This window comes from Rhineura floridana, chromosome 18 (assembly GCF_030035675.1).
Source record: "Rhineura floridana isolate rRhiFlo1 chromosome 18, rRhiFlo1.hap2, whole genome shotgun sequence".
Classification (NCBI taxonomy): domain Eukaryota; kingdom Metazoa; phylum Chordata; class Lepidosauria; order Squamata; family Rhineuridae; genus Rhineura; species Rhineura floridana.
Window position 1 is genome coordinate 3097812 of NC_084497.1, and position 130509 is coordinate 3228320.

The following is a 130509-nucleotide window of genomic DNA, read 5'->3' on the forward strand; positions in this document are numbered from 1 at the left end:
CCAAATGAACCAGGGTCTGTTGGCATGCAAATCAGGCGCTCTGCCACTGAGCTATGGGCCCTGCCCCAAACATGGGAACCCGTCATATAAGGAATTGGACCTTTTGCCTCTCTGCTTCAGTGCTGTCTGTGCTAGAGAAGGGCCGCAGCTCAGCGGGAGAGCATCTGGCTTTGCATGTGGAAGGTCCCAGGTTCACTCTCCAATGACATCTCCAGGTAGCTCTGGGAGAGGCCCCCGTCCGAAATGCTGGAGAGCTACTGCCAGTCAGTGTAGACACTAAGCTGGGTCGAGTACTGGTCTGATTCAGTGTAAGGCGGCTGCCTCGATTTCTAGGACTGGTGGCAGCTTTTCAGGGTTCTGGGCAGGGCTGTTTCCCAGCCTAAGCTGGCGGTGACAGGATTTGAACCTGGGGCCTGCTGCATGCAAAAGGAACCCTGGATGCTTGTCTAGGTAAACACAGGAAGGTGTTTTTTGTGGAGTCGGACCATTGGCCTATCCAGCCCAGAATGGCCTACTCTGTCTGACAGCAGCTTTACAGGGGCCTTTTAAACTGGTGATGCAATGGATTGAACTTGACACGCGCACATACATATATGCTGTGGCACTGAGCTCTCCTGTGGGTTGGAATGACCTCATCGGCTTCCTGGCATCTCCCATTGGTTAGATGCCCACTCATCATTTCTCGATCAACCACCAGATGGCAGCGTGGATTAACAAATCTGGTTTCCTTTTCACACAGACACAGATTTTTAAAAAAGCTTTTATTTTATTGCAAAGTATAGAACCATCTCATTCTCTCTGTTCCCTCCTCCTCCCCCCCACACCCTGCACAGATGAATTAGCCCGTTAAGCTACTACATTTAACTACAAGAATAGTCATTCAAGGAAGCTTCCAAAAACAGTCAGAATGAATGATGTGAAGACGTAAGCTGCTTAATTCAGTCCCCATTGTAGCCAAGAAACAACTGCTCTCTTCTGATCTTCATCCCCGTTACAATTTAATCGGGTTTTTTAAATTCTATGGCACTTTTTTTTTTGCAGATTTTAAAGTGATTCGCTTGTATTAGCTCTGCCGTCCTTACAACAACCCTGCAAAGGTAGGCCAATGTATATTCCCCATATTTAGGACTGTGACTGTGGGAGCACAGGGAAATGCAGAATGCAAGCACAGAACCCAGCTTCCTGAGCATCTCAGCTTTTCTTTTCCTACCTTCTGCCTCAGTTTCCCTTCTGATGTCTGTCTGCCTGTTTGCCTTCTCTCTGTGTATGAAAGACCCCTGTCTGAAATCCTGGAGAGCTTCCATCTGTCTGTGTTGACAATCCTGAGCTAGGCAGGAGGCCTATGTTGCTATGCAATTTTAGATGGCGTCAGTTTTTACTTATATTAGTAATATAGTAATTAGTAATATATCATATATATACAGAATGCAAACACACACACAGAGTAGTGTAGTGGCAAATTCAGAAGCTCAGGGTCCCTTCATGACAGTCACACACACACACACACACACTATTTTTTGCTGCCGTGTTGAGAATAAGATCCTTTTTAATGCCCTCTCCAACAACAAGAGATGTCCGTAGAAGCCAATTAGCAGGAAAGCAGAGTGTGTTGGCTACTGAGAAGAGTCTTCTCAGTGGCTGACTCAGTTCCTTTCACTCTGATTGGCTCCAATCAGCAGGACAAGGAAACATATTAGCAGCCTTTTCTCAATGGCTAACACTCTCCTTTCATGCTGATTGGTTTGTAGGATGCTAGAGACATGGGGACCCCAAAGGTAAGGGGTCTAAGACCCCCCTGAGACCCTGGATGACTATATCCCTGTGTGTATGTGTGGGTGTGGTCCGCAAGCTTCATTCAGGTGGTCCACAGCATGTTTGCATTAAATATTCACATTGATGTTTAAGTGACTTTCTGTCGCTTTTACTTCTTATACTGTAATTTGCAGTATTGTATTAGAACTTGCATTCTACGGAATGCAAATATATTGTAAGAAGCAATTAAAAGACAATATTTAAAAGCATCATACGGCGTCTAGGAGAATGCTTTGTGATTCCCATACTATGGGCTGAAGGGACCGGTGGCCACCACTTTGCTAAACCTACGCAGGTCTGAGTCTGGTCAGTGCCTGGATGGGAGACTGGTGCAGAAGCACGCGTCTGCCGTCTTAGGTTTCTATGATGAAAGAAAGGTGGGTATAAATGTAAAAAATAAGCAGATAAAATTGCTGCAACAGAAGTGCTTCTCCAAGGCAATTTTCAAGTGGCCCGTGGAGGAAAAAGTCTGAGAAACGCTGCCATATGCGATGTTATAAATTTTATTGTAAGCTACCTTGGAGGCCCACTGGGACTGAAAAATATGGGAGATGCATGTGCGGACACATACACAACATAAGAAGAGCCTGCTGGATCAGGCCAGTGGCCCATCTAGTCCAGCATCCTGTTCTCACAGTGGCCAACCAGGTGCCTGGGGAAAGCCCGCAAGCAGGACCCGAGTGCAAGAACACTCTCCCCTCCTGAGGCTTCCGGCAACTGGTTTTCAGAAGCATGCTGCCTCTGACTAGGGTGGCAGACCACAGCCATCGTGGCCAGTAGCCATTGATAGCCCTGTCCTCCATGAATTTGTCTAATCTTCTTTTAAAGCCATCCAAGCTGGTGGCCATTACTGGGTCTTGTGGGAGCAAATTCCATAGTTTAACTATGCGCTGAGTAAAGAAGTACTTCCTTTTGTCTGTCCTGCTCAGCTTCTTTGAATGTCCACGAGTTCTAGTATTATGAGAGAGGGAGAAGAACTTTTCTCTATCCACTTTCTCAATGCCATGCATAATTTTATACACTTCTATCATGGAGTTGTACTGGGAATTGTATTGTTAGGTACACTTACGCTGTTGTTTGTACATAGAGTGACCGCTGAAGAAGACTTTGTCGAAACGCGTTTGGTCATATGTTTTGATATTGCATTTCAGGAGTTGTTTTTGTATATACTGGCTATATTTACTCTTGCTCATTCAGCTATGATAGATGTGCTTGTGTTATTCACACGCTTCTAATTTTTTTTTATGAAGCATGCATATCATAGGCAGTTTTGAAATGAAATGGACTGCCTTCAAGTCGATTCCGACTTATGGGCAACCCTGTGGACAGGGTTTTCATGGAAAGCGGTATGCAGAGGTGGTTCGCCATTGCCTTCCTCTGAGGCTGAGAGGCAGTGACTGGCCCAAGCTCACCCAGGGAGCTTCATGGCAGTGTGGGGATTCAAACCCTGGTCTCCCAGGTCGTAGTCCAACACCTTAACCACTACACCACACTTGCTCTCTGTGTTAAGGACTGCTCCTAAATTCCCTTCCCCATCCCTCCACCCACCCCGCAGTTATGATCATTTCCCATGTTTCAAGGCTAAAGCTTTGCAAAACAGCGGCTTGCTCTCTCCAAGCTCTGATCAGGCGCAAAGTTCACTCTCAGACATATGTTGTTTGTTATGGAAGCTTTGCCCGGTGATTAAGGTTTTCATCTCCCCCCCCTTTTCTTGTTGGTGCTTTGGAGCAATATGGTGAGCTCAAATCTCCTCTTTCCTTGTCTGCCCCCGCCCAGTGATCCTTGGCTCCTTTGTAAATCTTGCAGCTGCCGCCCAGCGTGGCAAGCTGGCTCTGCGAGATCCTGGATCTTTGGCAACTGTTTCAGTCTCAGGAACCCAAGGGAGAGATGGTAATAACGGTCAAAGAACAGGGGGAGGGAATCCATCACTCTGTTTTTGGTTTTATTTATCCCAGCAGGAGACCATTACTGCTGTGAATGTAAGAAGGATCTGTCCATTTTGGGTGTCTCAGTTTTTCATTCCCACCTCCCCACCCCGCCAGCAATCTCAAATTTGGTTCTTCACACTTTTGCAGCAATTAGCTGCAACTCTTCAGCATTTTGGGGCTCATTTCTCCCAATAAATACATTTATGCAGTTTTCACGCATGATCACATCTTGGCGAGCGATTTCTGCGAATCTAACAAATTTTTTTACATGTTATTTTCACCACGATACTCATTTTTCCTGCATGCATTCACCTAATCTGTGCGTTTTTGTGAACATCGGTTGGAAAAAATTCTGAGAAGCGCAAATTTAAAAAAAGGGCTGTGTTTCGGTTGCCTTCTTCTTGTTGTTGTTGTTATGTGCCTCCAAGTTGACTATGACTTATGGCGACCCTATGAATCAGCAACCTCCAAGAGCATCTGTCGTGAACCGCCCTGTACAGATCTTGTAAGTTGAGGTCTGTGGCTTCCTTGATGGAATCAATCCATCTCTTGTTTGGCCTTCCTCTTTTTCTACCCCCTTCTGTTTCCCCCAGCATTATTGTCGTTTCTAGTGAATCATGTCTTCTCATGATGTGTCCAAAGTGTGATAACCTCAGTTTCATCATTTTAGCTTCTAGTGACGGTTCTGGTTTAATTTGTTCTAACACCCAATTATTTGTCGGAAAGGGCGAATTTCAGAAATTCGGCTTCAAAGGCAAACTGAACAGATTTCTCCCCCATCTCTATGGTAACTGTTCCAATATTGAAACCTCCTGAACCGTGATTCATTTCAGAACTTAAAAATTGCCCCTTTATGAACACAGGAAGTTTTCTTACACTGAGTCAGACCATTGGTCTATCTAGGGCAGTACTATCTGCACTGACTGGCCAGTGGCACAGTAGGATTTCAAACTCCTAGTCCTATCTGGAGATGCCAGTGACTGAACCTGAGATTTATTGGGGAACACCTCAGAGCTTTATACCCAGCAACTGGTGCTGTTTCCTCCAGCATACATTTGGGACTTTTGAATTTAGAGAAAGTTTTTTCCCTCTCTCATAACACTAGAACTCACCTTTCATTGCAGCCAAGTGCGGTCTTGAAATATTAAGGCACCACAGTCCGCGTGGCTTCCGCCTGGATGTCGAACGCCACTTCCAATTCATTTGGACTTTTTCATTAAACCGTTATTAAAAAGCGCAAGGGTAGCCGGAAGAAGGGAATTCAGCTTGGGCGGTATATTAACTACCTTCGCTTTGCCTACGGACTTTTTATTATCCATCCCAAACAATTATGTCAGGGAGCTCGGAAAGCGTTCACAGGTTAACTGGGAGGACGCACACAAGGGCGACGGCGACGACGGCTGAAGCGCTCGACTTTCGCAAGGATCCAAAGCTGCTCTGAACTTTGCAATGCAGCCCTCCAACCAAACAATGGCTCTTCTTACCTTCTTGCTTTCTTATGCACCCAGCTAAGTTCTACACAGAGTAGACCTGCGGAAAAGGAGTGGGCCGAAGAGAGTCACGCCAATTCATTTCAGTGGCTGTGCTCTGAAACGGGCCCATGTGGGCTACGTGTTCAGCCCAACGTGTATTTGGCTGGGCCTGCCGACACTGGCAAATGAATTGATTCCTGCTTTGTGCAAGTGAGGGGGGGCTTCCGCACGTTGCTGGACTCCCATCTCCCAGCTGACACATGACCAGCGGCCGGGGATGATGGGAGCCGAAGCCCCGGAAGGTAGGAACCCCGGGAAGCTGCCTGATTCTGTGTCAGACTGTTCTATCTAGCTCAGTATTGCCTACACTGATTGGCAGCAGCACCCTAGGGTTTCAGACAGGGAGTCTCTCCCAGCCCTACCTGGAGATGCCATTGGGGACTGAACCTGGGGCCTTCTGCATGCAAGGCAGGCGCTCTGCCACTGAGCTACGGCCTTCCCCGAACGCCTGGAAGGCTGCAGGGGTCCTTATCCTTGATGCACTTAAAGCTCTATCTTCTCGTATGCATCAAATAATGATAATAAAGCCATAACAAAACAACATCAATCATAATAATACCCTTCCAAAGGAGTCCAGGGTGGCAAACTGAGACTCCCCTGCCACAAGGCGAGTTGCGCTTTGGAATGTGAGGCATGCAGCTCAACAGCAGTTGGCCGGGACCGGTTCAGCCAGCCCGTCCGGGTGGCGTTCCCTCCCGAAACCCTGGCTGGGAGTTTCTCATCTCTCCGCCTCAGCTTCATGCTGCCTGCTTGCCGGCGTCTGGGCCGCCTTCCCGAAGCCGGAGGGGGATGGAGACCCTGCGGAGAAGCCTCTCCCGGTGGAAGAAGTACCACATCAAAGTCCACCTGGCCGACGACGACCTCCTGCTCCCACTGACCGTCCGGCCGACCGACAGCATGATGGACCTGCGGGCCCACCTGGTGAGGGAGGGTGTCACCTCCTGGAAAAAGACCTTTTATTACAACACCCGGCCGCTCGAGGAGCACGAGACGGTGAAGGAGGCCAAGATCCAGAACGGCTCCGTCGTCCTGCTGATCAGTGACAAACGGTAGGTCCTTTGGGTGTCCCCAGGAGCAGCTGAGCGGGGAGAAAGGCCACAGCTCAGGGGCAGAGCGTGCAGAAGGGCCCTGGTTCTGGGCTGGGAGAAGCCGTTAGTGTGTCGGCAATAATGAGCTGGCAGTGGATTCCTGCATTGCGCAAGGGGGTGGGCTTGATGGCCTTATAGACCCCTTCCAACTCTACTATTCTATGATTCTAGACCAGCGGTCTGGCTCAGTGCAAAGCAGCTTTTGCTGTTCTGTTTGAACCAGTCCTTTATTCGGCACCATGAGGACTAGAATCTTAGCTCAGTGGCAGAGCGCCTGCTTTGCATGCAGAAGGCCCCAGGTTCAATCCCCCAATGGCATCTCCAGGTAGGGAGAGACTCCTGCCTGAAACTTTGGAGAGACGCTGCCAGTCAAAGTAGATCAGGGATAGGGAAGCTTTCCAGATGCTGCTGCTGCTGCTTATATTTATACCCCACCAAGTAGCTCAAGATGGTGTGCATGATTGTCCCCCTCTCTGTTTTGTCATCACAACAATCCTGTGAGGTAGGCTTGGCTGAGAGATGGTGATTGGCCTACTCACATGGAAGGGTGAAGAACTGAACTGAACTGAACTGTTGGCCCATTAATAGACACGACTAACAGATTCCTTCATTTCAATGGGTCTTCTCTGAGGAGGGCTTAGCTGAAGACTGCCCGAAGACTGCAAAATGGAAACTCTGAGAGAAGCCAAAGCTGAGAAATCGGACGTGGGGAGCTGTGGGAGTTTGGCTGCCCTGTAACCTTGTAAAATAAATCCCAGCAAATGTTATCTCTTCCAGAGGAAACCAGGCCTTGGGACTTATCACTCAGAGAAGAGGGGCAAGCGCCCCACAATCTGAAAGGAAGCTGCCTTCTACCATGTCAGACCGTTGGTCCATCCAGCCCTATGATATACTCTGACGGGCAGCTATGCTGCAGGGTCTCAGGCAGAAGGGCCGTAGGTTAGGGGGACAGGCCGTAGCTCAGGGGTAGGGCACCTGCTATGCATGGGAGAGCCCCCAGGGTCAATTCCTGGCATTTCCAGGGAGCACTGGGAAATTTCCCAGCTTGAAATCCTGGAGAGCCGCTGCCAGTCAGGGTTGACAAGATGGAGCTAGATGGGAGCCTGTGGTCTGACTTGGCAGAGAGAGGGTTTCTGTTTAACTTTATGATCAGAGCCATGAGGACTAGAACCTTACTTCAGTTTTACGAGAAAAGTTATCGTTTGGTGGTGAAGCACCCTGCCTTGTGCGTAGAAGGGTCCATGTTCCCTGGCATCTCCCAGGAGGACCGGAAAAGACTCCCTGCTTGAAATGCTGCCAGTCAGGGCAGGGAATGCTGAGCTAAATGGCCTGAATGGTATAAAGGCATGCATCCAACATTTCCCCTATCATAGAATAGTAGAGTTGGAAGGGGCCTAAGAGGCCATTGAGTCCAACCCCCTGCGCAATGCAGGAATCCAAATCAAAGCATTCCGGACAGATGGCTCTCCAGCTGCCTCTTGAAGGTCTCCAGTGTCGGAGAGCCCACTACCTCTCCAAGTCATTGGTTCCATTGTCGTATGGCTGTAATCAGGCTGTGCTCCCTGATCCTTTTCTCTGGGAAGGTGCCAAGGATTGAAACTGGGACCTTGCGCCTTCCACGCAGGTGCTCCTTTGCTAAGTTAGGCTCCCTTCCCAAAAGGCTGCCCCCCTCCCCTCCCCAGGAGGAAAAGAGCAAATATCTGCCTGTCAGAGAGAGAAGGCGGCTGGGAGAAACTCTTCCTGCATTCAGGTAGCTGAGGATACACCCAAGTCTTTATCCCCCCCACACACACACTCTGGATATTTGAGCGTGATCATCATGTGGCATTTGGATAAACAATCATCATGATTCTCGGCTGAAAGTTCTGCCTCTCGCACTGCGCCTCTCCTGACTCAGCACTCAGTCACGCTTTTGCACAGCAGCCCAGCTCGTTTTTCTGGTGCCGCCGGTTTTCCTCTTGGGGCCTTTAGAGGATCTTCTCCTTGCCAAGGTTTTTTCTAAAACAGAGAGAGCAACTGGTGCGTAGGTGGGTGTGCTAGCGTTTTGGCAACAGCTGTGAGGCTGGAAGGGGAAACCCTCTCACAGCCCGCGTTCAGTGTTCTCCGCTCCGGTGCCGACGAGACCGTGAACCTGGAACCTCTCAGACCTGGAACCGAGGGGTGGGAGAAAAAGCTGGTTGTTTGAATTGAAAGGCACACCTGCTTGGTTTGCCCTTGTCAAAGCCATATGCGAAGCGAAATGCAGCCATCCTTTGAAATTTGCACTTCTCTAGAGTTTTGCAATGCAGCTTTCAAGCCAACGAACGTGTACACATATGCATTTGCTAGGGCAAGGTGTGCATTAAAATGCCTATGTAGTGAAGATAACATCAAACGCTATAGTTTAGGGGGAATTGCTTTGCAAAAACCAAACTGGTTACAGTAAGAGGAAATTTGCAGTAAAAATTTTCAGGAGGACTTTAAGACGTGGCAAACTGAAGTGGGAAGAGAAAATGAAATGGTAGACTCACTCATCCCTGTCTACAACCGGTGGAGGCTGTGGCGGCTCCAGTGTCAGTGGGGCAGTGGATCCGCTCCGGGTTTTACTCTGAACGTTCAAGGAGCTGTCCAAAGTGCTGAAAGCTGGATGCACCTTGGACAGCTCCTTGAAAGGTCCGACGAAAACCCGGAGCGGATTCACTGCTCCACTGTCTAGAAAGTGGGGTCTCCTCAGAGTAGCTGATAACTGCTGGATGCCCTCTCCTCCAGAATGCATTGATAGCTTGGGTATGTAGCGGGTAAGGTGATATTTTTGGCATCCTGGCCTCAAGCTGCATAGGGTTTTGTATGCTTGTGTCTCCTGGGTGTCAAGGGCCAGCTAAAGATCACCCCCACAGGGAGTGGCTCAGGGGTTACGTGCCCTGCCACCTGTGCAGCTGTGGGCAAGCTTCATAGTCCCAAGGAGACCCATTGCCCCCCAGCTGGCTGTTGCGGACAAGGAAGGGGCTGGCTTGTGCAGCTGTGGCAAGCTGAGCAGGCCCTGGCCAGCTGGGGAGGACTAGCCTCAGAGGGAGGCAATGGTAAACCCCCTCTGAATACCGCTTACCATGAACACCCTATCAATATAACCAAAATAAGGATTCATAGGGTTGCCATAAGTCGGAATTGACTTGAGGGCATATAACAACAACAAAGCCTCACGTGCTTTGCAGGTCATGTTTCTTGCCATTATCAACATTCCACGACTTGCCCTTCCCACCCTCCCTGCTGTTGGAATGTTTGTGAACATTCTGTGACCTCACACTACGTCAGTCAATCTCTTGGGCAGGAAAGGACTCACCCATAGGGAGCTGCTAGGTGGCTTTTTTTGTTTTTAAAGCCAAAGCCATAGTGCGGAGGTGCTTTTATTTCCTGCAGCTGTGGAATCGGCTTCACTGATTTACTTTTACAGTTGTTATTGCTATTTTCTTTGCGGGAGAGATAAATATCGTGCAGGAGTGATTTCTTTCTAGTAGCATGGGTCTGATCTGATGCGTGTCGTCCCCCCCTGGCAATCGTTTTTTGATTGATGTTTGCATGCAGTCTGACGATCTCTCTTTTCTTAAAAAACACAGGTGATGCTTGCTTTGGGAGCCTGAGGAATTGCCTGGTATGGCGCCATCATTCAGAAGGAAGATATATATTTTTTCTCTCTCTCTCTCTCTGTCTCTCAGGCAAAAAAGGGGGGGGACTTCAGTCCTCCAGTAGCGGCTAGAAAACATTCAAGGTAAGGCACGGGAAGATTCTGCTTGCATTGATGTGCAAGGATTTTGATTCAGTTCGAATTTCAAGCTGAATGTGTCAAATTCTCACTTTCCAGAGCAATCTGAGAACTGAAACACAGCCGTCCTTCCGAATTAGCACTTATTCAAATTTTGCAGCGCAGTTCGCCAACCAGACAATGTCTACAAAAATGCATATGCCAGGGGGATGTGTCTATACAAATGAACACACGAGTGAGAAGTAACGTGCAGAACACATTATATGACGAGAAATGGCTTGCAAAAATGTATGCGTCAGGCAAAACAGCTTAGAAACATGTGTTCATTAGGAGAAATCCGTAGTAAAATGATGGAGAATTTTCATGAGGATTTAAAAAAAAAATCCACAAATTGCTGCAGAGATGCGGAGAAGTGAATGTAAGATTTGAAAAATGAGACACGGAGAGAACAGAAACTGACAGATTTGGGAAATTCCTTTCCCCCCCCCCCCAGCACAAACAGGTGCTTATCTTGAGCTCCTGGATAGGCTATGAGATGTGGCTGGTGGGTGGAATGTCACCTTCTCCCACAGCCATTACTGATCCCCCTCCCCAATTCATCACTGTAATTTTGCTAATTGCCAACATCCTGTGACTTATGCTTCCTCTTGAGGTGTTTGAATGCTGTTGAACGTTCCGCGACGTCATTCCAGCTTGACTGATTCTTCCTCCTGAGCTATCTGAGTGTTCATCAACATTCTGTGACATCATAGTCACTCGGCGGCCAACTGTGTGCATGAAGTGGCTGGGAAGGCTGGCTGGAGGCAGTTTTTTCTCTCAACCTTTTGGGTTTGTCTATCCAAATATTTGCCATCTTCTCCATTGCACAGTGACGACATTACAGACATTTTAGAGGTGGCTTCACTGAATCAAGAGATCATATGCCCAAACCACAGCTTTCGTAGACATATCAGCCCATCTTCCTTGCATTTAGAATTTTGCCCTCTGGAGAATGCCAATGCTCAGCTTTTTCTAACTATAAACGCCTCCTCTCCTGGACCCCCCGCCCTTCTTAATTTGATTAGCCCTCAGCATCGCTCAGCAAAGCCAACTAGTAGTAACTGGATATAGTTCTTTACACAGTATATAGAAGTATATAAAATTGTGCATGGTGTGGAGAAGTAGAGAGGGCCCAGTTTCCCCCCACCCCTCTCCTAGGATTGCTGTCAACTGACTTTTGCTCGAAGGAGACCCATTGAAATTAATGGCCATGGCTAACTTACGTCCATTGATTTCAATGGGTCTTCCTTAGGGATGGAAAAATCTGTCATTGCCAGTTTCTCTCAGCGTCTCATTTTTCCAATCTTAAATTCACTTCTCCACATCTCTGCAGCAATTTGCAATGTTAATATTTTTAAAAAAAACCCTCATGAAGATTCTCCCAACATTTCGGTGCAAATTTCTCCCAATAGACGTTTTGACTTATGTATCCACTTTTGCAAGCAATTCCTCATCATATAATGCAGTTTGCTTTGTTTTTTTTTTTACAAAGATACTAATTTTTATGCACACTTTCCCCCGACGTATGCATTTTTGTGGGCTTTCGAACCACACTGCAAAATTCGAACAAGTGCAAATTTTGAAGGATGGCTGTGTTTTGGTCCTTGCATCATTTCAGAGAGTGTGAATTTCATAGATTCGACTTTCAATGCAAACAGAATCAAATTTCTTCTCCATTCCTGTGTTTGATCAACTAGCTCTGAATGAGTGTCCCTGTTCTTCCTTGCTTAATTACAGGTCTCGAGTGAGGAGGAGGAAAATGAGAAAGAAGATAGGCAGGGCAAGAGTGCCTCTACTCTATGTTCTGTGCCAGCATGATCACTGGAACGGAGGCATCGATGGAACCAGCAAGTGGCACTTGTGATATTTACACTCTGGCTGAGCCTCCGAGGCGCTGCATGTCCGTGGGTGCCACCCAGGTCATCTCCGGTTGGTGACCTCGCAGAGTCTTTCTTCCTGCAGTTGCTCCCTCTCACTTTTCAAAGTGTGCCTTTTTGCTGGGAGAGATACCGCAGACAGGTTGAGGCATGGCAGCCCTGCCCAGTTGCTGGGTGGAAAAGAGGAGTTTCAAGCGGAGAGGGATGTGAGAGTGAGAGAGGTGGGGTGGTAGTGGAGGTGGAAGGTTTCAGTCTCCTATGCGGAGGAAATGAAGGTTGAAGCAACTTGAGGAAGGGCTTGTGTGTGTGTTTGGTCCTCATTTTGCTTCAGAAATGCAAATTTGATAGATCTGGCTTTAAATGAGTACTGAATTGAATTTCTTCCCCCTTCCCTGTTAGTGACTGTGGTGCAAGAATCCTCACCTCATTTCTGCCTGGTAAATAATCATTATTCCTTCTGTTTCTGATGATCAGGTGTGTCATGTTGATTCTTATGTAGCTAGCACCACAAACGGGAACTGATGGGTTTGGGAGAACTCCAAGATTTGCAAAAGTAAAAAACCTATGGGGAGATTGCCCCGCCCCGCAAACATAGCCAAGTACGGACTTGAGTGTGCTCTGTGGCCATGGAGTGCTGGCTGTGGGGAGATGGTGCTGGAGAAGGGGAGTGGGATGAAGTGGCTTCAATCCTGAACAGGTAGTACCCAAGGCACTGCCACATTTTGTTGCAGATCCCACTTGTGCAACCATAATAATAGCAAACAGCCGTTTGTATGGCGATTTTTAAAAAATGGGTTTGAGCCCGTCTGTTCTCTCAGGAATTGGTGGAAAAGTTCTGCAAAGTAGGCCAGTTTATGATTACTATTTATTGTCATTCCCAAACTGAAAGGTGGGCATTGAGGACTGAGAAGTGTGGTTTGCCTAAGGTGTGACTGGGATGATTTTTGAATCAGCTGAAGGCAGATTTTTATGTATTTTTATTTATTTATTGCATTTATTTATGATTTGTGTTTCCAGGGCCTTTATGCAATAAAATGCAGAATGTATGTGTCTGAGTTGAGATTAACCTCATTTTTGGATTTTCATGCTGGCCTGTTACTGTGCAACCAGAAATAGTATATATATATATATATATATATATATATATATATATATATATATATATATATATATATATATATATATATATATATCTTTCCTTCTAGCGCTGAATGTTAACTGTTAAACTGCTAAGTTTAAAAAACAAAACATTTCTTTCAATATCTCCAAATTGGAACTCACTGAAGCAGGATGGTTTGAGTCTGTTTTAAAGATACATTCATGGAGGGTTGCTCTATCGGTAGGCATTGGGGCTCCAAACAGGACCTCCATCTGTAGTGGAAGTATATCTCTTGAAGCCAGGCACTGGTGTGTGCGTGCGTGTGCAAATAAGACCAGAAGGTTGTTGGTGCCGAGGTACCCGGCTAACTGCTGTTGGAGTGCAGTGGTGGAGGAGTTGGACAGTCAATACGATCCAGGAGTTTGTTTATTTGTTGAGCAAAATTTTTACTAAAACAACCCCCCGAGGAACCTCAATGCGGTTCAAACATTTCTTGAATTTGTTCGAGGTCACTGATCCTTTGGGTAATCTTCCCTCCCCTAAATCTCAAATGTTAGCCTGAAACTCTGACATCTTGATTAAGATATTTATATACGTTTTCCTTTTCCCTCCTTTTTGTCTTTTCCTTTTGTGTCGTGTCTATTTGATTGTAAGCCTGCGGGCCGGGACTGTGTTGTTTCAATGGATTGTATACAAATTACCCTGGGGGGCCTTTTTGGCTGAAGGGCAGAGTATAAATACTCTAAATAAATAACTACATGCATGGATGGCTTTGTTTTGGACTGCTATCGCTTCCAAGGCGATAGCCACTGCCGGTCAGAAAAGATCATCCTGGGTTAGAACAAGGGTTAGGAATTTCAGAGCCAAATGTGGACCTCCAGGCTTCTCTATACGGCCCTTGGGATAAAGCCTTACGGGCCTTGCTTCACGCTCTCCTTGAGAGAGGTGAAAGAGAGGTGAGTTTGTGAGTGCAGAAATCTCTGACTTGGAAAGCTGCAATATAACTTGTTCAAGCAGGAGGTTCCTCCATTGCTTCCATCATGTGCTTTTGCCCCCGACCCTCACCCACCACTGGCATGCGGCCCCTGAAAGCTTGCAGATGAAGGACTGTGGCCCTTGGATTGGAAAATGGCTTCGAGGGACATCTAGCCTGAAAGCCACTTTCACCATTCGCAAGGTTTCGGCAGGCAGTGCCCATCTACTGTTAAGCACTTGTATATTAATCTTAAGGTCTAGAAACCTGGAGCAGAAGAGCTTGATTCTCAGGGTGCCTGAGATAATGTGCACTGCTATGGCCTGCCCTTTTTTTTTTTTCTGCATCCCACCTGCCCCAAAGAACTGGGGCATATATACACAATCCTCGGCAGAAGGCGGTGCCCAGAGAGGAAATGCATGTGCTTCTCTAGCCAAACACAAAATTGGTTGTCCCCCCCTTTCCTCTCTTTCATAGGAGCATTGCTGTCCTGATAATTAGCAAAAGACTGTTTTTATTTAAAAGAGCCGGGTAGAGAGCAAACAGGATGGAACCCGGGGAGGAGGAGGAGATTGTGGGAGGACGCGAAGGTGCTTTCTTATGCACAAAGAGGGAAGATAATTAGCAGGCCTAGAAATAATAATAACAGCAACAGGGAAGACTTGAAGGTTGACACACACATGCACACACACACATATACAGAGTGCAGGCTGGCTCTGTTTTTTCAAAGAGAGAACTCAACATGCGCTTCTGATGGGATTTGTTTTGCGGCGAAACATTCCCCTTTTCATCTCATTGACTGTCTGCAGGTGTGTCAGGGGCTGGGCAAATCTGCCCACTTCAGTTTTGCATTTCTCCTAAGCTGAAGGTCCCTCCTCCGCACGTTCGCCTCACTTTGCGAATTCCTTTCTTTAGAATTTTGCCGCGTGAAAATTCACCAGCATTTTTGTGCAAACTTCTCCCAACCGGCACACTTGTATACAATTTTGGAATGGGGGAAGCTGCCTGACACCGAGTCAGACTCTTGGCCTGTCTAGCTCAGTGTTGCCTACAATGACTGGCAGCAGCTGCCCGGGGTTTCTTGCAGGATTCTCTCCCGGCGCTAGCTGCAGATGCCATTGGGGATTGAACCGGGGAACCTTTGGCATGCAAGCCAGATGCTGTGCCATGGAGCTACCTTTTTGCACAATTTCCCCATACATTTTTGTATGTGATATTCACTAATATATCCATGCAGTCATTAACTGAAATTGAGACAATAGTCAAGAAATCAGCAGAAAGCTAGGACTGGGGAGGGCAGCTATGAGAGAACTTGAAAAGGCCCTCAAATGAAAAGATGTATCACTACTGAACACCAAAGTCAGGATAATTCAGACCATGGTATTCCTGATCTCTATGTACAGATGTGAAAGTTGGACAGTGAAAAAAGCAGATAAGAGAAAAGTCAACTCATTTGAAATGTGGTGTTGGAGGTGAGCTTTGTGGATACCATGGACCGCAAAAAAGACAAATAATTGGGTGAGAACAAATTAAACCAGAACTGTCACTAGAAGCTAAAATGATGAAACTGAGGTTATCATACTTTGGACACATGATGAGAAGACAAGATTCACTAGAAAAGACAATAATGCTGGGAAAAACAGAAGGGAGTAGAAAAAGAGGAAGGCCAAATAAGAGATGGATTGATTCCATAAAGGAAGCCACAGACCTGAACTTACAAGATCTGAACAGGGTGGTTCACGACAGATGCTGTTGGAGGTCACTGATTCATAGGATTGCCATGAGTCATAATCGACTTGAAGGCACATAACAACAACAAATGTGCACACATTCCTTGACTGGAAAACTGATTTGCAATAGTCAGAGAAATCTGAATAAGTGCAGATTAGGCAGGTTTGCTTTTAAATGCAAACTGAACTGAATTTTCCCCCATTCGTAATGTGCTTATGATATTTATATCTTGTCTGTTGCCCATGAGGAGCTCTGGGAGATGTCCATGGCTTCCTCACCGTATGTCCTCATGTGACACGTGAATTGGATTTCTTACCCATCCCCACAGTCAATTCACTGATCCCACACTGAAAGCAACAGAAGAAAAAACCTGCAGTCCTATATATAAAAAACCTTCATCTCTGGCATGTGGCCATTTGGAGCGCCAAGCGATTTGCTCAGAAAATTGATTCTTCAAAGCGTTGGCCCCATCCATTTGGAATATAAGCGGCTGAAGCGCGAGGGGTGGCGACCTGCTTGAGCTGCCTGAAACCTGTTAACTAGATTGAGGAGATCTTTATCCTCTTGCTTTGTCTCGAGCCAGTTTGCAGACAGACCTCCCTTTCCCTGCTTGCGGTTTGAAGGCCTTTGCTGGAATGTTCCAATCAGAAACCACAGTGGCAATAAAATATCCTTTCACTCTGATTGGCTCCAATCAGCACAAAATGACAAGGATTCTTCTCAGTGGCCAACACACTCTCTTTTCATGCTGATTGGCTCATATGTAGGGACATGGCTGAGACCCTGCCACTAAAACAAATTAAGGGGTCTATGACCCTCCACGACCCCAGAAGGCTACACCCCTGCTCTTGTTTGGTTTAAATGAAATAGGAACAGTTTGCAGTCCTATTTCTTAGCAAAGTATATACGCAACAGCGGGATTCAGAATAACTAGTCCCACCTTCATCTCTCATCCACACTAGTTAAATTGAAATAAACAACAGTCTTCTTAGGTAAAAGGGTATAAAGAATATTTACTCACGACCTTTCATATGTTCAGGAAACATTGGCTCTAGCTTGGACAGAAAAATAGAAGCCATAGTCCAAGGTAATGGTCATCTTGGAAGAGAAGCATTGCTTCTCACTCCCTCAAGCTTAATGGAGAATATGCAAAAAGGATCAATATCCTTTAACAAAGAACCCTTTAGGAAGTTACATCACAGTAAACAATTATAGAGATGTCCTCCAATTGTGATGAACCCCAGGACGGGCCATCTGCACCCGGGACACGTGGAATCTCTGACATTGAGGCTGAACAGCCCGTGAGCCCAAGGGAGAGGCATCACCTCTGACACCAGATGGAGACCTGGCCCATCTGGAGGAGTGCCCAACTACAGACGTGACAAAAGGGTCACTAGATCCTTCTGAGAAAGTAGGAAGGTGTATAAAAGATGGACAAATATGTCAAATCCAGTTTCTCACTTTTCCAGTCTTAAATTCAGCTCTCTACATTTTTGCAACTGTTTGCGTGAAAAAAAAATCCTCATGAAAATTCACCAGCGTTTTAGTGAAAACGTCTCCTTACGCACATGCTTTTGCAAACGGTTTAGACCAACAGACACAGTTTTGCAAGCTGTTTCCCTCATGGCACTTTTGCATGTTATTTTCTCCAATATGTGCGTTTTCATGCATGCTTGACCTTAGTATATGCACTTTTGCACGTTATTTTTCACAAAAGACACATTACCCTGGTCTATATTTTTGTCCATGTGATGTGACTGGAAAACTGCATTGCAAATTTGGAGAAGGATGGCTGTTTTCGGGTTATATTTTCAAGCAGCACAAATTTGGTAAGTTCACTTTTAATACGAACTGAATCAACTTTTTCTTCCATCCCTGTCCTAGCTGAGCCTTGCTGCAGCAATGTGATCTTCCTGGCCTTTGGCATGTCCCTATATCCTTTGGCCGTAAACTGTGGGTTGCTCCTCAGTCCTGCCTCCTTTTCCACCCCTCTGTCCCTGCCTTCCTGTTTGGCTTGTCACTAGACTTTCACCTGCCCCTGGTTCACCTTTCATTGCTTTCCACGGGCCAACTTTGACCCTGTGTCTCTCCTATTTCTTGTGGCTCTGACGTTAGTGGGACAGTGAATCCACTCTGGGTTTTAGTCCGAACTTTCAATGAGCTGTCCAAGGTGCTGAAACCTGGTCCCAAACGTGAGCACCCTGGACAGCACTTTGAAAGTTTGGACTCAAACCCAGAGTGGATTCACTGCCCTGTTGACATCAGAACCACCAGGCTCCACAGCTGGTATAGCACAATGGGGAGGAGAGCCTGGCTGGGAGGCCAGAGTCTGTGAGTTCAAATCCCCACTCATGTCTCCTGGGTGTCAAGGGCCAGCTAAAGATCGCTCCACAGTGAGTGGCTCAGGGGTGACGAGCCCTGCTACCTGTGCAGCCGTGGGCAAGTGGCATAGTCCCAAGGAGCCCCCAGCTGGCAGTTGCGGACAAGGAAGGGGCTGACTTGTGTAGCTGTGGCAAGCTGAGCAGGTCCTCGCCAGCTGGGGAGGACTAGCCTCAGAGGGAGGTAATGGGAAACCCCCTCTGAATACCGCTTACCAGGAAAACCCTATTCATAGGGTCGCCATAAGTTGGGATTGACTTGAAGGCAGTCCCACTGGGGTGGTAACCAGCCTGAGAGTGTTCCATGGCTGAACAGGGCTTTGAACCCAGTTCTCTACAGCCTGTCCAGCGCTTAGCCTCTCTAGCGGATGGGTCGGTGCTTGTACTTTACAACAGAGGAGGCAAAATTGTCGGCTTGCCTCTTCCCTGAAAGAAACCTGGAAATTCTTCCAGTGAGAATTCACACTCCCGGCTGTAGTGATGTATTCTAAACATGCCCCATTAATTATTGACTCGCTGGCAGCGCTGATCCTTGAATCTTGACAGATGAAGAGTTTTTAGTGTTTTTTCCTTAACATTTCTTTACGGTTTGCGAGATGCCTCCGAGGCAGAGTGGGGGGCGGAGAGTGAGAGAGAGCGCGCAAGCACTGCGATTACCGAATGTTTTGTGTTCTGTGCTCTTCAAGAGGAGCGCATTTTCCTTCACCGTCTCATTTGACACTGGCCTATTAAAAGTAAATTATCAAAGCCAAATGGCTGTAGCCCAAACATACAAGGGATGGGGGGGGCACGCACGCGAGAAGGCCAAGATCAAAACAAGAACAAAAAATTATGATTGGGCGTCTTTTTGAGTTCAATGGCATTTATTTCTGTGCAATCATGTTTGAAAATGGAAATGGACTGCCTTGATCCTGACTTATGGCAACCCTATGAAGAGGGTTTTCATGGTAAGCAGTATTCAGAGGGGGTTTCCCATTGCCTTGCTCTGAGGCGGAGAGGCAGTGACTGGCCCAAGGTCACCCAGTGAGCTTCATGGCTGTGTGGGGATTTGAACCCAGGTCTCCCTGGTCCTAGTCCAACACTGACCCAGGAGGGGGAGAGGAGGAGATTGGGTGGGTGGGCACTGGGCAGAGGGGAAGCCTCTTTCCAAAAGGAAAATATTGCTTTTCAGCGTTTCCCCCATTGTTTTATTCTACAGCAGGCACATGAAGCCTCCCACCCCAATTTAAACCAAAGCTGTCCCTGGCCACATCCACACCAGGCCTTTATTTCACTTGGGACAGTCATGGCTTCCCCCAGAGAATCTTGGGAAGTGTAGTTAGTGAAGGGCGCTGAGAGTTGCTAGGAGACGCCCTGTTCCCCTCACAGAGCTTCAGTCAGAGCGGCTGACTGTTCAACCCCTCTGCCCACTGGAGCTCTGTCAGGGGAATGGGAGTCTTCTCTCAGCAGCCTTCACAAACTACGCTTCCCAGGATTCCTTGGGGGAAGCCATGACTGTCTTGCGTGAAATCAACATCTGGCGTGGGTGTGGCCCCCTGATTAGCCCAGCAGCTGGGCGTTTGGCTGTGGGAACCCCGACAGGTGGTTCTTCCTGAGCATTCCGTTCAATGCAAAATTTCTTAACTAAAAATCAGCCAGACATTTTTGTCACTTTTAAACTGCAGAAGGCGAAGGTCAGAGTCTGGGGCAAGGTCAGTGACAGGATCCCAGGTGCTCTGTGAACATGGCTGGTTTTGAATGAATTTCACTATATTATGACAGAAATGAATGTAATGCATTTCACTATATTATGAGAGAAATTATCTCTGACAGGAAAAAAGTCCAAAACGGCTCTGGGGTTTCCCCCCTCTCTTTTTAGACTTTGAATTGTCTCTGACTGTTTTGTGTGTCGCCGTGAACATTGACAGGGTGGTTAAGCAAGCGTTTCTGAGTTCAGGACTATAAATTTGGGAAGGTTTTGTTTTGAAATGAGCTTCTGGGAAGCCTCAGAATGGCAGGGGGGGTATTTTCAATTGAACATTGCGGAATGGGAAAACTCCACGCTGGCTAGAGTATACTAGCCTCCGAGGACGGCGATGGGAAACCCCCTCTGAATGCCGCTTACCATGAACCCCCTATCCGCAGGGTCCCCATCAGTCGGGACTGACTGGAAGGCCGTCCATTTCCATGGCTTTCCTTCCCACAGCGCATTGTTAAAACTATGGAATTCGTTTCCACGGAAGGCGGGGATGGCTACCAACTTGGGTGGCTTTGAAAGAGGATTAGACCAATTCATGGAGAGTAAGGCTAGTACTAGCCATGATGGCTCTGCCTGCATAGTCAGGATGCTTCCAAATACCAGTTGCTGGAAGCCACAGGAGGGGAGAGTGTTGCTCTTGCGCTCAGGTCCTGCTTGCGGGCCTCCTGTAATGGGCATTGTGAGAACAGGATGGTGGACTAGATGGGCCACTGCCCTCATCCAGAAGGGCTATTATTAGCCACAGCAGCTGAGAATGGAGCCTCCACAACCAGAGGCAGTCTACCTCTCAGTGCCAGTTGCTGGAAACCGCAGGAGGGGGAGAGTTGCTCTTGCGCTCAAGTCTTGCTTATGGGCTTCCCATAATGGGCATCTAGTTAGCCACTGTGAGAACAGGAAGCTGGACTAGTTTGGCCACTGGCCTGACCCAGCATGGCTCTTCTGATGTTCAAAGCAGATGCTCTGCCTCTTGGACCTCTGCTCCAGCTGCTTTCTCTACCCAGCCATGGAGCTGAAGGGAAACTGTTGACTCTGTGCATACCCCACAGTTCTTTTGCATTCTGTATTTTCCCTTCCTTTGCATTATCGTTATTATTTTACAAAGGGCCTGCTCATCTTGACATCGTTTATGGAAGGTTAAAGTGGCAAGGGGGAGTGCAGAGAATCTATATCAACAATCTATAAAAACCCTTCCATAAAAGCCTTTGTAGGGTTTTGCGTGTGTGTGTGTGTGTGAGAGAGAGAGAGGTCCTATCCCGTCCAAAACACTTATTCTGCGCAGGATGCTGACATAAAAACATTTAACTGGTTCGGGCAGGGGGAACATAAAAATTTAACATGGGCAGAAGCAAACAGTTAACAATTTTGCAAGTCTAGCGTGCCCATAAATAAAAAATGGAAATGAATTTGGCAGGCTTTGCAAAAACATGGTGTGTTTATAGGCTGGAGTGGTGTACAGCCAGATCTGAAAGTCTTCATAAGGGTCATAAACATACAAAGCAAGCCACGTTACTTACCTGGTTGTACAAAACCTGAGCCCAGGGGAACGCATTTGCCTGAGGGTCGGCAGGCAGGTCTAAGCACATAAGAGCCCTATTGGACCAGGCCAAAGGCCCATTGGATCCATCATCCCTGTGCCCCACAGAGGCCTCTAGGAAACTCACAAGCGGGCCATGAAAGACAATAGTCCTCCATGTTGCTTCCATACAGCACTTAATTGATGGTAGGCAGAGCTGGCGCCAGACATGACTGGGCCCTTGGGCACCAGCCTGCTGCAGGCGCGCGGCTCCTGCCCGTTCCACCTACCTCTCCTCTGTGTTCTCCTGCTGCACATGCTGTGCGCGCAGGGCTACCATCAGCCAAGATGGCGGCGGAGGCTTCTCTAAGGGGCTGATGCCCCTGCTGCCATCTTAGTTGATGGCAGACATGTGCGGTGTGCTACATGCATGCACATGCCTGCCATCAACCAAGATGGTGGTAGGGGCATCAGACCCTTAAAGAAGCCTCCGCCGCCATCTTGGTTGCAGCAGCAGCAGAACACCGGAGAGAGGTAGGTGGAGTGAGCAAACGGGTGGGACCCTGCCGCAGATCGTGGAAGGGGAGCACTACTCTCCTACCGTAACAATGGGTCTTTCAGGGGCCCTTGGCCAGGGCCTGACCTGGCCACCCTTTGGTGCCGGCCCTTATGGTAGACTACCCCTATGTATGGGGGTTTAATATAACTAGTCATTGATAGACATACTTTCTATAGAACACAAGAACAGCCCTGCTATCTAGCTCACCTTCCTGCTTCTCCCCAGTGGCCAACCAGATGCCTCTGGGAAACCCGTGACCAGGGCAAAGGCAGCAAAAGCTGCTTCTCAGAGGTAGACAGCCTCTGGCTGAGGAGGTTCCCTTATTGCCACAATATGAGTAACCCAAGGAGGGCCCCAGTGGGTGAAAACCAGGGGCCCATAAGGAAGCATGAAGCACTGGCTGCTTGCCTAGGCAACAAGGCCTTGCCAAAGCATGGCAACCCCTGTGAGGTAGTTAAGGAGCTTGGAGACACATTCACGGAGGAGGTAGGAGCTTGGAGACCTGTTGTCAGGTCCCAGCCAGGGGAGCCCTCATTGGAGAAGACCTGGACTCTCTGGTTTTAGACCTCAGGCTCCATCTGAGGGTGAGGGGCCAGGATCCTGTGATGAGGCCCAGGATGGGACGTCTGCACCCGGGGCAAGTTTGGTCTCTGACGTCGAGGCTGAACAGCCCCCGAGCCCAAGAGAGAGGCGTCGACTCCGACGCCAGATGGAAACCCGGCACAACTGGAGGAGTGCCCAGCTACAGGCCTGGACTCCTCGGGAGTAAAGGACTCCTCGGGAGTAAAGGACTCCTCGGGAGTAAAGGTCTGGCTGCAGGAGCTCAATGGGAGTCAGCTGAGGTTTGGAGTGTGCTTCAGCAGGTCCAGCATAAAAACCTCAGCACCAGGCTGGAAGGGCTGTTGGATAATGTCTCTGCACCATCTCTGTGCCTATCCTGGTGAAAGATTACCTGTCCCCCCCCCCCCATCACTTGCTTGTCTCTTGCCTGTGTTGCTTACAGACTGCTTGGCTTCTGATCCTGGACTGCTCAAACTCTTGCCTGACTCCCTTGGATCTGAGATGGACTGTGGACTCTGCCTCCAGACGGACCCTAGATGCTGCCCTAGTGCTGCCCTCGCTTGTGTTTCTGCTAGAGAGCCTCTTGCCTCGTGAAGGAGCCTGGTGAGAACTGGACACCCTTTGGGGTTGGGCTGGGGGACGTGGTGACCCATTTTGTGTGGGGAGCAGCTTGGAGACCTGTTTGAGGGGATGGTGGCAGCTTGAAGATCTGTGCACAGTCAGGGGGAGGACTTTCTAGATCTGTTTGGGGTGGATGAGGGGAGGAGCTTGATGAGCCATTTGGGGGGGGGTTGGAACTTGGAGAACAGTTTGGGGTGGGGGAAAGACCTTGGGAATCAGTTTGGGATGTGGTGGAGCTTAGAGCTCCCTCTGAAGGTTTGTCTCTGTGTTCGCATGTTCACATTTGGCAGAGCTTGGAAAAGTTACTTTTTTGAACTACAACTCCCATCAGCCCCAGCCAGCATGGCCACTGAATTGGGCTGATGGGAGTTGTAGTTCAAAAAAGTAACTTTTCCAAGCTCTGACATTTGGTGGGTGGTTTGGGGTGTGGGAGGGGGACGCTTGCAGACCCATGGAGGTTGGGGAGGAGCTTGTTGATCCCTCTTGGGGGGTGGGAGTTTGAAGATGCATCTGGGATGTGTATGTGGGATGTTTAGTGCCCCATTTGAGGTGGGGTGAGAGGAACTTGGTGACCTGTGGGAGTTGTGGAGTTTGATGATCTGCCTGGGGCGTGAAGGATAGGGTGGGAGCTTGCCAACCCCTTTGGAGTGTGGGAGACCTGTGGGGATTGGGGGCCGGAGCTTGCTGACCGCTTTGGAGTGTGTGTGGGGGGAGGAGCTTCGTGGCGCATGGGGGGCAGGAGCTTTGCCACACCAATTTGGGATGGGATGTGTGTTTGGAAAGAGTCTTGTGTGCTGCTGCCTGCAGCTGTTTGCCATTTGCCCACAGTTTTGCCATGTTGTCTTTCTGCTCTGGGTATACAAAGGGGCGAGGCTGCCTGACGTGGCACCTCGACGCCATGCAAAGTTTGTCGCTAATTGCGCACCTAGCGTCGCACTTGGAGTCAGTTTGGAATCCATTCCCCCTCGCCACGCTCTGCAGGTGCTGAAGAGTGCCGGGCAAACCAGCAGGTTGTTGTATTGTGCCCTTTTCTGAGGGTGAAAGCTTGATGCTTGAATAGTTTTTGGTTCTTTGGGAAGTGTCATTACCTACTAGGGTGGAAAAAGCGGTTTCTGCAGCCCCAGGGTGAGAGCCTGGTGGGGATTGTTTCTGTTCCCATGAGTAAGAAACGACGAGGAGCACTAGGTATGAATCTTTTATTTAGAGAGTGTGTACTGTAGCTTGCTTTGTATTTAGATTTCAGTCGGTCTCATTGTGTGGGCTTGTGAACGTGCTGTTGTGTTTAGGATGTGGCCATAATATACACATCTTGCTCCATTGAGATACAGATTTAAAGCCTACAAGCAAGAGTACCAGCAGTTTATATAAAAAGCACTATAGCAGCTATGTATGTATTCATTCATGAGTATGGACTAAAGACTTAGGCACTTTTGATTCAGGAGATACTCTTCCTGTCTCTTTAAAAACTTTATATGTACGAATTTAGTGTTTGTTATTGCATGTATTAAAAGACTTTAAAAAAAATAGTTTACATTTTTTTTAATAAATGAGAATTGTAATGACCACATACCCTAACTTTCTGTAAGACACAGTTGCATCTGTTACGGTTGATTTTGAACTTCAGATCCTAACAAGTGTTTAGGATGTGAGATTGAATTATGCGAGTGCTTCCAGAGTGAGGTGTGCTAAGATAGTCAGCTTTCAGTGCGTTGATTTGGAACATGTTTTATTTATTTAATTTATATCCTTGCCCTTTTTCCTAGAAGGAGCCCAGGGCGGCAAACAAAAGCACTAAAAACACTCTAAAAAAGCTTAAAAACAAAAGACTTTAAAACACATTAAAACAAAGCATCTTGAAAAACATATTAAAACAAAAACGCCTTTAAAATACATTTGATGAACGTGAGCGTGTTGATCTTGTAAGGGTGTGCAATATCTGTTTCCAGCTCTAGTTGGATGAAATTCTGTTTCCTATTATAAAGGGGGCTGGCTGTTTCTAATTGTTTCCTTTTTATTATATAGCGATTGAGAGATGAGTTGTTTTTTGTCTAATCTACGGCTGATATTTGCAACTTGATTTTTATTAATTTTTTTCCTTGAAGCCTAGGGGATATTTTGTTCAGTGCACAGTTATGATCATGTTCTTGTACTTTGTAGTTCATACTAAAGGGGATGTTTCGTACAGTTATTAATTGCGTTTTATAGATTGTGTTGTGTGTTTTGTATTGGCTATTTAAGATGTTCTAACTTATACTGTACCCTGCTTAGAGTTTCATTTAAGGATGTGCGGCATATAAATTGTCTAAATAAATGAAATAATGGGAGGGGAGGGACTCTGGGACCTGTCTGGCATGTGGGGGATAGTTTGGAGACCCGTTTGGGGTGTGATGCTAGGTGACCTGTTTGGAGGGAGGGGAGGACCTTTTGAGATCGCTTTGGGCTGGAAAACCCATTTGGGGTCTGAGGTGAGAGTTTGGAGACCTGTTTGGGTGTGAGGGGAGCTTGCTGACCCTTTTGGGGAGTGGGACAGCGAGCGAGCTTGGCCCATTTTTGGTGTTGGGGAGGAGTTTGGAGAGCCATTTGGGGCCTCAGTTTTCTGACCCCCGGGGGTGTGGGATGTGAAGCTTAGAGACTTGTGTGGCGTGTGAGGGTGGTTTGGAGATGCATTTGGGGTGGGGTGGTAGTTTGTCACCCCCTTTGGAGTGTGGGGTGGAGCTTGGAGACCCCTTTGGGGTGTGAGGGGAGGACCTTGGTGACCTGTTTTGGGTGTGGAGGAAGCTTCGAAACCTCTTTGGTGTGGGGGTGGAACTTGGAGACCCATTGAGGGGGAGGAGTAGGAGAGCCCCACAGTGAAAGGGTGAGCAACCATGAAGCCTATATGTTGGTGACCCATGGGGGGGAAGAGGGGAAGCGTTGTAACCCATTTGGGCGGAGGAAGGAGAAGAGGAAGCTTCAGCGTGCCCCAGTGCCTCTAGGCATTGGGATATTGTGAGAGAGACAGTTGGCCAGAGGAGCAGATCCCTGGGGGTGTTTGGGCGGTGCCTGTGGGTGTGTATTTGGGCGTTCCTGGGTCTCTCTCTCTCTCTCTGTGTGTGTATGATGTTGCTGAGGGGTGCTTGGCATTGATGCCAAGCACACAGGGGCAACTCCCATAGTATATTACATTTATTATGTTATTTTTGTTAACAAGTGCAACTTACTCACACTTCTTCCCAATACATGCAAACTTTTTTGTTGGAAAACTGCTCCGCAAAAATCCGGCAACGCGTGACGCTAGAAGGAGGCCTGCCTTGAGTTTTGCTCGTCGTTTCGGGAAGTGCAGATGATGAAGCAAATTTCTCTCCCCCGCCACTGCTGCTGCCGCGTCCCTAGTCATGACTCTGCCAAGCATGACCCTCTCCTGCTGCTGTCTGTGTGGCACAGATGTAGTATAGGGGAGGGGGGAATTGTTGCCGGTTTTGTCCTTGCTGCACCCATCTGTCTCTCGATGTCCTGGCTTGACCCGGCTTCTGTCAGTTCTGGTGGGAGGCGGAAAAGTATTTCCTGCCCTCCTTGACTCATCCGTCACTGAGATAATTGGAGGAAACAGCTTCCACTCAGAGATGTTCTTAAAAGCTCTGACTCACCTTGAACTTCAGCTGAGGCCCTTTGACAACCTGGACATGTCTCCCCGCCCCTCACACTGGAGGTGGCCTTAATGCGTGGCTGTCGATCTGTCCAGGACTCGAGGGGGGCTTGTTCTTTTTATTCCCTGCTATAAGTGAGCTTTCTATGTTTCTGCTTGATGATCCTGTGCCAGCCACTCTCACATTGCTTTCCCCCAGTATTGGATGCGTTCAAGTGGGCGAAAAGCAAATTCGCCTAGAGCTTTTCTGATCCATTGTGGTCTTGGCAGGAGGTCCCCAAAGTCTTAAGTAGGGATGGAAAGATATGTCAGTTTTGGTTCTCCCAGTTTCTCATTTTCCCCATGTTAAATTCAGTTCTCCACTTTTCAGCAGCAGTTTGCAGTTTTAAAAAATCCTCATGAAAACTCTCCCACATTTTAGTGTGAGTTTCTCATAAGAAATATATTTTCATTGGCGGCATTGGTGAATGTGCACGCTTTTGCAAGCAATTTCTTGTGATATAATGCATTTTTGTATGTCTTTCTCGCTCACAGATTCATTTTCATGCACACTTTCCCCTAACACATGCATTTTTGTAAACGGTGTTTGGTGAAATGCATTGCAAACTACAAATAAGTGCGAATTTTGAAGTATGGCTGAGTTTCAGTTCTCAGATTGTTTCAGAAAGTGCGGATTTGATAGATTCGGCTTGCAATGCGAACTGAATTGAATTTCTCGCCCGTCCCTTGTCTTCATTGCTAGAAAAAGGCATTGAGATGAACCCAGGCCTAGGCCACATTCACACCAGACATTTATTCCATTTATTTATCCTGGAATGTGTAGTTTGTGAAGGGTGCTGAGAGTTGTTGGGAGACCCCTGTTGCCCTCACAGAGTTGCAATCTCCAGAGTGGTATATCAAACTCTCTTTCAAAGGAACTCTGGGTATGTCGCTCTGCAAGGGGAATAAGGATCTCTTAACAACTCTCGACACCCTTCACAAGCTACAGTTCCCAGGATTCTTTGGGGGAAGTCACAGCTCTTTAACATGGAACAGTGGTGGAGTAAATGTGTGGCATGAATAAGTGCCTAGTTATACCTAGCCCCTGCCTGCACTATACATCTTAAAGCAGCATCGTGCCGCTTCCAAGAGCCATGGTGTCCCCAAAAGCATCCTGGGAGCTGTAGTTTGTTAAGGGCTGTTAGGAGAGCCTATTCCCCTTGCAGAGCAACTGTTCCCAGAGTTCCCTGGGAAGAGGGGTCTTCAAACAACTCCCAGCACCCCTTAATGGGGCCTTTTCAATTCCCGGCTATGATTCCCAGCAACTAGTATTCAGAGGCCTCTGAGAGTGCAGGGAGAATATAGCCATTGTGGCTAGCAGCTAGTGCTAGCCTGGCGCTCCTCCATGAATTTGTCTAAATCTTTTTTCAAGCTGTCCAAACTGGTGGCCATCACCACATCTTGTGGGGGTGGGGGGGGCGAATGCCATCCTTTAGCTATGCGCTGAGGGCGTTTCTCCTTTGCCCTGTCCTGAATTTTTGCACTTTCAGCTTCTGTCCATGCCCCCAGGTTCTAGAATTACGAGAGAGGAAGAGAAATGTCTTTAGCTCCATGTTATCTGCACCATGCATCATTTTATGTGCCTATATATTGCATCACTGTCCCTTCACCTGTGTTGAAGTAAGGTTCAGCTGGTTGTCTTCTGCCCCTGGAATTGGGGCGGTGATAATTTGCCCTTGTGTTTCAGGCCGTAAAAATGCCTCAAGCCATCCTTGCATACAGATTCTTTTGCTGTTCTTTCTGAGTTTGGGGAGAATGCACTGCATTAGGGACCCAGGAAGCTGCCGAGTCAGAGCAATGGTCGCTCCAGCTCAGGAATGCCTGCACTGACTGGCAGCAGCTCTTGGGGCTTTCAGTCAGAGTCTCTTCCAGCCCTGCTTGGAGAAGCCATTGGGGATTGAAACTGGGACCTTATGTGTGCTTTGCCTTTAAACTACAGCCCTTCCCCACAGAGACCCCTCTCCCCCGTCCCCTTAATCTCTGACATCAGGAACGCGCAGAAATTTGCAAATGAATTGCTTCTCCATCTTGAGATGCCAGTTGAGTCTGCTGTGATTTTTGGCAAGGAGTTTCCGGCTCTGGATCTTTCCAGGCGAAGCCAAGCCGAGAGTTTCCATGTATCGCTGACCTGTTATTTTTCCTCTTCATTCCATCTCAGGCTGTATATTTCCTTCCCTCCCTCCCCAGCCTACACGCTCCCTGCTTTCTCCGCCAGGCTGGTATCTTTCAAAATGGAGGCTCTATTTTAGATGGATAATTTTGTGTTTGCTGCTGCAGAATCGAAAAGAAAACCCTCCATTCAAAATCTTCAGCCTCGTGTTGGGGGGGAGAGAGACCCCCCCACCAAAGAGAACCTTTCTCCCCCAATCATGGGCCAAGGCCAAATGTCTTCCCAGCCTTACAGAAGGCATAGTGGAGAAATCACTAAATTCGTGAACACGCAGTTATTACTTAGCCGACAAATTACTTTGCTTCTGAAATGTTCCAAAATGCATTCATTTTCAGAGTACATTACTTTCATAATACTGGCGAGGTGCATTCAATGAGTTTTTTTCCCTTTCCCTGAGCTGGCTGGTTGCAACCACTTCTGATTTTTTTTTTCATATTTCACCGCCTGACAGAGAGCCCAGGGTAAATAATGAAATTCTTTTCGGAAACTGACAATCTCTCTCGGAACAACCCGGGCCCTGTTGAGGAGATTGCAACATAAAACAGATGAGTGCCCTTCCTGACAGCTAATTGTGTCTGCCTTAATTACAACAAGAGGAATTTAATCGGCTGTGCAGAGCTGAGTTTTAGGACCGGGGGGGCACCATCTGGATGGTTACCTTGCCTCCTTGGCTGATGCGAGAGGAAGATTCTTATGGGCGGGGAGAGAGTTTAGCAGAGAAACTTTAATATGTGTGTGAGAGAAATGGCTTACCTGACCGAAGTCTAGGGATGGAATGATCTGTCATTCTGTTGTCTCTGTTTCTCATTTGCATTTCTTCCTTCCTTTTATACGCCACCTTTCCTCCAAGGGGCTCAAAGCTGTATACATGGTTCTCTGCAGTTTTATACTCACAGCAACTCTGTGAGGTAAGCTAGGCTGAGAGACAGGGCCTGCCCCTGAGGTGACCCAGGGAGTGAGCTTCATGGCTGAATGGGGTATCGACCCCTGGTCTCCCAGGGTCATAGTCCGACACCCTAACCATTACAGTACAATGGGGCCTCCAACCTTTTCAATCTTAAATTCATGTCTCCGCATCTCCTCATTTAAAGCTGAGTTGATCAAAACTGCACTTTTGGAGACAAGATGAGAACCGATAACCCAGCTGCCCTTTGAAATGTGCAATTACCAAATTCTGCAATGCAGTTATCCAACCAAACATGTTTACAAAAATGCATCTAGCAGGGGAAAGCGTGGTTAAAAATGAATATCGTAGTGAAATTAACATCCCCAAATGCATGGCTTTAGGATAAATTGCTTGGGAGAAATGTGTATGTTAGTCAAAAGGGCATACAAAAAATGTGCTTATTAGGGGGAATTTGCACTAAAATGCTGAACGATTTTCATGAGGATTTTTAAAAAAGAAATTTGCAAATTGCTGCAGAAGTGTGGAGAACACTTTTTAAAAAAAAAAAAAAGATAACCAAACTGGACAGACCCTTCCTTCCCTACTTAATGGTCTCTCGTTCAGACTTAACAGTGCCAAATCCTTCAACCTTTCCTCATTTGACTTGATCTCCAGCACCCTTGCCATCTGTGTCGTCCTCCTCTGGATGTGATCTGGTTTTAACAGCACTCTAAAATCGCTTGAAAGAGTATCAAAGCAAATACAGCAGAAATGCAAAAGGTTCAAACACAAACAGGACCCGATCTTATGGGTCAGGGGATGTGTTGCTAGAGCCCCACGGGCAGCCTCAACACATGTTGATGCTGGTGGGGCACGTCCTGTGATTGTCACTGCTGAACGGGCTCTGCAGTCCTTCAAAAAAACCTCCCAGACCTTTTTAGCCAGAGATGAGACAAAGGAGCGTGCACAGAACAGGAAGGCTGCTATTTCTGCCATACCATCTTCAACTCGGTGGAAAACAGGATCATTTACCTCTGGCTCCAGAGTCACCTAAATTTCAGGTGCCTCCTTCCTGTGTGGAAAAATTGCTCACTTGTGGCCAAGGTAAATTGACTGGAGTGTTACATCCGCATTCCACAATGGTGGCAATGAAGATTGTATATCTAGTCCATTTTCTGGCTTCCACAGACATACAGAGCCAATTGCTTGCAGTGCAATCCTTTTGAACTGTAATTCTCTGCCCAGAGTTTGAAAGCTGTAAATCCTTGGCAGGAACAAAAGCACTGGAATTAAACAAACAGTCTTGCCTCATGAACATCCAATGAAGCTGAATGCTGGAAGATTCAGGGCAGACAAAAGAAAGGACCTCTTCACACAGCACATAGTTAAATGATAGAATTTACTCCTAGAAGAAGCAGGGTTGGCCACCAACTTGGATGGCTTTTAGAAGAGGATTAGACAAATCCCTAGAGGATAAGGCTATCAATGGCTACTAGCCATGATCTGTGCTCTGCCTCCAGTTGCTGGAAACTGCAGGGGTTCAGAGTGTGCTTGCAGGCTTCCCATTGGGGCATCTGTTTGGCCACTGTGAGAAAAGGATGCTGGCCAAGAAGAGCCTGACCTGAGCCAGTAGGGCTCTTGTGTTCTTACATTCTGGTGCACTTGAGGAACTCATGAGACAAGGGCAGGTTAGGTGTTTCAGCACCATGGATGGCTCCTAGAGAAGAAGTCACTCCAGGGTGTTTCAGCACCATGGATGGCTCCTAGAGAAGAAGTCACTCCAGGGTGTTTCAGCACCATGGATGGCTCCTAGAGAAGAAGTCGCTCCAGGGTGTTTCAGCACCATGGATAGCTCCCAGTGAGCAAGTTACTCCAAGATTGGATTAGAGGGCCATTGGTCTGTTCCAGCAGCCAGACTCTTCTTATGTCTCGCTCTGCTTTGCTAGAGGATTGAAGTATGGTGCAGTCCTTTCAGGATCCTTGAAGTGAATCCAACAGAGGCAGGTTCTGTGTGTTGAAACCCAGCTTGTGCCACAATCCGCATAGATTGGCATAAGAAGACCCAAATGGAAGGCTGACTCAATGGAAATAAACAAATTCCTTAACATTTTTCTTAAAACTGTTTTGTGCACATATGAAAATACATGCAAATTTCAGCTGGTCAACTAAAACTGAATAATGATCCTTCACTAAGGGTTATATTCAACTAAGCCCTACTCAGAGGAGACCCATTAAAATTAATGAACCTAAAGCCCTATCTGCACCATTGAAAGCGGTATCATACCCCTTTCAACAGTCATAGCTTTCCCCCAAAGAATCCTGGGAACTGTAATTTGTGGAGGGTGCTGAGAATTGTTAAGAAACCCCTCTTCAGAGTCCCTGCAAAGAGGGACTGACTGTTAAGCCATTCTGGGAACTGTAGCTGCATGAGGGGAATAGGCAGTAGCGTAACTAGCTTTTCATGTGCCCTGTGCAAGGTTTTATTTTTGGGCCCCTTAATTTTTTGGGGGGGAAAAATAATAAAACAAATACGATCTAACAATTGTTTATAAATAATTTTCATTTCAGCAAAAATAATAATAAAACAAATACGATACAACAATTGTTTATAAATAATTTTCATTTCAGCAAATCCATTTCAGGGCCCCCTTCGTCCTGTGCCCTGTTCCTGTGCACCTGTTGCACCTGCCTAGTTACTGCAGTGGGAATAGGGATCTCCTAGCAACTCTCAGCACCCTTTGCAAACTCCCAGGATTATTTGGGGGAAAGCCATGACTGTTTAAAATGGTATGGTGATGCTTTCAACTAGGTAAGCTAGTCATGTCTATTAATTTCAATGAGTTTACTCTGAGTAGGACCAACACCGAATATTGCCCTAAGATTTCTTTAATTGGCTGACAGCTGGAATGATAATAAAACTGATTCTATTGGGTTCTCAAAAATATGTAGGCATGTATTTTAAAAAATCTGGAATCTGAAGATCATGCCACTAGTCCACAGGTGAAGAAGCCTTCGGAGGGCCACATGCGAGTAGGGGAGGGCAGGAGCAAAGCGGACGGAGGGATGAATATAAATTAAATAAATAGAAATAAATAAATTTTGCCATTGTATGGTAGGCTAGTGTCTGCACAGTCACACACATGCTCCCATCCTCTATTTAGGTAAGCAAAATAAGCGATCAGTTTTCGAAGACTCAACCCAGCGAGGCAAAAATTGCTTATTTATTTAATAAAAATATTTTCTATACCTCCCCATTCACGTAAAAATAGAAAGGCAGTGCAGAACATGAAATGCCATGAAACCGTGCAAAATAACCGCAAGAATGACGGTCTCGTCGAAAGGAAAAGTGTGAGGCGAGGCCAGTGAGGAGTCTGCCCCAGAGAGAGTTCTGAGGTCCAGACAGTGGGTTGCACTTGGCCCCAGGCCTCAGTTTCCCCACCCCTTGGTGATACCATTTCAATCTGCATCCCCATCTCCTCACTTCCATCTGTGTAGAGAAGTTTGTTCACCTTGCAAACAGTCACAGTCTGAATATAACTGAGGAAATACATTCCCCGCTCCTCTCCACCTCTCCCCTCCAAACCATTTTATCCAGTCTTCCGCAGTGTGATCTTTGAAAGGCTCAGAGACGAGGCCTGCCGTGCGGTTGATGCCAATGCCCGCTCAGCCTGTCAACTCTGTCCGCCTGACGTGTTTGGGCAGTGCTGAGGATTGACAGATGAACAATCCAGGTGAGGCCCAGGCCCATCAGTCATTACCACGGCACAGTGTCAAAAGTTCAGATGTCACCTCCCTAGGCGTGGAGCTGCAGGAGGGCAAGGAAGACGCAGCTCTTCACTCAACTACCCCGGGAGGAATTTTTGGCACCCAATAGGGATGCTTTGTAGGACCAGGGGAGAGTATTTCGATTCAGTTTGCATTTCAAGCTGAATCTATCGAATCCGCAATTTCCGGAACGCTATGAGGACTGAAAAGCAGCCATCCTTCAAAATTAGCGCTTACTCAAATTTTGCAGTGCAGTTCTTCAGATGAACAATGCTTACAAAAAAAAATGCATATATTACAGGAAAGTGTGCATTCGAATGAGTATGTTAGTGAAAATAACCTACAAAATGCATTGCATTAGGGGAAATGGCTTGCAAAAAATGTGTGACTTAGACAAAGTTGCCTAGAAAAATGTGTTTATTAGGAGAAATTAGCACTCAAAGGTAATTTCCAATTGCTTTTAATACTGTATGTTAAAATTGTGGTAACCTGCCCTGGGACCTCTGGGCTGGTAATGACTTAGGATGATATGCTGAAGAATTTTCATGAGGTTTTTTTTTTAAAAAATGGCACATTTGCCACAGAAATGCAGAGAGTCAAATTTAGGATTGGAAAAATGAGGAACTGAGAGGACCATAATTTGATAGATCTTTCCATCCCTACATGGCCTTGATGTGTGTGAGAGACATGAATATTGCACAGACCTGAGGATGCAACGGAGAAAGAAGTTGACTTTGTTTCTGCCCAAAACGCATCCAAAAACTACACAGGCCACTGAGCGGCGGGAACAAACATGGCTCATCCTGTGTGCATACAATTCTGCGCCTTCCTGCTAAAATGTAAGTAGCAGCTGGGAGGTGCTAGTGGGGAAGATGTCCATGGATTTGCAAAAGCAAAGCATTTGAAAAAGAGCCGTGATGACAATCCAAATCCCCCACATTGCTCTTTTTAGCAAAAGCCACAGGATTAATATTTTGGCGTGAGGATCAGCAGATGCCATTTCTTGAAGGATGATGGTGGTGATGATTAAAAATCATGGTCCTCCAGGGATGTGCTGGAACAAATATTAATTCTGGGATTTTTTTTTAATGCACCCTTTCTTCCCATTTCCAAGGTGGGGGGTTGCTCAGGAGCGCTTCTGTGCCATTGTTGGTTTCATTTATTGCAGCAGGGAAACGTTTGCAGCCCAGGGGGCCGCATTCCCTTCCAGGAAAACTTCTGGGGGCCACGTGCCAGTGGCAGGCAGGGCGAGACAAAAGTGGGTGGAGTAATGAATTTAAATTTGCCTTTGTTTAATAGGCTAATTTTTACATAAACTCACACACACCCCTTCTCTGTCCTTCATCCAGGTAAGCAAAAGGCAAGATCAGAGTTCAAGGATGCTTTTCCAGCCAGGCAACTGTGAAGGGGTGTGGCCAGAAAGAGAGGCAGCCTTCACGGCTCTTTCCTCCTTTTATCCTCACAACGACCCTGTGAGGTTGGTTAGATTAAATGGTGGAGGGAGAGAGAGAGAGGGGTGAGCTTTGCTGCTGAGAAAGGATTTGAACCTGGGCCTCCCAGCAGCAGAGCCAACCGCAGATTTGAGAGGCCCCTGAATAAGGTGACAGAGGGCACCTTCATATTTACTTGATCCCAGTGGCTTTGCCATGTGCTCACAGCCCTAGTGAAAATAAGAAAGAAGAAAAGCAAAGAATACGGGATGTTGACACTTGATGTCAGCCCCGGTGGACCCCTCTGACATTTCTGGGCCCTGGCGCTTGCCCACCCATGCCGGGCGTTGGTGCTGGATCTGCTTCCTGGTACCACTTCAACAATCTAACCCACGTAAGTGTCCCTATTGCTGCATCTCCCTCTCTGGAAAAGCAACTCTCTTCCATCAGCAGCTGTTCAAGGTGCAGGAGGCCAGCCAGAGGGGGAAAGATTATTTGTTCTTGGTATTATTATTTTATTGAATTTATACCCCGCCTTTCCTCTCGAAGGAGCCCAGGGAGGCAAACATAAGCACAAACATTTAACAAGAAAAAGCAAAGCATTCTAAAACACAGTTTCAATAGTTGACATTGTTAATGTCAATGGGTCTACACTGAGTAGGACTTAGTTACATACAACCCACCCGGAATAGACCCGTTGAAATCGACGGGCATGGCGAACTTAGCTCCATTCATTCCAGTGGGTATAGTCTGTCTCAGAGTAGATCCATTGAAATCTAAGTTTTGGAGGGCCAAGGCTGCAATCCAATATACCTCGATGCAGAAGTAAGCTCCATTGAGTTCAGTGGGATTCCCAGGTAAGTGTGTATTGGACCACAGCCTACGTGTGTGCAAATAAATCAATAAATATAAATAATACAAATTATTCTATCAGCACAAACTGTCAGTATTCCTCAGCAGAAAGGGAAAGACCTGGAACATGTGCAAACAAGACTGTTTCCACAATTGATAAGCACTCAGTGCTCAAACCAGGTAGGGGAATGCCCTCTTTCCCCACCACATTTTTTTTAAAAAAAAGAGAACAAAAAAACCATTTATTTTCGATCTACCCCAAGCAATTTTTCCCTGCCAGGGATTTTGCCTTATTTCAATTTTTTTTCCCCAGCAGAAAAATAATCCCAGTTCTTTCTTTTTTACAAAAACCAACAAACTGTTGGTTTTTAATTACTTTTTCAATTAGCGAGAATGTATACAGTGACAAGATGCAGAAATGCGGATGAGTTCATTGTTCTGAGAAATGTTGACAGCTTGCTCTTCTCCTCCTCCTTCCCTGCCGCTTCCATGGAAATTGTTCTTTCAGGAGGAAAAGAAGGGTGTGCACCTGTCTCCTCTAAAGGGCCGGGAGGCAAGCGTTGCAGAGGATTCAAAAGAAACAGTGCCGCTGCCCGGGCTGTGCAAAAAGGGGATTGCCCAACCCACAAATGGAGCCTTTCCTTTCAATGAGCCTGTTCTTGAAGGAGTGGTATAACTCATGAAACAGTAACAGTACACCTGAGCATGGGCAGAGAGCATTCCCCCCCCAGCCTAGCAATGGGGTAAAATTTGAATCAGTTTGCCTTTAAAGCAGAATTTATCCAATTTGCACTTCCTGCAACACTACGAGAACCAAAACAGAGCCGTCATTGGAAATTCACATGTACCTAAATTTTTCGATGCAGTTCTCTAACCGATGTTTACAAAAATGCATATTTCCACCGCGATCGGAGCCGCCAGACTCCACTGCAGGCTGGCCGGAAATGAGTGCAAGGCATGGGCGAATTAAGTCCTGGCTGAGAGCCAGGGAAAGGGTACGAGCTCTCAGTCTGAGCTGCTAATCTGCTGAAGCAACCCAATGTGGCCCTCCAGACCTCTTTATCAGGCCCTTAGAACTGTTCCTGGGCCACACGCCTTACTGGCTTGGTTTCGCACCCTCTTTTTAAGAGTTTCTTTCCTCCCTGGCTGGAATATGTGTCCTTGAACGCCTCTTGCTTGACTGGATGGGGACTAAAGTGGGGTGTGTGACTCATCCTACAGCCCCAGGGTAATATTTGTATCCATTGCTTCTCCCACTTTTGCCTCTGGCCCTGCCCGCTCCCGCGAGAAACACATTTCATACCAGTGTGTAGTCAAAGTGCAGAGACACAGAGGAAGGATTGCCCCTGAGCGACAACTTGCCCAGGCTAAGGAAAATCATCTGACCTCTGTGTGAGTCTTTATTGCCATCAGTAGTGCCTGATTGGCCTTCAAACATCACATGACTCCTCCTAGACCAGGAGAATTGTGGCCTGTTTGTGACAAACTGCCTTGCTGGAATAACCTGTAGTTCCTTCCTCTGACCAGCAGGTGGCACATGTATCCAGTGCCTGTTTCGCACTGACTGAGGTTTGCGGTGGCTTAAAAAGTCAGAAAGTGACCCCAAAGGAGCTTGGTGTCATCTGATGGTGCAGGAGGAGCAGCCTAGTGAGCCTCTCTTAGTGCTAAATGGCCCAGATTAAGGGAATGCAGGACGCACATGTGCGCACACACATATACCACAATTCACCTAGGGATCTAGGTAAAAGGCAGGTCCAGAAGAATTAACCTAAGCCCTGAAAAGCACATAGAGCTGAAAAAGGAAGTGGGAAAGAGTGTCACTCTTCCCCACTTCCTTTTTTAGCTCTATGTACTTTTCAAGGGAGAAAAAAAGGAAACCACCCTCACCAGCTAATCAACAAGGGAGGTGTGTGTGTGTGTGTGTGTGGGTGGGTGGGTATCTGGAGAAGACTGTAAGGGTGACAGGCTGGCAACCCTTGTTGTAAGGCTTTAGGAGAGGTCAAGCCCCCGACAGTGGATGGACGAACAGAGATAGACAAGTCTTCCATGAATTCATGCTGATCTGGGTTGGACAATGCTAGTTTGCTTGGAGGGAAATATTAGGCCCTCGATGTATAAATGCCAACCAGGGCAAAATCATTTCTGCATCCAGCAGTTGTGATGGCATTGTCTGTGTTTTTCCTTTTTTGGCGCCTCATTCCCCATGTCAGTGGCTGTATGTCGGAAGCCAGCTCCGCAACGTTCATGTCTTGAGAAGCTGAATGGGGAGGGAATCCTAATGCAGCCAACCAAAACAAGCGCCTATTAGTGCAAACAAAGTGCTATCTTCTCCAAAGGGCAAACAAAACGCACATCACCTTGAATCCCACAAGGTTCTAACCAAACAGCATGGAGCAATTAATAGAACAAAAGGCATGACCGTAAGCAAAGATGTGTGTCAAAAGCAGAATCCCTCCATCTCATACCTTTCATTCCTGAGGCCTTTGCATATGTTTATTTGCTCTGTGTGTACTCTTTTTTTAAAAAAAAATCTGAAACGCACATGCGCGTGCGCACAAATTGTCTGAATCGTTTTTTTACAACCCCCCTGGTTATTTTGCTGGCGGGAAAGCTTTGCCACTGTCAGATCTGACGAAGAATAATGCATGTGAACTAATTATGAAAAGATGGGTTTTCTGGGTTTCGGGGGAGATGGGAAACTTGCCATTGGGCCGCTATTCTCTGTGGAGAAGTGTGCTGCCAGGGCTAAGCATACGCTTGGGGGAGAGGTCCTGAGATGTGCACCTGTGCAAGGGGTCAGGGCGCTCTGGGGTGCACCTCTGCCACTCTGCAAGCAGTTTGGGGCTCAAACCAGTGGAACCCTCACTCTTGGAGGTCTTTTACATAGCGGTGTGGAAACTGCCTTATCTTGAGTCAGACCATAGCTCCATCTAGCTCACCATTGTCTACACTGACTGGCAGCAGCTCACCAGGGCTTCAGACAGAGAGACTGTCCCAGACCTGCTTGTGGATGCCAGGGATATACTGCAGGTAGGGCTGTAGGCATCCAGTAGGGCTGTGCTGGATGATATCCACCAAGTTGAGGTTTAGTCCTATGACCAGGACTCTGTCCTTTCTCTTTGGGTGGGAACATGAAAATATCTGGCTTTTAGTCTTTTCAAAAGTTCACTGTGCTGGTTTTGGTGTATAAAGCCCTATGCAGCTTGGGACCAGGATACCTGAAAGACCGTCTTATCCCATACATACCCAGTCAATCACTGTGCCCTGCAGGTGAGGGCCTCCTGCAGATACCAACTCATCAGGAGGTCCATTCTGCACAACAGAGGAAACGGACCTTTAGTGTGGTGGCACCGACCCTGTGGAATTCCCTCCCCTTAAATATCAGGCAGGCGCCATCTCTGTTATCTTTTTGGCGCCTGCTGAAGACCCAACAAGCCTCTTAAGCAGAGACCTTATCCCAGGCTTTGTCTATGTTGCAACTGTTTGTTTTTCCCTGGTTTTTTTATATATGCTTTTTAAAGGCGTTTTGTTTTTAAGTTTTAAAAAGATGTTTGTTTTTAAGATGTTTTTAAAGAAGTTTTCAGTGGTTTATTGCTTGTTGTTTGCCGGCCTGGGCTTCTTCTGGGAGGAAGGGTGAGATATTATTGTTACTATTGTTGTTGTTGTTGTTAATTGTTATTATTAATGATTTTAATGACACTACTACTACTACTGCTAATGGGATTTCGTTGTCTTGCATCTTTGTAAGTGGCCTTTGTTTCTACAAACATAAAATTGTGTGTGTAAACCTTTGTGAGCCACGCTGCTGAAACGTGGCATAGAAATAGCCTAGCAATCACCAAGACAGCACAAACAGGCAGCTAGCTGCCTTCTACTGAGCCAGACCACTGGGTCTATCCAGCTCAGTGCTATCTGCCCTGACTGGCAGCAGCTCTCCAACGTTTCAGGCAGGGGGTCTTTCCCAGACCTACTTGGAGATGTCTTTGGGGACTGAACCTGGGGCCTACGGCATGCAAGGCAGATGCTCTACCGCTGAGCTGTGGCTCTCTTCATGTAGCCCTCTGCCTAATTTCATGCTGGTGGGGAAATGGAAAGGGTGAGAAGGACCCAAGTGGGATGGAGTAATAAATGGAGAAGTGGAAAAAATGACACACCCCAACCTCCACCAACAATCTGTTCAGCTCTCTGGCAAGAGAAATTAGTATGGACCCCAAAATGGGTGGGAGGGAGAAAGAAAGAAGGGGAGGGCAGGGTGGGTCTCAAAAAGAGAGAAAAGAGGTTGGCCACACCCACATACCTCTGGGTCCATCCGCTCTGGACCTGCTTAGCACTGGCTTTAGCCTTGGTGCTGTTTCTGGCAACCTGGAGATCACTGGATGGAAGGATGTTTCCAAACTGTGACTGTGTTTCAGAATGCTTTTGAACTGTGACTGTGTTTTAGAGTGTTTAAAACTCTTTTTATTTTGGTTGCTGTTAAATTGTTTTGTTGTGCTTAAGGACAGGAAATAATAATAATAATGATGATAATAGTCCATTGCTGGCATGTGGCCTGCCGCAGATGGGATGCAGCCCTTGATAGAGGGGGAAAAGGGTTCCCCATCCCTGCCTCGGAATATCCCAATTAAGCAGACTGCCTGGTTGACCTTCGTAGGGCTTGGAAAGAGGAAGAGAGTCTCTTCTGACCGGCCACCCAATGGCTAAATGGCTCATTAAAACCCCGAGCCAGTTTCAGAATCCTGGGCTGTTGTGGAACAGGAATAATGATGCACCCAGCGCCAAACCTGAACAACCTCCATTAGCTAAAAGGGGAACATCTAGTGTCTTTTTAATATATAGCTACAACATTACCAGCATTCTTTAGTATCCATCACAGATTGCTGGAGGCAAAGTGTGGGTGTAATTCATTTAAACCAATCGGTCTCTGTGGCACCGCTAAGGAAACCAACCTGTTTAAAAAAGATGGGTTTCTCTCTCTCCCCCCCCCCCAAATGCCTCGGGTTCACCGCAAATGACATTCGCTCTGTTTTAAGTAGGGATATTCAGCTGTCACTCCTGGGGCATCAGCGGGTGAAGAATGAAAGCCAGGAATCCTGAGATTCAAGAGATGGGCTCTGGGCATATCAAAAGACGCAGGAGCCTTGCAAGCCAGGGGTCGGGCCAGAAGCCTGGAAACTTTAAGGAGGCATTGTTAAGGAGGCCACCACCCCGGGATCCTACTGGGAGGAAGGGCAGGATACAAGGACAATAACAATAATATAGTTTTCTGTCCCACCCCATACCTCTGTTTCCATTCTGCTGCAGTTAGGGTGGTATTCCATGCCAGTCCTACTCAGTAGGTTCATTTCCGTGGGTCTACTCTGGGTAGGAGCCAGCTGAACCACAACCCTTGGTCACCCACTCAAATACTACTTTTTTCGTCTCACCACCCGGTCAATTATGTCAGTTGCATTGCCATGTTGTCTTTCCGGTCCATTCATTTCTGATGTTCTTATTGCATTGAGGAGCCTGGCTGATGGATCAGGTGAGCGGCCCATCTAGTCCAGCATCCTGTTCTCACAGTGGCCAGCCAGACACCCCAAATGGAAGCCCCAAAGCAGGACCTGAGCGCAAGAGCAACTGTCTCCTCCTGCTGTTTCCAACAACTGGCATTCAGCAGCATCCTGCCTCTGACCGTGGAGGCAGAGCATAGCCATCATGGCTAGTAGCCACGGATAGCCTTATCCTCCATGAATGTGCCTAGTCCTCATTTAAAGCCCTCTAAGTTGGTGGCTATCACTGTCTCCTGCGGGAGCTAATCCCATAGTTTGAACTTTCTTTTGTCTGTCCTGAATCTTCCAAGAAATCAACAAATCAATCGCATTATGTACTGTTTGCGGACTGAAGGGAACAACAACAGTGAATGGCGATCGTATTCTCCGGAATGATTTCCATTCCGGACATGGAACGAATAAGGAGACATTGACAATTTACGTCCCTGATTTCATCTGAGTTCTCTGACATCTCTATATACAATGGTCAGTGCTGGCGGAGTAAAACCAAGAACCGTGAAAGTCAGGAGATTGAAAGCTGGGAATCCCAGAAGCCAGGAGTTGGAAGGTTGGGAACCAGGCATCAGCGGTTGTGTGAGCTGGGTATTGGATGCTGGGAAGCAAGGGTCAGAAACCTAGTGTCCTACTTTGGTTCCATGTACGCAGTGGACACTGGCTGCTCCAGTGTCAGCTGGGCTGTGAATCAGCTTCATGTTTCGGTCTGAACTCTCAAGGAGCTGTCTGAGGTGCTGAACCTAGCTTGGCACTAGGTTTCAGCACCTTGGACATCTCCTTGGAAGTTTGGACTAAAACCCAGACTGGATTCACTACCCCACAGACATTGAAGCCATCAGTTTTCACTGCATGGAAGGGCCCATAGGGTGGGGAATCCCAGCGGGCCAAGTGGGTGGGGCCCAGGTTCAATCCCCAAAGGCATCTTCAAGTAGGGGAGAGACTCCCTGTCTGAAAAAAAACATTGTGAGCTGCTGCCAGTCAGTGTAGACAATACTGGGCTAAATGGACTAATAGTCTGAGTTGTTATAAGGCAACTTTCTATTTGAATCAACAGTTTTGTTCTGTATATTCCAATTGCAGTGGCTTGTGGCTAATGCAAATGAAGGACTTTGACTTGACTTCAGAGAACCATGAGGACTGGAGCCTTGCTTTAACTTTAGGGAAAGGGCTGTAGCTCACTGGTTGAGCACCTGTTTTGCACGCAGAAGGTCCCAGGTTCAATTCCCAGTGGCATCTCCAAGTCGGGCTGCGAGAGACTCCTGCCTGAAATCCTGGAGAGCTGCTGCCAGTCAGTGTAGACAACCCTGAGCTAGATGGACCAACTTCCCAGTAGATCTGGATCTGACTCAGTAGAAAGCACGTTCCTATGTTCCTTGAGGGGCATTGTCAGAAGCAACAGAGCTGGTGTGTTTGCGTGAATATGTTTTATTATTAATTTGTCAACCTATGAAGGTATATTGCTTCCTAGGTGTAACAGAGATAAATTATATGGAAATTAGGATTGTGGGGAGAAATTTGATTTGGTTCAGATTTAAAGCCAACTTTATCAAATTTGCACCTTCTGAAACAATATGAGAACTGAAATACTACCATCCTTCGAAACTTGCACTCCTCCGGATTTTGCAATGTAGCTCCCCAACCAAACAGTGTTTTCAAAGACTAAGGGAAAGTGTGCATAAAAATGAATGTCTTGGTGAAAACAACATACAAAAATGCATGCACGTTAGTCAAAACAGTGCACAAAAATGTGTTGAGGTAGAGAAATCTGCGCTAAAATGCTGATGAATTTTCAAGAGGATTTGAAACAAAAACAGCACGTTGCTGCAGAAATGTGGCGAGCCAAATTTAAGATTGGACAAATGAGTCTCTGAGAGAAGCAAAGCAGGCAGATCTTTCCATCCCAAGGCCCAGCTGTCGATCAGAGTGGGAAAACAGAAAGAAAGGGTAGGTAGGAACTGTGCCAACGTTGGGAAGAAGTGACTCAATTGACCCTAGGTCACCAGCAGCTGTTTCTTTGATGACACGGGCGATGAGCTCATAAACCCAGAGCTTTCTGAATTTCCCTTTTTGTGCTGTTTGCTAGGCCACAAATTCTGTGCGAAGCCAACTTTTATAGCTCAGCTTTTATATGCTGTGGTGATTCTCAGCCCTCCCTTCTCTCTTTTCCACACATACATGCCCTGGGCGTTGATGTTTGGATGATGCAGCGCATGTGATGATGAAGAACGTTTCTGAAAGTTTGTGCTTTCGTTTGGCCCTTTTGGGAAATGTGTGGAAGGTGATGCTGCAGCCACGGAGTTCACACGATGGTGACTGCAAGAGTGGACTACTGCAACGCACCCTCCGTGAGACTTCCCTTGCCCTTGATCCTGACCCAGAAATTGCAATTGGTGCAGAGTGCTGCAGCCAGATTGCTGACAGGAGTGAGACCCTGTTAGCACATAATTTCTCTGCTCGGAGATCTGCACTGGTTGCCAACTTGTTACCAGACCAAGTTCAAGATGTTACTATTGGTATATAAAGCCCTTTAAGCTTGGGGCTAGTTTACTCACGGGACCGCCTTACCCCATATGTGCTGACTTGAGCGCTTTGCTCTGCACAACAGGCACTGTTCCAGGTGCCACATAATACTCATTCTGCCCTTGTAAGAAATTGTTCTTTTAGTGTGGCAGCTCTGACTCTTTGGAACTCCCTGCCAATTGACATCAGGCAGGCGCCTTTGCAGTATTGTTTTGGCACCTGCTTAAAAAGTTTTTGTTTAAGAAAGCCTGTTCAGACACACAGATGTAGATCTGTTTAATCTTCTTAGTCTATTGCTGTTTTCAGCTGTTTTAAACATGTTTTTAATTACTTGTTTTTAACTATCGATAATTTTAATTTTTTTTTGTTAAACGCTTAGAGGTTTTCTACAATCAAGCAGTATATACATTTTGTTCAATAAATAAGACAGAGTAAAATGCTTGCATAAAATGTGGTTGATTTCTTCCCCTCCTGTCTGCCCCACATGCAAGATATCTGCATTTGGCGCATTGCCCCTTGCGCAGCCTCAGTTCATCAACAGCTCCTGTTGAGAGATTGGGGCTGCTTTCACTCTGTACTTTATTATGTTATTCTAACGATTTCTTACCTTGTAATTACATTTGACCTTTCAAAAGCTAATTTCAGAAATCGGGTGTTTGTGTGGAAGTTTAGCGCTCATTTTGGGGATAAATTAATACCAGAAATAATCTGTCTGCAAGCCTGGGAAGTTTGAGGATCGCGCGAGACTTGTGCTAGCTGTAGCTGCTCACATGACAGGCAACCTGGCATGCAATGCATTCCTGCCCTTTAGGTGTGCACAATTTTTTTTTGCCTGATGAAAATTCTACCTATATTCTGGTGTAGGCGTCAGTGACAGCATTCCCTTCCTCCTTTTCCCACAGACACCCCTGTGTCCAGATACTAACTTGCACAGTGAATTATGGGGGAACTACACTGCGCATGTGTATAACGGATAAGGGATGAAAGCAAGGCACTGTTTGTTGCAGCAGTGTGAAAGATAGTTGTACGAAATGCCAGTATATCAGCCAAATAAGCCACAGTTCCTTCATGCAACAGGTACTGCAGCATGAAAGGAATTTTGGAAATTGGGACAGGAGCTACCATTTTAATCTGCAGGCTAGGGATGGAGGATTGATTCAGTTCACATTTAAAGCTGAATCAATCAAATCAGCACTTTCCACAACAATACGAGAATCAAAACACCGCCATCCTTTCAATTTTGCACTTCTCTGAATTTTGCGATCTTCTCCAACTAACCAACCCTTACACAAATGCACACATTGGAGGAAAGTGTGTATATAAATGAATATACTCGTGAAAATAACATGCATGAATGCATGATATTAGGAGAAACGACTTGCAGAAATGTGTACACTCTTCAAAACTGCCTACACAAATGTGTTTAGCGGGAGAAATTCGTACTAAACTGCTGAATAATTTCCACAATTTTTTAAAATTGCAGCTTTGCTGTAGAAATGTGGAGGACTGAATTTAAGATGAGAATAAATGAGAATCAGAGAGAACAGAAAGGGATGGATCCTTAAACCCCTGCAGTTGAGAGACTTATTGCTTACCACTGAATCCAGACGGGTTCAGTGGAGACTGCAAAACCTAGATCCGGCGGTTTAGATGATACCATCACAGGCAGAGAAAGCATCCAATTCCCTGCACCTTTGTTTGAACAGCAAACCAGATAAGATAGGAAAGAGTATGCGAGAGCGGCAGCACCAGCACAATTTAAATAAATATTTGTAGGATGGGTGCATTACCATTTTTTTTTAAAAAAAAACCTGTGCAAAATAATCCACCCCTTCCCTTCCGGAGGCGCAAGGTTGCTTTGCTACGGTCTGGGATATGAACTTGCTTTTCCGTCAACAGCTTAAAAAAATAAATGCAAACAAGATGTGCAATTGTAGCTGGGAGCCTCTTGAAAAAGGCCGAGAGATGCGAACAAGTGCTGCCACATTGGGAGCATCAAATGACCGAAGCTGTGGTAAGCAGCCTTTTTTCAGGCCAAGAGCCACTTTCCCTTCTGGGCAGCCTCCTGGGGGCCACATGCCAGTAGTGGGTGGGGCCAGAAGCAAAAGTGGGCGGAGCAATCAAAGTAAATTTCACCTGTATGCAGCAGGCTGGCTTGTTTACCAAGTCACACACCTCTAATTGTACTCCACCTGGGCAAGCAAATATTGATTGATTGATTGATATCCTGCCCTTTCTCCCAGCAGGAGCGCAAAAAGAGCAACTCTCCCCTCCAGTGGTTTCCAGTAACTGTTCTTCGGAAGCACCCAGCCTCTAACAGCGGAAGGAGAACATATCCAGCATGGGCAGTAGGCTGGAAACTGCAGGAGAGGAGAGAACTGCAAGTGGGCAGAATAGCTGTTGGTGCTAAGGCTCTATTTATGGGCTTCCTGTTGGGCGATCTGATGAATTTTCACTTTTTTTTTTAATTGCAAACTGATGTATGTGCAGAACTAAGCTTAAGAATGGAAAAATGACAAACTGAATAAAAAAACCCGAAATGGACAGATTTGCCCATCCCTAGTAGGGACATGGGGCACCCTGGTATCTTCAAATCCCAGGGCTCCTTGTACCTGGGATGCTGTTGAGCATGCTAAATTTCCCAGGGACCCCAGGGCCTCAGATGCTGCCATTGCACTGTTCAAGGCACGAGGACAGGAGAGAAGGATTTGGATAGCTTAAAATCTGAGCTGGATAAGGACTTTCTGTGGGAAATGATGCTCAATCTGTAATGCAGCCAAGCACTACAAGTGTGTGTGCCTCAGTAGAATTGGGACAGTGAGTTGTGGTCATGAGGACGCAGGGATGTGCATTCCTCAGTGGGGCTCTCCTCCAATGTAAGGTCTGCCAGTGACCCAATCTCATGCTTACTGCTGATCCCCCTACTGCTCTGTAGGAGGCACATGGGTTGGAATTTTGGGTGCTCGGAGGACAGGCGGCTGGTGAGTCACACAACTGCTTCAGAGACGCACCGTTCCCTTTTGCACCGTGCCAGTTGCTTCCAGGGTAGAAAATGAATCATCCAAACGTGGAATGTGAAAATCGTGTCATTCTGAAACAGGCCAGCCTGTTGCTTTGGGAACAGAAAACGGGATGAACTGAGGCAACCACACACCCCATATTTTTGGGGTGATGGTGGGAGCATTTCAGACAAGTATCATCTCTTCCACTATGTTGTTCGGGGGAGGCACTGGTGGGGGGGAGGATGTTGTTAATCACAAAGCTGAACATGCCACCAGTTCTGTTTTCTAGCAAGGGAGGGGGTTAAAAGGTTAATGAAATTTCCTTGGATGTGGAGTGTACCGTCAACCACAGGTGTTGTAAAGCCAAATTCCTTACAATGGGGGTTTCGTCAAATGGGTGTCAGCCAAGGCGCCTCTGCTGCGAGGAAGCGGAATGCTCTACTAATTAATGGGAGTGAAGGTGGAGGGGGAGAGAAAATCTGGAATGCCCTCTCTGGATGTGTTTAGAAATGGAGGCACCCACGCAGATTGGCAGGGCCTGCGTATCATTCTACAGTAGGAGAAGCTGGCAATGAGGTTCTTCACCAGAGCTTCCATTGATTTTTTGAAAAATAAAATAAACAAGTCACTAGCCCTCATGATGGCCAATATTGACCTCTGAGATTTGCTCAGGTATCGTCTACCCATTTTCAAGTCTTAACTGGATGCCTCAGTGCCTTGCCTCTTGGTGCCCAGGGATGCCAACTTTCCAGTTCTGCCCTGCTACTCTGCTTTTAACAGTGGCTGGGTAGACACCAAAGAGAACTGATAATGTTTGCTTCTGAGATTTTTTTTTGGGGGGGGAATGATCATGCTGTTTCCTATCCTCCCCCAGTCAGTTGGCAATTTTAGGCCTTTTCTAGTGGAAATAGGATAAGGGATGACAGGGAAGCACATCCCCCCTGATGTGTGAAATGTAAGCTGCTCTTATAAGCAGAGGAGCATGGCAGGTGCATTTTAATGGTAAGCTGGCAACCATTTCCATTTTAATTTTTTAAAAATTCCCATTCTGCCTTAAGATTAAGCTGCTCTTAAAAGTACAAGAGCAGGACAGGTGTATTTTTATGGTAAGCTTGCAAGCATTTCCAAGATGCTTTTTTTTATTTAAAAAAGTTGTTTTTAAATTGGGACATACATCATTCTAATTCTTTTTAAATTGGGATATACATAATTCTAATTCTATTTAAATTAAGTAAAGTCTAGCAAGAGGGCTAATTAGAAGTGGGGACAACAGACCAAATACCTTTGCGGAGCTAATTTGTTTCCACCAGTGAATGTAAGAGGCTGCCTGATACTGAGTCCATCTAGCTCAATATTGTCTCCACTGACTGGTAGTGGCTGTCCGGCCTTTCACACAAGGAGACTGTCCCGGCCCTACCTGGAGATGCCAAGGATTGAACCTGAGACCTTTCACATGCAAAGCAGACACTCTGTCCCTAAGCTATGGCCCTTTCCTTCAAGATGAAGCAAGATTCCAGTCCTTAAGGTTGAGGAAAAAATGGCTGCCTTACACTGAGTCAGACCATTGGTCCAACTAGCTCAATATTGTCTACCCTGACTGGCAGCAGCTCTTCAGGATTCCAGATGGGAAGTCTCTCCCGGGCCTATCCATAGATGCTGGGGACTGAAATGGAAATGGACTGCCTTCAAGTTGCTCCTGACTTATGGCGACCCTATGAAGAGGGTTTTCATGGTAAGCAGTATTCAGAGGGGGTTTCCCATTGCCTCCCCCTGAGGCTGAGAGGCAGTGACTGGCCCAAGGTCACCCAGTGAGCTTCATGGCTGGGTGGGGAATTGAACCCTGGTCTCCCAGGTCGTAGTCCAACTCTCTAACCACTATGCCACACTGGCTCTGAACCTGCACCCATTTGTGTGCAGAGCAAGTGTTCTCCCACTGTGCCACGACACTCCCCCTTTCCTTTTTCTCCCCCTTCTCAAAAGAGAGAAATTGCAGGGGGGGTGCGGTCTGCAGGCTTCAGGGAGGATGTTGCCTAGTAACGGGTTTTGAAGCTCTCCTGGATAACTTGTGAACACTCCGGTGGCATATGAGGTCACGGCTGAGAGCGGCCGCATTTGTCTCTGCAAAGGAAGAGAAGGGAACGCGAGACAAGTGGAAGAGTAGACAGGCCTTGCTTAAACAATCCATTTTTCTTCTTGCTGCTGGTTCTGGGATGAGGCTACGGAGGCACATCGGAGGAACCAGGACGGAAGGAGATAAAGCGAGCCGGGCGGTGTGTGGTGTAAGAAGCGAGAAGGCTGCCTTATACCCAGTTCGGTCATTGCTCCATCTCGTTTGGGGTCTGGCATACAAGGCAGGGGCTACCCCTCTGAACATTCACACGAAAATGCTGAAGAATTTTCATGGGGAGATTTACAAAAAACTATGTTGTGGATTGCTGAAGAATTGTAGAGAGCTTAAGATTGGGAAAAGGATAAATGCAGAGACCTGAAATGGACAGATCTTTCCATCCCTGCTCAGGGCTTTTCCTAGGCCACATCCCGCAGCAGCCATTGAGTGTTTATAGATATCTCAAGCGTCGAAGGCCAGGGTAAAAAGATGCATCTTCTGCATTAACGACAAAAGCTGGATAAGGAAGGTGCTTCGGGAAGGGAGTTCCACAGCTTAGGTGCTACCACAGAGAAGGCCCTCTCCTGGTCAGAGTCCCCTGTTGCACACGGCAAGGTCCCCATAGTGGTGACACCCGCTCCAGAGACAAATGCACAACTTGTGGGGTTTTTCCCTGAAGACGACTCGGCCATATCATAATGTTATCAAGGTGCCGGGGGCGAGGAGAGGGGAACCAAACTCTCCGACCTTGAAAACTTGACCCAATTCCTCCCATTCCTCTTCGGTTTTCTCAGGCGATTTCCTCCTCCCCCACAGTTGGAAAAAAATGGCACCGTGTTAGGCAAGTCAGCACCAAGAGTCGTCATCGCGCTGCGACTCAGGAAGACTATCTGGTTCTAGCAAGACTCCACTGGGACAGGAAGCGCTCTTATATTCCTTCCTGTCCAGTGGCTTGGCCTGGGTTGGCTGAGAATTCTAGCGCCTGCAGTTCAAAGGATCCCCACATGGGGCAGCCCCACACAGCTTCAGAGATCTCAAGCCATGGCCAGAGGGCTGCAAACCAACCCTTTTCCTTGAATCCAGCCTCCGTTGTTCCAATTCTGAACCCTGTCCACGCCTCATCCCTGTATCCACGACCTTTGTGACTCTGACAGCGCACTCCACTGTGAGCATACACAGCAAAGGAAACCTTTTCTCTCTGTCTCCCTGCTTCGTTAATGCGCCCCAGCGAGGGGTGGCCAACGTGGTGACCGATGCATGGGGACTCGCTGCTGTACAGCCGCAGAGAAGTCTTCCTTCTGAAGGTCGCTGGCACCCAGAGGAAGCAGGCCAAATGGTTGGAAGATTAATAGCATCTCAAGTACGCCGGCTGAGTCCGCGGAGCACAGCCGTAATGTCTGATATGAGTTTCCATTTAAATGGATCGTTTCAAAGAGAGAGGGGGAAACCCTCCCCGAATGACCCTATAAGCATCCCGGAGATGCATTTTTTTTTAAAGAGAAAAGCTCCCTGTTGACTTATTGAGTGTGAGATTAAATAAACAGGAGACTTATGGGTTGATCAGACGTGGCCTTAAAATCAGACACAGTGGTACCATACATGAAACAGTTAAGAGTCTTGCTCAGTGGGTAGAGCCCCTGCTTTTGCATGCAGAAGGCCTCAGGTTCAATCCCCATCATCCCCAGGTAGAGCCGGGAGAGACTCCTTGCCTGAAACTCTGTTGCCGGTCACTGTGGACAATTCTGAGCTAGACCAAGGGCCTGACTCAGTATAAAGTAGCTTCCTTGATTGCTATGAAACTGTGAGGAGCGGGCAAGGCTGTCTCTGCAGAAGGGCGGCAAGGCTGTACCAGACCCCTTTCCTTATTTTTCAGCCTTTATGTTTAAATAAGCCCAGTAAGTTTCTAGTCCCTTTGACATGTGTTGGAATTGCTTTTTAATATGTTTTTAAAGCTTTTTTTAAAAGATGTTTTGTTTTAATACATTTTTAAGGATGTTTTCTTGTCATGTATTTTAGAGCCAGTGTGGTGTAGTGGTTAAGGTGTTGGACTACGACCTGGGAGACCAGGGTTCAAATCCCCACATAGCCATGAACTCACTGGGTGACCTTGGGCCAGTCACTGCCTCTCAGCCTCATGAAAACCCTATTCATAGGGTCCCCATAAGTCGGAATCGACTTGAAGGCAGTAGATTTACATTTTTATTTTAAAGTCTGTTTTTATTATATTTAGGGCGCTTTTAGTGTTTTTGTTTGCTGCCCTGGGCTCCTACTGGGAGGAAGGGCGGCATATAAATCTAATAAATCTATAAAATAATCAATAGTACAGGGAGAGCATGCAGTTGGGACTCAACTTTCTTGCTTGGTAACAAGGAGAACTGCCCCAGCCTTTGGGAGTTCTGGCCAATGAGTTCAGAGGCATTGGGATAACAGACGGACACTATATGCTTACCTTGAAAATTCACAAGATTAATTTTTTTATTATGTCACTACATAATGCGATGAACCGACTCTAACGATATTAGACTAGCTCTGTTTGGGGCTGGCATGGGGTACCACTGGCTCCCTAGATGATGCTGGGCACCAACTCTCATCAATCCTAGCCAGCATGCCCAATGGTCAGAGACGATGGAATAATAATAATAATAAATTTTTTTTAATAATAAATTTTATTTCTAGGCCGCCTATCCGGCCACACAAGCGGCCACTCTAGGCGGCGTACAAGATAAAGTAAAATACAACATACAAACTACATAAAAACCCAAGAACTACCATATAAAACGAAACCGAACCCACCCATAGCTAAAACCAATGGCACCCAAAAGAAAACAAAGACAAAACCCCAGGCCAGCTCAGCCAGCCGGCTTATGTATCCCTCCCAAGAGGGACAGGTGATGGGAATCAGTCACAGGTGGCTGGGTACCCGGGACCTAGTCCTGCAGGAGGCACGTCTGCCAGGCAGCAGTCCCACTGGGAAGGGTGGTGGAGATGGTGTTCCAACAGCAGCAGCAACAGCAGGCTCTCCTTCCCTGGGTGGCGATGTTCTCCTTCTTCCTGCAGGCACTGGGTCTCCCAGGCCACCTCAGCCAGCCGGCTTATGTATCCCTCCCAAGAGGGACAGGTGATGGAAATGAGTCACAGCTGGCTGGGTACCCGGGACCTGGTCCTGCAGGAGGCACGTCTGCCAGGCAGCAGTCCCACTGGGAAGGTGGTGGAGGTAGTGTTCCAACAGCAGCAGCAACAGCAGGCTCTCCTTCCCTGGGTGGCGATGTTCTCCTTCTTCCTGCAGGCACTGGATGGAAGCTGGAGCTCAGCAGCTTCTGAAGGGCCAAAGGTTTCCCACCATTGATCTGGGACCTTTTCAAAGAGCTGACAGGGTTGGAACTAGGTACTTGTGGCTGTATAAGCGTAATGAGGAACTATGTGTCCCATCATCCCTGGCAACTGGCTATCATTGGCTGAAGTTGATGGGAGTTGGAGTCCAACAACCTCTGCAGTATAAGAACATCACTGAGCTGTGTGTGTCCCTTCTTAGTTTTCCCCACTTAAATATTGTTGTACTTCTGCAAATCATGGATTTTACAAACCATGGCCTTTGCAAACCATGGCCTTTGCAAACCATGGATTTGCTCAAAGCCTGCTGATACCTCTCTCTTCTGTGTGGATGATGCAGTTTTGACTATGTGAGTAATGGCATGCACAGCAGCCTGAATATTGTAAACAGAGGAAGTGAGAAACCATCAAGTGAAAAATCATAGATAGATAGATAGATAGATAGATAGATAGATAGATAGATAGATAGATAGATAGATAGATAGATAGATAGATAGATAGATAGATAGATAGATAGATAGATAGATAGATAGATAGATAGATAGATAGATAGATAGATAGATAGATAGATAGATAGATAGATAGATAGATAGATCTTCAGAATATATGCAGAGAGAGAGAGAGATTCAGAGGATGGAGGAAGACAGACAGACAGACAGACAGACAGACAGATAACAGAGGTGGAAGGATCTGTAAGTTTTGGTTCTCCCAGTCTCACTTTTTCCAATCTTAAATTCAGTTCTCCACATTACAGCAGCAATCTGTGGAATTTTTTTTATCCTCATGAAGATTTTCCAGCATTTCAGTGTGAATTTCTCCTAATAAAACACATTTTTATATGCAGTTTTGCTTAATGTAGACATTTTTTTGCAAGCAAGTTCTCCTTTGCATGTTATTTTCACTATGTTTATGTTTTTTATGCACAGTTTCCCGTAATCTGTGCATTTTTGTAAACATCAGCTGGAGAACTGCATTCCAAAATGTGGATAAATGTGGATTTCAAGGATGGCTGTGTTTCAGTTCCCATATTGTTTCTGAAAGCACAAATTTGATCGATTCGGCTTTAAAGGAGGACTGAATCAAATTTGTTCCCTATCCCTGCAAGAGATAGATGTTTGGTACAAAAGGGTTGAAATAGGAGATGCTTTGGTGTGAAACTATGTGAACTATCATAGCTGGATTTGTCCAATTTCAGAAGAGCCTCTGGAATGTTCCGTGCATGACATTTGACTGCTACAAACGTTGATATTGAGTCTAAACAACAGCAACAAAAAAAAACATGACTGCTTCTTTCATCCCTGGGTGCCTTTATTGTAAGATTTAAAGCCTATTAATACAGTCAGGGTTTTGTTTATAGAGTTTTATAGCATTACACGCTGCCCTGATGGGATTTAAATGGTTTAAATTAACCCAGCTATTTAATGGATTGTCCAGATTAGGAAGGAATTTGTCCAAAGGCTCAAGACGATCCGTTTCCACAGAAGATGGGATCTCACGTCAAACTTTTCCCAGCCTGGAGGGCGCCTGAATTCTGTCACACACAGTTCACACACAAGCGCACTTTCATCTTCCCTTTTGGCTGACATTCTCCAGCACAGATTCTGGCAGGTTTGTATGTGGGTTGGGTTTGTTGCTGTAATCTTTCTTTATGATTTTTGTTTTTAAGCCAGTCCTCCGTGGAAGTTCCATTAATTAATTGTTGGTTGCTCATCTTGTGACCTTTCCTTTCTCATCTGGAGATGGATTGTGGCTAATTGAGATATTTCAAGAAACAGATTTCTTTGCAAAATCACCAATGACACAAAAAAGATCCAACACAATTGGCTTAAAGGTTTTGTTATGTGCCTTCAAGTCGATTACGACTTATGGCTACCCCATGAATCAGCGACCTCCAATAGCATCTGTCGTGAACCACCCTGTTCAGATCGTGTCAGTTCAGGTCTGTGGCTTCCTTTATGGAATCAATCCATCTCTTGTTTGGCCTTCCTCTTTTTCTACCCCCTTCTGTTTTCCCCAGCATGACTGTCTTTTCTAGTGAACCTTCTCATTATGTGTCCAATGTATAACTTCAGTTTCATCATTTTAGCTTCTATTGACAGTTCTGGTTTAATTTGTTCTAACACCCAATCACTTGTATTTTTGTATAGATATTCTGCCTCTGAAAACCAGTTGCTTGAAATTGCAAGTGGGCAGAGTCACTGTTGCACTTGGGGGGCTTCCCATTGGGGCATCTGGGTGGCCACTGTGAGAACAGAATGCTGGACTAGATGTACCGCTGGCTTCATCCAGCAGGCCTCTTACATACTTAGTTTGGTATGTTTCATGGGAAGGGATTTGTCAATGCAATGAAATAAATTAATAACAGGCGACACATCTTAAGAAGTGGCATTATCTGTTTGCTTAATTTAACACCAAACCTTATTCCTGCTTTACTGTGCACAGTGAGTTACTGTTTCTCGTTTGCGCTAGGCAGGCATTTGCCAGAAGGTGGAAAGACATTGCGCTAACCCTTTCTAACAGGAAAGGCTTTAAAAAATGGTGGTGGCAGACATTTTTACTGACGAGATTGATGGCTTATCAAAAACCTCAAGTTGCGTATTCTTCAGTCAATGAAATATGGAGGGTTGGTGTTTCTGATCCATGACATGACTTGTCTGTATCTCAGGGAAACTTTGAATGACTCACTGTTGTAGGATTAGTAGTTTCTCATGGCCCTATATTTGTTTTCTTGCACTCATTGAGTGGTATTCAATACTAGTCCTACTCAGAGGAGACCCAATGAAGTCAATCAGCATAGGTAACCTAGGTTCATTAATTTCAATGGGTCTACTCCAAGTAGGACGTAGCTGAATACAACCCTCTGTGATTATGGGTGATATTCAATACTCGGAATAGCCCCATTGAAATTATTTTATCTTCATTCTTTTTAGATTTTTAATGTCTAGGTATTGTATGCCTATTTTGTACGTTGCCCAGAGTGGCTGGACAGCCAGCCAGATGGGCGACTAATAAATTCAATAAATAATAATAATCAGGCATGACGAACTTGGGTATATGACATTCAGTGGGTCTTTGTTGCTATGTGCCTTCAAATCGATTATGACTTACGATAACTATGAATCGGTGACCTCCAATAGCATTGGTTATAAACCACCCTGCTCAGTTCTTGTAAGTTCAGGTCTGTGGCTTCCTTGATGGAATCAATCCATCTCTTGTTTGGTCTTCCTCTGTTTCTACTCCCTCCTGCATAAAAATGAATATGTATGTGAAAATACAGAAATGCATGATATTAGGAGAAATTGCTGGCAGAAATGGGTGCCTCAGTCAAAATTGCATACAAAAAAAGAGTAGTTATAGGGAGAAAATTGTGCTCAAATGCGAAGGATTTCCACGAGGATTTAAAAAAAAAAAAACACCCGCAAATTGCTGCAGAGAGCCAAATGTAAGATGGGAACAAATAAAAACTGAGAAAACCAAAATGGACAGATCGTTACATCCCTACAGCTGCTGAAGAGATAAAGCCATGAGTCCTCCCTGCAAAGCAATATTTCCCAGTTCTAGTTTTAATAATGTCCTCTCCCCTTGTAACTTCATTAACCGGAATCGTAAACGAGAGGGGAAAGAAGGAAAGGAAAGTAGAGGACTCTCCAGCTGTTCCTTTATATCCTCTTGGGTTGTCTTACATTCACATGTACTGACAAATGCAGATTCATGCAAATGAAGCTGTGCCTCAGAGCTCACTGCAATTAATTTGAACATGTCAGGGAGCCATCAGAGGAGGAGAAAGAAGAAGACTCTCTTTGGTGGATTTGTGTGAGATGGCATGTTGGGGAAGGTACTGTATCAACATTTCAGCAGATCTGAAATGAATTTGGGCCTAACTCCTGGGTATCACACTAAGGGAGCAGAAGAGATTCCCTGAGGGGGGAGGACACCTTTTGAAAACCCCTTCCTCCAGGGTTTGATTTTGAAAACAAGGGTGTGGACCTGAAGGCATCTGAGGCCACTAGCTCGCTCAGTGGTTGGGGCAGAAGGCAGAGAAGCCAGAGCCAATGGTAGCCACAGCCAACTCTTTCTAGCTTTGATCCCATCCTCTTCCTTGCTGAGTTCTGCAAGGCTGTTGTGAGGATAAAATGAGGAGGGGAAGAACCATGTACACCACCTTGAGCTCCTTGGAGGAGAACATGGCTTATAAATGTAATCGATAAATAAAATAATCTACTCAGAGCAGACCCATTGAAATGTATGGACATGGCTAACTCGGGTCCTTTACATTCAGTGGGTAGAACCTAGCTGGATACAATACAGTGCCTTTGAGAGCTGTGTGGAGGAGAGATATCTTCCTGCTGATGCAACTGTTGTCATGGGATGGGTGAGAGATTTGATTCAATTTGCATTTAAAGCCGAATTGATCAAATTGGCGCTTTCCAAAACACTATGAGAACCAAAAACACAGCCGTTCCTTCAAAATCCACACTTCTCTGAACTTTGCGATGTGGTGCCTCCAGCCAATTTTTTTTTTAAAAAATGTATAGACTAGGGGAAAGTGTGCATAAAAATGAATGCATTCATGAAAATAACATAAAAACTCAATCTATTCGGAGAAATTGCTTGCAAAAGTGCTGCCCTGGGCTCCCACTGTGAGGAAGGGCAGGATGTTTTTGTTGTTGTTGTTAATCATAATAATGATAATGAGAAAAATGTGCACAGCGGTCAAAACCGCAGACAAAAACTGTGTTTATCGGGGAAATGTGCACTAAAATGCTGAAGAATTTTTACGACAAAAGAAAAAGAAATCGCAAATTGCTACTGAAATGCAGAGAACTGAAATACAGATTGGAATAATGTGAAACTGAGAGGAGCTGAAACAGGCTGGTCCTTCCATCCCTGCTACTGCCACTGCGGTGTGAAGGCCTGGAAATCCAGCAAAGCAGCTGGTGGGCAAGAACCGTCCATGTCATGACTTGGTTTACCTGCCAAACCTCTTGTCGATCTTCTCTGCCCACCTGGAGCCTTCCTCTCCTCTTCTGCCCAGCACCAAAGATCGCTTTGGCGGTCGCTGCCCCCTCGCATGTTGGCGTAGCTCTTGGGATTTTCTGTACTTTCTTTGAAAATGCCAAGATGGTGTCGTATTTGAGTCCTGCATTCTGTGACATTTAAACAAGAAGAGCCTTATAAACTCTACAGCTTTGTACATCAGTAGGGGATCATGGCAGGGGAATGGAGAGCCCAATCTTCTCCTGTAACACAGGGACTTAGAACGCTTCCTTACACTGAATCAGACCATGTAGCTCAGAATTGTGCACACTGACTGACAGCTGTGCACCAGGGCTTCAGGCGGGGGTGTATGTGTCTCTCCCAGACTGACCTGGAGATGCCAGGAATTCAACCAAGGACCTTCAACATGCAAAGCAGATGCTCTGCCCCTGAATTATGGTCCTTTCCTTAAAAATAAAGTAAGATTCTGGTTCTCACAATAATATATATAAAAGGCCTGGTTTTGATAGACAGAAGTCAGAACATCAGTCCATCTACCTCAGGATTGTCTACACTCACTGGCAGAGCCTCTGCAGGGTTTCTGACATGGAGTCTTTCCAAGCCCTACCTGGAGATGCGGGGGATTGAACCTGGGTCCTTGTGCATGCAAGGCAGATGCTCTACTGAGCTATGGCCCCTTCCCCTGTAATAATGACTCCCTTATTGTATCCAAGTAGGCATCATCTCGAAACAAAAAGGAAGGTCAATGGACCTTCCCCACCTCACTGCTTCCTTGCAAAGTAGGTCAGTATTGTTAGCCCCTTATTTCAGATATAAGAGTTTGAGTCTGAGAGAAAGTGGGAGACCTAGAGAGAGAGAGAGAGAGAGAAGACTGCTTGCCCTAATGAGTGCATATGAAGAATCAAGACTTGAACGGAGGGCTTCCTAGTTGTTTAGCTATTACGTGACACAAAAGGAAAGCAGTCCTAACTTTCCGATAGCGATGGGAGTTAATCTGAACATGCACCCTTCCCCATATGTCTGCAAAAATAACAACAATCATAATAATGAATAAATAATATAATAAGTGGTGAGGCAAAGAAGAATATTTCTGAGTCTTCCACACACACCGCCACCGTACAGTGCGGTTATGAAGGTAGAAAGAAAGCCTCTCTAATTCATTGGCAAATCAACATTATCAGATTTATGGATGGGAGTCCAGCTCGGGCAACCTTCCATTTGGATGGAATGACTTGTGTACATAGAAAAAAGATTGAGAACTTGTATGTTATTGGAAGAGCAATCTCTTCTCCTGCATGCTTAATCAGAGGAGGGGGGAAGGGATGGGGAGGAGGTCTCTCTCTCTCTCTCTCTCTCTCTCTCTCTCTCTCTCTCTCTCAGCAGAGCAAGACAGAGGGGAAAGAAGGTGTCTCTGTTGCCAGTTACAGAATTGGTGGTGGAGGAAACAAGTCTGAAAAAAACAACAGCAGAGAATATATGCTTCAAAGCAAGATCCCCACAGTCCTAACATTAAGAGTGGAATCAGAATATGTTTTTTTCTCTCTCACTCTTTTGTAAAACTAGAACAGGGTGGGTAACCTTTTTTTCAACCTGAGGGCCACCTTGCCTCGTGTGGAGCCTTCCAGAGGCCACATGACAGTGGTGGGCCTGGCCCAGAGGGGGGGGGACCGGAGGAGGAGCACCAGATATGACTTTTCCTTTTGGAGAATGTGCTGCTTTCTGGTGATGCAAAGGTCAGATGTTTCTGCACCTCTGGGCAAGTGAGAGGCATGCTCACCATTCAAGGAGGCCTTCCAGCCAGGCAAAAGCATTCAAGGAAGGCCCAGCACAGGACCGGTAAGGAGTGAGGCTTTAGGAGAGTCTTGAGGGCCAGATAGAGAGGCATCTGGCCCCTGGACCTGAGGATCCTCACTCCTGTACTAGAACTTGGCGGGCACTTCAGAGACACCGACTGACAGGAGGTTCAGGACAGACGAAAGGAAAGCTCTTCCTCATAAAGTGTTTAGTTTAATGGTAGGGACCTGAGCCCCACAAGATGCACAGATGGCCACTGGTTTAGATGGATTAGGTCAGAGGTGGGGATCCTGAATGCGACTCTCCAGGCCTTCTCCATTTGGCCCTCTTTCCCAGGCCACAGCCCCCACCGGCCCTGCTCCACACTGTCCTGGAACATGCCCTTGATCAGTGATTGCGCCTCTTGTGTGTTTGGATGGAGGATCGAGAGGGTTGTGCGGTCAGAACCCCCTGACTTTTGGGTGGTTGAAACACAGTCTACTGTAGAAAAGGAAGGGTCACATCCATTATCCAACCCACTTTTGTCATTGGCCACACCCACCACTGGCATGTGTCCCCCCCTCCCCAAAAAAGGTTGTTCATGAGGGAATGAGGCTCTCGGGATGGAAAAGGTGCCCCTCCCTGGTTTCGAGTGCGTGAAAAGGGCCATGGGCTACTAAATCATGAATGTTCTCCATAAATTAGAGCATGGTGCTTTGGCACATGATTTCAACTAGCGCATGATGCCCTGAACTGGCGAGTGGTTATTTGGTACACGGCATTCAAAACTGTTTCTGATGACTTGTTGTTATATGCCTTCACATTGATTACGACTTATAGCGACCCTATGAATCTTTTTTTGGATATATATTCATTCACAGTAAAAGGTATTCAGAGGTGGTTTACTATTGCCTTCCTCTAAGCCTACGGCACCCGGTATTCCCAGGCAATCTCCCATCCAAGCACTAACCAGGCCTGACCCTGCTTAGCTTCTGAGATCGGGCGTGTTGAGGGCAGTATGGCTGTAGGCCCTTGTGATGACTTGGGCACACAATATTCTAAATGGATGCATGATGGTTTTGGTGCATGACATCCTAAACTGGTGCATGACACATTGGTGCCCATGATCTAAATTGCTGCCCGATGCTTCGACAGAGATTGTTTTAAACCAGTGCAGGGTGCATGGGCGTATAATGTCCTATAAGGAGCAGCATGCTCGTGGTGCCATCTGGGAACTGTTCTGCAGGATTGGTTCCTTCTAGGGTGCCGCAAACACATCTGGAACTTTGATGGGGGCAGTGGAGGCCTCATGGGGGGAACCAGGCTGCGGAATTCCCTCCTTCACCTTTTTGTTTGCTAATCAGTCTGAAAACGATTGCTTCTTGCCCCTAACCTTTGTGATGTGGGGCAGGCGGCACATTTAAACCAAATCTAGCTGCTGCTTGCAAAGCCAGCTTGCTTCTGATGCATCCCTCTCCTAACACTAATTCATTCTGCAAACTTACCTTAACCCCCCTCGAAACAATTCCATGACCCAGGTGTTAAGCCTCCCCCCCTCCCCGGAGCTGGGGCACTGTGGCTCGCTTGCCTGTTTCATTACCTCCTTGTAATTCTTTTCTCTTCCTTGATCTTTTGTTCACCGCTGATGAGTTTACAATCGGTTTAGCTCTCCTCTCTGACACACAACCTATGTGCCTTTTGAGAAGTGACTGATTTAATGGTGGGGAATTGTCTTCTGTGGCTCCGTCGACCTGTCCTGTGCAGAACGTGATGCAGAGTCACTATTGTTTGCATTGATTGGCAGTGGTTCTCTGGGTTTTGTTTTGTTTTTTTCCCCAGGCAGGGGACATTCTCAGTTTCCCCTGGAGATTTCGGGGATTTCACTTGGGACCTTCTGCATGCAAAGCGGCTGCTCTACCCTTGAACTAAGGTCCTTCCCTTAAAAACAAAGTAAGGTTCTATTCCTCATGGTTCTGAATAAAGGGCCAATTTAAATAGGAAGCTGCCTCACCCTGAGTCAGACCACTGGGTCCATCTAGCTCAGTACTGACTCAGCACTGACTGGCAGCAGCTCTCCAGGGTTTCATGCAGGGCATCCCCCCAGCCCTACCTGGAGACGCCAGGGATTGAACTGGGACCTTCTGCGTGCAAAGCAGGTGTTCTACCCCTGAGCTAAGATTCTAGTCCTCAAGCTTGTGAAGAAGAAGCTGATTGAAATATGAAAATAAGAAGCTGCTTTTTACTGAGTCAGACCCCTTGGTCTGACTAGCTCAGTATTGTCTACACTGACTGGCAGCTGCTCTCCAGGATTTCAGACTCTGGAGTCTCTCCCAGCCTGACCTGGAGATGCCAGGGATTGAACCTGAGTCCTTCTGCATGAAAAACAAGATGCTCTAACCACTGAACTATGGCCCTCCCCCTCCCCAAAGAAGAACAATGGCGATCAGAGCAATCCAGGAGAAGCCTTGAGCTGCTGCTCTTCCTGATGCAGCACAGGGTAAGTCTTCTCTTTGAGGATGCTGCCGGTAGCTTCAAGGCTTCTCCTTTATTGCTCTGTTCACCATTGGGAGTATGTTTCAGCACCTTGGACAGCCCTGGAAAGTTGGGACTAAAACCCACAGAGGATTCCACTGCCCCACTGATATGGAGTCACTGGCCGCCACTGCTTATACTGAATGAGACCATTCATCCATCTCAGTGGGGGCCTTCCCCTCAAGATGAAGTAAGATCCTAGTCCTCATGGTAGTAAATGCAAATGATGATTTAAATTTGGAACACAGGGACTTCTGCACGCTAAGCAGGTGGTCTCCCACTAAGCTATGGTCACCTCCCCCCTCCCCAACAGAAAAAGCTACCTTATGCCAAGTGCGATCCTAGACTAACTGGTAATTTTCCCTCTATGCTATTATTAATATTAATATTCTTCTTGTTGTTGTTACATTTCTAACCTGCCTTTCCTCTGAGGAGCTCACGGTAGCACGCACGGTTCCCTTCTTTTCCCATTTTTATCCCCACAACAACCCTGTGAGGTAGCCAAAGGTCACCCAGTGAGCTTTTTTTTTTTTTTGGCTGAGTGGGGATTTCAACCCTGGTTTCCCAAATCCTAGTCACTGTAACCACTACACCACCACTGCCTGTCCATGACCTACAGCAGTACCCAATGGATGAACGGTGCTTGTGCACCCCCGCCCTGAGCCTGGCTGTCCCATGGGTCCACGTAGGTTCACCCGGAGGTCAGGCCAATGGACAACTTCCTCAGCTTTAAATTACCTTGCCAATCTCAGGGTCTTGTCTGATTGGAACCACGTTGTGTGCAAATTCTTTCTCTTCCCCCCACCACAAAGAGGGAGATGATAAAAACAAATGAGAGTCTATCAGAAATTTAGCAAAGTCCATTAGGGATGGTAGTCTGCAAGCGCTTGCTTATCTCCGAGGGAAGCAGCCGCAGCGAGCTGGAAATAAATTTCCTCTCGAGATGCAGAGATCCCCTCCTCACCCTCCCTGTGCTTGAGAAATTCAAGCTTTTGGTTGCAAAGAAGCTGGCTGCGCTGTTACTGAATACATTTGACCTAACAGTGCGCACGTTTTTTATTGTTAATATGCAGCGTTAACATTCATTTTTCTTCTTTTGTGTTGAAGAAGAAAATTATTTAAAATGACATATGTTTTGTTGTTTGTTCGTTGCAATGACGTTAGTTTTGGGACCTCGTGGTTTGTGCTTCCTCCCCCTTTCCTTTGACATTGTTGGGGTACTCTGGGAGTTGGGGGGAGAAAGGAGAGAGCACCATTTCATTTTCCCAGAAGTGCCATTCCTCGGTGGGAGAAGCAGAGGGCATCTGGAGCCTTTCCTTGAGGGAAAGGGCTGTAGCTCAGTGGTTACAGCATCTGCGTTGAATGCAGAAGGTCCCAGGTTTAATCTCCAAAGGCATCTCTAGATAGGTCTGGGAGAGACTCTGTGCCTGAAACCCTGTCAGTGCAGGCAATACTGAGCTAGATGGACCATTGATCTGACTCCAGGCAGAATCCAATTTCATATTGCCACAGGTGGCGTGTGATTCCTTATCTTTGTGGAAGGAGGAAAATTATGCCCTACCCACCGGAGGCTACCATCCCCCCCCCCACGAATGCCCTGGAGCGGTGCAACATCCAAAGCATTCTGGGAAACCAAAATGGGGGCTTCCAGGAGCCAATGGAAAAGTTAAGCCCACCTAACAGTGGAATGAGAAACAGCTTGGTGCGAATGAGACAGTGGTGACTGGAAGCTCTGATATCAGCAGGGCGGGGAATCCACTCCGGGTTTTAGTCCAGACTTTGTAATCGTCTTAATCATTTTTTCTGTATGTGCCTAGAAGATACCATATTTTGGGGGGAGTGAATTTTTGTCTTCTAGGAACATAGAAAGCTGCTTTATAAGGAGTCAGACATCAGTTCACCTCAGCATTGTCTACAGTAGGGATGGAGTTCACTGCCTAGTTCTGATCCACTTGTATTCCGAAAGTCCCTTGTTCCATCTCGATCTGCCCTGTTTTTGTTCCTGCTATTACGCTATTACGAATGCATCAATGTAGATGAAATTATGAAGATAATTACGTAAAATTGTGTGTGTGTGGAATTTTTAAAAAATCCATGCTGATTACCCACCACAAGAAATGAGTGCCGGTCTGAAAAGATAGTGGATTGACGAATTCACTCAGAATCTGGTACTAAATCCGGTTTAGCGGATATTCTCGAGCAGATTATTCCCAAATCCATTGAGTGGATATTCTCCCTCATCCCTAGTGTGCCGTGACTGGCAGCGGCTTTCCAGGGTTTCAGGCAGGAGTCTCTCCCAGCCCTTCCTAGAGATACTGGGGTTTGAATCCAAGACCTTCTGCATGCCAAGCAGACGCTCCAACACTGAGCTACAGTCCTTTCTTTCGAGGAAATGTTCCAGATGCCCTCCGTGTCTCCCAGAGCCCTGATGTGAACCCGCCAGGCGCGACCCTTCCAAACGATTAGGCTCTTCAGCCATGGGGAGAAGAGGGCAGTAAGAACCTTGAGCCAGATATTTGTTTGTTTATATCCCACCTTTCCTCCCAGCAGGAGCCCGGGGCGGCAAACAAAAGCACTAAAAACACTTTAAAACATCATAAAAAACAGACTTTAAAAATACATTAAAACAACAACATATATTTATCAGGCGTCTGCTTTTGATAGGAATTAGAGTCAAAGAAGGATGCTTTCTGCAAGCAGAGAGGCCGAATGATATGTGGCGTGGAGCGAGAGAGTGGGGGATGCTTTCCCCTTTATTTTGGTTTAAGCACTCAAGGCTGGTAATATCTCTCACTGTAACTGGTTTTCCTTTTAAGGGGAAGGTCTGCTGACTCAGCCCTTGAGTGGGGAGGGGGTTGGCGAAGAGAGTAGGACTGGGGGAGGAGGAAGGGACTCTTTCTCTCTCTCCCCCCCTTTTAGTGGATTGTAAATAAAACAAATTGAAAGCAGCCTCAGCAGGCACACAGCTATAAAACTCAGACTGTACCAGGGTCATGTCAAGTCCCTGGAGAGAGGGGGGGGAAAAACCACCTATTGCTGATTGAGTGCAATAACATAATGATAACATTAACTCCCCTTTCCAAGTAATGATCCCAAGTCTAGGTGAGGCTGACTTTTGAAAAAGGGCCCCCAGTGCTAGTGGTGGTCCTCATGTCAGGAGCCATCTGTGTCCAGATCCTGAGCCTGGTGAGGCCTCCTCTGGAGAGGGGGATCAGGCCTTATCATGAGATCCAGCTCGGAGTGTGTCTGTGGGGAGTCAGTGCCCTGTGATGGAGAGCTTGTGGCCACCCCATCAAAGGACGCCCTGCCGCAGGAGATTGTGACATTGAGCAACATAGGGATGGGCAACCTGTGGATTTCTGGATGTTGTCAGACTACAGCTCCCATCATCCCTGACTAGGGATGTCAGAGAACTCTGATGATGACAGAAACAGGAGTGGGAATTGTTGATATTCACTTATTTTTTCCATGTCTAGTATGGGAATCAATCTAGCTAATATGACTGCTGTTGCTTTCAGTCCGCAAATGACACATAATTTATTGTCCCCCCCCCAAAAAAGATTCGCATTGTGTTTCCTTTGCACTGAAATGAACGGGGTGGGATCATGTAACCACAACGCAACTTAGGGAAGCGATGTAATGGACTGCGTACATTGAATAATTTTCACCACAGCGGATAGCGAGACGGATAACACAGTTTTCAGCAGAAGCCAAGCTGCAGCCGAATGGAGACAGCGCTGCATGCAGTGAATACAGGATAGGATGGAAAATGGTCCCTTCTTGCCACCCTAGCCCTGACCGTTGGCCATACTGGCAGCTGGAGCTGATGGAATTGTAGTCAAGCAACATCTGGAAGGCCACTGGTCCTGTTGTCAGGAAAACAGATCACTGGAGCAGCGCCCTAAGAATAATGTCCATGGACTCAGCCCAGCCTCAAATTAATCCCGACTGACAATCTTTCCCCAGGCCCGTCCACTCTCCTTTTAATCTCCCGTTTTTCCTTCTTATCGGCTGTGGTGTGATGCTCCTCAGAACAGATCGTGTTGAAGACACCTCTGAGATCATTCCCTCTTTTGTATTGCTCTCTGCTTGCCTTTCTTTCGGATGAGGAATGATCTGAGGCAGCCTCTTGAGGGACGGAAAAATCAGAAAACACCAGCTTCCATTATCGGCAACAATTGTGCCGGTAATCCGAGAAATGATAACAATCTTCTCTCTCCCTCTCTCTTACACATACATAGATACATACATACACACACACACACACACACACGCGCGCGCATGCATGCACAGACACACACACGTCTTCTGTTCTTATCACTTAATTGGATACAAGAGAGAGAGAGAGGCAGAGATGCTCTCCTTTGTTAATAATTTCATAAACGCTGCTACCTTCTATCAAAGCAGACAACGTGTACAATTGCAGTTGGTTCAAAATATCTCCCCGAGAAACCGGCCGTTTTCTGGCATTTAAATCCACTTGCTGTTGTTTTTCTTCCTGCCATCTGGGAATTCCTGAAGGGTTTCCATTCTGCTTGTAAGAGATGAGTGTATATTTTCATTTCCCCATCGCCCTTTATTTTTATAGACCTTTTCCTCGCAACTAGACCCCTGCTGACAGAGTTCTCTGGCAGCCAAATGGGTAGGCTTCCTGTCTGCCATTTTTGCTGCTGAGGCCATGGAGGAGGGGGCTTTTCATAGAATCGTAGATTTGGAAGGGGCCTATAAGGTCATCTAGTCCAACCCCCTGCTCAATGCAGGAATCCACATTAAAGCATTTCTGAGAGGACCAGGCCACTATTCTGTCCTGCTGGGACTTAAGGTGTTTGGGGGAGGATTCGCTGTCTCACCACTCAGGCTGTTGCTTCTCTCTGCTCCCTGGATTAGTCATGTTGGGTGTTCCCAGCCAATCTAAGATTACAGAGAGCTGATGCCAGAGTGCAACATCACTGAAGGCAACGTGCATTGAGAAGAGCACTTGTGGACTGCTCCCTCAATTTTAGTTTTTAAGTCTTATTTAAAAACCTTCCTTTTTCCCAAAGCTTTTGAAATTTCAGCTTAGGTGTTTTTTCATTTCCTATAATTTAGATATCTCGAGAATGTGCATTTGAAGTCCTTGCTTTGCCCTCTATTTGTTTCCTCTCTCTGTTTTCCTCATTTTATTTTATTAGATTGTATGCCTTTTTGTGGCAGGGACTTGTTGTTATTGTTTAATTTTGTGAACAGTGCCACGTATATAAATAAATGGAAATAACAAATGGTAATACTACCCTTCCTGGATTCCTCACACAGGGGGATCCTGATCAGTCAGGGAGCACAGTGTGAATGCAATGACATCACAAGTCTGCTTAAGCCAATCGGATATGACAAGGTAGCAATATCGCCAAGGGCAAGTGAAATCGATTGAGAGCAAGAACAAACCAATGGATTGGCAAACTTCTGGCTTCTGTCTGGGGACGGGGGAAACATTTGCCTTCATTTCGCATTCGAAAGGAAATCATCAAATTTTCATTTTCCAAAATAGCACGAGAACTGAAACAGTCATTCTTGGAAATTCGCACTTATCCAAATTTGGCAATGCAGTTCTCCAGCTAAACAGTGTTTCCAAAACAGCATCTATTAGGGGAAATCGTGCACAAAGTATTCGTGAAAATAACACACAAGGAAATTGCTTGCGAAAATGTGTACCTTAATCAAGACTGCACACAAAAGATGTGTTTATCAGAAGTTCACACTAAAATGCTGAAGAATTTTCATAAGGATTTTTGTATTTTTGAAAATATTTTTAAGTATTTTTTTAAACTTGCCAGTAGCTGCAGGAAACTGGTAAACTTAAATCCGTGGAGCTTATTTTTTTTCTTAGTAAAGCTGTAATGCAAATATTGTGTCTCCCACTCAAAAGCAAATAAAGAGACAAGTCCACAGAACTGGCAGCTGCAAACATCAGAAGAGAGGGTTCTATCCACCTAAGTCATGCTCACAAGTAGACCCACTGGAATCTGTGGGTTGTATTCAGCGAAGTCCTTCTCAAGACCTTGAAGTGAATGAACCTAATTTTGTGGTGACTGTTAACTTCAGTGTGGTGTTGGAGAAGAGCTTTGCGGATACCATGGACTGCAAAAAAAGACAAATAATTTGGTGTTAGAACAAATCAAACCAGAACTATCACTAGAAGCTAAAATGATGAAAGTGAGATTACCATACTTTGGATGCATAATGAGAAGACATGATTCATTAGAAAAGACAATAATGCTGGGAAAAACAGAAGGGAGTAGAAAAAGAGGAAGGCCAAACAAGGGATGGATTGATTCCATAAAGGATGCCACAGACCTGAAGTTTTACAAGATCTGAACAGGGTGGTTCACGACAGATGCTCTTGGAGGTCACTGATTCATAGGGTCGCCATAAGTCGTAGTCGACTTGGAGGGACATAACAACAACAACAATTAACTTCAGTGGGTCTACTTTAAATAGGACTAGTGCTGAATACCACCCAATAGGTCTACTCTGAGTAGGACGTAGATGCAACCCACAGTCTTTGTCTGCAAGGCAGCTACATTGACCTTGACAGGCGGATGCTCTATTATGCTCCGAACCATTTTGTCCTTTGATAACTTCAGTGGATTTTGTCCAAGTGTAAATCTCCCTTGGCGTGTCCAAAGGCCTTTGACCTTCAGCAAAGTCTCATGCCGGAGAAGAGCCAGCTACAGCCAGCTGAAGTCTTAGTTATTAATTGGAAATCCAATTTCTGGAGGGTGGCCAGAGAGAGAGAGAGAGGCTAGCAAGGTCTCTCATCAACCTGGAAGCAAACACCATTGGTTTTCACAGCACTTAATTTTGAGTAAAGGCTCCTGGGCTACAAGTTGCACTGGCCTGGCTCAAGCACAGAGAAATGTGCTTCATACCTAGGAAGGATAGCGGGAATCTACCCAATTTGCACTTTTGGGAACGACAAGTGACACAAAACACAGATACCCTTTAAAATGCACACCACTTCGAGTTTTGAGATGCAGTTCTCCAACCAAAGAATGGGTACCCATTCACTGGTACTCTGGTTAGGCCTCATCTTGAGTGCTGCGTCCAGTTCTGCACACCGCACTTTAAGAAGGAGGCAGACAAACTGGAATGGGTTTAGAGGAGGGCGACGAGGATGATCAGGAGACTGGAAACAAAGCCCCATGAGAAGAACTGGGGATGTTTACATTGGTGCAGAAATTGCAAGTACTCTTGGATGAAACAGATTATCTTGACCCATCCCAGTCTGGGTTCAGGCCTGGTTATGGGACTGAATTGGCCTTGGTCGCCCTGATGGATGACCTTTATTGGGAGAAGGACAGGGGGAGTGCAACCCTGTTGTTCTTACTTGATCTCTCAGTGGCTTTTGATACCAATGACCATGGTATCCTTCTGGGCCGACTTGGTGAGATGGGTATTGGAGGAACTGTTTTACAGTGGTTCCAATCCTATCTCCAAGGTCGCTCTCAGAGAATATCATTGAGTGACTGTCTTTTGGCCCCCTGGCAGTTGTGCTGTGGGGTGCCGCAAGGTACCATCTTGTCCCCCATGCTGTTTAACACCTATATGAAGCCCTTGGGAGCAGTCATCAGGAGTTTTGGGGCGAGGTGTCAGCAGTATGCTGACGATACCCAGCTCTATTTCTCTGTAACATCTGAATCGGGAGAGTCCGTGTAAGCCCTGGACTGCAGCCTGGACTCGGTGGTGGGCTGGATGAGGGCCAACAAACTGACTCTGAATTCTAGCAAGATGGAGACACTGCGGGTTGGTGGTTCCCGATTTCAGATAATTGGTCAGTTGCCTGCTTTGGATGGGGTCATACTGCCTCTGAAAGAGCAGATCTGTATTCTGTGGGTGCTCCTGTATCCATCTTTGTTGCTAGAGGCCCAGGTGACCTCAGTGGCTAGGAGTGCCTTTTACCAGCTTCAGCTGGTAAGACAGCTGTGGCCATTTCTAGACCGGGATAGCCTGACCACTGTTGTCCATGCACTGGTAACCTCTTGGTTACTGTAATGCGCTCTATGTTGGCTGGCCTTTGAGGTTGGTCAGGAAGCTGCAGCTGGTGCAAAATGTGGCTACGAGACTGCTCACTGGGGCAGGGTATCACCCACATGTCACCTCACTGCTGAATGAGTTGCACTGGCTGCCCATTAGCTACTGGGCTAAGTTCAAGGTGCTGGTTTTGGTGTACAAAGCCCTATACAGCTTGGGATCAGGATACCTGAAAGATCTTATCTCTTATATACCCAGTCAATCACTGCGCTCTGCAGGTGAGGGCCTCCTGCAGATACCATCTTATGAGGAGGTCTGTTCTGCACAATATAGGAAACGGACCTTTAGTGTGGTGGCACCGACCCTGTGGAATTCCCTCCCCTTAAATATTAGACAGGCGCCATCTCTGTTATCTTTTTGGCACCTACTGAAGACCTTCCTCTTTCAACAACCCTTTTCAGTAGAGACCTTATTCCAGACTGCGTTTGTGTTAGAATTGCTTTTTACATGTTTTTAAAGCTTTTTTTCCTTTTAAAAGATGTTTTTAAAGATGTTTTGTTTTAATCATAGAATAGTAGAGTTGGAAGGGGCCTATAAGGCCATCAAGTCCAACCGCCTGATCAATGCAGGAATCCAAATCAAAGCATTTCAAACAGATGGCTGTCCAGCTGCCTCTTGAAGGCCTCCATTGTCGGAGAGCCCACTACCTCTCTAGGTAATCAGTTCCATCTCTAGGTAATTGGTTCCATTAATGTATTTTAAAGTTGGTTTTTATGATGTTTTAGAGTCTTTTTAGTGCTTTTGCTTGCTGCCCTGGGCTCCTACTGGGAGCAAGGGTGGGATACTACTACTGCTACTACTACTACTATTACTACTACTACTAATAATAATAGGGTAGCACTCTTTAAGTATTTGAAAGGTTGTCACATGGAGGAGGGCCAGGATCTGTTCTCGATAGTGCAGGACACTGAATAAGGGGCTTGAGTTACTGGAAGCCAGATTTTGACTGAACATCAGAAAAAACTTCCTAATTCTAGAGCAGTATGACAATAGAACCAATGGCCTCAGTTGGTGGTGGGCTTTCCAACCCTAGAGGCATCCAATAGGCAGCTGGACAGCCACATGTCAGCTTTAAGTTGGATCCCTGCATTGAGTAGGGGGGTGGAATCGAAGGCCTTATAGGCTCCTTCCAACACTAGGATTCTAGGATTCTATCCCAAATGTGTATACATATATTAAGCGACAAAAACATGCATTAGGGGAAGTTGCTTGCAACAACCTCTACCTCCCAGAAGGCCATTATAGAATTACAGTCCTTTCTTACGAGTATAGAATCTGGGCCATTATAGAATTACAGTCTTTTCTTATGTGTGTGTGTATGTGTGCGTTTGAAATTGATGAGTCTAAAAAGGAACATGGGAGCAAACCCTCTCACAAATGTCATGCATATTTCCCCCATAATAATTGGGTTCCATGTCACCATAAATTACATTCAAAAGGTTGTAACCACCAGGGTAGCTATAAATACAAGCCGTGCATATTGATCATGCTCTGTCTACAAATAATGAAAGGAGTACGTCTCTCTCTCTCTTTTGACAGAAGGGACAGAGGGAACTAATCTAATGAAAGGGATTCCTAGCCAAAGTCCCAGATGGGTCCTTAGAGCCTCCGCGATCATTTCTGAAGGCTCGCTCTTGCCCTGTCGGAACGAGACTCAGGAATTGAATTAGCCAGGCTGGCTGAGGTAGGCCTTCCCCAATCACTCTGAAGAGCTGAAGGACAATCTATTGATTTCCATGTTTGGCAAAAAATTAAAAGCTATCCCCCCCCCAGTCTTTTTTTTTTTTGCTTAGTTAAAATGCTGCTTAAGCAGTTTTTGTAATGTAATGTTGGGGGCCCAGTTCCAGGCCTTTTGCAGCTTGGAGTTGCATTGTGGGGGGAGGACAACTTTCACTTTGACAAGAGGCGTCGGTAGGAGAGAAGATTTAGTATAATTGCCTGGCTTTCAGGATAATTGATGACACCATAAGAATAGCTCAGAAATCCGCCAGCTTGGCGCTCCTCCGCGAAATTTTTTAAAGGTGTAATCATTAAATATGTAAATAGTTGATTTATAGCCAACAACACAGGCAGTTAATTGATTTCTTTAGAAAGAAAACACCAGTGTGGATTTATGACACAGAATCACGGGGTCTGAAGGAAGCAGCCTATCTGTGATCCAGTGGGATCTGAGTTCAAGAGTCCGTTGAACCGTAAAATTTGGTTATAAAGAACCCAACAGTAGTTTCCAGTAGTATGCAGCCAGATGTTTCTGGGAAAGTCACAGATCGGGGTAGTGGTGGGGGAAGCAACAGATCTCCCCTACTTCTTGTGCCCAACACCTTCTATTCAGAGGCACACTGCTCCTAATCATGGAGGTTCTACTTAGTGTTCATGGCTATTGATAAATCTGAAGTCCATTAATTTACCTAATCCAGCCATGGGGAATTTCTGGCCCAACGGCCTAGTTAGGCCCACAAGCCTGTTTTCATAGAATCCTAGAAAAGTAGAGTTGGAAGGGGTCTATAAGGACATCAAGTCCAAACCCCTGCTCAGTGCAGGAATTTGCTATATCCTTTGAAATTTTGTTTTGGAACAATACCCTCCCCAAGTAAAATACAAAAGAGGGAAGGATTTTAAATCATTCTGGGAACTGTAGCTGTGTGAGGGAAACATGGGTCTCCTAAAAACTCTCAGCACCCTTCACAAACTACAGGTCCCAGGCTTCTTTGGGGGAAGCCTTGGTGGTTTAAAGTGGTACGATGCTGCTTTAAATTGGATTGCAGCTTCTACCTAGACCAAAATAGGGAAGAAGAAGAATTAAAAACAACAACACAATTTCATCTTCTTTAAAAATAATTCATTTTTCTCAAGCAAATTTATCATTATATTGGTGGGTGGTGCTGTTGTTTTTAAATGAAGCTGGCATTCATTTCCGGGGAGTCAAGACACCCTTGCGATGCACAGCTGAGTCTTTGCAAACAGCAGACACAGTTTGAAACTTTTTGCTCCCTCCTCTGAGGGTCTCAGGGCAGCAGCTGTTGGATTGCACCCTGTTTGGGAAGTGTGCAGTCTCCATGGAGAGCAGCGGATCCATCTCCAGTTCCGATTGCATGGCTTGGAGGCGCTGGAGCAATCCCTGTGATAATGAGAGGGTGCCCATGCCACCGGGTGGATTGGCATCAATCTTCTTAACAGACACTGCTAGTTTGATCTGTTGGAAGGAAGGAAGGATGCAAGAAAGCATCTCTTTCCATTGCACCCTGTGTTTGTTGCAGGTGGCACTGTTTCTGTTCTGCCACAGTTTGTCTTCTGCCAAAAACGGCATTATTCATCTCGCTGTCGGCTGTGGCAAAAATTACATGATTTACTTGCTTAATTCCGTCAATTACGTTGCTATCTCTACGTTGCTGTCTCTTTCAATGCAAACCTAATCAATGAGATATCACTTGTGGACTGAAAGTAACAGCAGCAGCGGATGCCAGTCGTAAGTGCTGGCTTGGTTTCCGTTCTGGACATAGGATGGAGAAGCGACCATGGGCCATTTTAGCTCTTGTTTCTGCCTTTGTCAGAATTCTGTGAGACCCCCAAGGACCTGTGTTGAGGCCAGATTTCTGATACTCCTCAACCCAGGGCTGGCCTTTGGGGTGGGTGAGCTGGGCGGTAACCTGGGGCACCAGGCAGTGCTCAGTGGATGTGTTTTCAAATCCAATCCAATCCTTTATTTGCATTAGCCACAAGCCATTGCATTTGGAATATACAAAACCAATAAGAAGCAGATATACAGCTTAATCAAATTATCCTACTAAAATCCTAGCATTTATGCAGGATGCCAGCCGATAAAACTGATATATCCAAAATCCATCGTCGTAAGAGAAATGGGCAAATAAAACTATCAACTAAAAAAAACCCAACACACGCACAAAAACCTATATCGGATTAAAACTCAAGGTACCATTGTAGATCTTGTTCTAATGGCACTTGCTAAAAATTTGGCAGACATTTCCGTCACCCTCTGCTGTTGGTCTGCAAGAATGAAAACCACATAAAACTTAATTGAGTGCCCTGGGAGAGATGGCAGCAGTAGGCTGTGTTTTTTGAATATACTGTCTGCAGTGAGCTAGGGGGGCAAAAAGCCTGGGCAGGTACATACGGCACTTATCCCCGTGCAAGAAAAAAGGAAGCACTGGTTTGATCCCAAGAGGGCAAGCAGGAGCTGCAGGCAGGAATTCTAACATGTAGTCTGTGCATGCAATAATTCTCGCATTTGCCCCTCCCTGCCACAGCTTTGCACATGCATGCATGGGTCCTTGTAGGGGGTAGCAGCGGATGTTCGACTGCTACTCTGGACTCCTCCTTTGCTGGCTCCTCCCTTCAACCTTATCCCACCTTGGGAGAGGAGACATCTTTCCTTTCTCTCTCTCTCCTTCTCCTGCAGGGTTCAGAGAGCAAGCTGGCCTTTTTGCATCTCCAGCCTGAGCTAGAAATAGGAACTTTCCTACCCGGTTTGCATTTCCTAGAGTAAGTGTAGGCTTCCTTATTTTTCCAAAAACCCAGAGTCCCAGTGTGATTATATCCAGGGAAAGGCATGCTTCTTCAAACCAGGATTCGTACGCTGCTCGGCTATCGCTGCTGTGCCACTGTTCTGTTCTGTGGTGGTGGCCTGGACGATGTCTTTGGGTCCCCTCCAAGCCTGTAATGCTGTATCTGCAAGGTTTGGATCTGTAGTGGAAAGACCCTGTTAAACCGGTCAAGCCCTTTTCTTTGTTATGTTAATGGGCCTAGCTGGACCTGTGAAGTACCCTACTTACATGTCTAAAGACTTGGTCAAGGGCGGATGTGTTGCCATAGGAACAACTGGCTGGTGGCGCTCTTTCAGGAGGAGGTAGACCATTCCGCCCTCACCTGACTGGAGGCCGCTTCATCCTAGGGACAGGCTTGACTGCTGGTTGGTCACTGTGAGGACAGGACTAGATGGGGGCACTGGGCCTGATCCAGCAGGCTGTTCTTATGCTCTCTGTGCTGGATCCAAAGCTATGGCTTTGGGGACTCCCCTAGAAACTTAATGGGGAAGCAAGATAATTTGGAGTGTTTATATTCTGAGCCTTTCCATCTTATGCTCAGGTTGTATATATGTGTAAGTAAAACAACATGGCCTAAAGATGCCACAGTCTCGAGTGTCCGCCATTCCATGGAAACCACATCCTGGGTAAGCGTTGGAACCCCTGGAGTGTTTCACCGCTTGGAGTTTGGGGTGCTTGCAATGTCTCCCCCTGATTATCCCCCTGAACTGCTCAAGCACTGTCAGCAGCAACGTCCATCCTTCGCTCACCACAGCGGTGCAGACAGGCCCCCAACCATCGCTCTGTATCTGATCTGATGAAGTGTGACACTCAGCGCGGCAACAGTAGAGGGCTGGGTACAGGGGAGGGAAGATGAAAACCGCCGGTGCCAGAAATAAATAAGCAAACTGCTCTCCTCTGAACGGAGGAGCTTCAGGATTTAATCTGACAGACGTGGAGACGCTTCATTTGAGACAGAGATGCAGAGGCCCAGTGATTGGCAACCATCTGGAATAATGGCTCTCCTGTTTGTCATAACACTGCAAGATCATCCGAGGAGTGGCCAGGCCCCAGCGTCTGAGCGCCCGCTCTGGTTCTGTTTGTTGTAAAAAGCCATCAGCTCAGCCAAGGAAGGAAAGGCGCTCAGGGCTGGTGGGGGGTGGGGACAGAGAGAGAGAGAGAGGAAGATTTATGCCTGTCATCTTTTACTCATTTTTAGACTCCCACTGGTCTTTTAAGCTTCTTACATTGCCTGTGGGTTTGTCTTGAGGCCGCGGTAATGCTTAAAGTTCTGACTCAGCCAACCATGTGGCATGAGATTTGGGGCTCAGACAGCACATCTCCTGTGGTGGAGGTGGCTGGCAATTGGGAATATGTTTCAGCACCTTGGACAGCTCCGTGAAGGTTTTGAATAAAACCTGGAGCGGATTCACTGCCCCACTGACATTGGAGGCACCAGTCCCCACTGAATGGAGCCTTGTTTGTGGCGGGAATTTGAGTTCCAAGGGCCAGAGCTGGAGATACATATCAGTCGGAAGACACTGCGCTGCTGAGCATGCAAATGCAGCAGAAATCAGCCCACCCTGTGTTTAGACCAGGCCTGGCCAAAACAGAGGCTTCATAAAACACCTGACAGACACAGGGACCAATATAACTTTGGTTCTTTCAAGTTCTCATTTTCCCAATCTCAACTTCAGTTCTCTGCCGTTCTGTAGCCATTTGCGAATTCTTGTTCTAAAGAAACCTCGTGAAAATTCTTCAGCATGTTTCTTCAGCGAATTTCTCCTAGTCAATACATTTGTGGATGCACTTTTGATTAACGTTTGCAAGCAATTTCTTCTAATACGATGCGTCTATATATTTTTTTTCCTGCACACTTTCCCCTAGTATAATGCATTTATTGGTGAACACTGCTTGGTTGGATAACTGCATTGCAAAATTCAGATAAGTGAATTTAGAAGGAGGGCTACGTTTCCGTTCTTGTATTTGTGCAAATTTGATAAATTTGGCTTGACATGTGAACTGAATAGAATTTCTTCCTCATGCCTAATCCAGGTGTGTTCTCAACCACCTGCTCAGGAGAACGCTATTGCACTCATGTGCTGCTTATGGGGTTCTGAGAAGAGGCAACTGGTTGGCCACTGTGAGGATCAGGATGCTGGACTAGATGGGCCCTTGGACTATTCTAGCAGGACTCTTCTAAATGATCTTATGCACATTTCTCATTTTTAAAAAACAATCCTCATGAAAAGTTCTGCAACATTTTAGTGTGAATTCCACCTAACACACACATTTTTGTATGCAGTTCTGTCCAATTTACACAAATATGTCATTTTTACCAAGATAGTCATTTTTATGCACACTTCCCCTCATATGCCTGTTTTTGTAGACACTGCTGGGGGAACTGCATTGCAAAATTCAGAGAAGTGTGAATTTCAAAGTATGGCTTATTTTTGGATCTCCTATTTTATTTTATTTATTATTTATTAAATTTATCTCCCTCCCTTCCTCCCAGAAGGAGCTCAGGCAGCAAGCAAAAGCTCTAAAAGCCCTTGTAAACATCTTGAAAACAAAAAACTTTAAAACATATTAAAACTAAACATCTTTAAAAACATATTAAAACAAAACGTCTTAAAAAGCAACTTTAAAAACATCTTAAAAAACAATTCCAGCACAGGCACAGACTGGGATAAGTTCTCTAGTTAAAAGGCTTGTTGAAAGAGGAAGGTCTTCAACAGGCGCCGTAAAGATAATAGAGATATTATTTCAGAAAGTGCAAATGTCATAGATCTGGCTTTAAACTTTAACTGAACTGAATTTCTTCCCCATCCCTAATTGGGCAGCTGCCTGTTTCCAGAAGAACCAATGCGTGTGTTGGGCCAGCCCCAATCTCTGTATCCCTCCCTCTCTGCTGGATTTTGGCTTAACTGCTTGCCCAGATCCTTGTCTGCCCTTCATTTGGTTGTCGAGAGATAAGTTGTTACGAGCTGAACCTGTAAATGAGTGGACCATCTCCTGTGATCTGTTGCCACATTTTGTTGGCATGTTGTGGAATATTAACAATCCATCGATCCATCAAAGGATCAAAACAAAATGAGAGACCTGCAGAATTTGCTTGATAATTGCATGGATTCCTTTAAAAAAAGGGTAAGATTTTTGACAGCTGTAGTTTAATCATCTAATCTTCCTTCCCTGGGCCAGATGGAACCATGTTATGAAGCCTAGATTCTTTACATTTCACAGAGTCGAAGCGAATGTATTTGCAAACATTTGGAATTTTCTAAATTCACTGCTTGCATTTTAAACACATACACACACACACATTTTTGAACATTTCAAATTGGCATTTGGATTGTTTAAAAACTTACCTGGGCAGTTTGAGTGGAACAACATGGCATCACTTTAAAAAATAGACATCCCTTTTCTATATAACATATATCTCTTGATATACAGAGCCCAGAACAACTTGGGCCCAGGATATGTTGAGGACCACCTGAGCCCTTATATCTCACCTTGATTGCTGAGATCATCCTGAGGAGCACTCGTAGTTGTCCCCCATGTTACAGAGACCCAGCTGGCCTGAACCCTTCACAGACTACAGTTCCCAGGATTCTTTGTGGGAACCATGGCTGTTTAAAGTGGCATGATACTGCTTTTAATGTATAGAGCAGTTGGGGCCCTAATTGGCAGCTGGGGTACCTTATCACCACAATTCCCTCTATCACTAATGTTCAGGTGGTGAGTGCCAATCCTTTATGTAGGCAAAATGGAAGCTTCAGTGCATGAGAGAGGAAGTACCAGCAGTCCGGCAAGAGCATCAAGGATTGCAGAAGTGCAATTTTTTTTAAATGGCAAAAAAAATCCTAAGGGGGCCACCCAAGATAGACTGATGAAGATTGATCATATTCAATAGTCAATAGTCATGGAGTACTGACTGTCGTGTGTGTGTGTGTGTGTGAGAGAGAGAGAGAGAGAGAGAGAGATTGTGTGTGTGTGTGTGTGTGTGTGTGTGTGTGTGTGTGTGTGGAGGTATGGAATGAATCAAGATGTGAAGTGATGCCTGCGCAAATTAGTGAACCAAGATGAGGTGATGACTTGCCTGTGCAAACTGAGGAGGGGGAGGGTCATAGCTCAGTGGTCAGGCATACAGAAGGTCCCAGATTCAAAAAGCATCAACTTAGTTGTGAGCAGAAAGACTCATTGCACAGGAGCTCCCAAGCATTGCCTTCTCTATGCTTTTGAAGCCTCCCCTCTCTTTTCATTTGCATCCCTGATGTTGGAGGTGGAAAGGAGCTGTGTGAGGTGGCTTCAAAGAGCAGCCCCTCACAGAGCTACAATTCCAGAGTTCCCCGGGAAGAGGGATTGATTGTTAAACCACTCTGGGAATTGTCGCTTAAAATGTATGGCACAGATGGGGCCTCAGCTGGATGTAGCTCTCTCTTTCTCTCTCTGTCTCTTTCCAGTTAATCCACATTTTGCATTTTATTTTTTAATTATTACTGTTTGGTCGAGGGGGGTGAATGTGTGCCTGTGTGTGCACGCTTATAAATCTGAAAAAGGAAGAATAAATTAATTGGAAGGGTTTCACAGTTGAATGTGAACATTTTGCATGCCCTCCATTCCCTTAAATTACTACTCTTTGGTCAAGATTTAAAGTGTGCGGGTGTGGGTGTTTACATATCAGAGAAAGGAATAATAAATCCCTTTTATTGAAACTGTTGGATCTGATTTTTGAATGTTTGAAAAGCCATGCAAAAATTTCACTCCACTAGGCTGGCTTGCCACAGTTTGTCCTCTCTCTTTGTCTTTCTCAAAGAAAAGAAAGCCCCTTTGTAGAAAATTTAACATATACACCTGGTTAGTGTTACATAAGGCTTCCCCCCCCCACACACAAGGCTTCTAATGAATTTCCTGTCACTACTTGCTAAACCTCTCCCTGGCACAACCCTGCTCTCACACAAAATGTTCTGTTTCTCTTAGCTAGGAACAGCTTTCTCCACGGCTGGATACATGAAAACACCATCCCTTCATAAAAGAGATGCCAGATGGGGATTTAATAACCATGGATGCTGCTTTTCTGTTGCCTGGAGTTGTGTGTGAGAGAGTGTGAACAGTGGTGGCTGGTGCTCATTTGGGTCTGCAGGGGCGGAAGACAGGGAGCCCCAACAGTAGGTGGACCAGAGCCCATGACAGGTGGAGCCGACTCATTCTAGTTTTGTCCACATCTGCCTCCCAGCTGAGTTGTACAAGGGCATCACTGAAAGGAAGAGGAACTTGATAGGCAATGCTACCCCTTGGGTTGTTTGTAAGTAAGAAGGCAGGCAGGTAGGGGGTTGGCTGAGGTTGGTAGGGCAGCCCCCCATGTGTCCTAGTGGGTCAGCCTTGACTGTGTATGCGAGGGAGAGAGAAAGAGGCTATGTATTTTTGGTACCAAATTCCACCTGAAGCAGAAACATTTGGCTGCCCATTGCCTACCGGGACAAGGTTCTGGTTTTGGTATGCAAAGCCCTACGCAGTTTGGGACCAGGATACCTGAAAGACCGTCTTGTCCCTTATAGACCCAGTTGATCACTGTGCTCTGCAGGTGAGGGCCCCCTGCAGATACCATTTTATCAGGAGGTTCGTTCCACACAACATAGGAAACGGACCTTTATTGTGGTGGCACCAACCCTTTGGAATTCCTTCCACTTAATTATACTAGTCAGGTGCTGCTTCTGCTGCATTTTTGGCACCTACTGAAGACCTTCCTCTTTCAACAAGCCTTTTAAGTAGAGACCTCATCCCAGTCTGCATCTGTGTTGGAATTGCTTTTTAAGATGTTTTAAAAGCTTTTTTTTATATAAAAAAGGATGTTTTTAAAGATGGTTTGTTTTAGCATGTTTTTAAAGATGGTTTGTTTTAGTATATTTTAAAGTCTGTTTTATGATGTTTTAGAGTGTTTTTAGTGTTTTTGCTTGCCGCCCTGGGCTCCTACTGGAAGGGTGGGATAATCAATCACTTAATTAAGAAGACAATTTGGGGATTTTTCCCCTCAGAAAAAAGACCTAAGAGATTTTGAAAGTTTTAAGGCTATTATGCGGGGAAAGCATTGTCAGATCAGCCCAGGGTTTGTTTCCTGTCCAATATTCGGTTTTTGACATCGCCCATCCAGATGCCTCTGAAACATTCATAGAGTTGTGCCAATCAAAGTTATACTCCGAGTAGACCCATTGAAATGAAGAGAGCTGAGTTAGGCCCCATCTGCGCTATACACTGAAAGTAGTACGGGCACAGAGCAATAGTTGGTCAGGAATATTGCTCTTGTACATGGGGGTTGTGCTTAGCTATGGTGGGTGTGGTGCTAGCCATCGGTAGTCCTATCCTTCTGTCCATGAGAATCAGGGTGCTGGGCTGGATGCTGGACTCTTGATCTGATACAGTGCGGGCTCTTCTTATAGAGAGCAAAACGGAGCCTCCATTCTAGGGATGGAAAGATCTGCCAATTTTGGTCCTTTGTTCATGTCTCATTTTTCCAATCTTAAATTCACTTCTCCACGTCTCTGCAGCAATTTGCGATCTGTTTTTTAAAAAATATCTTCATGAAAATTCTCCAGTATTTTAGTGGAAATTTCTCCGGATAAACATATTTTTGTTGGCAGTTTTGACAAATGTACACATTTTTGCAAGCCGCTTCTCGTCATATCATGCATTTTTCTGAATGCAACTTTCACTCACATATTCATTATGCACGCTTTTCAAATTATGCATGGGTTTTTGTAAATGTTTGGCTGGTGAACTGCTTTGCAGAATTCAATTAAGTGCACACTGTGAAGGATGACTGTGTTTTCAGTTCTCACATTCTTTCTGAAAGAGCGGATTTTATATTTTCGGCTTGAAAATGCAAACTGAATGAAATTTCCCACCCATCCCTACTCCGTGCATAGGAACAGTCTGCCTTTAATTACTGAATGCTGGGGACAGAGAACATGGAAGGGTGTTTGCCTTCACATCTTGCTTGTGGCTTTCCCAGAGACAAAGCCTTACACGACTTGGGACCACAATACCTGATGGAACGCCTCTCCCGATACGAACCCACCCGTACACTATGTTCAAGATCAAAGGCCCTCCTCCGGGTGCCTACTCCAAGGGAAGCTCGGAGAATGGCAACAAGGGAGAGGGCCTTCTCAGTGGTGGCCCCCAAATTCTGGAATGATTTCTCTGATGAAGTGCGCCTGGCGCCAACACTGTTACCTTTTCAGTGCCAGGTCAAGACTTTCCTCTTCTCCCAGGCAATTTAGCATGTGTTTTTAAATTGTTTTAAATTTTTAAATTGTGTTTTAAATTGTTTTTTAAAAGATGTATCTTAAATTGTATTTGTTTTTAGTTACTGTAAACCGCCCAGAGAGCTTCGGCTATGGGGCGGTATACAAGTATAATAAATAAATAAATTGGCTGGCCACGGCTGGGGTCAGACTTTGCCAACCTGGTGCCCTGCAGGTGCTTTGGACTACAACCCCCATCAACCCCCACCAGGATGCCTGTGCTCTCATCAACCTCCACATCATGCAGCTGTCCAAACCACCCAGAGGGCACCAGTTGATGAAGGCTGGACTCGCTGAATGTTTGATCTAATACCAGCAGGCTCTTCTTTACGCTGATTTCAGGTGTTGACTAGTTTGCAACCATTTGCACACACCACACAGCGGCAACGTTCAGCTGGTGCCTGCAGGATGTGGCTGCCTATTTTGCTTGGCCTGAAATGACCCACGTCAATATGCAGATTTTTATTATGGTACCTCCAATGAAAACGATTCTTCATCAAATGCTCTCATTTTTCTGACAGGGCCAAGTATCCTCTTATTCCATGCTTTTGCCACTCAGTCTTCAAAGCTCAGCTTATGGCCATACTACCCTGAACACACCCAATCTCATCTGATCTCAGAAGCTAAGCAGGGTCAGAGCTGGTTAGCACTTGGATGGGAGACCGCCTGGGAATGCCCAGTGCCGTTGGCTTAGAAGAAGGCAATGGTGAACCACCTCTGAATACCTCTTACCGTGAAAACCCTATGGATATTTCCCAAAAAGATTAATAGGGTCTCCATAAGTTGTAATTGACTTAAAGGCATACAACAACAACAAATTTCAAAGCTCACACCCACAGCCACATCTTGTCCATAGCATAAACAGGGTTTACTTTAATATTTGTATTGGTAAAATACTCCAGAAAGGTACAATTCCCCTCCATCCTCCAGTGCTGTGGACTGTAATTTTGCAAAATATGCTGATGTGTCTTGGTTTCATATTTTTAATCTCTAGATATGATTTTGGAGGGTCATGCTAGCATTTCTTAGAGGTTTGCACAGAACAATATGATTTATTTTTATATTTGTGTTCACTTTTTCTGTAAGCTGTCTCGAGGGCTGTTTGGCCGAAAGGCGGGGTATAAATAAACATTAACATAACATCTTTCTCATTGAGTTGAAGCGTCTTTCTCCCTTGTGGGAGAAATGGGCAATTGTGTCAGTGACGGGCAACAGTGAAGCAACTTTCACAATGGTGTCCCGGCTGAGCACCGCAAGGTGCTGTCCAATCCTGCATGCCTTTGCCTTGATGGAGGAGTCAGGCATGGGAGGAATATATAAGGGCTCCACCTATAATTGGAGCCAGTTGGCTGCTTGGAGCTATCCATGGTCCTGAAACTCTGGAGCCCATTCACCCATAGAAGTCCACTGCACCTTCTGGACCAGGACAAGACAATCTAGAAGGAACATACCACCACCCAATTTATTGGAAGCTCCAGGACAGGAGAAACCTGGCCTGAGGAGGTTGCATTGCCGCTCTCGGACTCCAAGGGCTTCAGCACAGATGTTCCAACAGGATTCCTCCACGCCATAGGAGCCAACAGCTGAAACAGGGAAGGGCCCTTGAACTGCCAGCCACCCAGACGGAGGAGCAGCTCTCTTTAAGGCTCAATCTGGGGGTAAGCTGAAGCAACATTCAAAGCTTGGGTGCCTCCTGAAGTTGTCTATCTTGTCTAGACTAGATTAGCTTAGCCTAGCCTTGCTGGGACCTGAAACCTGAAACCCCGGCTTGATCAGAACCCATTCTCTAATTGAGATATTACCTGGAGCAGAGCATGTGTTGTGTAGCGCTATCCCATTCCATGCACAGAAGCTGACTGAGGATGGGACAGTGTCCTCTGCTGCATCAGAGGGCAGCAGCCTAGATGAGGATGATGAATTGAATTTACGCTGTGCCCTTTCTCCTGAAGGAGCCCAGGGTGGCAAATGCGACAAAACCATTTAACGATGACAAGCGTTCTAAAAAGAAATAGTCTAAAACCTTCTAAAAGCAGCTGAAAGCTAAAGCCCCCCTTAAAGCACTTGACAGTTAAAAACATTTTTCCATCCAGCAATCTCCAGGTTGCCAGGAACAGTCTCCTCCAGCCGTCAAACGCCCAGGGAAAGAGGGATGTTTCTGAAATGCCTCCTAAAAGTCAACGACGATGGAGACCGACAGACTCCTCACCGGGGAGGACATTCCACAAATGAGGAGCCACCACAGAAAAGACCCTGTCAGAGGTCGGTGCGAACCGAGTAGCCCTGCATATGGAATGCAGACATAGCTCTGGCCCCCCCAACAGCCTCGCTGCTATTGGCTTAAGCAAATGGTGTAGAGGGATCACAGCAAGCCTTATGCACCGTGCGTGTGCATAAACGCCACCTGATGAGGCACGGACCGGAACTGATTGCCACTGTCTCTCAGGGCCTGTCCCATCAATTCAGGAGGAGGCAGCTCTGGGGCCTAAGATTCCTGCTGGCCTAATGGCAGGACCAGGCCTCGTTTCTTCTAGGGCCAATCTCTGTGTTGTTCGCCTCTTCTGGGCAGAGTGGCGGGAGGGGGGAGCACACACAGCCTGCGGTACTTCTGGCTGTCAGCTCAAGACCTGCTATTTCCCACTAAATCAGCTGTGGCCAGCCCACTTCCTCGGATGAGGCAACCTTGCGGAGCAAGATGGCGCTATTTGAGGGGTGTCGTCCAAGAGCTGTGGTTAACCACTACACCCCTCCCCCCAAATAAACATCTACTGCATCAGGTAAGAACGAGCCTTCTTGTGTTTTGGTCCATTTATTTGTCTTCCTCCGATAAAATCACAGCCTCGGAGATTGCAGCTAACCCCTAATAAGTGAGCAAAACGCTCTCCGTCCAACCCCGTTTTCTCTCTCCTCGCCCCCCCCCGGTTGCTGTTATCTCGGCGTGAAGCTGGGAATTGGAGGCACGATTGACCCAGTAATTGTCTAAATCAGTGTAGCTCTAATTTAGTGGAATATGGTTTGAGCTGCTAAAATGCCTCCCCTACTGAGAAGGAGATGGAGCTTGCCACCAGGGTTTCCAGAGGCTGGGAACATTTGCTTAAATGGCGTCGTCTGGCTGCAAAGCGCTGGAGGGGCCAGGGTGTACCACAGGGAGCGCTTAACCCTTGCAGGCAGAAATTAGGTCACAGAAGAGCCGAAGCTTCCAGCGACAACTGGGGGGGTCGAGAAAGAAAGTTAACTTTCAGCAAGGAGGAAGGAGAGAATGGTTTCCATGCTGCAGTCAAACAGTTTTGAGACCGGCGATGGAATGCTGCAAAATGGCATTTTCGAAGTCCTGTTTCCTGCTGTATCATCCTCATCCTCATCATCCCAACTTTCCTCCCAGAAGGAGTCCAGGGCAGCAAACAGATGACAAAACACAAAAAAACCCCTATAAAACACATCTAAAAAATCTTATAAAGTAATCCCAATACATCTTTAAAACACCTTACAAACAAAATATCTTAAAAACAAAATATCCTTTAAAAAATCTTTTAAAATATCTTAAAAAACAATTCCAACACAGATGCAGACTGGGATGAGGTCTCTACTTAAAAGGCTTGTTGAAAGAGGGAGGTCTTCAGTTGGTGCCAAAAAGACAACAGAGATGGCGCCTGTCTAATATTTAAGGGGAGGGAATTCCAAAGGGTCGGTGCCACCACACTAAAGTTCCACTTCCTACATTGTGAGGAACGGACCTCCTGATGAGATGGTATCTGCAGGAGGCCGTCACCTGCAGAATGCAGTGATCGACTGGGTATATAAGGGGTAAGATGATCTGGTCCCAAGCTGTACAGGGCTTTATACACCAAAATTGGCACCTTGAACATAGCTCTGTAATGACAGAGAATCTGATCCTTCTGGGAAGCCCATAAGCAGGTCAGGAATGCAACGGCCTGCCATTGTTGTTGTTTTAAAATGTTTATTTCCCTATGCTTATATTGCACCCATTCTCCCAACAGGAGCCCATGGAAGCTGATGATACAATGCACCTTTCCAACATCACCATTCCCAGCAGCTGGGATTCCAAGGTAGACTGCTTCTGGAGGTGGAGGTTCCATCTAGCTATCCTGAAACCTCTCCTCCGTGAATTTGTGCTATCCTCCTTTTAAGACAAATGTAAGAGGAGCTCTGCTGGACCAGAGCAGAGGCCCTTCTGATCCAGAATCCTATCTTCCCACACAGGCAACTACCTCCTTGTTGTGGTTATCATGACAGACCCTTAATTTGTGTAGGGTTTTTCCCAGATCAAAGTGGTTCATGGCCAAAGCTGAATAAAAAAAAATCAAACCAACAGACCTTCCTATCCATAAAATTCAAAACAGTTTTGTAATAACAAAAAAGAACTATAAAATAATGTCAAGTATTTTTTTAAAAAAGCCAAACAAATATCACAATGAATTAATAATTCAATTACCACAAGCAGGAAAGGAAACAGTAGGGTGCATCCAAAGTTAGTCCTACTCAGATTAGACCCTAACTTAGCCCCATTAAGACCTTCCTCTTTCAACAACCCTTTTAAGTAGAGACCTTATCCCAGTTTGCATTGGTATTGCTTTTTAAGATCTTTTTAAAAGCTGTTTTGTTTTAATATTTTCAAAGTCTTTTGTTTTCAAGATGTTTCAGAGTGCTTTTAGGGTCTTTGCCACCCTGGGCTCCTTCTGGGAGGACAGGCAGGATATAAATTTAATAAATAATAATACATTTCAGGACTGACGGAACTCTTAAAATGGTTAAAGAGAGAAGGAAAGCAAAAGCGAAAGGAGACAGAAACATGGTTAGAACCTTAAATGCAACAATACAACAATTAGTACATAGGGACAAAGAACTATTACAATAGTTATTGTATAGAAATAGAAGAGGACAACAAAAAGACAAACAAGAGCCCTATTTCAAAATATTAGAGAAATTAAAGGGAAATTTAAACCTAGGGTAGGGATGTTGAATAATCAACGGGAATGTACTGACCGACATTTCAGTGGGTTTGCTCTGAGTAGAATCTAGTGAAATTAATGGGCTCCTTCTGGAAGGAAGGGCGGGATATAAATTTAAGATCATTTAAGAAAAAGAAGAGAGAGAAACTGACAGCTCCTTCCATCCCTAGCCTCACTGTTAGCCCTCTCCTTTTTAGCCCAGTGCTGCTACCTGACTGACATCTGCCTGTCTGCACAAAGAGCCTGCCAACTGCAACCTCAATTTCTGGCAGGATCACAAAATCCTCCACCTGTTGGTTTTCTGCCCACCCACCTCCCTGCCCTCTGCCTCTACTTTGTTCTCTTCAGGGAGGCAATCAAGGCTTCACCTGAACATTATTTCAAAGGCTGTGCGTCAAAATATGTTAATGGGGCAGTTTTGTAATTATGTCTTTTAAAAACAGAAGACTGCGCGGGGGGGAGCAGGAGAAAGAGAGAGAATAGTAAGAAATGATCAGTTGTGTTGGGAGCAACTGCTTGATGGAGAAACAGCTTGCCTTTATTTTAACTATTTAGTAAGATGGAGTGGAGATGGGTGGCTTCAATGACAGTGGGGCAGTGAATCCTGTCCAGGTTTTAGACCAACCTCTCAAGGCGTCCATGGTGTTGAACCCATCATCATCATCATCATTAGTAGTAGTAGTAGTCATGTGATACCCGGAGGTCCCCAAGTGACTTACACAATGCTAAAACGGAAACAAAAACTATAAAAGCATAACAATAAACAGCAACAAAACAATAGCTATACCACCACCACCCCAGAACCACAGGAAGGTCTGGCAGCATATTAAAAACAAACCATCATCTCAATCTATCAGATCCCTGGGAGAAAAGGGACGTCTTTACCTGGCGCCGAAAAGATGTCAATGAAGGCACCAGGCGGGCCTCACTGGGGAGTGTACTCCACAGATGGGGAGCCGCAACTGGGGAGCACCAGCCGAAGGTTCAGCATCTTGGACAGCCCCTTTAAAAAATGTGGACTAAAACCTGGTGTGGATTCACTGCCCCACTGAAATCGGAACCACCAGTTTCCGCTGGTATATTGGAAGAGGAAGAGGAAATGCATGTGCTGTTTGTAGTTTGCTTTTTTAAAAACACCTGCCTTCTTCAAGTGAAATTATTTCATCTTGCCCATCAGCTTTGGGTTTATTCAACTGTTGGGAAGCTGTCTTGGTTTAAAGCATACTTATGTAATCTTCCTGGGATAGTTATGATTGGAATGCATGTGGGGCCCCCATAGTCTGATGGGATTCTTCCTCTTGAAGGCCTACAGTGTTGGAGAGCCCACCACCTCCCTAGGTCATTGGTTCCATTGTCATACCACTCTAACAATTAGAAAGTTTTACATGATGTTCAGCCGAAAAGCACTTAAGCCCATTTTCCATGTCCTGCACTCTGGGACGATCGAGAAGAATCCTGGCCCCCGTCTGTGTGGCAACCTTACCAGGACTTGAAGAGTGCTATCCTATCTCCCCTAAGTCTTCTCTCTTCAAGGCTAAACATGCCCAGTTCTTTCAGACTGTCCTCTACAGGCTAGGTTCCCAGTCCCCTGGTCATCCACGTTGCCCTTGTTGAAAGCTACCTTCTCCCCCTTTGTCCACCTCATTGGGGAAAGTCTTCTGTCATTTTGTCTTCCCATGGACCCCTTGAAAATCGCTGAGGGTCTTGGTGGACCCCTTAACGAGTTGGCTGCCTGTTGTGGCAATTGTAATGTGCTATGCTAGGTGTGGTGCGATTTTTGTATTGCAATTTGAATCCCCCAAACATCTTAGGATGCTCCCTCCTCGGTTCATTGATCTTTGTCCCCAGCACCATTAATTCAGGTGCTGAGCTGGATGACCCCCCCCTTTCAGGAAATGATGGGGAGGGGGAAATAGGCTGGTAGATACCAGTTTTTAAAATCCTAGCCCTTCATTTTGCATCTGTCATGGGAGAGGCATGGTCAGTGGAACAAAACCTGCTCCTTGCTTCCAATTTTTTTCTCTCCCCTCCCCCAAAAAACCTTAGAGTTGTATTCAACTAACTTCTATTCAGAATAGACCCATTGAAATTATGGGCCTAAGGTGGTCGTGCCCATTAATAGCAATGGATCTACTGAGACGATGACTAACTTTGGAAATCAGAGAGAAGAATTGAGTGGGTTGGACTGATAGAATTTCATTCCTCCTGAACATTTCACCTAATTCCCTTCCCCATGCTTAGGGAAGGGGTAGAAATCAGATTCAGTTCTCACCTAAAACCAAATTTATCGAATTCTTACTTTCCAAAACAATATGAGAACTGACTGTGATCCACCATTTCAAAATCACACTTATCCGAATGTTGCAATGCCATTTGCCAAGGAACATATGCAAAACTGATTCTGTCCGGGGAGAAATGTATATAAAAATGAATATGTTAATTAACGTTAATGGGTGGGGCTGCTTATAGAATCATAGAGTTGGAAGGGGCCTTGTAGGCCATCGAGTCCAACCCCTTGCTCACAGCAGGAAATCCACAGCACAGAATCATGGAAAATTATGGTATATTCGTGTTTTGATTTGCTAGTAGTGGTTGTGATTTATGAAGTTAGTTATTTTAGGTTATATTGATGTTTAAGATGGTTTTTAAAAAATGCTTTGTTTTTAAACGTCTGGTTTTGTTTTTACGATGTTTCATGTTAAGATGTTAACGTTTAAGATGATTTTTCAAATGTTTTGTATTGTTTTAAATGTGCCATTTTGTTTGATGTTTTACAACACTGTAAACGGCTTTAGAGGCTTCTTTTGAAGTATGAAGCAGTATACACATTAATTCGTTAATTAATTAAATAATAATAAAATTCATTCTACCAGGAGAAATTGCTATATACATTAGTCAAAACTGGATACAAAAACTTGTTTAGTAGGAGAAATTTGAACGAAAATGCTGAAAATTTTCATGAGTTTTTTTTTAGAAAACAACGCAGAGCCAAAAGGGTCCGATTCTTCCATTCTGACCCATGCCTGCTCTCTGTGTAAGGGAGCAAAGTGTTTTGTGCATGGAGGTGTGGGATCCGGCACAGCACTATTTAAAGTCGGTCAAGAGCAGTTTTCAAGGTCACAGGGATGCACAACTCCTTTTCTCCTTTCCGGATCTCCCCCCGCCGCCAAAAAATCAAGAGCACCACTGCTTTAACCACTAAACCACTCTGCCTTTCCCCCCAACCTCCTTGGCAGAGTAACATAGTGAGCATAAAATCCAGGCCATCAGATGGACCGCTGATTCACCCCCTTGACCGAAAGCCCCCCAGCCTCTAAATCACGTAGGAACAGCCACCTCTCTAAATGAGTCTGCAGGAAGAGTGCTGACCTCCTCTTGGCTGAGCTGGCAGCCTCCCTCCTGTGCCTGAATGTTTCCAATTTGTAGTCTCTATTTTATTTTATTATTCCCCTGCCCTACAGTTTCCTGTTTTTGCTGTTTGTAAAATCAAGGACGACGGGGAAAGGGAGGAGAGAGACAGAAAATTAGGAAGAGTCCAAGCCAATCTTGGAGAGTCAGGGAAATGTCTGTCTGTCTGTCTGTCTGTCTGTCTGTCTATCTATCTATCTATCTATCTATCTAATCTCCTGCCAAGTTGTGTCCTGAAATAGCTTTGTTCGCTGGGGGAGAGGGTCTAAACCATTTCCCCAAACCCAAAGGGTCAATGTGGCCCTCCAGGCCTCTCTCTTTGGCCCCTGTGACTCTGCCTCGGCCACACCTCCTACTCAAACACATGCATCACCTATATCCTCAACAGCCTTGTTCCACACTCTTCCTTGAATGTGTTTGGCTGGGATGTGTACTTGAAGTCTTGCTTGTCTGGATAGAGATGGGGGTCTGAGAGTACTTGCAGAAACTAGCCTGAGCTTTTGCCTCCGGCTCCATTGGCCACTTTCATGTGGCCTTCGGAAGGTTGCTTGGGTGGGAATCCGGCCCTCGGGCTGGAAAAGGTCCCCCCACCCCTGATCTAAACAGCCATTGCCTCTTTTGAACAATGGGTGTGACTGAATTGTGGGGTTGATGGGATTTGGGGCTGATCCTGGGGTCAGACTCTCCTCCTTGTGGGGGTGGAGAGGGGATGGATGGATATTCAGAGCGGGAGAGAGAAGGGGTGGGGAGAAACTTTTTGCCCTGCAGTTTGGAGCAAACTCCTCTGGTTCGTGCCTTTCAAACCACTACTTAGAACAGAATGAAGCAAGAACCTGTATGAACACTTTCTACCTATGACTGGTCCGAGGGTGACTGTCTTGTTGTTTTATTTTGTTGATATGAAAGTCTTAGAAAGAGCTTCAAAGCACAGTGTTTGTGCTGCGCCACGCCAAAAAGGCTTTAAACAATCCTCCAGGAGGAGGTTGCTCTTTGAGGGAAGATGGGTCACTGCCCCACCAACCTCAGTCTTGTTGGGAGTAAAGCACCAATGAGTGGCCTGAACCAGCAGCAGGGAGGGTGATAGAGAGAAAGGCAATCTAATCTTCTCTCTGCTGACTCCTTCTCTAAAGTGTTTGTTGCGTTTGCAGACTTTGCTCCTCCCTTCTCTTCCTGTTTTTGTTCTCAGTTGGTAACAGCTCCCTGAGTATAGGCTACATGGCTGCTTCAGCATGTATGACTTTACCTCTTTGTAGTAGTAATAAAACCTACGTTTCTTTAATCTTTCAATTATCAGTCTTAACAGACCAGTTATTTCTCCACTCCTCTGCAAGACAGACAGACAGTTATAGCTATAGCTATGAAAACGCTAACAAGTCTGCCATCAGACAACCAGTAAGGGGGTGTCTTCCCTGAGTGTACACAGAGATACTGCCCACATGTGTACAGGAGGGCCCCGCTTTACGGCGTTCCGCTGATGCGGCGGCTTTCAATCGGGAAATTCCCCATTTTAAAGCCGATTTTGCCATTTTGCAATGTTTTTGCGTCATTTTGGCGTGACGCAGCCCATTATAGTCTATGGGGCCCTGCTTTATGGCGATTTCTGCTTTACGGCGGGGGCCTGGTCCCTAACCCGCTGTATTAGCGGGGCCCTCCTGTACATGCAAGTAATATCTGCCAAGGGTGTGCACTGGGCACAAGATTGTACTTGTATCTGCAGCTTTGGGAAACATTGTGCTCTGTTTTGGAGCTCATCTATGTCTTTGGCTGGTTATTTAGACCAGCATTCTGTCTCCTCAAAACCAAGCCTCTCATTCATCATAATGGAGAATCTAAGAAAGGTTATAACTTTTCTTAATTTCTGTTTTTCCCTTTGGATATTTTATGTTAAACCACCCAGAGTACTTCTTTCCCAGGGAACTCTGGAAACGGTAGCTCTGCGAGGCAAACGGTGGTCTTCTAACAACGCTCAGCACCCTTCACAAACTACACTTCCCTGAATTCTTTGAAGCCATGGCTGTTTAAAGCGGTATGATACTGCTTTAAATGCCTAGTGCAGATGGCACCTGAGTTGAGAGTAGCAGACCACTGAAATGAGTCTACTGAGGTCTATTAAAGCCGTGTCCTTTAATTTCAGCGGGTCTCCTCTGAGAAGAAACTTAGGTGGCGACACCTCTAGGGCTGCAATCCTATGCATGCTTACCTGGCAGCAAGTCCCATTGAATCCAATGGACCTTACTTCTGAGCAGACTTGTACTGGATGCAGCTTTTGTGACGTGCAAGGTCTTCTCCAGCTCCATTGTCCTATTGCTTTTTTCTAGGCAAGGTTCTTTCTTCAGTTCTTTTATTGCGGTGGCCTTACCCACTCTTCACCACAGCAACGCCGCCACTGAGCTGGGAGGGTCCATTCTCGCTCATCTAGTTGCCCCCGGAACAAGGAGCCCAGAGAAAAAAAGGAAGTAGTCTTCCCTATCTGATGCAATATAGTCCAGAAATAGCGGCGGAGAATCATGAATTAAACACACAGCAATCTCTCTTCTGTCTTCTCTCTGAAGAGAAGTTCGTCTCAGGGTAATTTTCTGTCTCTTTCCTAGATGGATAGAGAGTGTCAGGGAGGGACGCATGTGTTTGGAGGAAGAGAAGGAGTGGAAAGAGTCTCTCCAAGCAGCCGAAATAAGGTTCCTTTGGAGGCACCGGCAGCTGGGATGCTGTGCCCTCTCCTGGACAGCGCATTTTAAGAAGGTACGTTGACAAACAGCATCCCAAAGTCTGAAGCTGTGGCAAAGGATGTACCAGTTTTGGTTTCTCATTTTTTCCAAGATTAAACCCAGTTCTGCACACTTCCACATCAGTTTTTAATTAAAAAAAATAAAAATAAAAAGTCCTTATGAAAATTTAGCAGCATTTTAGTGCAAATTTCTTCTGATGTAATTTCCCCTCTCTACGCATTTTTTTGCAAACCTGTTATCCCTATTTTAAAGCACATCTTATGTGATTTCCATCAAGAGATGAAGTTTTATGTACACATTGCCCCCAGTATCTGCATTTGTTGTATACATTTATTTTTTTTGGCTGAAGAACTCAGCTGCTATATTCAGAGAAGTGCAGATCTCCAAGGAAGGCTGTGTTTCGGTGCAGGTATTACTTTGGAAAGTGCACATTAGGTAGGTTCACCTTTGCCCTTTTATTGTATGACTCTACCCCTTTGCCATTGCTCCTTGAGCTCCACCCCTTTACCACTGAGCTCCACCCCATTTATCACTGGGCCCATGCTTCCCGGCCCAATCCACGCATTGGATTTTTGACTTCCACAAATTGGCAACCCTACAACACTGCCGGGGCCCACTTCATGACATCACTGAGCCCCACCTCCCAGGCCTTTGAAAGGCTGAAGGCAGTTATTTATTGATTTAGCTCTATTACAACATTTCTATCCCACTTTCCCTCCCTTCCCAGGAGCTCAAGGTGGCCTACACAGCTCTCCCCCTCCCCATGTCATCAGCGCAACGGCCATGTGAAGTAGGCTAGGTTGAGAGACATTGACTAGCCCCAAGGTCACCCAGTGAGCTTTATGGCTGGGAATGCCCTTGAGACATGGTCTTGCCGCATCCTAATCTGATGCTTTAACCACTACCCCACAACTGGCTACCCTACTGTTGACGACCACTGACAAAAGGGAAGTCACTATTGAAGAGCCAAACGTCTCCCTGCCAACCCTCTCCTCTTGCATAAAGTCTGAGGGTTTGATGGCTCGGAGCCCGGCCAAGGAAGAAGCAAGACAGTTCATCGGGGAGAGCAATTAGAGAGGTATCCACCGCCGCCTTTCCCCCCCTCCACTTTTCCCTTCCGTGCACCTTCCTTCTGCCATCGCAGCTGCTTTGCTGACAGGTTAAAAGCCGTTCACTGCCTCCTTTTCACAGAGAGCTTTTGGCAGCTCTGCTAAGTGAAGGCCTCAGCTGACATCCAAAGGTGAGTCTTTCTCAGGGAAAAGCCAGAAGCCAATTAAACCCACGGAAAGGGACAGAGAGATGACAAGTGAGGTTGAGGGTGGGTTGGAGGGATGGACGGTGGTGGCTGGAGAGAAATGGGGACGCAGCGGCGAAAAGTGTCTGGATGAGCTGTAGGATGACTGTAGGAACTCAAACAACTAGAAGTCATTTCCCCCTGACAATGGTTTCTCTGTCTGTTTGTTTTCTGGTAGGCCTTGAATTCACAGCGCTGGAAGAACCCAGTTCTTGTGACTCTGATGCAGACCAATCAGATCCTCCCCTCGAGAACTAATGTGCAGATCAGAGCACACTGATGCACCAGCTTCTGCACTTCCCAAATCTTCTCACAAGAGGTGGGTGAATCCTGTCGATTGTGGTTTCCCTTGGGCACCATCTGCACTCATTTAAAGTGGCATCATACCACTTTAAGCAGTCATGGCTTCCCCCAGGAATCTCTGGGAACTGTTGTTCGTTAAGGGTGCTGGGAGGAGACCCCTGTTGCCCTCACAGAGCTACCATTCCCAGAATTCCCTGGGAAGAGGGATGGATTGTTAAACCACTCTGGAAACTCTCCGAGGGGAATAGAACTCCTGCTTCTGTTTCCATCAGAATTCTCCAACATCCCTGCTTGAAATAATCCAAAAACAAAACAAGGTTTTGCAGAAACAAAGTTAATGCTTGCTAGAATGAAATGATACTGATGAGACGATGAAAGACTGTTGGGGAAGAGGTGAATCCTCGGTGGCTCTCCTTAGACAGGGAGTTCCACAGTCTTGGCATGACTACCACGATGGTCCCCTCTCTTATCCACATTGATTTTCCATGGATGAAATATTTTGTTATTTGCAGACGTTCATGCACTTTTAAATTAAATGTTGCCCTGGGCTCCTGCTGGGAGGAAGGGCGGGGTATAAATCAAATAATAAATAAATAAGTAAACAAACAAATAAATAAATAATAAATTGTATCCCTGTGGCATGGGGGTTAGCAACAGGACAACAAAAGTGGACTCTGCGAGCCGTTACGGTTGTTAAGAGGCTTATACTTTGAGCCTGGAAAGATAAACACCCTCCGTCTGTTACGCAATGCTCTGAGGGCCTTGCTGCCTTGGCTATATTTGAACATATTTGTTACATATTTCATTTCAATTTTGCACCGATATCTATTTGGACATCTGCAGTGCATGGAGGTCCACGGATGGGCTTCAGGGTGTCCATGACCTGGGCACCCCCCAAAAAAGATCAGTTTCCAATGCAATAAAATAAATTGTATTAATTTAATACCTATTCATGTGGGTCCATAGCTTTCATCAGATTCTCAAAGGGGGCCTGTGACATAAAAAAAGGTGAAGAACCACTGGCTTATATTAGCTTATATGTTTAACTTAAGATGCATATATTGATAGTTACTGAACCCATAATGTAAACTGATGGAGATTTATTGCTGTTATTAGTATTATCCACATTTTCTTTCTTTTCCTCTGTTGTTAAATTTGCAAACAAAAATATCGTAGTCCTCATCTTCATGATCTCCTCTCATGTCCTAACCAAATGCACCTCAAATGCCAAAGGAGGATCTCCTTAGCATATCTGTCTGCATAACACCCTTCCCTCTGGTGATATTCACTTGCCACCTGTTGGCACATTGACGGCCACCCTGTTTGACATCACTGCCTCTCCGATTACCTTCTGTTTATTGCAATTCCCATCATTCCCTTGAGCATCCTTCTTCTCCCGCTAACCCACCCACACCCTGACGCTACAGGCAGGCATCCTTCCTAATCATCCACGAGCTCTTTTGCTCAGTGGAGACTGTCAGGTGCATGATAGACTCGGAACACCGTGCAGCGCCAAGGCAGTGCCATCCATCAAGCACTCTTGGGACAGCTGTCAGCAAAGCTAATCAGCAGAGAGGAGATGCTCTCCTGCTGACATTCCAGCCAGCTGCAGAGGCTTCTGGGAGAGCCCGATCTGCTCACTGTTTCTTAAAGGAACAAAGACAATTGCTGACAGAGAGGAACATCTGACAGGAAGCCAGAGCAGAGGTGGCACACCTCCAGGAGAAAAAAAAGACCTGTGTCCTTTCCAGTCTGTTCTCAACTTATTTTATTTCTGTTATTAAAGCAGACAGGAGGGAACGAAAGTCACTCACTACCACCAGCTAGGGTTGGGTGGGAATTTTGATTCAGTTCGCATTTCAAGCAGAATTTATCAAATTCTCACTTTCCGAAACAATATGAGACCCAAAACTCATCCGTTCTTAGAAATTCGCATTTATTAGAATTTCAGAATGCAGTTTGCCAACTAAACGATATTTACAAAAATGCATGTATTGGGGAAAGTGTGCATAAAAATGAATATATGAGTGGAAAGGCATGATGTGACGAGAAACGGCTTGTGAAAATGTGTACCTTTGTCAAAACTGCCTACAAAAATGTGTTTATTTGAAGAAATTTGCACTAAAATGATGGAGAATTTTCATGAGGTTTTTTTTAATTCCTGCGGAAATGTGGAGAACTGAATTTAACATTGGAAAAAATTAGAAACGGAGATAACTGCGAAACAGACAGATCTTTCCATCTCTACCACCAACTCCTGGAACACTTGGACTAAATGCAACGTTAATGTGGGAGATTCACAACCAAGTCTCCCCATCAGCTTTGCACAAGGAGTTATAAGATGAGGGTGGTCTGGAGATACATCTCCACCCCATTGGTGCTGCTAGACAAGGCGTGAGGAACCTTGGACTGGGGGGGCTGCTGAATGCAGCCTTATCAGGCCCTTGGGTCTCTCGACAAGAGTCGTAGCTCAGTGCCAGACCATCAGCTTCACATGCGGAAGGTCTATCTAGGGATGGACAGATCTGCCCATTTCAGTTCTCTACATTTCCTATTTTTCCAGCCTGAAATCCAGTTCTCCACATTTCTGCAACAATTTGCGCTTAAAAAAAAAATCTCATGAAAATTCTTCAACATTTTAGTGCGAATTTCTGCTAATAAACATATTTTGTGTGCAGTTTTGACGAATGTACGCATTTTTTGCAAGACTTTTCTCCATTTTGGCATGTCATTTTCCCTAATGTATTTATTTTTATGCACACATTCCCCTAACAGATGCATTTTTGTAAACTTTGTTTGGATGGAGAGCTGCATCTCAACACCGGGATAAGTGCGGATTCCAAAGGATGGCTGTGTTCTGGATCTCATGTTGTTTCGGAAAGTTCTCACATTCAGCTTTAAATGGAAACGGAATTGAATTTCTTCCCCATCTCTAAGAAGGTCCCAGTTTACCTCCCTAGCATTTCCAAGTCCAGAGCTTGAGTCCGGCACTTTCCCAACTTTTCATGGGCCCAACGAGGCCATTGGTCTCACTTGGCCTGACCCTTTTTGACAGCCGCTGACAAAATGAGATGCCATCAGCTTCTGCATTCCAACAACCAAATGGCTTTCCTTTTTTCTCCCAGCGTCGGGAGCCTGATCTCCACCTGCCCGCCCTAATCACTGTCTGCCTTGGCCTACATATCTTTTTTGTGTCTGATTTATTAGAGAGGTTGTACTAGTTGCCAACGCTCTGGAACCAAAACACCCATCAAAGGTTTTAAGAGCCTAAACGGGTGTTAATTAGCTCAGCGGGGAAGCCGGAGTTTCAAATGAGGGTTATCTCTGAAACTACTATTAAGTTTGACAATGCAAAGAGATAAATTCTGGGACTTTAATGCGAGCCGCCTGCCTAATCAAACAGATTAGGACTCTTATCCTGCGGCTCATGTGTAAATAACCATCAACGTCGAGGCGCCGATTTTATAGGAAGTAAGAAACACCTGAAGCTCTAATTGGGGATGGAGATGGATGGACTAGATGATCTTTTAGTCTCTTGAAGTGATATTGTTCTCTGGAGCTTGATTTGATGCTTCTGGGTAGTGGAGGGGGGGGAGGGAGAGTGAAAGGAAGTGATTTGGTCCCAGCATAGATAAGTGCTGATTTCTAATGCAACAAGCTTATCTTGATACTTGTGTACTGCAGTGTTTGTTTACTGTCACACCAGTGGTGTCTGGTGCCCATTGGGGCTGGGGGGACAGAAGGCAGGGAGCCCCAAGAGGAGGCGGAGCCAGAGCCGATGAGAGGTGGAGCCAACTCATTCTAGTTTTGCCCCCATCCTCCTCCCTGATGAGTTCTACAAGGGCAACCCTGAGACGAAGGGGGAAGAGGAAGCTGATAGCTAGGGCTACTCCCTGGACAAGTTATAAGTAAGAAGGGAGGTCCTGGCTGAGGGCAGGCTGAGTTTGGTGGGACAGCACCCCACTAGCCCCAACGGACCAGCCTCAACTATCCCAGTGTCTTGGGGAAACCCTGGATGCTTGGCAGGGACTCTTGACAAAGATCAACAGTGGCACCAACCTTCCCTGAATGCCAGGACTCCCACCCAGAGTAGCAGGCCTCGCTTTGGACTCTGACTTTGGTGAGAAAGGGCTGGGGAGTCCATCGGCACCAAGGATAGAGATGTTGAAAATCAAGAAGTTTTGTCACTTGTTTGCTGCCCTAGGCTCCATCTGGGAGGAACGGGGTACATAAATTAAAAAACAACAGATAATAAATAAAATATACAAATATGAATATTTAATGTGGACAAGCTACAGAAGCCTGAATGAAGCTCAGAGGCCACTGGTGTCCCCTAGGCAACAGTTTGGGAACCCCTGGTGTGAATATGAATGAGCTAGACTGACCCATGGTCCAACTCAGCATAAGGAAGCTTCCCACGGATGTAGTCATCCAGGGTCCAAGGAGGCCTTAGACCCTTTACTTTTTTGAGAGCAGGGTCCCCACATCTCCAGCATCCTATGGGCTAATCAGCATGAAAGGGGCGTTTGCCACTGACAAGAGCCTTCCAACGTACTTCCTAGTCATTTCCTGCTGCTTGGAGCCAATCAGAGTGAAAGGAGGTAAGTCAGCCACTGTGAAGACTCTTCTCAGTAGCTAACACTCCCGTTTCATGCTATTGCTGTGGGAGAAGGCACACACGGGAAGGAGTGTGGAGATGATGATGGAGAGCAAGCAAATGAGTGAGGAGGTGTGGCATGACTTGTGAAGGGACCCTGCACTGCTGAATTTGCCGCTACACTACTGAAGCTGCTTACACTACTGAAGGCTCTTCTTGTGCTCTTAAAGTGCAAATTAGTTCAGTTCGCCTTAAATGTGAACTGAATTGAATTTCTTCCCCATATCTAAGGTGGGGCAAAGCTCACCTCTCGTCCCTATGGACTTTTCCCCTTCTGTACTCCCCCAATTTTCTTTTTAATTACTGCTGAGGTGTCATGGGCATGCTTCACATTCCCCTCTCTATGGTTGGAGCGAGCCAGATTGCAGCTTTAGAAAACCAACACAGGCTGCCTTTAAGAAAAGCCTCAGGTTGGTTGGTTTCTTAAAAAAATAAAATAAAAGCAGGGAAAGAGACATAAAAATACATTCCCAGCTGCTGTCGAGCTTGTTTTAACAAAGCAAGTGTTTAAACCCAATGGATCTTCTGCTGGATGCCAATTCCATCTCGGAAAACTTTGCACAGTGATGATGTTTGTGTGCCTAAGCCAGAGAGAGAAATTCTTTATTTAAGCAGCAGTATTGTGGTGGCAAGAAGGAAGCCAATACTCTGGGAAGGTGTTATTCATTTGCGTTTCCCCCCCCTCTTCCTCTCCTTGCATCCAGCGTTTATCTGATCACTGGGTTCAAAGGAAGTTTAAAAAGAGAGAGAATAGATAGGTGTTTTATGCGGTGAAATTTCAGCTGTGACCCTCCAACGGTCTGAATACATCCAGAACAGAGTAGGGAGACTGTGTTTTTAATGCTGGAAAAAACCCCAAAATATTCTGGGGTGTGTGTTTTCAAATCCCACCAGGGTCAGCAGAAATTTGATTTGGTTTGCATTTAAAGCCAAATCTATCAAATCCCCACTTTTCAAAACAAGATGAGAACTGATAACCAGCAATCCTCTGAAATTTGCACTTATCTACTGTAAATGTCGTGGTGCAGTTCTCCAACCAATGTTTACAAAAATGCACATATTAAGGAAAACTATGGATGAAATTGGATACATCTGTGAAAATAGCACACAAAAAGGCATTCTGTTAGGAGACGTTGCTTGCAAAAATGTGTACCTTAGTTAAAATTGCATAAAAACACTTTACACTAGTGCAAATATTTTTCTTCCACCTCTGAATTTTCTTCCATTTTTCTGGTAACGAGCCCCACTCCAGCTCCTAATTGACCACTCACACATATGGTTAAGAACATAAGACAAACCCTGTAACTGGCACATCCAGTCCAATATTGGAGCAACTTGTTCACTAGGAGCTATCCATGGTGCTGAAACAACCTGGAGCAACTTTCTCACTAGGAGCTATCCATGGTGATGAAACTCCTAACCTGCATTGCCCCATGAGCTTCTCCACTGCACCAGAACAGAACACAAGAACATAAGAAGAGCCTGCTGGATCAGGCCAATGGCCCATCTAGTCCAGCATCCTATTCTCACAGTAGTGATCCAGATCTCCCAATGAGAAGCCCGCAAGCAGAACCTGACCACAACTCTCACCCTGCCTCCGACACAGGTTGTAGAAGTGTGTATATACTATCGTTCGTTACATACTGTATATATAAAAAAAGATTGTTAAAGAGAGAGGGGGAGAGGGAATCCCCTCTTAACACCAAATTTATCTTTACAACTTTTCACCTTTCTCTGTCAGTTGACACTTATTAATCCACTGGCAGGCTCGGTATCTCTGGGTATAAAATAAATAAATAAGTAAGACTTTGCACTGTCAAGCAAGAGTTTATCCTGATACTCAGGGCAAAGTTTGGGGGAGCAAATGGCGGATCTGTTTGGGATCTGACCCCCAAAATATACTTCCCTCTTTATAGCTCTTGGGGAAAGAAACAATGGGTTGTATCCAAGCAAGTTGTACTTGTAGTAGACACATTGGGTTGTATCCAGTGTTGGTTCTCCCCTCCTCCCCATTTTATCTTCACAACAGCCCTGCAAAGTAGGTTAGTATGAGGGAGCCCAAGGTCACCCCAGCAAGCTTCATGGCTGAGTGGGCCAGTGAAAAGGGGAGGGAGATTTTTTTTGCAACAACCCTACATTTTGCCACATCTTGTGGAAGTCAGAGTTTACATTTTTTGCATTTTGACATCTTGTTATGCCTTGAAGCGGATTTTGAAACTGGTTTTAAACCATTTTGGCTTTCATGGTTTGCCAAGTCCCTCCCTGGTAATGTTAAGATTGCAAGTAGGGGTGGAAAGATCTGTCAGTTTTGCTGCTCTCCGGTTCTCGTCTTTCTACTCTTGATTTCAGTTCCCCAGATTTCTGCAAAAATTTGGGATTTTTTTTTGAAAAAAAATAAAATTGTCATGAAAATTAGTATTTTAGTGAAAATTTGTCCTAATGAATACATTTTTTTGTAGGCGGTTTTGCTGACACATTTTTTCAAGCAGTGTGTGTGTGCATTTTTGTAAACATTGGTTGGTTGGCAAACTGCATCACAAAATTTGGATAAGTGTGAATTTCAAAAGATGGCTGTGTTTCGGTTCTCATATTCTCAGCAAGTGCAAGTCATAAATTAGGCTTGAAATGCAAACTGAATCAAAATCCTCACCCGCCCCTAAATGTAAGGGAAAATTCTGTTGTGGAGACACCAGCGGCCCCTTGCGAGGCAGCCATGTCCGTTGAACTGGTTTGCATTTCTCATGTAAACGTGCCTTAATCCACATCAAAACATAATCACTGGGGCGTTTTGTTTTCAGTTCTTCCAAACACCGTGCTGAGGGAAGGTGAAATGTGTCCTGACGTCAGACAGGGGGCAATGGAGGCTCTTGGGCTTACTTCAACCTGCTTTTCCTGGCTACGTCCTCCTACTGAACGTTCGATTCTTCTCTGGAAGGAGAACTCTCCTAAATGAAAAGCGGCCAAAAGTAAGGAAGCCATTAATTGATTCCTTGTTAATTAACCTTTTGTGAACCTTTTGAAGATATCTGAAAATGGTTTTCTTTAGAACAAGACTTATCACTGGGTTTAGGGGGAAGGCTCATGTAACTTAAATCCACAAGGTCAGAAAAGGGCAAAAATGTCCCTTCACGGGGAAGGAGACCCTCACCTGTCCCCCTGACCTTTAATTTTATTTATGTATTCTTTTGTTTTGTATTTTGTATATTAGGGAAATATTCTCCGTGGGTTACATTCCACTAAGTCTGACTGAGAGCAGACCCACTGAAACTGATAGACCTAAGTTAGCCATGTCCATTGATTTTGATGGGTCTACTCCAAGTAAGGACTTAGTTGAACACAACCCAATAGATTGTATCCAACTAAGCCCTATTAAGAGTAGACCCACTGAAATGGATGGCCCTAAGTTAGTCACTTCCATCAACTTCAGTAGGTCTACTCCTGAGTAGGACTACCATCCAGAGCCACCCTCTGATTCCTGAACATATTTGGGTTGCATCCACCTACGTTCTACCCAGATCTAAGGCATTAATTTCAATGGGTTTACTCAGAGTAGAATTAGCATTTGATAGAACCCTTTGTCTTGATAATGATGATGATTTATAACCTGCCCTTCCTTCTGAAAGAGCCCAAGGTGGCAAACAGCTCAACAAAACAATTTAAATATGTTAAATTTTTCTATTTCCATTTTCCCTTCAAAAGTAGTGCTTTTGTTAATAGGGCGTGGAGGTGGACAAGGAGGATGAAATGTTCCCTGCCCTCCCACCAAGAAAATCTAAATTGTGAAAATACTCACCTTTCTTCATTCTGGTTTCCTACCTTTTATTTTTATGTAATGCATTTCATACCCTGCCCTTTTGCCAAAAAGGCTCTCAGGTTGATTTACAAAAATGGTGAGTGAAACACTCTCTGACTTCAGGCTTACAGTCGAAAAACAGGCATGACACACAAGGAAGTAGGGAGGAGGAGGGAGGAGGGGGAAAGAAAGCTCAACTGCACATTCTTCAAGTTACCCATCTTTCAGTGTGGTTATAGCATCCTGTTTATTCAGATTCTATCGCTTAGCTATGGCCCTGTCTCATTTTTGAGGAAATGCACCACCCCAGGAAAAAGTGGCTGAAAGGTAACACTGTTTTGCAAAAATGCACATGTGCTAATTTATACCCAGAGGTGCAAATGTAGAACTGTTGTTATTTGCCTTCAAGTCGATTACAACTTACGGCGACCCTATGAATCAGCGACTCCAATAGCATCTGTCATGAACCACCCTGTTCGGATCTTCTGCGGTCTGTGGCTTCCTTGATGGAATCAATCCATCTCTTGTTTGGCCTTCCTCTTTTTCTCCTCCCTTCTGTTTTTCCCAGCATTATTGTCTTTTCTAGTGAATCATGTTTTCTCATGATGTGTCCAAAGTATGATAACCTCAGTTTCATCATTTTAGCTTCTAGTGACAGTTCTTTATTTTTATTTCACCCAATTATTTGTCCTTTTCTCAGTCCATGGTATGAGCAAAGCTCTCCTCCAACACCACATTTCAAATGAGTTGATTCTTCTCTTATCCACTTTTTTCACTGTCCAGCTTTCACATCCATACATAGAGATCGGGAATAATGATTATAATTTAACTAGAAATGCATTATATCTCACCATAGTGTCAGGGACTGTGCTCATGTGAGCAGTATACCTGCTCAACCTGTTCCTGGTGTGTGTGTGTGTGAATTTGATGGCAATGTGCATGCTGTTCCCCCAATCCAGGGTTGTAGCTCAGTGGTTAGAGCACCTGTTCTGCACGCAGAAGGTCCCAGGTTCACAGGTTCTTTCTCTAGCATCTCCAGGTAGGTCTGCAAAAGGATCTGTCTGAAATCCCAGAGAGTCGCTGCCAGTCAGTGCAGGCCATGGTGGGCCAGATGGACCAAAGGTTTGGCTCAGCGTAAGCCAGCTTTTGATATCCCTGTGTCTTAAGGGAAGGACCATCACTCAGTGGTTAGATCACCTCCTTTGGGTGCTCTCCCTCCACTGTTGAGGTTAAGTACCAGTTGCTGGAATCTGCAGGAAGCCTCTAAGTACCAGTTGCTGGGGTCTGCAGGAAGTCTCTAAGTACCAGTTGCTGGAATCTGCAGGAGGGGAGAGTTGCTCTTGCGCTCAGGTCCTGCTTGTGGGCTTCCCATAATGGGCATCCGGTTGGTCACTGTGAGGACAGGATGCTGAATCAGATGGGCACTTTTTGGTCTGATCCAGCTACCAGGTTCTTCTGATGTTCTCAGCGGAAGGCCAGCACAGACCAGTCAACCACATTGAAGACTTATTTACTGTTGCTGTTGCTTGTTATAAAACGGAGTATCAAGAGAAAATTAGGTTTACGATCATCAAGTTAAGCTCCGCCAAGCCCTAGGAATGGTTGGACTCCTAAAATTAATGGCCGAAACTACATAATGTGTGCATAGTTTGTGGGCCTCCACACCACACACACACACATCAATCAGCGGCTCTAGTGAGAGGAAGACGGTTTGATAAGAAGTTTTATTGCAGTTGAAGGAGGAGGGAGACTGAAGTGATGGAGAGAAACTGACAAAGACATCAGCACAGTTTAGAGATCAAGGAGAGGGCCTAACAAGGGAGGAGAGTGGAAGGTGAAAGAGGTGAGCTATGACAAGGCGAAGACAAGGAAGAGGATTAAGTGTGATAGGACAAATGTGTCTAGGGTTGTCATCTCTAGTGGCAAGCCACAAAGAGAGAAAAGTGGAAAAACTATCAGAAAGGAGAGGGGAAAGTGTGTACAGCATGAAGGAAGCATAAGGGACTCCTGTGGTGAAAGGGGGCAATGGAACTCTTGGGTAGACTTAGGGCTGGAGTTGCCGGGGATTGATCCTGGGCCCTTCTGCATGCAAAAGCTGGTGTTCCGCCACTGAGTTTTACCCTTTGCCACTAGATGAAGTAAAATCCCAGTCCCCATTGATCTGAATAAATGGTTGATTTAAATAAGCAGCTGCTTTATATGAAAACAGACCTTTGGTCCATCTAGGTCAGTATCCACTACCCTGACTGACAGTGGTTTCAGCATGAGAACTGAAACACAGCCATCCTTTGAAATTTGCACATGCTTGAATTTTGCAATGCAGTTTGCCAACCAAACGAGGCGTCCAAAAATATATATATACAAGGGGCATGTGTGCATAAAAATGAATCTTCATGGAAAAATAACGTACGCATATGCATTCTGCTTGCAGAAATGGCTTGCAGGGGGGAAATGTGCCCGCTGAGTCCAAACAGTGCAAATATGTGTGTGTGTGTGTGCTAGGAGAAATGCAAACTGTAAGTCCGAAGAATTATTTTAAAAAATAATAGTTCAGAAACTGCTACAGAAATGTGGAGAACCGCACTCAAGACAGGAAGAAATGAGAGAGGGAAGGAACTAAAATGGACAGACCCTTCCATCGCTATCCTTCGCATGGGGCACTCCGGCCCCTGTGATAACCAGATACCCTCCCGTTGGGAGAGACCAGCGCTTCTCCCAAAGGTGTGTGGGAAATCCGCCTCTACCGAAACGTTAGAGGTCGGCGACTCCCGATATAAGGGGAGGAGAAGAGGGCGAAGGAGGGAAGGAAACTGCCCTTTTTTTCTTCAACAAAGAGGGTTTACAACGCGCTTTGTTCCAAAGGGTGGCTGCAGGTGTTGTGTTTTTTTTTTTAAAGTTCCCTTTTTAAATCTGGAACTTGCCCATTTCTCCTGCAGCTCAGTACATAATTCTAACACAGGGCTGGAGGACGGGCATCTCACAAGGGAGGTAATCAAGCAAGCGTCAATTTGAGGCATTTCATGAAAAACTCAGCAGCCCGCCAAATCTTTTTCTCCCCATACGTTGTGTTCCCTTTTCATTCGTTTTCCCCCCAATAACAAAGAAGCTTATAATCAAAATAAAAGGAAGTGACCATTTCTTTAAAAGAACATATGATAATAATGATCACACACACACACACACAACAAATTGCAGTTAGTAAAAACAGCAGATGAAACCGAGAAATGGAACAGCAGGCAACAAACAAACTCACTGAGATTATTGTACCTTTTGATAACTGAACAAGCCAACAATTTAAACCTAATAGATGGAAATTGCTAGAATAGGCTCCAAATTAGCATCCCCAAGGAGGAAGGTGCATTATCAGGGCACCGCCATGGACTTTCCAGGGGGTAACTAGCATCACATTAGGATGACGTTATGGAATCTCCAGACAGGAAGTTGCATCACATCCGGGCGTCACCATGGAAATCCTGGCAGGAAGTTGCATCATCAGGGAGCCACTCTAAAAAAAAATCTGCATTTCTAGACTCTGGTTACAACTCACCTGACTTTGGAAAGGTGGGGGCCCCTGGAGCAAAAAAGATGACTTCAGGTAATGGATAGGCCGAATTGTTCCATATATCCCACAAAATGTATTATTGCAACCGATTGCAGCCAAGTACATTCTGCTTCGAGTAGACCCCGTGAAATGAATGGACCCAAATTGGTCATGCTCATTCATTTCAATAGGTCTACTTTGAATAGGGCTAATGATGGCTATTGTCCTATTTGTTTTTTTTAATCCTGGCCTTCTTGTAAAGAGCTTACAGTGGTGTAGACAATCCCTCCCCCTCTTTTTGCCTCAACAACAAATGTGCGAGGTAGGCCAGGCTGACGCAGACAGTGTCTACAACTAGCCCGGGTCACCTGGTAAGTTTTGCTCTGCAGCAGGGATTGGAAGGCTTATTCCTGGAAACTCTTACAATAGGGGTAGAGGACCTATGGCCCTCCCAATCCCATCAGCTTTTCAACATATTCTATGGTCGGGGATGATGGGTGTTGGAGTCCAGCAACATCTGGAGGACCACAGGCTCCCTACCTCTGCTCTAACCACACCACCCTCACCATTCGTGCTAAAACCAGCATGATTGGAAATAGGGAAGGCTGGTCCGTAAGTGTCAAGGGCACTTGGAGGACCCCTAGTGGAGTGAGGAGAAGGAATGGGATCCCAGGCAGGGGCTGAGTGGACTGTAGAGGGAGGGAGCTGCGGCAAGAGATGGCTTCAGCAGTGATGGCTCTGCCTCCTTCATTCCCATTAGAACAGAAGGAGTGCTGTCTGACATTGAGCTGGCCCTTGTCCCACCTCTCAGCCCTGCCTTGTCACCCGAGCCGCCACTTTTGCCGCCTTCCGAGGAGGAGGAATCAGAGGTTCAACCAGAGGTGGTGTCAGAGGAGGACCAGGGTGAAGTGTTGCCACCACTGCAGCTGCCAAAGACACACCGGCAGATGCTCAAGTGCTCACAGATGGCCCCAGCATTTCACCTTGACCATCAGAGTGCCCGCTTGCTCATGCGGCCCCATTCAGAGAAACCTTCCCTGCACAAATATAGATCCCGAAGCCAAGCCTGCTGAAAGAGTCTCCAGGGGGCATGTCTTATTGCTGTGACAACGTCATTGCTTGAGCAGACATGCCTAGTTATGCTGTGTAGAGATGCAGAGTGCTGTACTCTTCAAGTACATGAAAGGTTGCCACATAGAGGAGGGCCGGGATCCCTTCTCGATTGTCCCAAAATGCAGGACATGGAATAATGGGCTCAAGTTGCAGGAAGCCAGATTTCGACGGAACATCAGGAAAAACTTCCTAACTATTAGAGCTGTACGATAATGGAACCAATGACCTAGACAGGTAGTGGGCTCTCCGGCACTGGAGGCATTCAAGAGGCCGCTGGACAGCCATCTGTCGGGAATGCTTTGATTTGGATTCCGGCACTGAGCAGGGGGTTGGACTTGATGTCCTTATAGGCCCCTTCCAACTCTACTACTCTATGATTCTTTTTAAATGACCTATTGAAACGCTCTAAGTTGAGATTTCACATTAAGCGTGGCTTAGAAAAGTACACCAGTGAGTCTGTGTCTGAATCCAATGGAGTTGGCCGGGACAATGACCTCTAGTCACATGAGCTGACCTTTTCCAGCTCTGCACTATCCTTTCCTCCTCCTCTTTGTAGAGATTACTGATCCCCGGCCAACAAAAATCCAATGCTTGTTTCCCTTCCCACCCTGGCCCTTGCCACTGTTTCCAATCCTCCTCTTCTAAAAATAACACAATACGAAGTGTGAGTGTGTGTTTTTCCACCTCTGTCCTCCCCCTCTGCAGACAAGATAATTGCTGTGGAATAGAATTCAAATTTATGCAAACACCTGAGAAGACCTTGGACTTATGCGGCGCATACAGATGAATGGAAGAGGGGGAAAAGTTTGCAGTGAAAACTGTCTCTGTCAGATCAGGCCTTTGCCCTGTGATTGGAGTTAGATTTTTTTTAAAAAAAGGTTGTGCAGAACTATCTGTAATGTTCAAGTTGAACAGCTGTGCTTTTTCTGGAGCGGGTGGAGATATGTATTTCCTCACTTCTTCTACATTGTGTGAACAGTTGCCTTTTCTTTGGTTGCTATTCCTTGCTATTGTTTTCCCTGTCTGCAGCTGCTATGCCAAGTATTCTCTCTTTTTCTCCGATTACAGCTTCTCCTTTTTTTCCTAAAATAGTCACACATAGATGATCATAGCCAATCAGGGATCACGGAGCAGAGAGAATGACAGTGGGGATGCTTGCAGAATTCTTTGGCATTTGTGATATGGGAGGATCTGGTCTGCACCTTGTGGATAACTGTTTGGATTAGATCATAGTTGGATCAGACTCCCCTAGGAGAAAAGATTGCAGCAATTGGGGATTTTAGTTCAGAGAAAAGATGAGTAAGAGGTGACATGACAGAAGCGTATACAACAATGTACGGTGTGGAGAAAGTGGATAAAGAAAAGTTTTTCTCCCTCTCGCATAACACTAGAACTCATGGACATCCAACCCAAATCAAAAGGTATAGCTATGGCAAAAAGTCCCTCCCATGTGTCTCCAAGAAGAAAAGCTGTTTGACCTGGGATGGGGAGGGTCTTCCTGTGTTTCACTCCCTGTTGGAAAGGCTTCTACTCCAGCTGTTGTTATGAGGGCGACCTAGCACAGCCAGTATAGCCAATCAGGGAGGAGTCTGAGAGATTAGGAAGGTCTGCTTCAAGAGCAGACTAATGGGATAGCTTTAGCCTATATCAGTATCATGGTTCTGAGCATGCTCATAGTTGCTTTCTTGAAGGCCATGCCTCAAAGCACATTCTTTGCAGCTAGCCAGGAGAAGGGTGTGGTAGCTAGCTTGAGCCGCTTTTTTTTAAAGGTTAAAAAAGAGCAGTGATGGACAAAATGTGTGTGAACTTTCTAAAATATCTGTTTATGATTAATCATTTGCATTGAGAAACGGTGGATGGCTTCTGGCCTGGGCTCCTACTGGGAGGAAGGGTGGGATATAAATCTAATAAATGATGTGTTGTAGGAACTGTAGGGTTTGTATGGGTCTCTAGGTTTCAGAGAAGTGTGGAGCTTTTGCATTCCTGATTTTCTTTAGGTTCCTTTTAAAAAAAGAAAGCTCTGTGTCCCTGGTGTGTTGTACTGAGGTTTGGAACTGCAGATAGAAATGTGTGTGTGCCTTTTGGAGAGGAGTCCGGAGCTTTTGCGTTCCTTTTACTTTAGATTTAAAAATGCTGTGTTTGTGTCATTGGTTGGCTATGGTGAGAATAGGATGCAGGACTCGATGGGCCCTGGGCCTGACCCAGCAGGTTTTCCTACTGTGGTGATTGTAAGATGTACTGTTTATGTAAAGGATGCCTATTGTGAAACAACCTTATTAAACAGAAACAGAGGTTCCTCATTGGTGAGTCAGGTGCATTCTGTGCATGGTCATGCCATTTCTGAGGCTCACAGTTCCTCATCGTGTCTCCTCTGCTTAAGTCTGTGAGAGGAGGCTGTTGTTTGCTAGGAGGAGTTGGTGGTGCTTATAGTTGAACCCTTTAGGCTGCATCACGCTTTGAGTGGGTAGAACATTGCCAGCTCATTTTTCTTCTTGGTCAGCCGATTGGCAAGGATCTACCTTTTAAAAACAGAGGATCTCAAGACTTAACTTAAAAATTCTCTTCTCTTTCATGGGCTCATTTTGTGTTGTTGGATGTTGTTCCATCAAAGGGATAGCCAATGCTTATAGCAGAAATTAAATGAGAGTAAGCAGCACTTTGCAGGCTAGCAAGTATATTATCCATAGGCTTTCAAAAAGGGTTACCAAGAATTTTGCATCCGTTGAAGCCCCTAAAAGCTTATACCATTTGTTGGGTCTTTTAAAGTGCTAGTATTGTTCTTTTCTGTTGTGGTGCTAAAATTGCACTTTTAAGATTAACCAATTCAGGCTGCAATCCTGTACGTACTTACTAGGGAGCAATCCCCATGGAATTCAGTGAGGGTTTACCTCTGAGTAGGGATGGAAAGAGCTTCATTTCCAGTTTCTCTCTTTTCCAGTCTTAAATTCAGTTCTTGGCATTTCTGCCCCACTTTGTGATTTTTTAAAAAAATCCTCATGAAAATTCTCCATCATTTTAATGCAGCTTTCTCTTAATAAACACGTTCAGCTTCGACTCATGCAGACATTTGTGAAACCAATTTCTCATCATTTTTGCAGGTTACATTCATTTTTATGTACACTCTCCCCTAACAGATGCATTTTTGTAAACAGTGGTTGGCGAACGGCATTGCAAAATTTGAATCAGTGCAAATTTCAAAGGATGGCTGTGTTTCAATTCTCATATTGTTTCGGAACATGCAAACCAGATGCAGTCAGCTTCAAATGCAAACTGAATTGAATTTCTCGCCCACCCCTGCCTCTGAGGGCTCATTCACACTGGAGTTGAACTCCATTTTAAAGACGAAGCGTTTTCCATTGCGATGGGAGTTTAAAGATCACATTTCCTACTTTCTAATTGCTGTTTTCCGTTCATACTTAAGGGAAAGAGTCAATCACACAGCTTCCTAATGACCACACCCTCTTAAGGTCAAACTATCACTTTCTCTGGTTACCTTGGCAACCAAGTATGCTCACTTTGTTCTAGAGTAGATTTCATTTAAAAAAATTCTCAAGTTTGATTATTTGTATTTTCAGAATCTATCAGAAAGGAGGGAGTGGCCGTGAACTCATAAAAGCATCGGAGCTAAGTGTCTACAAGCCCCTAGAGATATGAAGCACAGACGGTTTTTCCTTCCCTTTTTGGATTGAACTTGGATTTGTGTGCTGCGGATTAAAAGCTGAAAATACCGGGACGCCTTCCCTTTGCCTCCTACGTCATGTGACCACTGCGAATTAAACGGGCATGTAAGTAGAAACCGTCTCGCGTTAAATCGCCATGTGAATCTGCCCTGAGTAATGTACGGTTGTTCTGGCATAAATCCACACTACAAATTGTGACAGCAGGGGCCCCTTCTGCACCAACATTAGGTACTACATATTAATAAAACGGCAATGTTTTATTAAGTGTCCACTGTTTCTTTGCAAAGGGGAAGGATAGAGAGAAGACTAGAACAACTTGGCCACACCCCTGTGACCTCTCACTGGCCACACCCCCATGACCTCTTAGAAGCCTCATCAGGTCTAGTAGGCACCAGGGTGGATTTGCTAAAGTTTCTATTAAAGATAGATAGGTGCTTTCCATGTAATCAACTGGAACTTGAAACAGTTTCTCGTGTGTGTGTGTGTTTTTCTGTAGATTTTTATCAAGGAGTCAGAGAATGTGTAATCTACTCCTTATGAGGCAGTTTCCCAGTCGATCCTTAGAGACCTTTCTGAGTGTTTTCCTTGTGGGATCCAATAAATTCATTACTGAACGGGTAGCAATATTTCTGAATGTAGTAATATCTCTTAGACATTCAACGATTGTTAGCTCTCAAATCCTCACCTTTGCTCTTTTGATGGAATGCTTATGGATTTATCCAGTTGTTTACTTTGTAATGGTTGGCTGACCACAATAAAATGTTGTTGTAGCCACTAGGTCACCACTGTAATGTAGTCGTTTTTATGTACACTGTCCTGTGATGCAAGCAATTTTGTAAACTTTGTTAGAGAACTGCATCGAAACATTTGAATAAGTGCGGATTTCAAAGGAGGGCTCTGCTTCTGTTCTCATGTTGTTTCGGAAAGTTAATAGATAGGGCTTTAAATGTGAATTGAATTTCTCCTCTAGCCCTATTCGGGCAAACAGGAAATGAGGTTGTGTGTTCCGATTCAGCCCTAGCTTTGAGAAGACAATCCCAGTCTTGTACATCCCTACTGGCAAGGAGGTTGGGGTGTGTACATTATGTAGGCACTGAATCCATTTATTACTAAAATAAACAGAAACTGCACCGCTATGCAAAGTAGCTGGCGCTCTAAATTACATGACAGGGAAAGTGACAGCTTTTTATTAGCGTGATCTCAGCCAGGAGTTTTAAAATAGAGTAACCGGTGCAACAAAAGCAGTTGCTGAACAACCCCTCCCCGCTTGGAATGCTCATTCTGAATGGATGCTCTTGTCTTAATCAAGCCGCTCATCACGCACGCACAAACACACTCACACAAAAAGCCTTTTAATTAACAGAAGTCAAGAGTTATATTGTAATTTGAATGTTTACTTTTCAGACTGGCTGATGAGATTGATAGAAAACAAGGTTGTTGTGACGAGGTGGGTTTTTCGGAGGGGGCAAGGGAGAGATACGCTTGTGGACTCCATTTGTCATCTGAATAACATCTAGGTTTTATAAAGTGGTCCCCAAATCTTGACTGCTGCTGCTGTTGTGTGTGTTTTGCTTATTGATTGGTTTTGGAACAAACGACACTAATTCATAAGCTTTTTGTTTATCGGGTTATTATTATGGTATATTTTGTTAAATTTGCACTTTGTACATGGTGATGATGCAAAGGCAATTCTAACACACATTCCTGCTTTGCAAGGAGGAATGGGCAAATCTCTCCATTCCAGGTCTTCAACTTTGGTTCTCTGCATTCCTGTGTCGGTTTGCAAGTTTCCCGTTTAAAAGTCCTGACAAAATATTGTCAGCATGTTAATTAATTCCTATTTCTTTCACCATACAGATTTTGTACGCAGTTTTGCCTAACGTGCATGTGTTTGCGAGCAGGGGGTTGGACTTGATGGCCTTATAGGCCCCTTACAACTCTACTATTCTATGATTCTATGTTACTTTGTTGAATATATACATGTTTATGCATGAGTCCCCCAATGTACACTTCTTTTGGTACAATGCACAAGAACTGCAATGCGCTGTATGTGGGGATGCCCTTGAAGATGTTCTGGAGGCAGCTGCTAGGTTGGCTAGCAGAGCAGCCCAATGGGACCATGGGACACCAGTCCTGAAAGTGCTGTATGGGCTGCCAGTGAGCTACTGGGCCCAATTCAAGGTGTTTACTAGCCTATAAAGCAGGAATCCAACTTCAAGCATTCCAGTGCTGGAGAACCCCCCCCCCAGGTAATTGGTTCCACTGTCTACTGCTGTAACAGTTAGGAAGTTTTTCCTGATGTTCAGCCGAAATCTGACTTCCTGCCACTTGAGCCCATCCTTCCATGTCCTGCACTCTGGGATGATTGAGAAGACATCCTGACCCTCCTGTGTGTGACAACCTTTCAAGGACTTGAAGAGTGCTCTCATTCTCCTCTCAGTCTTCTCTTCTTGAGACTAAACATGCCCAGTTCATTCAGTGTCTCCTCAGAGGGTTTTTTCCCCAGTACCCTAATCATCCTTGTTACCTTCTTCCAGATATTTGGGTCCCAAGCTGTTTTGGGTTTCAGGGGATAGAAATGAACAGAAACAGCAGAGTGACACAGGGCTTTGTGGGGGCTCTAATCTGACTCAGGTAGTTATTAACATCACGTATTGACTTGGGATGGGGGAAAGACCACCCAAATCACCCCAGTTTTCCTCACAAACAGATCTAGCACACATGAGTAGTATTTGGTGCTTTGCTGTGCACCCACACACCACAGATTTATCTCCACAAAGCATTTTTGCTTAATCTGGACAGCATAGCGACATTAGCTTTGTTTCATTTGCACGGCATCTGGAAAACCAACAAGATTAAAAGAAATAAATAAATGGGGGGCCAGATGGAATCTTCCTCTCATCAGTTCTCCTTTTGGTCTGCCTTTTTCTTGCTCTTCCCAGCACATGACAGTAACAGTTGGCTTTACATACTCTTGGCACTGTCCATAACCCTTGCATCCTCCCCTACACACACCACTCTCTGTTTTGACGACATATTTTTTTTAACAATCATGCTAAGTTGGGGAGTTAGCCATGTCTGTTCTATGGGTCTGCTCTTGAGTAGGACTGGCACTAGATGCCACTGGAATGGTTCCATTCAATGGAGTCCTACTCAGAGTAGACCCCTTGAAATGAACAAACCACAGATATCCATGTTGTTAACTTCAGTGGGTCTGCTTTGAGTAGGACTAGCATTGAATAACACCCAAATGGCTTCATTCAACTGAAGTTAGTTATGTCTGTTGACTTCAATGGGCCTAACTCCAGTTAGGAATAGCATTGAATTGCCACCCTACATTTTTGAAGGTTAAGTCTCTCGGAGACCATTTAGGTGTCAACTAGTAGAAGGCCCAACAAGAAATGGATTGATTCCATAAAGGAAGCTACAGACCTGAACGTACAAGATCTGAACAGGGTGGTCCATGACAGATGCTATTGGAGGTCGCTGATTCATAGGGTCGCCATAATCATCTACTTTGGAGGGGGGCGATTTCCATTTGAGCCCCAGCATCTTTAGAAATTAGAATGGGATCATCTATCTTTCTAACTTTCCCGAAAGAGAAAGCTCCACCCGCCCGTGCACCTCCGTAGCACCCCTTGTTGGGGGCAACTGCCTACCCCAGTGAGGAAGGGTTGTCCTAGAAATGCAACCACCGAAGCTGGAAGACAGAGAGAGAAGAAAAAACCTTGTTAAAAAGGCAGCTGTGGGACCGTTTTGCCTACATAAAATAAGAGGGGAAATAAGTAAATAATGGAACTAATTAAAACCAAGGGCTTAATTAACAGGTAGTTAGAGCAAAGAAAATGGGGCTTGTTACTCTACGCAAGCAGGCCGACTTGGAGGAAGTTTGTCGTGACTGTTGTGGTTCATTTTAATTCCTTCATTCATTTCTTATTTTGGGGGGTGGGGGAACTCACTGGATCGGCTCCTGCTGTCCCCGAGAACTCTGTCTTGCTCTGGCTTGTTACTTCAAACTGCCTGCCTGCAGCCTTCATTTGACCCCTGATCCTTCCTAGCACATTTTGATCTTCTCTGTTCCATCTCTCTCTCTCTCTCTCTCTCTCTCTCTCTCTCTCTCTCTCTTACACACAAACCTGACTTTACTTGCTAGCGCCTCTTGGGTTCTGTGTCATGCCAGAACAGGGCGATTGCCTTCAGCACGGGTTCCAGGACTGAGCCACCACGAGGACCCGCTCGGATCATTTCCAAGCCGGTGCTTCCCAACTCCCTGATCCCGTGATGCGACTTGCCAAATTTTTTAGGGGATGCGGCTATAGCTCAGTGGTAGAGCACCTGTTTGCATGCAGAAGGTCCTAAGTTCAATTCTCCGCCATTGCGAGGCAGGCTTGGGGGAGATCTCCCTCTGAAATCCCGAAGAGCCGCTGCCAGTCAGTGTAGGTAGTACTGAGCTTGAGCGGAGTGACGGTCTGACTCGGAATAAGAACACTTCCTATGCTCCCAATTAAACAATGAGGACTAGAATCTGGCTTCAGGAAAAGGACTGCAGCTTAGCTCATGCCAAAGACTTCAGGAAAGAAAGGCCTCTGTTTGAAACCCCAGAGAACTGCTCCCCATCAGGGTAGACCACGGGCAACCCTGCTGGTGCTCTGCAGAAGTTCTTGGACTCCAGGTCCCATCCGTCCAGCCAACATGGCCAAAGGTCAGAGGTGATGAGTGCGCTGGTCAAACCATATTGCAATGGCACCATGTTGGCTACCCCGATGTAGACTAATCAGTTAATGTGCCATTGTAATACTAAACCATGGTCTAGCGGGATGGGAATGAATGACTATGACTCTTCAGCTTGCTTGCTTCCCCTGCCCGCCCCTCTTCTGGTTACTGGGAGACCATTGGAAGCACCCATTCGCTGGAGTTGCACTCGCTGGAGTTCATTGTTATGCCCGAATGGAGAAGTCCAGTTGGTTTAAACTATGGTTAATTGAACCAAGCCTAGATTTATTCATTTATTACATTTCTATCCTGTCTTTTCTCCAAGGAGCTCATGGTGGTGTGCAATCATTATTCTCCCACTCCCGATTTTATCCTCACAACAACCCTGTGAGGTACGTTTAGGCTGAGAGACAGTGATTGGCCCCCAAGGTCACTCGGTGAGCTTCGTGGCCGAGCAGGGGTTTGAAGCCTGGTCTGTCCCAGGTCCAAGTCTGACACTCTAGCTGCTACACCACAGTGGCTCTCAAAAAGATGATTAGATCATAAACCATTGTTTGATCCTGGCTCTTTTCCAATAAACCATAGTTTAAGGCTGCAGTCTTCCCCATTTTGCATTTCTATTTAAATCAGAGTAAGAATTCGTCTGTTCATTGACATCTGTACCCTTGAACTGGCATATGCAAATTTTATGCACATCTCCATCTTTGTCCTCTTTGTGTGTGTGTGTATCTGCGCAGACACATGCATGCTAAATAACTGGTCTCCATAACTTTGCATGCGCAATGATGGTCCCTTGACTCTGAGACGCTGCCCGGGTGACCTGCGTCCCTCCTCAGTCTGCCGTCCAGGCGTTAACCATCGGGAGAATGGTTCTTTAGGTTGTAGCCAACTAAATTATATTATGTTATATTATATTATTTATTTGATTTATACCCACCCTTCCTCCAAGCAGGAGCCCAGGGTGGCAAACAAAAGCACTAAAAACACTTTAAAACATCATAAAAACAGACATTAAAATACATTAAAGCAAAACAACTTTAAAAAACATTTTTTAAGAAAGCTTTGAAGAGTTAAAAAAAGATTAGAAAACATTTAAAAAAAGGTTTAAAAGCATATTAAAAAGCAATTCCAACAGAGAAGCAGACTGGGATAATACTCTGAATTATACTCAGAGTAGACCCACCAACATTAGTTAGTCATGCCCTAATAACATTGTGCCCTGCCCGAACTCAAGGAACTCAGACTCAGACATAGCTGTAGTTTTTTTCCTTTTATTGAAGTAATAGAAAATTTCCGTTCAGAGCACTTCATGAATCTGCCTACGGCTTACTCAGAACTCCGCATCCCTCTCTAACTAACTAGGCACAACTCGGCGGCATTAAGACATTGACTTGGCAACTAACACTTCCCCCTCACCCAGCTTAAGTGGAGCTGGTCAGGGCCCCCTACTTGTGTGTACCCGGAGTCACGCTTGGAGGCATGCACGTAATTCTAGTTTTGTTCCCATCCTCCTCCTCCTCCCTGCCGAGTTCTACAAGGGGCAACACTGAGAGTAAGGAGGGAGAATGGAGCTGGCCGGGCAGGGCCACCTTCTGGACCTGGTTGTAAGTAAAGCAAGCAGGCAGGCTGGATGAGGGCAGGCTGAGGTTGGTGCAGGGCGCTGCCCCATTTTGCCGCAGTGGACCAGCTGCCGCTGAATATAATGCATCTCACGACAGCGGTGAGGACCATGGCCGGATACTCTGGGTGCACGCAGTCCAGGCGCTAACTCTTGCTTTGTTTTTATGTATTTATTTTGGAAGATTTATATACCGCTTGACTGTAGCAAAGGCTCTAAAGTGGTTGATTGTCTTAATGGGTCATATTGAGTGGTTTTAAAAGAGGATTGAGAGCCAGTGTGGCGTAGTGGTTAAGGTGTTGGACTACGACCTGGGAGACCAGGGTTTGAATCCCCACACAGCCCTGAAGCTCACTGGGTGACCTTGGGCCAGTCACTGCCTCTCAGCCTCAGAGGAAGGCAATGGTAAATCCCCTCTGAATACCACTTACCATGAAAACCCTATTTGTAGGGTTGCCATAAGTTGGAATCAACTTGAAGGCAGTCCATTTCATTTTCAAAAGAGGATTAAACAAATATATAGGGGGGGTAAGGCTATCAGCGGCTACTAGCCACAAGAGTTATGCTCTACCTCCGTGGCCAGGAACATCCCTTCTGAATACTAGTTGCTGGAAACGGCAGGAGGGCAGAGTTGCTCTTGCGCCCAGGGCCTGCATGTGGGCTTCCCATAAAGGGAAGGTTCCTGTGAGAACAGGATGCTGGACTAAATGGGCCTCCTGGGGCCTGATCCAGCCGGCTCTTCTGATGTCCTTACCTTTAAACCAGCCTTGGAGCAGATAAGCCATCAAATACAGGACTGTTCTCTGCAAAGTAGGACACACAGCTACTTTTGTTCAAGTTGCTGTAATGTCTCCGACAGCCAAGAAAAAACATTCCTGGTTCCTGCTCACCAACCGTTTAAAAACGAACACCTCCCCACCTCCCGTGCGCACAGACTGTGTTTCAAATCTCTGCATAACGAGGGCTTTGCATCTGCTAACTGTTGCTGCATGTTGCGTTTTCCCACGCAATGAGCCTTCTCTTGTCTCTGCTGTCTATAAACCTGCCCCTGGAATATCGCAAGAAAGGAGAAATTGTGTTTTGCAGATTTATTTTTGGAATGGGGCTAAAGAAAGGGGGAGGAAGCGTTCCTCGGAGCTGGCCACTGTGAGCTCGCATGAAATCATTGTATTAGTTGCCACACACTTGGGTGGGTGTGTAGCACATAAATATACATCTTGCTAGATTCTGCGGCAAGGTGTTAAACACAAATGCGATGGATTGCTTAATCCAGCTTGTGTAAATATGACAACAAACAGCTTGGTGTGAGTGATAGAAACTTTTCATCTTTTACCCCGGGGAGGGGGAGGGGGAGGAAATGGAGGAAAGCAAATCTTCCAAGGCTGCAGGCAGAGCCTCTGCACTCTCTAACTGGGATTCAGGAAGATGTAATAGGAGATGTAAATAGCCCTACCCGGAGATGCTGGAGATTGAGCCTGGGATCAAGGCACAGGCTCTACCACACAGCTACAGCCCTTCCCCTTAAGTAAGATTCCAGTCCTCATGATTTAAATAGAAGCATATGCTGAGCCACAGCGTTACTCCAATTGAGCTCAATAAATGTCTACACTGACTGGCTCTCCAGGAGTTCAGAGAGGGATCTCTCCTAGGCCTCTCTGGACATTACGGCTGCATTCAGACAGGGGGGTTATTGCATTTATTTTCCTGATGATAATGGCAGCGACTCAGTCACGCTTTCTAATGTTCCTTCCACACTGCAGCACCTGTTGCATTATGGAATGGTGGCTTTCTGACCAATATGCCGCCATTCACTCCAGTGGGCGTGGCGTGACACAACAGTGACCATCATTGGACAGTCATTGCTTTCTGGGCATGCACACGTTTGTTCCCTGTGATTTCTCCGTGAAAATGGTGAGGAAGAACTGACTGTAGAAGGCCCTTGGCAGTGCCAGTACAGCACACTGGCACTCTAATGCTGCAACATGGGAAGTGGTACAGCTGGGCCTAATTTAAGCCCATGCCGGTTGGGGGAGGGGTGTTGCCTGGGAGGGCGGCTCCCGCTCCGCAATCCATGCCAACATTGTGTTGTGGGGTGCATGGTCCATAACCCAATGCTAGCATGGATCATGGAACGAGAGCTACATCTATCCATCCCCAGCCATGGGGGCCCCTCTCAGCCACAGGGGCCCTTGGCCAGTGCCCAACCTGGCTGCCTTCTGGCACCGGGCCTGTTGTCGGCATAACCACCCCAAATCTCGTCATTTTACTCCCACAATTTTATAGGTGAATGGGGTTGCAAATGGATTTTTTCCTGGAACCAATTAACACGGAAATGAGCACTATATTCTGTTAGATTTCCAGAAGTGACTTTTACGTTGTGCGAAAGGTCAAATAAAATGCAGAAATGATCAGGTCAGAAAACGGACTAAACTGCTGTCTGAATGCAGCCTATAATCAGCAAGACTAATGCAATAAACCCATGTCTGAATGCAGCCGAGGCAGAACGCTCATGAAATCTGTGGACGTGACAGAGCACAAGGATGCCCCTCCCTCTAAATACAGTTAGAGCCTCCCACTGTTTTTGTCATGGCAACTAATTCCAAATGACGGACCTCCCGCTGACCATTTCCAGCCGCAAAAGAGTTTCGTTCAGGACCTCACAGAGAACAGATTACTCAATGGCGCTTGACGGCAACGTTGATTGTGGTTGACAGTGACGGGTGCCCGGCAGGGACAAAACTGAGGTCACTCCTCTGAGGCTTTGATTCAACCACAGTATGGGGTTGCCCAGAAATTTGAAAGCCAGGGCCCAGCGTGAGCTGCCGTGGCCATCACTGGCTGTTACTGTAAAAAGCTTGCGCAGTGTGTCTGTACTCTGAAGTCAACACAAGCTTTTGACCCACATCCAGAATGAATGATTGGGAAGGCAGCTTGCTTGCACTTAATGGTAATATTTTAAAAAAACCCAACCAAGGACACTTTGGTGTCCTTCAAAATCTAGATCAATGACAGGAGGCTTTTTTTAAAAGCAGCAACTGGAGAATTTGAATCATAGAATAGAATCCTAGAATAGTAGAGTTGGAAAGGGCTTAGAAGGCCATCAAGTCCAACCCCCTGCTCGATGCAGGAATCCAACCTAAAGCATCCCCGACAGGTGGCTGTCCTGTGGCCTGTGGCCTTTTGAATGCTTCTACTATTTGAGAGCCCACCACCTCCCTAGGCCATTGGTTCCATTGTCGTACTGCTCTACCAGTTAGGATTTTTTTCCTGCTGTTCATCCGAAACCTGGCTTCCTGTCACTTGAGCCCATTATCCTGTGTCCTGCACTCTGGGATGATTGAGAAGAGATTCTGGCGCTCCTGTGCTTACAAAAGTCTACATGTAAAAAAATACAAAAATGCATTGTATTAGGAGAAATTGTTTGCAAAAAGGTGTACATTAGTCAAAACCGCATACAAAAATGTGTTTATTTGGAGAAATTTGCAGTGAAATGCTGAAGAATTTTCATGAGGGTTTTGTGTTTTTTTTAAAAAAAGCATAAATTGCTAAAGAAACTCAGAGCTGAATTTAAGATTGGGGGAAAAAAGAAACAGAGACTCAAAGCTGACCCTTTCCATCCCTACGAACAGCGCAGTTCAAACTACAGGAAGCCAGCTTAATTTAGGGCAGGGTGAATTAGGCTGGTGTAAGTTACCCCTCTTCCAAACTCGGTTCCGGAGCGGAGGTCGTACTAGTTGAGCAGGAAGAACAAGCCCTGAAAATGGTTTGACTTATACCATCCTTCTTCCCAGTGTAACTTCTGCGTGGCTGCTAGGAGATGTGACTGAACAGAAAGGAGTTTGGAATAAGGGTAAATCTCCTCCTCCCCCATCCTTCCTTTGCTACTCCCCCAGAATACCCCCTTTTCAGGTCTACTCTGAGCAAGACCGGTAGTACAGTAGCAAATTCAGAAGTGCAGGGTCCCTTCGTGGTAGTCACAACCACTACAACCTCCTTTTTGCTTGAGAATGAGACCCTTGTGAATGCCTTCTTCCCACAACAACAGACATCCCTAGGAGCCAGGCAGCACAAAAGGGGAGAGCGTTAGCTACTGAGAAGAGTCTTCTCAGAGGCAGATTCGCCTCCTTTCACTCTGATTGGCTCCAATCAGCAGCAGAGGACAAGGAAGCATATTAGAGGTCTCCAGAAGGTTACCCAGAAGAGAACACAGCTCTTGAGTTGATAAAACTTCCCCATCCTTGACTAGGGGATGGAGATTCAATTCAGTTTGCATTTAAAGCCAAATTTATCCAGTTTGCACTTTCTGAAACAGCACGTGGACCGAAATGCGGCAGTTCTCCAGCTAAGCAACCTTTGCAAATATGCATATGTTAGGGGAAAGCATGGAGAAAAAGGAATATGTTAGGGGAAATAACCAAAAATGCAGCCTGTTAGGAGAAATAGCTTGCAGAAATGTGTACATGTGTCAAAACTGCATTCCAAAATGTGTTCGTTAGGATAAATTTGCATTGAATTGCTAGAGAATTTTCATGAGGATTTTTGAAATATATTTATATCGCAAATTGCAGAAATGTAAAAAGGTAAAGGTGTCCCCCCACTTATAGTGCGAGTCGTTTCTGACTCTTAGGGTGACGTCTTGCGACGTTTACTAGGCAGACCGTATATATGGGGTGGGATTGCCAGTTCCTTCCCCGGCCTTCCTTTACCCCCCAGCATATGCCGGGTACTCATTTTACTGACCACGGATGGATGGAAGGCTGAGTAGACCTCGACCCCTTTTACCGGAGATTCAACTTCCTCCTTCCATTGGAATCGAACTCCGGCCATGAGCAGAGCTTTGGCTGCGTTACCGCCGCTTACTGCTCTGCACCACAGAGAAATGAGAAACAAAATTGACAGATCCTTCCATCCCTGACCCAAGGGAACCAAGGCCCTGGGGAGGAGAGTGGCCTACAGATCCACATGCAGTGGGCCACAACTTGGCCTACAGCACATTTTTCATGTCTGTTCCAGCAAGATTAGGGATATCCTCAAGAATTAAGAGGCAGAAACTCGCTTGTTCTCCTCTCTGTTCCAAAGACTTTCCCCTCCCACCCTGCACTCCACGGTGGTAGCCACTAGGCCAGCTAACCCAAACGGTGTCATGGCTTCTTCTCAAAGTGTGCCGCTGACACGATGCATCATTCATACAGCAAGGCGGCCATAGGGGGAGATGGCAGCAGAGAGGAGGCCAAGGGGACACAGAGAGAGGAGATCTGAATTGAAAACAGGCTGACGCTTCTGCCTGCATGTGTCTGCATGAAATATTCAGCAAAGTGCTGGAGCCTGCTGAGTGTTGGAGCCCCTCCTCATTGAACATTCAGAAACCGGAGAGTTCACCAAAGTGTGGGGGGGGGGAAGGAGAAAAGAAAATGGCAGTTGATGTGCCAAGCAATCGGCACCATAGCGAGTCAACGGTTGGGAGAGAAATATTTCTCTTCCCCTCCACACAAACACACATCAGTATGAAATCTGAGTGGAAAGGCCCCCTGAGCCCCTGTTGCTAATGGCTCCTCGCCCTGTGTGTTGGGGTAATGAGGGCTGAGCTGTTGTAGCTATGTAGAAGCCCTCTGAACTGGGGAGTCCTTTCCAGAGCAAATCTCACTTCTGGGCTCATTCTGAGAGGAAGGGTGGGGTATAAATGTAATAAATAAATAAGTAATAGATCTGAGCATGCCAGCTTCACGAGGGAGTCCTGTTGTGAGGACTTTGCAAAACGTGCAACTTGACTTTGCAAAAGAGCAATGCACACTATCAAGGCAGTCTCATCTTAGACTAAGTCTGTAAGCAAATGCATTTTATCGGGTCTTTCTCGGTGGTCACGGTGAATTATTATTGGGTGTATATTACTTAGCCCCTTTTAGGTCTTGGTTGTAATGAATATGACTCCTGCAATGTAATATATATTTTATTTATTTATTTGATTTATATCCTGCCCCTTCCTCCCAGCTGGAGCCCAGGGCTGCATATAAGTGTGCATCCTGCTCAGTCGATTCAAGTTTACAGCATGAGCCTCTCAAGTGGTCAGATTTTCTTATGTACCAGCCAGCTAGTACAGCAGAGTGCAACCCCGTCTCCACTGACTGATAGTGACTCTCCAGGGATTCATTCCCAGTTGTCCTTGGAGATGCCATCAGGGGGCACCTTCATGCATAGCACTTCCTCGCCATCTCCTGGGGTTGTATTTTCATGATGGGTGTAAATAGTGCAAACTGGCTGGAGGAACAAGCTCTGGGGAAGGAACCTCAACCTGTCTTTTTGGGGTGTGTGTGTGTGTGTGTGTTTCCCAGAATTGGCAGGTTAAAGAGCTACAGTTGGTGATTGCACTTCTCTCTGATCTGTAAATAGCCCTCGACAGGCGGGCAAATTTATAGTTTTGTTTATTGTCATTGCCGGACATCTGGGCTTTAATCTTCCCAGCTGAACGGAGCCGGAAAGGGCACAGGCACAATAACGGCCTTGCGGCTCGGCGAGGAGGCTGCCACGGACGACGAAGCGAACAGATGGGAAGTGCAGAAGTCGGGGGGGCATTTTGTTTTCCAACGGCGAGGGGAGGGAATCCAGAGAATGCCGGGTGATGCATTTGTGGGTCCAGAAGGGGAACAGGCAAGAAGAGGTTGGAGGCAATCACGGGCGATGAAATCCCGCCATGGGAGACTCCATTGCTGGGGCCGTCCGAGGTGGCTGCTGCAGCAGCGGCTCTGCATTGGACATATTCCTGTTCTGTGGTTATTTATTTGCCTAACGCGGCTGAACGGTGCAGCCTGAGAAGCTGACTATCTCATGGCCGGCTGTTCCATGTCATCACCTGCCTCTGAGCCCTCTTTGAAAGAGCTGCAACTAAATCACAGCTCTGTTGGGCCATGCTTTATTTAACAGAAAGGCTTCCTCTTTCTCTCTCTCTTTCACGTTCACTCTTTCCTTTGCTGGGCAACCCCACTGGGCAACCCCACCCTGGCCTCTGGGCAAGCGTTTGTTTGCCGCCCTGGTCTCCTACTGGGAGAAAGGGCGAGATATAAATCTAATAAATAACATTATTATTATTGTTATTGTTATTATTAAATAATAATAATAATATAAACTCACCCACATGCACAACCAGCCCGAGAATGCCAACCAAAACCCCACTGCGGCCACTTGCCATGAGGACTAGTGACCCTAGTTGGTGAATGTGACATCCCAGGTAAAATAAGTTTCCTTTCTGCCAATGCAGCCTGCTGATCCCACCACAACGACAACCCTTGCTCATGCTAGTCTGGCAGGCCTGTGTGCTTGCTGGCTTCCATGCGCAGACGTGCTGGGTTAGCTCCAGGTTTTAGTCCACACTTTCAAGGAGCTGTCCAAGGTGCTGAGTCCTATAGGCCTAGTCTCTTGAGTCTTTGACTTTCAGATGCTGGAGACGTGCCAAGACGCCCAGTTGCTACGGATGAGCAGAAAAACTCATAGACCCACTGACTTCCTTTGAGCTGATTCCCTTGGTGCTGGCTTTTTTTGTGGGTTGAGGGGAACCACCTGCATCCTCCCTATGACTCCCAACCTGCACGGCTCTGGCCTCGAGGGCAGGCAGGTCTATTTGGGCTAGCCTGCCCTCAGCCAGCCCCTGCCTCGCTTCCTGTCTTCCTACTTACAAACCAGCCCAGGGGGTGGGCCTGAATCCCAGTTTCCTCCTCTGACCACCGCTGCTGGACTCTGAAGCCATCCTGTCTCTGACATACCTGCCCATCACAGCCTGAGTGTCTGACATCCAATTACCACCAGCCATGCGCTTTGCTTCTCCCCTCCAAACTGTCTTTGCATGACTCGGGCATGGCTGGATCATGGAGGTAAGTGAATTTTTTCCAACCCTGGGGACCTGTTGGCTGAGCGAGGAGATTGAACGCCCAATCAGCATCTTTAACTACTTTTTAAAATCTTTTCCTGTGATCACAGAGACGTGGCTGGTAATGAGGTTTCTCTCCTTCCCCCCACCTCCCCCACAACCAGTTCTACACACACACACACTCTCCTTCCCTCGCCAGCCTCTCTCTGTCCAGTCCCCTTTCGCACCCCTTTGATATACGATTATTGATTGCCTTTAATGTAGCACACAGCTCTGCCATTCGTTTGGAAGTTGGAGCTGGAGGTATTTGTTCAGGCAGGTCCTGGAGGCCCTCTTGGAGCCTTCAGGTTGGAGGCGCTCCTTGAAAAGGTTAATGTCTCTCTTGGAGAGCGCTGCCTGCTGTCATTTCTCAAAGTGTGGGAAAAGATAGATTTGCGGGGATGCTTTTCGTTGTCCAACCCAACCATCATTTCTACAGTGATCTGCAATTTTTTTTTAAAAAAAATCCTCATGAAAATTCTCCACCATTTTAGTGCAAATTTCTCCAATTAAACACATTTTTGTAGGCAGTTTTGACAAAGATACACGTTTTTCCTCATCATGTTGTGCCTTTTTGCATGTTATCCTTGCTGAAGTATTCATTTTGATGCACACTTTCCCCTAATATATGCATTTTTGTAAATGGTCGGAGCACTGCATCCCAACATTCTATAAATGCGAATTTTCAGTTCTCACATTGTTTGGGAAATTACGAAATTGATAGATTCTGCTAGAAACACAAATTGAATTGAAATTCTCACGCATCCTTATAGGAAACTTGTAGGGGCAAAGGCATGTTTACCTTTTAAAATAATTTCATTGGCTCAGTGGTAGCAATAAAGAGTAAGGACCCTTTTTTTATCCTGAGGGCCACATGCCTTTCTGGGAAACCTCCTGAGGGCCACGTGCCAGCGATGGGTGTGGCCACTTGGCCCTTGCTTTGCTTAAGCCAGCATTTGGAGCTCTCGTCACACTGCGGCGTATCTCTCCCAAGCGAATTGAGCATGCAGTGAAGAGAGATAACGGGATGGGATTTTTTTTTTATTTTCTTGCTGTGGCTCCAAATGACTGTCTCCTATCTGGTTGGGGATCTCGGAAGGTGACTAGCTAGGACTTTAGCACAGAAGAGACTGAAAGCTGCAGGGTTATTATCTCAATCTGATTAGGAAAAGGGTGGGGGGGAACAAGAGAGAGAAGCCAAAGGGTCACTTTTTTATATAAAAAATGGAGAAAACACGCAGGGTAAACCCCAGTGAATCTTTAAGTATGCCTTGAGCGCTGATGCAATGAGGTGGCTAAGAGGCTGAGCTGTACATCAGGAAGTCTCTGGTTCAAAGCATCCCTATGCTATGAACTCACCAGCACCGGGGTGGTGAACCTCAGGCCCTGGGGCCAGATTTGGCCCTCCAGGCTTCCATATGTGGCCCTTGGAACTGTCCCTAGGACACACCAGGCAGGAGCTTCAGGGTTGCCAGTGAAGTGCCCAGGCATCTATATCTACAGGATATATCTTTACCTACACCCACCTGTCTCTGTATCAGTCTATATCTATATCAATATCAATCTATGTGTTTATATCTATATCTACATCTATATCTCTGTATCAATCTATATACACCAGTACCCATCTCTATCGCCATCTCTATTATCTATCTATAAAAAGATCTGTCTCTGTCTCTATATCTATGTAGACCAATACTCTTCTCTGTTTCAGCCTCTATCTATATATCTATATCTATCTATGTCTATACCAGTGCCCATCTCTGGCACACCTCAGTACAGTCATTAACTAAAATGGAGACAACAGTCAAGAAATCAGAAGAAGGCTAGGACTGGGGAGGGCAGCTATGAGAGAACTAGAAAAGGTCCTCAAATGCAAAGATGTATCACTGAACACTAAAGTCAGGATCATTTGAACCACGGTATTCCCAATCTCTGCGTATGGGTGTCAAAGTTGGACAGTGAAAAAAGCGGATAAGAGAAAAATCAACTCATTTGACATGTGGTGTTGGAGGAGACAAATAATTGGGTGTTAGAACAAATTAAACCAGAACTATCATTAGAAGCTACAGTGATGAAACACTGAGGTTATCATACTTTGGACACATCATGAGAAGATGTGATTCACTTCAGCATGTTTGACTTTTACCTCTTTGTAGTAATCAACCTTACGTTTCTTCACTGAAATTTGCAAAGACTAGCTTTCTCAATTCTCCCAGTCGAGATTCCCAATATATGCTGTCCCCAACACGGTTTGACTCTGATGTTCAAATTCAGCCACGCTCTTTAAGACTTCCTGCCTTATCAAAGAGAGGGGAAAAAACAATGAAAGGAATAGGGAAGGAAGGCTGCATTTTCGGTGATAACAAATTCACTGTGAAGTTTTCCCTTGGCAGAATATGTTTTACTAAGATGTAATGAGATGGAGGGTGCATATTTGTTTAATGTGGATAAGTGAACATACACACAAGGGCGGGGAAGACTTCTTTCTTCCACAAATAATAATAAAAATCACTTAAACCAAAGCTGAGGATTAATTATATCCCATCAAGAGCTGGAATTGTACGCAAAGAGGAAGAGGTTTATTCTACACACAAACAAACAGCTGATATTTTGTAAAAGGTGAAAGGAAACTTGGAATATGCTACAGCTGTCAGGGCTTTTTGTTCTCTGTGTTTGGACAAGACCTCCATTTTCTTAAGGAAGGGCAGCCTTCCTGCCCCAAATAGCTTCCTTTATACTTTTTGTTAGCCATGTTGGCATTCTCTTGGTACCTTTCTTGGTCTGCGGCATACATTCTAGCTGAGCTTCCATTATTGTGGCTTGAAATAGCCCCCACACGGTGGTGGCTGGTGCCCATTGGGACTGGTGGGGCAGGAGGCCGGGAGGCCAACAGGAGGCGGAGCTAGAGCCATTGAGAGGAGGAGCCAAATCTAGTTCTGTCCCCATTTTCCTCCCTGCGAGTTCTACAAGGGCAACCCAAGACGAGGGAGGAGGAAGACTGCAGGCAGGCAGGCAGGCTGCTTGTAAGGAAGCAGGCAGGTGGGGGCTGGCTGAGGGTAGACTGAGGTTGGAGGGCAGGGCATTGTTTGCCCCAGTCGACCAGCCACCATTGCATTCTGGAGAGGTGTGTGACCCTCTTGACTTCCTCTTTCGACTTCAAGCCAATGATTTTGGGTTCTTTTTTTTTTTTTACAAAAAGACACTTCCTCATATTAAATCAAATGTGACACATTCTTTGGCGGCATTTAAAAAAAAAATCCTCATGAAAATTCTCCAGCATTTTTGGACCCATTTTTATAAGCTGTTTTGACTCAAGTACACCTTTTTGCAAGCCATTTCTCGTCATGTAATGCATATTTGCATGTTGTTTTAATTCCTGTATTCATTTTTATACACACTTTTCCCCAAAACATATGCATTTTTGTAAACATTGTTTTGTCGGTGACCTGCATTGCAAAATACCAATGAGCTTGAATTTTGAAAGATGGCTTTGTTTTGGTTCTGATAGTGTTGTGGGAAGTGTGACTCTGATAGGTTTGGCTTGAAATGGAAACTGAATCGAATTTCTCACCCATCCCTATCAGAGACTAAACCTGGGACTTTGTTGTGAACAAGACAAATAAAATATACATCATGATATGTAAATATCAGGTTGCTATAATAGTAAAATCAGCCTCGTTTGGTGAGGTCACAGTTGTCATTATCTGGGCTTGGCATCCGTAGAAGATGGTTAAAGCTGCTCTGGATTATCTCACAATTCAGCTGTTTTTCTTTGCTAGAGGTGGAAATATAATTCTGAAAAATCTCTGTGTGTGTATGTTTAAAGCTGCATCTAAAATTCTGAGGGTAGAATAAATTTTAATTGTGCGTGATTGTGTTCTCCCCTCCACTTGAAAAAAGACATTTTGGGGAGAGATGAATTGATCTTTGAACTTTAACAGAGAACTGTGGCCTGAACATGCACACCATCTTTCATTCCAACATCTCCAGGCCGAAGTTGATATGACATTAATTGTGTGAATGCAATTATTGCACAGCCTTTTTGTCATGTAAATAGCAGCCTTGGGTTCAGGGAGGGGGTGACGGTGCAGGTAGGGGAACTTTAACTATTCCTCTCCCTGCTGTAAACTCTGTAAAAATCATTGCCCTGAAGCTGGTATTTGCCTTGTGTAAAACCCACAACATGGGCCGATGTGGGTCTATCCAAACAGAAATGCACAAGAAATACCATTTCCAGTGGCACATCCCTCATTAATCCATCAGCAAAGTTCACAACTCATAAAATGAAATGCTTATTAAATTTCATGCCTATATGAAATTTGGTCTCACCTTGTTGGGCTCAGGTGTTTCAGAACTTCAAATTAAGACCGGCTGTTTTCAGAGGTGAAAAGTTCCCAGGGGCCCAAGCAGACGCAGCTGATTATTAACAGAGGTTGCCATCCTAGAGAATCCCAGGGGACATAGGGCTCATGGGATTACCCTCTCCAGGGTCGGAGAGAGAGCTCTGTTCTTGTAGATGGAGATCCGATTGTTGGTCACTACTCCCCACTATAACTGCCGCAATGCCCATGGCTCTGGTCCTGTTGACATTGGTAAGGCCAGTGTACCTGAGGCAGTTCAGGGGCCAAAGGATCCGAGGCTTTCATATTCCCCTGACACACATTTTTTTAAAAAAACAAAACAATTAAGTCACAAACTGACATGGAAGTATGGAAAACTAAATGCTAAGGTTGGAAAAACGAGCAGCGGCGAGAAATCAAAATCAACAGATTCACCCATCTCAGGGATAATAATGTGCTGTCCTCGCCATCATTTTGAGCACTCTTTAGCTTTGAACGCTCAAAACGCACCCTCCGGGCCAAGTATTATGGTGAGGGCCATCTTCTGAGCAACCCCAATGTGGCATCGATTCCCTAAAGCTGGCTTTGATTTGGCTTCCTGCATCTCTTTCACTCTTCTCCCCATCCAACCCCTTTCTGTTGTTACAAGGAATGGGGTGTAGTTGCTGGGGGTGACACCGTGCTCTCGCCAGGGGGTGTTGCAAGATCTAGTTAATCACTAATTAGCATCTGCAAACAACGGCTTGTGGTCTTCAGGCAGAAGGGGTGCAAATGGCAAGCATCATTG

The 130509-nt window shown here is 45.9% G+C and overlaps 1 protein-coding gene and 2 pseudogenes across 7 annotated transcripts; 2 read left to right on the forward strand and 1 right to left on the reverse strand.

Moving 5' to 3' along the window:
• The first annotated feature begins 5904 nt into the window (after positions 1-5904).
• TINCR (TINCR ubiquitin domain containing) lies at positions 5905-94316 on the forward strand. Of its 7 annotated transcripts, none has more exons than XM_061601576.1 (6): positions 5905-6321; positions 10053-10105; positions 11876-12067; positions 23010-23170; positions 92636-92783; positions 94243-94316. In XM_061601576.1, the coding sequence occupies exons 1-2, from the start codon at positions 5906-5908 to the stop codon at positions 10084-10086; spliced, it is 450 nt and encodes a 149-aa protein (XP_061457560.1). In that variant the 5' UTR covers position 5905; the 3' UTR covers positions 10087-10105; positions 11876-12067; positions 23010-23170; positions 92636-92783; positions 94243-94316. The 7 variants fall into 7 exon arrangements, with proteins under 7 accessions (XP_061457560.1, XP_061457561.1, XP_061457563.1 ...); XM_061601577.1 differs by lacking the exons at positions 92636-92783; positions 94243-94316 and adding exons at positions 53892-54065; positions 92363-92483; XM_061601579.1 differs by lacking the exons at positions 92636-92783; positions 94243-94316 and adding exons at positions 53892-54065; positions 82191-82240.
• Positions 60150-60258, reverse strand: LOC133372994 (5S ribosomal RNA; annotated as a pseudogene).
• LOC133373043 (5S ribosomal RNA) lies at positions 82242-82360 on the forward strand (annotated as a pseudogene).
• Positions 94317-130509: the final 36193 nt, after the last annotated feature.

Bases quoted from the DNA above. Each gene is read 5' to 3' on its own strand.
- TINCR (XM_061601576.1), top strand. From the start codon at position 5,906: ATGCAGCTCAACAGCAGTTGGCCGGGACCGGTTCAGCCAGCCCGTCCG. The intron at 6,322-10,052 runs GTAGGTCCTTTG...TCTGTCTCTCAG, and splicing joins CTGCTGATCAGTGACAAACG to GCAAAAAAGGGGGGGGACTT.